We start from the raw sequence: 131273 nt of genomic DNA on the forward strand, positions 1-131273 counted from the left end.
AACACGCTCGAAACTTCGAGATGCGACCCCCGTACTCTGACCAATGGGGATGCGCGGCCGGCGATAGAAAGAAAGGGAAACTACACGGGAGATGCTGCGTGTATGTGCGCGCCTACTTTGGCGCGTACAACAAACAGACGGGAGAGCGAGCCTATAAAAGAAGGACGTTGACCGCTCTCGTCAGTCCGCCTCCTCAGCTGCCCCCACTCACGCATGGGGAAGACCGCCATTGCCTTCGAACAACTGGTGGGAGGGCAGACAGAGCATCTACCCACCCCTCCACGGCCTGACCAGGGACATCAGTTCCGGGTCCTCCTACCAGCACGAGGGGCCAGGCCCAAGCGCCAGACACCTGCGGTCGGCCTCCGTCAGGAGGCAGCGGAAACCATGGAGGACGACCTGGCTGGCTGCACACAGTTGTTCACGGACGGCTCCGTCCTGAAGGGGGCCTGCCCATCTGCAGCGGCTGCCTGCATCTCACCTGCCCTGGGCGAAACAAGACAGGCGAGACTCCCCTTCGTGGCCAGCTCCACCACAGCCGAGTTGGCAGCCCTGCACCTGGCGGCGGACATCCTGGATGCACGGCCTGCTGTGCAGTCTGTGGCCATCTTGTCCGACTCCAGGGTGGCCCTCCAGCTCCTGCAGGAGCCCCGGTGCCGACTCCCCATTGTCTGCAAGCTGGCGGCGCGGCTTAACACCCTCTGCTCCCGCGGCTGCTCCATCTCCCTGGCCTGGGTCCCCAGCCATGTGGGAATTCAGGGCAACGAGGCTGCCGATGCCCTGGCCAAGGCAGCCCACGAGGCCTCCACGCCCTGCTGCACCTCAGTCGTTCCCCTGGACGCTGCCCGATCCATCACGGAGCGGCTACTCCTGCTGGAACACCCCGACACCAGGGTTGCCCAAGGGACACCCCCCCCCGCTCCTGCCGGACAAGGGACTTGCAAGACGGGAGAGGTCCCTCCTTCTCCGGCTCCGTGTGGGCTGCGCCTGGACCGGGGCAAGACTCTTCCGCAAGGGCCTGGCTACTTGTGCAGACTGCCCCCGCTGTAGTGACCCGGAGGAGACAACAGAACACCTCCTGTGCGGTTGTCCTGCCCTGGCCGCACAACAGGCTAGGCTCTCAGCTGGCTACCGGGCACTGGGTCTCCCAGCTGACACGTCACGGGCCCTGCTCTTCCCGTCCGGACCCAACACCAGCAAGGCCCTTCGGTCCCTCCTTGCCTTCCTGGAGGACACGGGCTTGGACAGCTATTGCTAGTCCTTGGCGGCTGATGACAGCGACGGTGCCTCTATAGACGCTCTTCTTTCCCTTCCCTTTACTTCTTTCTTATCCCCTCTACCTATCCTCCTCCCTATCTGCACGCCGGCAGTGGTGGTGGCGATAACTCGCCAGTCACAGGCCCGTGCTAGTTTCCTTTCCTCTTCCTTCATGCACTTACTACTACTACTACTCTCGTCAGTCCGGACCGCCGTTTAAGCTTCATCGAAGCGCGCCCGTTCGACTCCCGGGAAAACACCACTCGGCCAGCATCGGACCAACGAGGTAACGTTCGCCAGTCTGCGGGACGGCATCGTCGTGGAACTCTGGTCGTCGGACTGCCGCAGTGCCCGGTGAACAAATTGTGTTTTGTTTGTTCACCTCTCTCTCTTTAGGTGCAATATTGCCATTGTATTGTATTCTCTCTCGAGTTTAACTTTGCACGAGTTGCATTGTTTTGATAATCACTTTGTATATGTTTGTACTAGTGATTGTGAAATCCTCTGTATCGTCTGTTTGCTGTATAAACTTTGTTTTGTTTGTGAACCTTTGGCTCCGACCCATTCTCTGGCTTGCGACCAGCGAAAGCTGGGCACCGAACGCCCAAAAACCTCTTGTCACTTAGTAGCTGGTCTACGCTGAGCTTGCCACGCTGAGTCGAGGGCATCTCCTTCGAGTCCGAGACCGCTACCCCCATACGCTCTAAGGGTGTCTGGGAGCTTCCCACGTAAAAGTGCGCGAAGTCTGGGTGACACCCATCCGTCGAGCTCCAATTATCTCCGGGTTCCGAGGATCATCCAGATACCTCTCCAGTTCTTCGTATTTAATGTCCTTCTCTATGCCGTGCATCACTCCTCTTCCGTTGCTGTCTAAGGGGGATGCATACGGTGTGAGCTGAATCTCTTCAGAACCTATTTGCATGTGGGTGACTCGAACCAACTTCAACGCTCGATCTTCGTCCGGCGTGCTGTACACAAAGATGTTCTGCCTGTCGTTGATAACGATGGAATCTTGTCCCTTCCCTTCTTCGGGTCCGATGCCAGCCGCTCTCCCGATCGCCTCCAACAACTGCCGCGGTGCGACCGTGCGGAGCACAAGGCCCCCTCTGGGGCGAAAAATAACCTTTAAATCGTCTCCTGGTAGCCTTGGTTGGTTTGACGCCACCGAACGGAGGGCCCTTGTCAATCCAATCCTCTTATATGCCGTTTGCTGGTCGACCTTCTGTTGCGTTCCAGCGTGATCAGGCTCCTCCGGCGTTCGGTAGGTCTCGCGGGCTTGTCCGCGTTTACGGCTGATTTTGGTTATCCAACCGCGCTGCACATCTTCTGCGGACGAAGTTTCCACCCCCTCAGCAACAACGTCCATTTTTCCTTCACTTGCCGGGCCTAGCGTCTCGCTTGACTCGGCTTCGGCGTCCGTCGACATCGCGCCCGCCGCTCTGGCCAGGTTAGGCCTGGCGCGGCGTCCTACGCACGAAAAGTTCAGTAAAGCACGGCGTGGCAGAAAATTCACTCACTGCGGGAGTCTGGCTTCGTGAGTCTGCACAAGTCCCGAGGCGTGTAGAGAGCGAAGTGCCTCAGCGTAGCCTGATCGTTCCGCTCGATCTGGTCGCCGTTTGCGGAGGCCAAATGTAAAGCACGTCTATACGCGCCGCTTGCCAGATCCGGTCTCCGGCTCGTCGGCGCGGTCCCAGGGTAACCACGCCGTGCCGCGCACCTGTGCTGCGCGCCGCAGCCGCGAGGAGGCGCTCGCTGTGGTGACGTAACACAAAGTATAGAGAAAACTGGAGACCAGCTCGGCTCGTCGCCGCAGTCCAGTGATGCCAACCCTAGGGATTTATCCCTAGATCTAGGGGTTTTTTCTTTGCTTCAGGGATCTAGCATCTTTTTTGGGAAATCTAGGGATTTTGAGAGGCCGTAGAATTGCTACTCTAAGCGGCTTAATGGCAGGTGTATCTGATTATTTTGCGCTTGGAACAGAAAAAAACTATGAAAAATGCTAATTACTGCTCCTTTACTTTTAATGTTCTGCCGAGCCGAGAGAGTGCGAAAGCAGTTCTGCAATGCGAAATTATCGACTATAGCACAGGGAGGAAAAACGAAACCATGTGACTTTCAAACTGTTTAACGTGCGTGCCATCTCTGGCGCTTCTAGTGACTGCTCCTCTACAAAAGATGAAGTTGAATTTTAACTTGTAGTGCCTGGATCAACGCGCTACGTTTACGCTCATCGCTTACCTTTACCAAAAAGCGCTACAATTGTTCGCATTCTCCACGTATGCTAGACCACTTCATTTAAACGTGCTGTTCAACCAAAAAACATATTCCAACTTGTAAGGAATCACTTTCTGATTTTGTAATTACCAATCCTACGTCTGTATCATTGCTATGTAACTTTAACAAGATTACATTTTTGGTTATGCCAGTTTCTCGTGATGTCAATCCTTAGTAGCTCCAAAACTATGTGACGGTCTTTGATTGCGACTATGATTAATAAATAACTGTGAGGTGAGATAAGCCATTTCACCGCTTCTGAATGTTCTCTATGAGGCGAGAAGGGGTCTTTCATGAATTTAAGCATTTTCGCCTTTCTGTGTGCCTCTTAAAACAATCCTTAAAACAACCCTTAATGGTGTCTGAATAAAATACTTTCATGTGTTGACGGGGCTTAGCGGAAAATGCCGGCTCTTTCAACTTGGGATCAACTGCATTTATTTTTCAAAGGGCTGCATAGGTTCTTTGCGCGTAATGATAAGCCGGCTGAAGGAGCAGCTCAAAGGCCGGTGCGGTGAAACGGAAGTCGTCTGCTGGAAGTTCATTTTAGATAGAGGGGGAGTCGGCAGAGCGTCGTTGCTCACTGTCTTTCTCTCCAGTGACCACACGTCTCTGTAAAAGCTGGTGCCATATGTGGGCCCTTTATGTAAGGTAAATCTACAAAAAAAAACGAAAAAAAGCTGCAATTGCGGCTACCACGCTTTTATTTATCACTGACAAAATGTATAAACAATGGAGAGAGAGAGATAAAACTTTATTTACAAAGGAATTCGGGGCACGGCCCAGGGTCCCCGCACGACCCCACTGCACTCAAGTGTTTATGTTCCTAAGGTCCATAACACTGGCAGCACGGCCGGTGGCGATGGTCTGCACGGCCGGGTCCTCCGAGTGCAGCAGGGTCTCCCAGTCCTCCCAGGTCTTGAGGTTCTCTAGGTCCCGCGGGGGAGGGTCCGCCGGGCAGAGGGAAAGGATGTGGAGGGAAGAAGCAAAGGGTTCTGGGCATAGGGCGCAAGCAGGAGTGGGGAAGGAGGGATGATAGTGGGTTAGGGTAAGGGGCGAGGGGAGAGTATGTGTTTGTAATCTGCGCCAGAGTGTTGCGTGTCTGTTATCTAGGGAGGGGTGGGGCGGGAGGTAGAGCTGGCGAGAGGCTCTGTATGCCTAGGTCAGCTCACTGAATGAGTGCATGCGATCCTTCGTGAATCCCCGATCCGAGGCCACCTGAGCCCGGTTTAAAGAACCTCGGGCTAAAAGATTGGCGGCCTCGTTTCCGGGATTCCCGGAGTGCGCGGGCACCCATATCAGCTCCACTTGGCGGGGCGGGGGTGCATCGGGCGAGTCCAGTATGCCAAAAGCAGGGACATGAACTCGGCCTCGAGCAAAATTTAGAATCGCAGTTTTAGAGTCAGTTAAAATATACCGGGCTTCCGTGCGGGTTATAGCAAGTGCAATGGCGGCTTCCTCTGCAGCCTCTGGGGACGTATCTGGAGGGAGAGGTAGTGTGAGGAGGGTGGATGAAGAGGAGCCCACCGCAGCTGCTGTCGCTTCATCACCCGTGCAGGCAGCGTCCACCCATACGGCGTCCGGCTGGGGGCCGTACGCTCGATGGAGTGCCTTCGCACGGGCTCTGCGGCGCTGCTCATGGTGGGACGGGTGCATACTCCTCGGGAGCGGCCTGATGAGAAGCTCTCGGTGAAGGGATCGTGGGATGGCGAGAAGGGTTGGGTCGTTGGCCGGTATTTTGATTCCGAGGGAGTCCAGGATATACCGACCTGTGGAAGTTTTTGTGAGCCTGATGTATTGGGCCTGTCGGTGGGCCTCCACCAGTTCCCCGATCGTGTTGTGGAGGCCCAGGCCTAGTAATCTGTCTGTGGGTGTGTTGAGGGGAAGATGAAGTGCTACCTTGAATGCCTTGCGAATCAAAGCATCCAAAGCGTTTATGTCATGTTTGGATAGTTGTAAGTATGGGGTAGTGTACAGTACACGGCTGAGGACAAAGGCATGAATGAGGCGACATAGGTCGCGCTCCTTCATGCCTCTATGATGTCCCGAAACCCTGCGGATGAGGTGCGATATCGCGCCTGCAACCTGCTTGAGTTTCTTGAGGGTAGTGGTGTTTTTGCCATCGTTCTGGATGTGCAAGCCCAATACAAGGAGGGTGCCAACCTCAGGTACCGGGTAACCATTCAATTCAATGGCAATGGGGGAGCGGGGACAGCGGTGGTTCTTAGGCCGGATGAGGAGCAGTTCGGACTTCTCTGGGGAGCAAGACAGTCCGATGGTCCGTGCGTAATTTTGGGTGAGGGTGGCTGCTTCCTGTAAGGTGTTCTCTATGTCGCCGTCACTGCCGTGGGTGGTCCACAGGGTGATATCGTCGGCATAAAGAGTGTGCTTGAGGTGGGGAATAGTTGCCAATTTCCGGGCGAGGGGTATGAGGGTTATGTTAAAGAGAAAGGGGGAAAGGACGGACCCTTGAGGGGTGCCGACACTCTGAAGTGTGTAGGAGGTGGAAGACAGAGGGCCGAAGTGTATCTCAGCCGTGCGGTCAGTCAGGAATGCTTGAATGTAGGCATACGTGCGCACACCCACATTCAATGGGGATAGAGCAGTCAGGATCGCCTGATGTTCAATGCGATCAAAAGCTTTGGAGAGATCCAAAGCTAAGACTGCCTTGGTGTGACCTGGAAGAAGCGGGTCAAAAAGGTCGTGTGTGAGTTGCAGCATGGCATCCTGTGCGGATAGATGAGGGCGGAATCCCACCATGCTATGCGGGTAGAGATTGTTGTCCGCCATGTGACTTGTGAGTCTCGCTAACACAACATGCTCGAGGAGCTTCCCGAGGCATGAGATTAGCGAAATCGGGCGAAGGTTTTGAATGGTGAGTGGTTTGTTGGGTTTTGGTATAAATATTACCTTCGCGTGGCGCCAGGACTGCGGGAGGTTACCCTCCCTCCAGCACTGGTTGAAGTATTTCGTAATGTGGGTGATCGATTGGTCATCCAGATTACGGAGCATGGAGTTTGTGATTTGGTCTGCACCAGGTGCGGAGTTGGCGCGGAGAGTCAGGAGGGCCGCTCTGACTTCCGTCTCCGTGATGTCGGTGTCGAGTGTTGGATTTTCTTGTCCTGTGTAGTGCGGTAGAGGTATGGGGCCGCCTGGGGATGTGTACATGGTTTGAAGTGTGTCTAGAAGGGTGTCGGGATCGTCAATGTGTTCATGTGTGAGGCGTGTCACGTGGTGCTGTGCTGCTGATTTGGTGCGCGTGGGGTCAATGAGGTGTCGGAGGAGTTGCCATGCACGTTTGCTGGACAGGTTTCCGGCGATGCCGTCACATATCTGTCCCCAGTTGGATCGACAGAGCTCCTCAGAGTGCTGTTGGATTTGTGTCTGCAGCGCGGCCAGCCGCTTTTTAAGCGTTCTGTTGTGTTTGTTGCCTTTCCAGCGTTCCAGGATGCTGTGATAAGCCTCCCAGAGGTGGGCTAGGCGTGTGTGAAGGGTCGGTGTTTCGGTTGTAGTTTCAATGTGTCGCGTGTTGTGGTGAACGTCATGCTTGAGTGATTGCACCCATGCATCGATGTCTGCGATGGGAGTGTCTGGGAGGGCGGTGCGTGCAGCGCGAAAGGCATCCCAGTTAATGAGTTCGTGTGTCATATTTGCGTGACGGGGTGGTTTGTATGGGACAGTGATTTGTATAATGTAATGATCACTGCCCAGTGTATGTTGTGTTCTGTTCCAGGTAACGCCGCGGATACAGCGGCTCAGCGTCAGGTCCGGACTGGTGTCCATGCTGACACTGTTGCCGATCCGCGTAGGCGTCTGAAACGTGTTGTGCACAGTGAGTTGGAGGTTCTGCAGGAGCAGCCACAGCCTGCGACCTCGATGTGTCGTGGTTGTGTATCCCCAGTCAGTATGCTGACTGTTGAAGTCCCCACCGATGAGTAGGGGATGTTTCCCTGCTAGATGGTGTAGCTTTCGCAGAAGTGATTCTAGCGGGGTCATCGGCAGGGACGGGGGGTGGTATATGTTTGCTATAAATATAGAAGGAAGTGAATGTGTGTGATGTATAATTTCCGTGATCACGCAGGGCGTCTCAGACGTAATGTGATGAGTTTTGTAGGTGAGGCTGCGGTGGATGAGTGTGGACGCCCTGGGTGTGTTAGTGGTATCCGAGTGTGTAGATGTGTAGCTGGGGAGGGTTGCTCGGTGTGCAGTCTCCTGGAGAAGAAGTATGTGGGGCGTGGGTGTGATCGAGGGAAGGAGAAGTTGCAGAGGTGCGCGCTTTGCCCGGAAGCCGCGGCAGTTCCAAGTTATAATGGGGAGATAATTAGTGTTCCCCCCCGCCATATTGGATGGTGGGGGGATTGAGGAGGGTATTAAGACGGGTGTCAATTGGTATGTGTGGCTCAGAGAAGGTGTTTTGTGCTTGTGGAGGTAGGATGGGGGGAGTGGAGGAGGTTTGAAGTTGGGTGAAGCGATGGGTAAGATTATGCTTCAAGAGCTCCATCATCTTGGTAAGCATAGCATAAACAATGGACGAAACAGTGAACTGGCTGAGACTTTGTTAAAGCTGAAATGGTCGCATTAACAATTAACCAATTACAGGCTAGCGATTTTTCTTCAATCTAGGGAATTTTTGGGGTTTATGCTAGGGAGAAAACGTTCGCCTGAGTTGGCATCACTGCCGCAGTCCCAGGGTAACAACGCCGTGCCGCGCACCTGTGCTGCGCGCCGCAGCCGCGAGGAGGCGCTCGCTGTGGTGACGTCACACAAAGCGGAGAGAAAACTGGAGACCAGCTCAGCTCGTCGCCGCAGTCCCAGGGTAACCACGCCGCTGCTGCTGCTCTCTCTCTCGCCTTCCCTTCCTCTTTCTGAGAGAAGATTACGTGTGGATGTGTATATATTATAAGGTGTTTCGACCAAGGCCTCGTTTGCTTTCGCAACCTACCGGGCTTAACCAAGCTAAGCCTCTGCCAATTTTTTCAGAACCAGGCTTTGGTGCTGCAAGTCGAGCATATATTTATGTATTTCTCCGACCACAGAGCTTCCTTCATGACAATCAAGAACTGTTAATGGAGTGTTTCTTGAGGATGGAATATGTGTGAAAAAATTTGGCAGAGAGCTTGGTTAAGCCCGGTAAGTTGCGAAAGCAATAGCCCTGGCTGCGCCTGGTTTGCCTGGTGGTGTGTCTTGGTAGTGCGCTTAGTAAAGCTTATTTATGAAAGTTTTGCCCATTTGTTTTACATGGCATCATACTCACTACACGAGGGCCCCCACGTGCTGGGAGATTTATGCGTGCCTCGGTCGCCAAAACGAGCGGCTGACGCTAAGGGATGATTGTCTAGAAGCTTCCCTCTTCTTTCACTCCCACTTCCTCCCTTCCTGTACGGTGCAGTTCGGGGATCCACCGAGATGACAGAGAATTTCCTTTCCTCAAAAAGCGTTGCGTTCAAAGGGCAAGGCATCGCGCCGAACGGGTGGTGACGTTCCTCCCTTCCTGTGGTTCGTGTGTCCACCGAGATGACAAATAATTACTGCACCATGCCTTGCCCTTTTAACGCACCGCTTTTTGAGGGAAGAAAATGGCGCAGTAATTCTCTGTCATATCGGTGGACACCCGAACCGACCGCCAGGAGCGGGAGTTAGGCCGCGCTTGGTAGCTGCGGCCTCGCTACGCGACGGCGCAAGTTGGAGCCCCGCTCTTGCAGCTGTGACGTCAGACCGCTAAGCGCGCCGCGCGTGGCAGGAGCAGGAGTTAGGCCGCGCTTGGTAGCTGCGGCCTCGCTACGCGACGGCGCGAGTTGGAGCCCCGCTCTTGTAGCTGTGACGTCAGACCGCTAAGCGCGCCGCGCGTGGCATGAGCAGGAGTTAGGCCGCGCTTTGTAGCTACCGGCCTAGCTACGCGACGGGCTGAAAGTGCAAGCAGTATTGCTTTCGCAATAAAATAAAAAATTGTCTGTAATAGACCCTTTACAAAAGTTAGCGCCATCTAGTGAGAAAAACATGAACAGCGCACGGCGGCCATGTTTGGTTCAGTCCGTCCGCGCCGCCCGGAGCATAGAGCTAATATACCAACTCGCAGGACAGTTCACTGTACCCGGAGAGTACGCGCCAACATGAGCCCTCGTGGAACTCGTGCACGCACAGCGAGCTTCATTGGAATTCCCGCAAGTGATTGCTTCATTTGTTAGCATCACAACAGTCGGTGCTAGCACCAAGCTCCATTCGGAATGCCAGCATGTTGCTGCGTGCCTTTCTGCAGCCAGCGCAGCGTCGTAGACGCGCACGGAAACAAGGTGTGTATACGACCGTTCGTTTGCATTCTTGATCGGCTTTACAAGTGTCACTTGACTGGCAGATAGCTCTGACTGGCAGATAGCTCATAGAACGCGATCGCGATCACCTGAAACAGCGAGGTTGTTTTGCGTGCAATGGAGCCTTGTGAACTTCACGAAAGCTTGTGCTGAGATGGAAAATGACACTTGAGAAGGAGAAATACATGTGTAACGAACGCTAAAGCTCGAATAGATCCGTTGGAGCCTTTTGTACGTTGATTGCATTCGCCATTCTCTATTTGACTTATTACAAGGGCATGATTACCGAAGCTAGTTTTCAAACCATTGTGTGAAATGGCCGTGCATTGTGCAGATGGCAAAAAGGTTGCCTAGGGCGCCCAAGCTGCCTATTTCACGCTACAAAAGCGCCTGCCAAAGCCGCGGCGTCCTGTAAAGCAGGAAAAGATGAGGCATCACATCCAGCCCGTTTCAAAAGATGTTATCGCCTGATGACGCGTGCGAAGTGCGGTACGCGTCCAGAGCGCGCAGCTCAGGTTTGTAGTCTGTGCCTATGAATACTTGCCAGCGCGATCCACAAAATAACGAAGCTTGCGTTTCACTCTAGTGGGTTTTCTCGAATCCCATGATGGTTTCTTAGTTGACAGCCACCCGAAAAGTCAGTTGGTTTTGTAAAGATGACGATTTCTTGTTTATTTCCTCTTTTAGTAGACATTTCAGGCTTTAACCTCATATGCAAGAGCTGAAATGGGCGGCCTCGGGAAAAGGGAACTGTGCTGAAATGATAAGGAATTTTAAAAATCAGCTATCACCGCGCCATGCCTGCTTCGCGCAAGAGTTCGTGTGATCAGATTTTCCAGTATTGCTATAAAGTATAGCATCCACAGCTATAATGTGGTGCTTGTTGACAAAACCTGTTTATTATTTGTGCATGTCTCCTTCCATGGTTTCCCAAGCAACCCGGCTTTGAGAAAGAAGTGGATTATTGCAATACGCAGAGATGTGGGGAAAGACTTCACTATAACGCATCACACCACGCCTCGGCTCTCAAAATATGCCTCTAGCCGTCGCTGGCAGAAACCGTCAGGGACAAAAGAGAGGTCCCTAGACCAGGAAAGGACTTCGCTTGACATTGAAAATCCGTTCCACGCACAGTGCACTTGGCGACAACGTTACAAGCACGGACACAACGGCGGGCACTGACGGCCGGACACGGAGCGGACGGACGAAGCGATCCAAAGATGGCCGCCACCTCGGGGTCAGGCGAGGTCAGCGTGCCTGTCACTGTGGCCAGACCTACTTTTGTAAACCCTCTATTGTACACGCATGTCTTGCTCGAATTCTTTGCCTCAATCTATCGAAAAGCTGGAACAGCTGATGTGCTGCGCTGAAACTTCGCATTAGGAAGTAGCGTAATCGTCGGCAGTTTTTGAAGCGAAAAGCTTCACTACGAAGGGTCGGAAGCGAGCTTCGCGTATGCCGTGAAACCGAATGGCGAGATCTGCGCATCCGCGAAACCGAGTGACGTCACGCGCGGCGCAGGCGGCCGCTGCCGTCGCCGCCGCCTCGTCACTACATAAAAAATTGGCAGTGGTTTAGCTCTGGTTAAACCGGGTAAATTGCGTAAGCAATGGTGTGCCCGTTCTTCTGGCGATTCTTCGGCGCGTTGCCTTCGCCTGGTAGCACTGCGGCGTTCCTGAGCAGTCAGCTGTTGAGATTCATCGGTGACCGATGATGTGGAACCACTCTGCTCGGTAGAACGTTGTCGCCGAGCCGCATCCTTAGCACGACGCTTTGCAAGACGTTCTTCAGGCTCTTCTGGCGTCTCTTGTGCACGTTGTCGCTTTCTCGCTTCTTCTTGTCGTTGTCACTTCTCCTTAGAGGACTGCGTAGCAAAGCATTCACGCCAAGGCAAGCGCACATTTGTAGACGCTTAACAGCGCGGGAACATGGGCGCCGCCATATTTGGTCACGTGACAATTCTGCCACGCTGCCATGGAGTCCACAGAACGCCATCGCCCGTGCTCTAAGCCTAGGTCATCGGTAAATTGGTTTTTGAGGAAAGTCAATGTATCTGTCTCGCATATCTTGGTGGACACATGTACCTCGCCGTAACGGGAATGGAGGAAGATGGGAGTGAACGAAGAAACCGTATTCAATAGACGCGCCTTTGTTAATTCCAAACTATCGAGGTGGCATGGCGGATCAAAACAAGCAATAAAGACAAAAAGAGCTGGCATGGCGGAGTGCTCGTCTCTCACTCCGGAGACCCTGTTCGATTCCCCAACTCGACCAATTTCGTACTCGGTGTTATTTTTTATTTATGTGGTCTGACTAGAAATGAGGCTAATTGCTTCACCGATATCATTCGAATGCCACCGAAGCACTGCACGCCAATGCTGCTAACGCCGGCTTCGAAGCCCAAAAGTGGAGGACCTCCTAGTGGCGCCATCTGTCGTAGTCGGAGCAAACTGGCCGGCGCCGCTGCCACGCGGATGGATGGATGGATGGGATGGGATGGGATTGGATGGATTGGATTGGATGGGATTGTATGGAATTGGATTAGATGGATTGGATTGTATGGGATTGGATTGGATTGGATTGGATTGGATTGGATGGATGGATGGATGGATGGATGGATGGATGGATGGATGGATGGATGGATGGATGGATGGATGGATGGATGGATGGATATGGATGGATGGATGGATAGATGGATGGATGGATGGATGGATGGATGGATGGATGGTTGGATAGATGGATGGATGGATGGATGGATGGGTGGATGGATGGATGGATGGATGGATGGATGGATGGATGGATGGATGGATGGACGGACGGACGGACGGACGGACGGACGGACGGACGGACGGACGGACGGGAGCGCCCCCTTTGAAACGGGGTGGTGGCAATTGGCAACATGCTCAGCTTTTCTTTATTATTTTTTGTTTACTGTGTTGGCAATTCTCATTAAGATTCACCATTATCTTCACCTACGGTTTCCTACAATTCTAACCTCATGCCACATCTCTGCTTTTCAGCCACCAATCCTCCAATCGCTTTTTGCTAACATCCACTGCAGATTTATTTACATGACCATTGTTATCTTTAAACCCTAGGGCCTCAGAAAGAGTGACTGTGCCTGCATCGACATCCGGATGGATACCATCACATTTGATTATGAGGTGTTCAATTGTTTCCACAGATCTACCACACACTGCACATGTGTCATCTTCTTCGTTAAATTTCTTTTTGTAGCTGCGCGTTCTAAGACACCCTGACCTAGCTTCAAAAAGTAGGGCACTGCCTCTTGAGTTGTCAGAGAAAAATTCTTTCCTGATCTGCCTTTTCCAGTATCGATATAGTTCTACACTATGTTTCTTTTCCATTGAATTCATCCAATTTTTATCTTCCGCGTTTTTAACCTGTCGTTTAATGCTCTTTCTTTCTCCGTCCTCATGACCGGCATACTTACTGGTTAGTTTTCTAGTTCTTTTCCGCCACTGTGAGTCAACGCTCTTTCTGTATAAATATTTAAATACCTTAGCTGCCCACCTGTTATCGTCCAATTTCCTCAGGCGTTCTTCATATAGTATTTTACTCTTAGCTTCCCGTGCTTCGAACGATGCCCAGCCCATTACCCCTTGTACTGCCTCGTTTGTGGTTTTGCGTGGGCACCTAGTGCTAATCTTCCGACAGCTCTCTGATTTACGTCTAATCTCGACTGAACTTCTGCCCTTAAGCACAGAACCGCATGGCCGAAAAGAAGTCCCGGCACCATTATTCCTTTCCAAATACCTCTTAGCACTTCATATTTGTTGTAACCCCATAATGCCCTATGTTTCATTATCCCGGCGTCTCTTCGTCCTTTTGCCCTAAGAGCCTGTTCATGCTTTTCCGTGTATATCTGCCCTTCGTTTAGCCATAACCCGAGGTATTTGTATTCGGCCACATTGGGTATTTCGTGGCCTTGTATTGTAAGCACCTGATCAGTTGTATCGTTAAAAATCATCACACCTGATTTAGTTGCGCTAAAACTGAATCCTAGAGCGTCTCCTTCGTCTCCACAGCAATTAACCAAAGTTTGTAAATCTTCCTGGCTATCTGCTAACAGTACAGTATCGTCCGCATACATTAAACCCGGGAGTCGCTGCTCAACTACATCTCCGCCTAATATGTACGACAGATTATAACCTAGATTACTTTCTTCTAGCCTTCTTTCCATATTTATCACGTAAAGCATGAACAGCAGTGGTGATAGAGGACAACCTTGCCTTAATCCTTGTGCACCCCCACAGTTGTGGTACTTTTTTTCCCTTCTCACGTAATTTCAACTTCATTATCTCGGTAGATTTCCTGTAGAAAATCAATTACCTCATGACCGATACCAAAATCTTTCAATATGCTCCACAGGAGTTCCCTGTTCACGTTATCGTATGCACCGCTTATGTCCAGAAAGGCTAAAAGCAGAGGTCTGTTTTCCGCCTTAGCTATTTCTATGCATTGGGTAAGTACGAACAGGCTATCATCTAAGCGCCTACCCCTTCTGAACCCATTCTGAACTTCTCCGAGTATTCGATTACCTTCTACCCATGAACAGCTGCATTTTTAATTTCACCGCCTGCGTTGCCAGCCTGTACATAACAGATGATATCGTAATCGGACGGAACGATTTTATGTTCATGTTATCTCCTTTCCCTTTATAAGTCAAATTCATTTTACTCTGTCTCCAGCTGTGCGGAATTTGCTGATTTGTTATGACTGTCTCCAATGCTTTTATCAGCGCTTCCTTGCTTCTTGGGCCAAGTTCATTAATTAGCTTAATTGGAATTTCGTCTATCCCTGCGGATGTGGTTTTAGGAATATTCGCTTCCGCCTTTTCCCAGTTAAGACTAGTCAGTTCTAAGCTGTTCTCTTTTGTGCTGTCCTGTGTTGCCGCCTCACTTGGGGAGATTACCCCATTGTCGTTGCTAAAAGACGCAGCTATAAATGACGTAATGTAGTTCACAGCATCGTCTCCCTCTAAACATTTTCCCTCAGCATCTATAATCTGTTCCTGCGTTCTTTGATTTGTTTTTCCCAACCAGCTTATATGGTTCCAGAATTTTCTTGGCCCCCCTTTATTTGCCTCGCGAACCTCAGCCAGCCATTTATCAGAGGACTGCTTCATTTTAGCCTGGACTAGGACCTGAACTTGCTGTTTCTTTTGTCGATAAGATTCTCATTTTTCGCCTATTTTCTCTTCAGATAACTGCGCCCTCTTTGCTTCACTGTGTTCCCTTCAAGCCACCCTTCGTTGTTCGATGGCCTCCTTAATTTCCATATTCCAGCAGCTTCGTGGCTTCCTCTTTCCTCTCCAGCAGTTTACTCCTTTCACTTGTTTCGCCGCCGCGGTGGCTCAGTGGCTATGGTGCTCGGCTGCTGGCCCGAAAGACGCGGGTTCGATCCCGGCCGCGGCGGTTGAATTTCTTTGGAGGAGAAATTCGAGGCCCGTGTACTGTGCGATGTCAGTGCACGTTAAAGAACCCCAGGTGGTCGAAATTTCCGGAGCCCTCCACTACGGCGTCTCTCATAGCCTCAGTCGCTTTGGGACGTTAAACCTCATAAACCAACCAACCAACCTTTCACTTGTTTCATTTTTGTAGCGATGATCAGTTCGAACTAATTATAATCCCACTTTTCCATGGGGCGTTCCTCGATTACTTCTCCTATATCGGCTGATATAAGCGCGCCAACGCGGCGCGCCAACGGCGCTGCCATCTGGCGGAGCGCGGCTGGAGTAATTAACGCCGTTCAAGGTCAACCGTGGCCACCGCCGGGGCCAACGTTACTAGATAAAGACAGTTGATGATGATGATGAAAACGTTTATTTAAAGCCACAATGCCTTAGCTGAAGGGAAGGCTGATCGGGTCCCTAGTCCGGGACGCCGTTGGTAGAAGCCGCTGCCCGTGCTCATAAAGACAGTTGGAAAACTTGCTCCGGGTATGCGGCCCCTTTCTGTCGCCGATTTCATCTCAAAGAGATGCAAGCGCCATCTCTCAGGTAGTGGGAATATCGCGTTTGTTTTCTCATGGCCTAATCTCAGAGGCCACAATTTCTTTTCACCGCCACGGCGCCCATTGGCTGCGCTTGGTCACAGATTGCTGCGCGAATGATTAACGTTAGCTCGCGCCTCGCATCGTCTGCGCCGGGGGCGGCTGCTTCTAGCCGCGCTCATCTACGAATTGCGAAGTCCGCGTGCACTCTACGTCTGTGGTACGTGAGGGCAGGATACTCGAGGTTGAGTTTTTAGCTGTAAATATCGAAAAAAAACTGGAAGCCCTCCTTTCCGCGGTTTAGAGAAACATGACGTACCGCTTGCCTCCTCGTAGTTTATCTTGATAATATTCCTCGGGTGGGTAATATGCGGTTTTGCAGAGTAATTACCAAGTCTGCTGTCGGCCATGTCCAGACTATTCTAGGCACTATATCCAGCCAGACCGCTCCTCAAGCTGGGAGTAGCAGACGACGCGCTCATCCTAAAGCGACCGCAGCGCCACCGCCTAGACGGCGATCGCGTGGGGCATGGCGAATATCGAGAATCGGGCCCAGGTATCGAAACCATAGAGTTTCCTAGGAAAGCTGGCGGCGCTGCACAGTCACCATGGCCGCTAAAAGCATCATGGGGCGGTGAGCTACTTGTTGCGGAACAGTCGTAGTTTTTCGGGAACACAGAGTGGCACTACTAAGAAGTTTCATTCCGAAAACGTTGTTCGTGTGTGCGCAGACGACTTTCGCGCGAACGCAGTGTGCAAAAGTCACAGTAGTGAAAACGCTTAGACACACGACGCCAATAAAAGGTTTCACTTTTCCGAAATGCCATTAAAAAACTTCTTAAAGTATCTAAGCAACAACATTTTTTTTGAAAACATATTTACTTTTAAAAATGCGCTTGTTAATTACGAAATATTAGTTTTTATAGTGTTCATTACTTGGCCAATAGGAGAGCGAGTCGTCTCTTATTTTGGGCAAACTTTGCACTTAAATGCTTTTCTGCTCGTTTGTAGCAATCACTAGACAAGATATTGAATGTTAGGACGTTTGTAGTTATTGAACACCTTTATTTTTTATTATTTTTTTGGCCAAAAGTTGCAGTTCCGCAACAAGTAGCTCACCGCCCCATGATGCTTTGAGCGCCCATGGTGGCTGAAGTCATAGAGTTTCTTACGAAACTCTATGGCTGAAGTGGTCTCGAGCATGGTCTCGAGGGGTCGCCATGCAAACTCCCATAGAGGGGTCGCCAGCTTTCCCTCTAGGTAATAGTAAGAAACTCTATGATCGAAACTAAAATCATGTATAGGCTTAGCTGCCGCTGCTGCTAAATCTTGCCTGCCTGGGTCTCAAAAACACAACACCGGGTCCGGGGTGGTAGTTGCACATCCAGGGCAGAAAGGTGAACGTAAAGTGGGCGCGAACACGGAATTTCGCCGCAGAAATACGGAACGCATGAAAGGTGCGTCCGTACGCTCCGAGCGCTCCGCGTTGACGGCGCTGGCGCGGCGAACCAATGATGGCATTCCGCTGCTGACGTAAAGAGCGCTAAGTGACACAATGCGCACGGATTCGGGCGAAAGCTCGCCACCGCTGGTCGCCGCGAAGCGCGGAAGCGGGACTTCTTAAAATTGTGTAATTTATCGGCTCGCTTTTGATGTCTTGTACGCGGCATGAACGCTCGGTGGCCTGTACTCTACATAATGCAAGTATTTTATAGCCAACCTCCAACATCCTTTCCAGGGACACTTTAACTCTGTGTTTGGGGCAAACTTTGCATTTACATGCTTATATTGTAGTTCGTGTTTTTTTTATGACCTGCAATTACAGTTGGCATTAAATGAATAATTTGCATTATCTTTTGTTTTGTTCTCTGCACCCTCTGTAAGAGGGTAGGCTGAAAAGCTGTGTTACATATTTGTCTTCCTCAGTAATAGAGATCAACTTTTAGGTAGGAGTTATTTTTCGAACAGCCTAACCCATCAGCACACAATTTTGTTGACAGAATAGGAAATACACGGATAGCCAACGTTAAAAACCGCGTTGTTTTTTTTAACAAAACCCTCTATGGTCGATTTTTTTTTCGAAAAGCGTGACTTTTCAATGCCGATTAATTCGGTTTCGAATTTAAAATTTTCAGAATTACTGCAGTTTTTTAATGACTAAAATCCAATCTTTTTTGCACAGGTTTACATGCAAGGTTTATTAATGAATACCGATTGGCTTGAATAAAATAAATATGAAAAAAGATATGTAGAATTGTGTTTCACAAACTGAGGAATCGCAGGAGAGTAAGCGGTGCGTATGTCCAGGGCGCAAGCCAAGTGTGCATGCGTGCGCACGCAAGAACATTCGGTGGTTGTGCGCCCCTCATAAAAATGAAACGAGTGAGAAACTTCCAATAATCCTTTATGCTATCGCCAACGAGGGGCGATTCGTTTTCTTTGGCCTCGAAAAAGAAAACGCAGGAGCAGTGGCAACGTCGGTGTACGGCGGCATCATTTGTATATACTAGCGCCCGCCCCATAAGCAGATGTAATTGCGCCCTTGTGAGCAATAAACGGGCGAGCAACTCGCAGTTACCCTTTGAAAGATTAGAAAGCAAACAGACACCAGTTTTTGCGAGCAGAAGAAGCGGAAGCAGCCCGCGCGACCATAGCGAAACCAGCCGCAGCGCTCGAGTGGCTGACGACACGCGGGCCTTAACAGAACGTGGGAATTAAAATCCAAATATCGTGAGAAAAAAAAGAGAGCGATTTCTTCTATCCGCATGGAGCAGCAGCACCTGCCCGGCAACAGATATTTAAAATATTAGCGCGTTTTTCAAACCAACAGATGGAAGAGTAAATGTTCAACCTCGACCACCTGGAGCTGTAAAATTATGTCATGCAATTTCGTCTTCGACCCTTGGATGTTAAAATGGCTATTATGAGTGAAAAGAAACGCAGTGCGATGTTGATGAAAAAGACTTCCAGTCAAAAGCACTCTCACGCCCGCCGAAAGTACGAGTGGCGCCGTTACACACGCTAGCGCAGCTGATCCCGTGTGATTCAATATGGCGGCGCCCGCGATGTTGTCTCCACCCTGTACGGCGGCGCTGGCATCGAGGCACCCTAAACAGCTGTGAAAGCTGGGGCTCAACTCGTGCGCTCGCTTGCGGACGCGCAGCCTCCACCGGCGGCCTAACTCCCGCTCCTTCCGCTAGGGGCGCTGACGTCACAACAGCTGTGAAAGCTGGGGCTCAACTCGTGCGCTCGCTTGCGGACGCGCAGCCTCCACGGGCGGCCTAACTCCCGCTCCTTCCGCTAGGGGCGCTGACGTCACAACAGCTGTGAAAGCTGGGGCTCAACTCGTGCGCTCGCTTGCGGATGCGCAGCCTCCACCGGCGGTATGCTTCGCATCCTAGGCTTAACCATAAGCTAAGTCAGGCCATTTTTTTAGAGGGGAATAACTTTTATATCGCGTGTTGCGTAAATCAGAGAAAATCGAAAAAAAATTCTCTCGGCCTAACCGCACGTTTGTTCGGGCTCAAATTTCGCACACAGGTTGCATTTGATGGTCAGTTCTGTTTGACACTAATTTAGGCGGGGTACTTGCCTGATTCGGTCAGAATTGTTTGGAAATCCCAATTGTCTGCGGCAACGGGGAACCAAAACCGAAAGACTTCGCAGCAGTGGTACCCGTGGCGCCATCTCGCACCCACCGGAGAAACCTGGCTGTGCTAAGTTGGTAAGCAAATTATCTTTGCTTGGTGCTCTCTGCTGCGAAGCAGCGCAAGACATCACCGAAAATGCGGTCGTACAGCGATCAAGAGAAGGCCATGCCCGCGACTTGGCTATGCGAGTCCAACTCCTCCCCGGTAGCAACGTTACTAGATTACCTGCCCGGTAGAGGGCTCGTTTTTCTGGTAAGTGCGAGATGGCGCCACGGGAACCAGTGCTGCGAAGCCACTGATCTCCACTAGGGGAGCTGGATGCCGCATCGGGCGCCCAAAAGTGAAGCCACCGGAAGTAAGCGGTCTTGTCCCGGAAGTCAGCCTTTGGCAGTGCATGAAATCAGACCTCAGCACGGTTTTTTAGTTCCAGTTTTGTTTTCCCACTTAGCATTTCGTCTTTTCGTCGTTCTCGTCTTTTTACATGACAATGCCTACCTGTTGCGCCGTCAACTGAGCGAGGAGACCAGCGAAGTCTTCGGGAAAGACGTTTCAAAAATAAGGGCCCATTGCATTGCAATGGGACGACACTAGCAGACGACAGGACGTCGCTACACGCAGCAAGTATGGAACCTCGTCTGCTCAGCTCTGTGTCGTCCCGTCGCCAACACTGCTCTTTACTGTGATGCACGTTCCCGCGCTCAAGCCCAAGTTATGCCATCAGTGGGGGATAAATTTAAGAAAGAATAGATGGAAACCTTCACCAGGCAGCTGACCTTGCAGCGACCATTTCACCGAATTATGTTTAGACAGAACCGGAGCGGGGGCTATAGGTTACTATCTGGTGAGGTGTCAATGGTGTTCAGTTGGTTCGCATTAGCGCCTCCAAAAGGTATGGTAGTGTTTTTTCGACGGAGCGTATCATGTACTGTTTCATATTGGAGCAAGTTAAGCCTGAATGGGCTTGTATTCGTGGCTGTTGATGCAGTTAACTTCTAACAGCGCTTCTCTTGCGCACTGCAGAATTCGTCTTCCTTGTCAGTCGTTCCTCTCGCGCTGTGCCTTTTCTTTGCTGCACGAAAATTCGGTTTTAAGATGGCCTAGCCTCATCGTCATTCCACTACTTTTCCTTCACGATCGGAAGACAAGAACCAGGCAAGAACATCGTGTTTAATGCACGTACCCCTTTGCCGAGGCAGGGTGAGACGTGCATGCCTGTTTTCTTCTGTTTCTCAGAAATTACAGGGTTCTGCACACAATGATCACATTTCTCGCGTTCGGCTTGCTTGTTCCTTTCATATAACAGCAGAAATTACACGAGAACAACGCAAAAAACTGCGAACGCAAGGGCGAAAGACGCGACTTATTGCATTGAAATACACAGCAGACACCCGACTTCCGGGACAAGCAGTCCAACTTCCGGTAGCTTCACTCGCGCTCGTCTCTGGCGAGAATGCGGTATCCAGCCACCTAGTGGAGATCAGTGTGCGGCGAAGCCTTTCGGTTTTGGTTCCCCGGCATCGCAGACGATGGAGATATAAAACAAAACTGACCGCCAAATGTTACCTCTTTGCGAAATTTTAACCCGAACAAACGCGCAGTTAGGCGGAGAGAATTTTTTTTTCGATTTTCTCCGATTTACGCAACAGTCGGTATCGTGAGTGCTCTCGTAGCGAGCGGCTCACGTATCGACATCAGCATCACGTTTTCATGGCGACGTGCATGTGAATTATTTGTTCTCCTCTTGCGCGTTAATTTCTTCAGTTGTGCTTCAGTTGTGATTTTCATGCGGTGATGTTTCTCGGTATGTGCTGCTAACCTGTGCGTATCAGCTACATCGAACTACTGGCCCTGAAGTCGCACCTACAATGAGCCGGGACAAGAAAGTAAAGCGCTCGAAGACTGCCAACGATGTCTCCAACTCGGCCGTGGCGCCGGTAAGCCTGGCTTTCTTGTCTTTCGTGGCTTGCGAGCTGAGATGTACCATTGTTGAAATTACAGCTAATGCTCTCGGAGGCCAATACTTGTGTTGAGATTGCTTTGATGTCATTACGGTCATCTGTAAGGAACAGAAAGACAGACTTAGCGAAGTGCAGCAGTTCTCGTGATTACGTTTGGCGGTTTCAAACCATTCGCCCAACTCTCCTCTCCGCCTTATTTTCCTTCTTTTTCAGAAACTTGCTGAAAGGGCAGGCGCGGGACAGGTGAGCTGCATGGATAAAAGTATCAGTTGTAGGGTTTTACACCACCGTCTGACAGTGTTATGCTCACTTTCGTGTTAAGCCGTAAGTGCGTGCAGTAGTGGTTTTATATCGGATGACAGTTAAATAGTTACTGATACCACGGACGAGGAGCATGTATAATATACAACACATATCGTCATAGATGAGTGTGATCTTTTTATTTTTTTAAGTGTCCTGGCCGCCTTATTACCGAGAGGAAGCAGGGCGTATTTTGCTTGTCTCCACTGGCGGACTTTGCCGGGATTCTTTCTTTTTAAGAGTGATGTTTATTGCCGCATGGCATAAAAGGGGTATGTGATAATGATAGGTACATATTCTCGTTTTAACTGAGAGCTCTTTGCAAAAGGAACTGCCTGACGCACGAGCTATATTTTGCAGTTTGCCATTGGATATACTCTTCTGAGCGCTAGCTTGATTGTTTTACCAAGTCCGTGGTTGTCGCTAACAGTACTTACCTCCTTCCTAAATAATAATAGTAACAATAATAATAATCTTTATTCGACCATCATGCTGTGTATGATGACAGGGGACCGGAGTCGCTGCCCATTGACAGCTTGCCAAAGTCCCGGACCCCCGACATTCAAGTTGTAATTAAGTTGTACAGAAATCAGTATGGAACTTGCAGTGTGGCTTTGAAGAGCTTGAAAAAAAAAAAAAAAGGTAGCAGGCAGCGGTCCGTTTCGCAAAGTGTTTGTGCAGAATACATCAGGAGTTTTAATGGAGGCCGCATGGAAGCTGGCATTGTTTTCAGTAGTACGGTGCCTTTGAATTATTTATAGCTGCCATGGGTAGGATCTAAGCCAGGTGCCTGGCTACTGCAGTGGACAGCTCGTGTTACGTCAAGTTTTGCATTGAACAGATTAACATAATTCTATGAATTGTTTTAAAGTTATTACCGTGCACACAAAATTTTCTTTTTTTACTATCACTACTCTGAACGTCCCCCTCCCCCCCCCCCCCCCTTTTCTTCATTTTGTATTTTTTTGTAATGCCCAGTGGACCATTTCTGGACATTAAAACAAGTGAAATAAAATTCTTGTAGAATATTTCAGTTTATTTTTTTTTTGGCTGTGGTTTGCGAAATGTGCTTTTTTTTTTCTTCACACTGCCCGCATTTTTTTGTGTTTTCATAGTTCGAAATTATTTGAAAATATTTGCTTTACGGCCGAAACTTTGATACTCGCACACCCCCAAGGTTCTTGGCCCGGAAGACCAAGGCTGAGCCACTGGTCAGAGGCCCCTGTTTCTTTCTGCATTCTTCCTTTCTCGGTCTTAGAGGCTTAGCGGCCAGAGTTGTGTGAAGTGCTGCACCGTAACAATAATAATAACAATAATGCAGAGCAGCGAAAACACCGTGCAGAGCAGCGAAAAAGGGCATGCTTTGCAGTGCATAAACACGGAAGTTGGTTCACTCGTTGTATAGTACACAGCATGAGCTACGGACCATGCCAACTGCTGGCTGGTAGCGCTTATTACATATTCTTACATGCCATGTCTCCATATATCTGAATCTTGTCGCAGAAACCTTTTGAGCTAAGCGGTGATAAGCAAGGTGCTTGTTAGTTTATTATACAGCATGAAAACCTGTAAATCATGCTGCTATTTAGAGACATGCGAGCTTGTTTAAAGGAAGATTTGCCGCGCTGTGCTCATGCTCTTAAGTTGCTCCTGGAATGCTGATGTTACTGCTCCAAAATTATTATATTTCTGCTCCATAGCTGCTCTATAATTAGGGTTGTTCGTTTTCGGGTAAAACCCGATTTTACCCGATTTTTGCACCCCGAACGTGGTCCTAAAATTTCAGGTAAAACCTAAAGTGACCAGACGTCCCGATTTAGGCGGGACATGTCCCTCTTTTGCGTTCGTAGTCCCGCTGTCCCGCCAGCACGCGTGTGGGACGGCGTTTTGTCCCACCTTCGCTGCACTGGCTACACCCGCTCTGCGTAGCTCCACCGAACCAGCCTAAATAATGGAAGAAACAAGCCATAGCCAGGCGGCTCGCAGAAAAGCACCCGCGACCATGAGTCGCGCCTTTTCGCCCTTTCCAAAATGGGCTCCCTGGGCGCTGCCATATTGTTCACTGAACTGCAGTGGGCACCTAGCGCTAGCACGGTGGAAGCGGAGGCAACTCGTTTTCGGCAGTCCAGAGAGGGGGCGTTTCGACAACATCCTCGCCCGATGGAAAGGTCTATACAAAGAAACTTTTAGTGTGTTGATGAGCTAGCGAGCCTAAGTCAAAGTCTGGTCCAAAGCTCGTTTTCCCATGCGTTCGCCCATGCTGTTCGCGCCGCGTGCTTACTTTTGTTGGTTTTAATGTTTTAATGCATGTCTAAACTACTAGTCGTGTCATTCAGAGGGACCACCCCCCCCCCCCCCTCAGTGTCCCGCTTTGGGGTCTGAGGAATATGGTCACTTTAGTAAAACCTGATTTTTCCCGATTTCTGAAACAATTGTGCCCATGGAATTGCTCTGCCTCCAGTCTCAGACAAAGAAGAAAACCAGTTGACATTGTAGAAACTGGGAGCCGTACTCGATCCGTTCCAGAGCGGCTGCTGAGTCAGGCGTTTGATGACTACCGACCTCTCTTTATTTCCGCGATGGACGATGTAGCTCGCTTCGCGGGGAGTTTAACCACATACTTTCTTAAAAGCAGCCCGAAATATAGCCCTAATTGTTACCCACCGGTTAGAGCAAATGGAACAAATGATTAGTTTGCAAATTTAACCCGATAAAACCCGAATTTCGGAGATTTTCCACAAAAAACCCGATTTCTCCCCTATTATCGAGCCGAAAAATAACGCCCGATTTTTACCCCCCGAATTTGGAAAAATATAAAACCCGAAAACGAATAACCCTATCTATAATGTGTATTTTCCTGCTCCAAGGGATGCTACTGACCAAACCCTGCAACTGACTAAAGTAGCGCACATCCACAATGGTGCTTGCTGGAGCAGGGTTGGACAACTCGTCTGCTTCTTCTCCTGTGCAGAATCTTCTCTTTGACTACTTCCAAATGGAGGAAGAAGAGGCGAAGCTGCGGGACTCTCAGGATGATGAAGTTGTCTTCAGGAAGACCTGCGCTGAGATCCAGAGAAACATGAAGAAGATCCTCGACATGAAGCTGCAACGGAGACCATTGGTATGACCTGTTCCAAGCCTGTCAAGGTTGCCGTCCTGGCTGTATAGCACTAGAAAACGCAGCCTCAGCACTTGTGGGCCAGTCATTTAACATGATTGCCATTGCTTACTGCTTTTTGCATCTGCTGGGCTACATATTTCAATGTCTGCTTTGTTTTATGGTCTGGTCCTGTGAACTCTTGACTGAGAAGCACTCTTCCCGATTAATGAGCATACATCTCGACTTGGTATTGGCCATTTTCATACATATTTGGTGCACTGAGCCATGATCCTACAGGAGCTGCCAGTGACAAGCTTGAAGTGCTAAAAGCTAAAATGTTGTTATTTAGTGCATTATTGTATATTTTTTTTATGATATGTAGTTATGTTACGCACCCTCCAGAGTTACGTTCTACCTAAAAATTCATTGTAGTGTTTGGAAACCTTGTTTATATTGGCTGCGAGGTTCTTGATGTGGATGCTAAAAGTATGTTCAGCTGTTGACCAAGCAGAACTCTCGTTTAAAGTAGTATGTGGCCGGTACACTGCGACATTTTTGTCTCTTTGCTCGGTGTGACAGCAGTTGATGTTCACCCTGTCATACAAACATTACTAACAGGAAGCTCCAAGGATTGACAGCTTTGGCAAGTCTTTTGTTCCTGACGTATGAAACTTGTTTTTGCTTCACTGCTTCCCCTGGCTAATGATGTTTTTGTGTGACCCTGGCAGGCTGACATAGAGGAACTTCGTGTGGAGACTTCCCTGCTGTTCCTGACACTAAAGAAGGTCAACCGCTTGGACAAGCATCGACTCAAAGTGGCCAAAGATGCTGTCAATGAGGTTGTGTAGCATTTTCAGTTCAGTTCAGTTTTATTCCTTAAAGGCCCCCTTTTCAGGGGCTGTTACATGAGGGGTGGGAATACACTTGGAAATGTGAAAAAACAGCAATGATTATTTAACATTGAAGATGATCTGTTACACGCGCTTGAAAAACAGATGGCGAAGCGATGATCGTGCTGTAGGGGATGGCACCTGTCTCAAAAAGGGTTGCTTTAACAGCGTTCTTCTTTATCGTGGGTCCAACAAGGTCCTAAGTGTGACACATACGTCACTAAAAAAGATGGCCAATGCATGTGCTTCGCTGTTCACGTTTTTTTTTGTGTCTATTTTTTGCGCTATGCACTTCACTTTTAATCATAGAGAACCAACCAGCTCCATAGGTTCCTCTGAGAGATTTTTTCCTATACCAACAGGTGGCATGTCTGTTTGGGAATGTTGTACACTTCATTGCTTTTCCAGTAACATACTGACAGTAAATTTGTTTAGTCATTAAAGGGAAGCTGAAACGGTTTTTTGAGAATTCGAGATTATGCAAGAATTCCAATCTTTCAAGCTTCTAGATAAACCATGCAAAGTATTTTTGCACTAGCATTTAAAATGGTGACATAAGCGTCGATTAAATCCGCGACGATGTTTAGGCTTCTCCTCACTACGTCGGAGAAGTGCGAAGAAACTCGGCAGTGACGTCATTGTTGCCGAAATTTCAAAGTCCGCTGCTTACGCCTGCATGTTGCTGTGCGTCGTCAGATGGCGCCAAACAATGCATTGTGAGCTTTACCTTCGATTGCGTCGGTTTTCTTCCATGGAATAACCGCTTCTTCACTGGAAACGTAGTGCCGTCATACGTGACGTCATTATCGGGGCCTCTGCCAGTCGCTGTGCACTTCAGAGAAGCTGAACGCCAACGTCGACTTTATTCGGCGATTACGCCACCATTTCAAATGCTAGAGCAAAACGATTTCGCAGGATTTACCAGTGCATTTCGAACATTCGGCAACCTTAAACTCATCGAATTCTAAAACCGCTTCAGTTGCCCTTTAAGAGGTTGCCAAGTTTAAGAACAGCATCTGGCAAAACCATACATTGCTGAACTAGACTGTCGTGGTGCTTATTGAGAGTGCAGTTATCTATCCAGCTTGTCCATATGCTGATGTGATGTTCTTGGCAGTTACAGGAAAATACCCAAACGTCTTATAGCAGTAGCTCTTACTGTTAGGAAATATTTTCCGTGTGTACCCTTGGAAAGCATGTCTGACTATGCCCTTAGCATTTCTTTTGCTCTATCACTGTTTCATTTCCACTTCAATGCCTCTTTTCTAACTTTTTCTACTTGTGTTGCACGGTTGAGGTCCTTTTAGACGATCTCTCTGGCCATAAGAAAAGTTGCTTTTGCCTTGCTTTACTCATTTGTGCTCCTAAAAGGGTGACTGTTTGTCAGGCTTGTACAAGGCATTGAATTTTATTCTATTTGTATCCAAAACTTTGCTCCGCATGGAGCATTATTCAATTGCTTTGGCAGCTAGATATAACCCAATGAGCCCCTTTACTGAGAGCAGCTGTCGTAATGCAAAGGTTGCATAAATCCAGGTTTAATATTGAAGAGCCAGAAATGCATTACAAGATATGAATGGCAGCCGGGAGCTTAGCACCTGGCCTTCAGTATTAAGCTTTTCAAGAAGGGTGTCACCACATCGCGCACCTTAGCGTGCCTTCCCTGACACCTTAGAGTGTGTGGGGGTAGCGGTCTCGGACTCAAAGGAGATGCCCTCGACTCAGCGTGGCAAGCTCAGCGGAGACCGGCTACCAAGTGACAAGAGGTTTTTGGTCATTTGGTGCCCAGCTTTCGCCGGTCGCAAGCCAGAGAATGGGTCGGAGCCAAAGGTTCACAAGCAAAACAAAGTTTCTACAGCAAAGAGACGGTACAGAGGTTTTCACAATCACTTGTATAAGCTCATACAGAGTGATTAACAAAACAATGCAACTCGTGCAAGCTACACTCGAGAGAGATTTCAGTGCAAAAAAATTATTGCACCTAAAGTGCACTAACACAAGAGAGAGGCAAACAAACAAAATACAATTTGTTAACCGGCACTGCGACAGTCCGACGACCAGAGGTTAATGACAATGCCATCCCGCAGACTGGTGCGCGCTGTCTCGTTGGACAAAACACAATTTGTTAACCGGGCACTGTGACAGTCCGACGACCAGAGGTTAATGAAGGATTCCATCCCGCAGACTGGTGCGCGCTGTCTCGTTGGACAAAACACAATTTGTTAACCGGGCACTGTGACAGTCCGACGACCAGAGGTTAATGACGATGCCATCCCGCAGACTGGTGCGCGCTGTCTCGTTGGACAAAACACAATTTGTTAACCTGGCACTGCGACAGTCCGACGACCAGAGGTTAATGACAATGTTATCCCGCAGACTGGCGCGCGCTGCCTCGTTGGACAAAACACAATTTGTTAACCGGGCACTGTGACAGGACGACGACCAGAGGTTAATGACGATTCCATCCCGCAGACTGGTGCGCGCTGTCTCGTTGGACAAAACACAATTTGTTAACCGGGCACTGTGACAGTCCGACGACCAGAGGTTAATGACGATGCCATCCCACAGACTGGCGCGCGCTGCCTCGTTGGACCGTGGCTGGGGCGAGTAGTGCTGTCTCGGGAGTCGAGCGGGCGTGCTTCTCGGAAGCTTAAACGGCGGCTTGGGCTGACTGACAGCGGGCAACACCCTTCTTATATAGGCTTGTTCCACGTCTGTTTGTTCTACGCGCCAAGGCAGGCGTGCACGTACGCACAGTACAGGCTGTTCAGTCTCCTTCTCCTTCTCGCACCTGGCGCGTGTCCCCATTGGTCAGATGCCAAGACTGGCTTCGAGTTGCTTGCAGATTTTTCCTGTCTGGCGCCGCCGCTGCTGCGCCAGGGAAGAGAAGGAGAACATCTGTTAGCGCACTCAAGGCTACACCCTCTCTACCGGCATTGACATTGTAGAGGTTTTAACGTCATGGCTCTGCAATCCCCTTAACGTTGCGCCGGCGAGCGGTGGTGGAGGGGGCAGCCACACACACAAGGCTAGTCACTCTCCGGGGTTTTCTTCTCTCCTCTTTCTAACGACGCGTGCTGGCGAGACTGCTTGTGCGCAGCGCTGTTTTTTTTTTTTTTTTTTCAAAAATGCGCTGGATTTTTTCCCAAAGGGCTGTGCATTGCATTTTTTTTTCTGCAGTGAATTAGGTGTGTGTACACTTTCGTTGTTGTTTTGGGGCAGCTAAGCATGAGCTTTCATTTCATAGCATCATTGCAGTTTATTTTTTATTTATTTGTACATACTGCAGCTGATGGTGAAGCTGTTGCAGGGGTTGGGCTAAAAAAAAAAACTATGGGGACACTTCAGTCTTTTTAAAAGTGCACTGTGATAGCATTAGATTTAGCATCTGTCGCAGCTTCTGTTGCACCCTCTGTGTCTGTTTGAGTCAGCTTCCTTGCAATTGTTGGTCCGTCAATTGCGATATTCAGAGACTGCTAGCTGTAGTAGCAGGCATCTGCTATGCTGTGACAATGCAGACATTTGCATCCTAGTGTATTAGGGGTTGCTCACAACCTGGTGGGCAGGTTGTTATGTCACAAGGTCATGTGACCTCTCTCTACCAATCAGCAAATTTCGTGACACGCAGCCATTTTTATGGAATGTGGACTTTAATGCTGTTGTATTAAAACGGACTGCACACTTATATGGCAGGGTACAATGCAAAAGTATAATAGGGTAACATGTGTAGCAGATATGGTATAATAGCGATGATTTATTTTTATTTATTGTATATACTTGTGTAAGGGTCACACTCCCAACTTGGCTGCCAGTATTTAGAAAAAAAAAAAAGGTCAGCCAAGAATTGCTTCATGTATGCTTAATTTTGGCCACATTGTACGTCACATTGGGAGCTGACGGTGCATAACTGTCTGTGACACTCGATACGACCACGCATGCCGGACTCCACCCGTAACCATCAACATGTGGCACTGCAGCGCTGCTGACTCGCCTTGTGTGCTCGGCGTTTGCACCAGAAAAGACAAAACAAGCAAATGTGAATGACAAGACAATTGCGACCTTGACAGGCGGAATTGACGCGAGAGTGGGAACGTAATGAAAATTATATTTGTAAATTATCGGCTTGCTTTTGAGGACTCGTACGTGCCGTGAATGTTCAGTAGGCGTTACTCTATGTAACGCGCACATTTTACAGCCTCTTTCAAAACTGTTTCACGGCCCTTTCAAGGCTGAAGAACAACAAAAGGTTTGTGAGCTCGCAGCGTATGCAAGCTTTCCGAGCAGAGAAAGAAAGCTAGGGTCAAAAGCACGTGCCAGAATTAAATTATACAGGCGAGATTTTTGTGTGTTGAAGTAATCATTGAGGGCGTGCAACGTTTCACCAGATGAACCAGGAGGACGATAAAGAATACTGACCTGATTGGGGTGCTTACTGAGGTAAAGTTTGTAGCACATGGATGAAAGTTCTGATGTAGCTGGTGAGGCTGTAAACTTGAGCTTATAGCGAAAGAAACACAACACCTTCCCCTTTCCCACATCATCTTTCTGCTCATAACACCATGTAGCCAAGAAGAGCAAATTATTAATCATGGATGCCGACACATAGTCATGTTTCCATGATGCTCACAGTATGTAGGGAACCTGATCCGGTAAGGGACAGGAAATAAGAAAATGTGTTAGGTATATTTTTTCATGTTAATGTTCAAGACGGACAGGCTGTGAAGCAGAGGGTGTATAAGAATGCAGCTACGGTCCTTCTCAAGGGTATTAGAAATAGTTTTCCGGCTGTAAAGAATGTTGCCAGTGAAAATGTGTTCAAAGCTTAGCCTCACTACAGAACCGTTGTCATGAAATGACTTTGGCGTTTTCTGAAGTTTTTTGCCGAGAGAGTGGAATTTAAGAGTTAAATCTTCATATACATAGAAGCCAGAGGATCTGAATTCAGCATTTTTAATGTAAGAATTTCCCGGAGTGATACGCGATTTCATGATGACAGGACATGGATGGTCATTGCTTGGCTTTGCCAGTCCTGTGACACTTCAGTTGGGCAGTTGTTCGTCAATTTTCCGGAAACGAGATTTGAAGCCTCGTTCAATAAACCCTTGACGCCTTCACTTTTTTCTTCTTGGAGGCCATGCAGGATTGTTTTTTTATGCCGAGACCAGTTTTCTAGGTCAACCTGCCGCGGTGGCTCAGTGGCCCTGGCTTTGGGCGACTGATCCCAAGGGTAGTTGTTTGATCCCGGCTGCAGTGGCTATATATCGATTTGGGCAAAATAGAAGAATGCACGTGTGCTGTGTTGTGTCAGTACACAGTAAAGAACTCCAAGTGGCCGAAATTATTCCGGAGCCTTCCATTAAATACGGTATCCCTCAAATTGAAAATTGGACTTTGAGGTAAGAAATGGCGCAGTATCTGTCTCGCATACCTCGGCGGACACCTCAACCGCGCCGTAAGGGAAGGGAGGAAGGTGGGAGTGAGAGAAGAAAGAGAGAAAGAGGTGCCATAGTGGAGGTCTCCGGAATAATTTCGACCACCTGGGGATCTTTACCGTGCACCGACATCCCACAGTACAGGGCTGCCTTTTGCGTTTCGCTTCCATCGAAACGCTGCCGCCGCGGTCGGATACGAACCCGTGTACTCCGGCTCGATAAACGAGTGCCTTAACCTCTGAGCCACCGTGGCAGGGTTTCCTCAGGGCCTATGTGTCAGTTCGGCGCATTAAGCCTCGTTATTATCAATTTAAAGTTTTTTAGATTGTCGTTGTTTTTAATTGGATCTGCTGTGGCATCATTTAGAGAACCAATCTTTTCGAAATTTTTGATGTGTGTCAATAATTCTTTGAGTGCATCTCCGCGCTGAGTGGCTGGCGCCTGTTTTGAATCGCAGAGAAAGCAGAAAGTGGACAACTTTCACCTCCAGCTGCAGAACCTCACCTATGAGATGATGCACCTGCAGAAGGAGGTCACCAAGTGCATGGAGTTTAGGTGAGCTGCCGCCAAGCTTGACTGTTCTCGTGGAGTTCTCAAAATTTCTTTGTGTATGTGACCGAGCATGTAGGCTCTTGCTTGCTCCAACTTGCTTTGCTCCAATTCTTGGCATGGTTATCCATTTACAGGGGGGGACACTGGTCTTTGAGACCAAAAAATAAAATGACCAAAAATTTGATGTTCAAAAGGCATTTGTGGAATCTGCAGCTATTATTTTTCAACTGTGGCAATTTTTTTCCTTCGTGAAATCTGCATTTCGACCGTAATATTAAATTCAGATCATCGTACGGGCTGAATTTATGCAGGAGCGGACATCTTGAATAAACAGCGCGAACGAAGACGAGCACAAAAGACAAGGAAACGGACGACACTGCGCTGTGTCGTCCGTTTCCTTGTCTTTTGTGCTCGTCTTCGTTCGCGCTGTTTATTCAAGATGCTTAACCAACTAGCCCGCCAAAACGTGTTAAAGGAGGAGACAATTTAATGGCATGAAAATTTTGGACAACTGGCTGCCTTAGTATGTCAATTTCTCGACATCTAGCTCAAACAGAGATGTCATATTGTTTGCTAAGGGAAGCCAAAGTCGCAGTGTGTGCAATAATCAAAGCAGGTTTGTTCAATCGCGCTTCAGAAATTTATAATTTCGCAAAGTTTATCAACGCATTACATTCACACCTTGAACATTGATAGTCCAAGTGCAGTAAAATTACTAATGAGGGTAAAATGAAAAAATCATTTTGATTATTGCACTCTTTACTCACCATACTATGCAGCCATGGATTGAAAATTACTTTTTATTGAGCAGTTTTTTTGCACCAAACTACTAATGAATGACTAATTAAAGTTAATTATCTTGGGAACCGACTAATTTATGAGAAAGGTAATTTCATTGTTGAAATGAGTATAAAGAACTGTGCAAGATGGTACAGTTTCATTAGGATTGGACTAAAAATAATGAAAACAGGTCTAAGACCAGTGTCCCCCCTTAATAGGTGGTGGTTTTGTAAGTGATTAGCAGTGTATGCTAGCAAAAATGTGAACAACGACATCATCTTTCGGTCGCACGTAGCACTTACGTGACTGAAGACGCACAGCTCGCCTACATTGGCAACTTTCTCCTTTTTTGGTGTGTGAACCCTTTGGTCATAATATGACAAATCTAGTGTGTGGCTGCCGCTAACAGTAGCAGCCGCTGCGACAAAACCACCACTGGTCCCACTGACAAATGTTAAACATCAAGGACATATGTGTCCCTTACACCTCAAGAAGCTTATGGATAGTTTTGTTTGTTTATGCTTTCCATATAATTGCTTTCTTTCAGTGAAAGGGCCTTGAACTTTGGCTTATCTTCAGTGAGCTGGTGGCACAGTACATGCGCTGCTATATTAATCTGCCCGACACTGCTTTGTCTCTCTTTCGTTACTTCCTGTCTCGCTTGTTGACATCACCGTGAAAGGCAGCTAGCTGGATTTAGTCTTACGACATCGCTGGTAACCTGCGTGCACCTCTGCCTTGAAGGTCCAGGGACGAGGAGATTGACCTGGTGCCCGTGGAGGAATTCCGCCGAGAGGCTCCCGCAGATGTGCTCAAGCGGGTGAGTGTGTGCATTGCCTTTCTCTTGTCCGTCATGCTTTCACTCGGCTTCCTCTCTTTTGCATGCCGGCGCGGAAAGGAAGCTCGCAGAACCGCAAGTGTGTGCGTTGAAAAGAGGCCGGTGCAAAATGAGCGCTGGTTTATTTGAGACACTATTCGACCGTTGCTGAGGTTTTCATGAAAGAGCTTTCTTTTTGTACCGCGATTAAGTAACGTTTTAAGGTTGATTGGATTTTTATCTGCTGGCAGTATAAAAATAGTTTGGCTATGCATGTCGCGCACAATTACGGCGCACCACAACGGGCGTGTGAATTCGCTGCCGTTCTTCAGAATGTGTCCTGAAAAAGCAGTGATCATGTAAGAACCCCATGTGACCAAAATGAACCGAGAGCCATTACAACATGCCTCATAGGATGGGTGGAGCTTACGGCACATGAAAGCCAATATAGAGTGGAACCTCTATTATGCGACTCCTGTTCATGCAACGACCCGCATTTTACGACCCATTGGCATGAGCCCAGCAAGCCTTTCATAGAGGTAATTCATTAAAAATCGCTATTATACGGTGCACCATTATATGCACCCCGCTTCATACGACTGCCGGCGAGAAGTGTCCATTGAAAGAGGCTGGTGGCGTGGTTTATTGCCCACCATGGCAGGTTGCAGTTTAATGATTCCCAGGGATCTGCCGCCGCGGTGGCTCAGTGGCTATGGTACTCGGCTGCTGGCCCAAAAGACACGGGTTCGATCCCGGCCGCAGCGGCTGGAATTTCTTTGCAGGAGAAATTCTAGAGGCCCGTGTACTGTGCGATGTCAGCGCACGTTAAGGAACCCCAGGTGGTCGAAATTTCCGGAGCCCTTCACTACGGCGTCTCTCATAGCCTCAGTCGCTTTGGGACGTTAAACCCCAGAAACCAACCGATTCCCAGGGATCTGTGAATGTAAAGTAGAGATTGACAAACTCTGCATATGTGGAAATTAACCCACTGCGCTATCACGTCATGCCCTTAAGGCGAAGGTTAAGTGTCTCCTCCAGTCTTTGTGCTGTTGGTAACCGGTAACAAGATTAGAACTTTTGTGATCAGCGGTGGCAAGTTCGAAAACACTTTCAGCTGCGGCTTCAACATGGAGCACATTAGGCCTAGCTACACTGAGCGAGCGGAGTAGCGTGATTACGTTTGGCTGGCCGCACACCGCTGCACAAATTGCGCCACAGGCGTCGGTGCACTGCAGTCCTGTATTAACGTCGTGACTACGTTTCTTTTTTCATAATGATGAGAACGCCTAGTGCAATCAGTGTGCAAATCGCCGAGTGATAGCAGTTCTTCCGGAATCTGAACAGAACAACACATCGCGGGCTTGTGCGTTCTGTGCATCGCAAAATGTCTTCTAAAGTTCGAAGCAGCCTTATTTCTGGTGCGCCGTCCAAAGCAGTGGCTAAGCACATGGGACCCCTACTAAACGCGTAATGATGGGAGTGCATGCGAGCTACGTTGGCGCGGAAATGCCAAATGATGCGTAGTCTCAGTAGGAATTTTCGAAGAAGGAAAATGTGGAGGCGTCTATAGCGTGTGGATGAAAAGAAATACAGTTCGTTTTGACAGCCAGAGCAGTGGGTGCATTAATCATGCGAATGCATTCATTGTGCAAGGTTTCCGGTTACGCGACGCTCAGATTATAGCGAGACGGTTTTGTGCGCTTCCCTGAAAGTCATATAATTAGTCTTCTACTGTACCAATGAATTTTTTTCGTTGTTTTTTTTTCTGCCTGCGCCTTGCGTCCTTGAGGACACAGACTGTTCTAAGATGGGTGTGGTGGGAAATGCTTTTGAAGATTTATCGTCATTGATTTGCACACCGATTTTCCCGTTCTGTGACTTCCACAATTACATAGGATGTGACTGATGCCGATCCGCATCAGTTGACCCTGGCCAGGCTTCAATGGGAACTGGTCCAAAGGAAGCAGTAAGTCTGTCACTGTCTACTTTCATAGCTTGGGTGCTGCTTTGCAAGTTGTGGTGACTCCACAACCATTTCTTTTTCTTGGAAAGCTCTTATAGTCCTCCTATGCTGACTTTGTGCATTATATGCCTTAGCGAGCCATTAGAGTACAAGACTTACCCTTCTGTCAACACATCTTTCTTGCGCTATGGAGTGATGCAATATTAGTGGCTTGTGCATTCTGTGCTCTTGCTGCTTTTGTTATTTAAGTGTGTGAAGAAGTGCACGATGTGCTGAAGCTTGTCAATTTTGTTGCCCGAGTCCTTTTTTTTTTCATGTTGGTTGCAAAGAACTTTGATGTCGGCACCTTTATCGTGAGTAGAAACTGTGATGATGAGGACACCTGAAAACAGGTGCAACAACTGCTTAGCTGCTTAGCTAATGCAAAAAATTCTAAATTTTAAATTTCAGGGTTTAATGTCCCAAAGTAGAGAAAAGTATACAACAGCTGCATCTTACCGGTACTCACCTATGGGGCAGAAACGTGGAGGCTAACAAAGAGGGTTCAGCTTAAGTTAAGGACAACGCAGCGAGCTATGGAAAGAAAAATGATAGGTGTAGCGTTAAGAGATCGGAAGAGGGCGGAGTGGGTGAGGGAACAAACGCGGGTTAGTGACATCCTGGTCAATATTAGGAGGAAGAAGTGGGCCTGGGCAGGGCATGTAATGCGAAGGCAAGATGACCGCTGGTCCTTAAGGGTAACGGAGTGGATTCCAAGAGAAGGCAAGCGTAGCGGGGGCGGCAGAAAGTTAGGTGGGCGGATGAGATTAAGAAGTTTGCGGGAATACGGTGGCCGCAACTGGCGAAGGACAGGGTTAATTAGAGAGACATGGGAGAGGCCTTTGCCCTGCAGTGGGCGTAGTCAGTCTGATGATGATGATGAGACTGTAGTGGAGGGCTCCCGAATAATTTAGACCACTTAGGGTTCTTTAATGTGTGCTGACATCGCACAGCACACGGGCGCCTTTTGTGTTTCACCTCCATTAAAACGTGGTGGCCGCGGTTGGGTTCGAACACAGGTGCTGTGGCGCGGTAGCCAAGCAGCCTAAGCTTCAAGCCACCACAGTGGAAGCAAGATAGCCATTGGTCCTTAAGGGTAACGGAATGGATTCGAAGTGAGGGCAAGCATATTAGTTGGTGTCGGAGAGTCAGATGGGTGGATGAAATTGAGAAGTTTGTGGGGATACGGTGGCTGCAGCTGGCACAGGACAGGGTTAGTAATTGGAGGGGGGGGGGGGGGGGGGAGAAAGGGGAGAGGGGGGGAGGGGAGGCATTTGTCCTGCAGTTGATGTAGTTAGCCTGCTCCTGCTCTTGCTGATGGTGGAGTGGAGCAAGGACACAGCCCTAAATTTTGTTAAGTCATTCTTTCCAGTCTCATAAATGCTTGGTCAAACTCTCCTCTTGAAGCGACAAGCGGACGTGAAGCACAAGGACAAAAGGCTGGTCTGGTGCCACTGTCGTAATACGTTTGCAAGCAGACAAAGCTTTTATTGACAACTAAACTTGGTCTGTGCGGAAATGGGCTTACTACTATGTCTGTACTAATATTAGTCTTTCATCCTTTGATACGTTCAGTATGGCAGTGATTTTTGGAGTGCTAATTCCTGTGTGTCATGGCCCACCCTGTTTCTGTCTGCAAAGAAACTGCGTTTTCTTGATGACAATAGAAATGTGCGCAGGTGTTCTTGTGTCACTGTAGCTCTCGCTCAGGAACTGTCATTCCCGAAATTTTGTGTATCTGTGTTTTTTTTCATTTGAGATTGGTTGCCACTGTACTTAAGGAGTGAAAATCGCCTCAATGAAACCAGTTGCAAGTTCAGCGCCGTGTCTGTGAACTTTGCTCGTCCTTTTGTCCCTTGCGCTGCGAAAAATAATGTCACACCAACTTTCCCCAGCTTCTACAGTAATTGCTAAATGATCAGAAGCTGGCGCATATCATCGAGCACAAGCATGCTCCCTGCCAGCTGCAAGTTCTTCTCGCTGCTTGGCTGTAGGAGTGCACGCAGAGATTGCGTGTAGTGGCCTTTGGGTAAACCGTCCCGATCCAATGTGTGTTGTCCCAGCTCATTTCCCCAGGAACTGCTGCAATAAGTTTGCTGCATTCGCCTGAAGTTGTGTGTTGCTGCTGACTCTGTTCGGCGGCTGATGGCGTTGCCTGTCCTCCTCCAACCAGGCTGTCGCAGAAGCTGCGGGGCCTGGAGTCGATGCGTGCTGCGTACGAGCGGGAGATTGGGAAGAAGCGCGAGTGCCTCTCGGGCATCCAGCCCACGCTGCAGGCGGTGCTGGAGGCTGCCCAGCCCCTGCAGGCCGACCTGGGGCTGCCCCTGCAGGCCCACCAGGCGGAGCACGCCAGTGCCCAGTACCTGGCACGGCCCCTGTACGTGCTGTACGTGCAGGCCGCCGCCTACCAGCACGCCTACGGTGAGGCCTCGAGATTTCAACCGTTCAGTTCCGTTTGAAGAAACCAAAAGCTGAAAAATTTGTCACTTTTTCTTATTGTGTATATTTTTTGTGCCGTATAATGCAGAATATAGGTCGAGGCGGAATATAGGTCGACCCCCTTACGTTGAAGCAAAAAAGTCAACATAAAAATTATGAGGCACAAAACTCCGTTTTATTCACTGGTGCCACCAGACTCGTAGCCTCCTCATTCGTCCAAGCTGTCTGAGCTCTCATCCGAAGACGACTGCTTTGCGCTGGCTGTGTCCCACAGCATGTCGTCCTCGGTACCGTCCAACGAGTTGCTAATGCAACATTTCTTGAATGCCCGCATACCTTGTCTTCAAGCTCAGGGTGCACCGTGCGGCGCCCGCGAAAGGACGCCTTCCGCGCGTTTCAGGCAGACAGCTCGATTTTCTGCGCTCGCCAGTACCGTACGCTCTTCTCCGAGACGCCAAAGTGTCGCTGGGCGGACATGTTCCCATACTCTTCGGCGAATTCGATAACTTTTTTTTTTTGAACGCCGCGGTGAACTGGCGTCGAGCACCGGTACTCATTTTGCGGGCTGTCGCGAAATTAATATGTTACAACACCAAGAACGATTACCGCCGTCAACGTTTGGTCACGTCGGTCGACAAAGAGGAAGGAAAGAATCGTCAACATGGAAGCGATAACGATGCGGATTCCAAAATGTCCGCGGCTCGCACATGTTGCCAGACGACTATTCAGTTTGTGCCAAAGGCCGGTATATAAGTCGAGGGGTGACCTTTTGGTAATATTTTTCGGAAAAAACCTCAACCTATATTCCGCACTATATGGTACCTCACAGGCCACGAAGCATTGGATGAGGAGCATATCGAAACAGGAATATGCAGAAGGAAAAAAACAGTACGACTAACGCGGTACAAGGCAAATACACGCAAGGAACACGAAACTGATGCAAAACAGAGTTAAAATAACATCAAACACAAAAATAGAAAGAAAAAAGAAAAACACGAACATGTGAAAAAAAAGGCAACCAGGGGCAACGGAAGCAGTATTAAATGGGAAAACAACGTTAAGAGCAAATGAAAGAGTCGTACGTTTCGAACATTACTAGGGCAATAAATGTATACATAGATGTTTTTTAAACTCTCTAGGAACAGTGAAAGAGATTGTGTTGTCAGGAAGATCATTGCAGAGTTTAATTGCTCTAGGTGATGCTGAAGAATTAAATGACAGGGTCTTTTCGTATATCCAGTTGAAGCTGAGTTGATTATGTAAGCGTTGTGAAGAGCGGAAAGGTGATTCCAGAGGTAACAACAAAGGACGGGTGTGAACATATTTGTGGAATAAACACAGAAGTGAAATGGAGCAACCAATTTCAAGCATCTGTCTATCATTAAGGTTTTTAATTTTTAAGCTGGGAGACACTGAGCAGAACATTTATTTCAGATGTTCCTACCGTTGCATTGCGTGAACGTGCATCTCTTGTTTCAGGTGTCACTTTGAAGCTGGATAGTAGGGTTGTGATTGTCAATTACAGTATAATCATGTTACAACAGACCCCGACGATGTTCAAGATTTTGGTATGTTGTAAGTAGAAATGCTGCTACACAGGCCTTTATTGTAACCGTAGGTGAGTCTGTTACAACCAGAGTGACCTTCAAGCCTGTATACCTGTATACAAGACATCTTATTCAGTTTCAACACCTCTTAACACATTCACTGCGTCGTAACCCACCGGTGGGTCACGCAACGCAGTCCAGCCGTGCTGGCGCAAACAACGAGGTGTTTCTTGCAGTGCGGCGATGATATGCTTGCACAAATACGTGAAAATGCGTTCCCACTATCATATCACAGATGGCGGTAGAGATATAAAGCGCGCCTGTATTTATTGACTGGCTCTTGCAATTCGTCTGATGATAAAGCTGACGGCTATCAGGAAACGGCGCATAAAATGTTCCAGCTACCCGCTCCAGCCTTTTGTTCGGGCACTTTCCACATGCGCAACATACTTTTGAAAAGTGCTCACAATGTGTGCAAGAGCTCAGCTGAAGAATTAGTCTGTCCTATTCGCAATAACGTGGCTCACTCTCAGTGCCAAGCCTCGTGTCCTCATCCTTGTGCTTGCCATTTTTTACGAGCATTCAAAAATCGTGATGGACTGTCAAAAATTCGACGGAGGTACAGAAAACCAGAAAAGACCCTGCGTTGGAAGCGGATCCGCCGGGACACACGGCAGCCCAAATAAGAGTAGAACTCCTGAACATAGACTACGCTTTAGACATCGTGAGCTGGTGGCACGTAAGACGTTTAGTTGCAAACGCTGTGATTTGAACTGTTCTTTTTCTCGGAAAATTATTCTGGAAGTACTTCAATAACATGTCGAGTTTGAGGTCTTGTTCTTGAGTCTTGGTGCTTAGTGAACGCTGAAACACAGGGTTACGTGGCGTTGCCCCACAAAGGGGAGCTGGTCGGTGGTAGTAAACGTAGCAGGCAACGGCTTCAAAACGCAAACTCTTTATTGTGGAAACTTGTGCATGCCCCGGAAAAGAAAGAAGATTCGAGGGCGCGAGAGCAGCAAAACGACCGAAACTCTTGGCCGCACTCTAGTTACATAAAGCAGAAATTTTGTAGATAGAAAGAGCACCGTTTTTCAAGGACATCCTTGAGAACGTGCTTCAGTCTCGTTCACTGGGGATGAAGCGAGCAGAGTCGCGGTAACAAATGAGTCGATAAATTCTACAGATGCCTTGTGCTACAAGGATCCATTATCCATTTTGTTTTTATGATCCATTTGGTCTTCTACGTCAGCTCATTATTGTTTGATGACGTAGCCGTGCCGTTCAAACGTCCGTGGGAAGCGACCTGACTATTGGCTCATTGGAGACAAGGCCTCACTATTGGATGCACCTTGCAACCAATATTGGCTATATTGGCGAAGGCTATCGAATTGGCGAAGGCTATCGAATTGGCGAAGGCTATCGTCAACGCGATTATCCGCTGCCTTTCATTTCTGTGATTGGTCGACTGCTGCTTCCTTCTGATGATTCTATCATGCTTACGTCACGTGAAGCAGAGAATGTACAACGGATTCTTATAAAATACGGCCTCAGGTAAAGCAACTTCCTGGAAATGCACGGGCCAAGTGAACCACGCGATGAATTTCTGCGCTGGCATACATATTTCAAGTAGCCCGCACATGCTATGGACCACCGAAAATACCAGTAGAGCCATCTTTCAGCAGGTGGAAAAAATAGGTTCAGAAGTGTGCCCCACCTGTGTGTCATGCCGCACCCGAAGGAAGCATCAGGTGACCCACCGGTGGGCCACGACGCACAGAGATCAAAACTATGATAAGGGGCTACGCGGCACGTGTTAAAAGATGGTGGCTCTATCGCTAGTAGGTTTCGACATTATATTTGAGCATTTGTTTTCAGGTTATTCCGGGGCCAAGCCACGGATTGAAAATGAACGTAGAAATTCGGGGAAGAGAAGGGACCTGTGTCCAGAGCCGAGACATTTGCGCTATATTTGCAGGGCCAGAGGCAGTTTTGGCCTGCCCGCGCATTATAGTGGGCCCCTGGTGTGCTTAAGTCTCTAGGTAGCGTCACTGATTAAAGGGGGGAAGATGGTCTTAGAAAAAATTTTTATTAATGAAGTTACAACTACGAAATGTCCAGGGAACACACATTTTTGCGTGCTGATTCAAAATATGTAATTTAATTTTATGTACAACAATTCCTTGTGCACTTATGCAATATGTTAGGTAACTTTTTGCCGAGAGTTACAAAGAAATTCTACTGCAGGGAACTTGTTAGATTGCATGCCATTGGTTTCTCTTGACATCAACCTATGCAACAATGGTAAAATTATCATCCTGCCTGTTATAGAAGGTTAATTATAGAATTTTGAAATCGTCAGTTTCTTCCCGTTTGTGAAGTGGCAAATTCAAAACCCTGTAACTCAACTTCTACGATAGGCAGGATAATAATTTTGCCCTTATTGCATAGTTTGATGCCAAGACAAGCCAATGACGTGCGTCCTAGCAAGTTTCCTGCAGCAAAATTTATTGAAAGCTCTCGGCAAGAAGTTGCTTAACATATTACATAAGTGCAAAGGACTTATTGCACATAAAATTAAATTACATATTTGGAATCAGCATGAAAAAGTACATGTTTCTTGAAGATTCCATTATTGTGACTTCATTAGCAAAATTTATTTTTCTAAGACCAGCTTCCCCTGTTAAAAGCTGCGGGTGAGCTCAATGTCGCAGGATCAAATCCTTGCTGCGGCGACCACATTTCATCGGTATGGCTGCGGTGGACGCTTTGGGCCACTGCATCGGATTCCTCAGCGATGCAGTCGGTTTCCGCCACCGACATTTTGAACTGTGCGCTGTAGCTGTCTTCACGACTCGCTAATGCTGGCAGTGGTTTTCCTGTAAGGGTGATAAGTGGCCCCAGCAAAAACTTCCATAGTTTGGGAGAGCGTGCGTCACGTGCATCGCACTGAAATCTGAAACTACAGCCACAGCAACCACAGGACTGTTGGTAGTGCATGGCAGTTCCGTCGGTTAGTTTCACCACTCACCGGCTTAATCAGTCGCGATTTCAGAACAAGCGAGTTTAGAAGGTGCACCGTTTTACGGTCTGCGATTTCTGGCGGCCCCTGACAGTTGCTCTTGTAATTACACCATCGCTTATGTTAGTGTTTCTTTGCGACATCCCAGCCTTCACACGTGCCGCAATACCAGCGTCCTGCGGGACGTAAAGCACTCAGTGAAAAGTTGATGACTGCACAGGAGTTTGGTAAATGAAAGGTGATCTGACGTGGGTTCACAAAGATCTTCATGCCAAGGAGCACGCTGCAGACACATATACGCCTTTCATTGGCAAGCTAAGGCTTAGCGTGCTGACACCCAACTTAAGTCAGTACGCGTGTATTGACTTATGTTTAATGTCGGCTGTATTTCTCTCTTTTTTTTTGAGCAAGGCCCCTGAGTTGGGCAACGGTTGACTTTTAGTTGCAGTTCATTCATGCACAGAAGTTCACGGCAATAAGAAGATGGCTGCCGCCATTGTAAGTGCTGCCGTTGACGATGCACACCGAAGAGTACACTAAGTTCAGCATTCGCTGCTGAAAAGTCCACTGTCACAAAGCGCGAACTAGCTTATTAGCCACCTGATTGATCTGTACTGCCCAAATGTACGTTGTGCCCGAATCCTCAGTAAATGGAGTTCAGTCAATGCCAAAGATTGGATGGTCAACCAAACATGGCAGATTGGTATGTTATATCTGAGTATCCGTTGAAACCGGAGCCTTTGTAATGAGATTATACTTTATTGCAAAAATGAAGCCGCAGAAGAGAGAGTTTTGCAGAAGTCCTTTACAAGGTTGAATGCTTGCTTGGAGTTAAGTCCACTTTGTCATTCTGACTCTATCAGTATTGCTTTTGGCATGCTACTGGCTCTATGACTATAGTGTGTAAATAAGGCAATATCAGGCTAAAGGGGCGGGGTACCGCCTTTGGTTTCATTAAAGGGCTTTTCTCCCTTCCCAGTTTCACAGGCTCGTTGGGGCTTGTCCTTGAGCCAGAAGCTTTGCATCCAGATTTTCTTGACGGGTCTCAGAGGAAATAGGTTTGGTTTTGTACGAATGCTAACGACACTGTTTGCCTTGCAATTGTGTTGTTACGTTTTCTGTTACTTTGAGGTGCACGTGCCGCAGTTACTCATCAGTCGTCAAGAGACTGATGAGTAATGTGAAAACAGACATGATTGCGCTCAAGTTTTCTGCGCAAATTGTGCTTTCTATATTTCCTTGGAGTGTGAAAATCGGGTGCACACTGGTATTGGGATGTGTTGCAGTCGAGGGCGCATTAGAATAAGGTAACTGTGGTCGTTGCAGTTTCAGTTCTGTTTAATCAATGGGGCAAAAATTTGGTTCTGATTAACGAGATCCCACCTTAATACAAAAACCGTGTAACTCTGAAGCTGGGACTCTGAGGCTGATGCTCTATTTATGCAGTGACTTCTGTTTAATCAATTTCCGTCTATCGAGATTCTGCTGCATTTGTATTGGGAACAGTGGCTGTGCTTTTCATGCTTATCCCTGCCCTTCTCTCTCTCTCTTTTTTTTTTCCAGCTGTGCCTTGTAAGTACTACTGCTAAAGAATGCTGTTCTAATATAATATGGCTCATATAATGCCATGTTACTGCAAAGTTCAAGTACTGCTTAATGGTTGAAGTCAACTTTTTAATGAACGTTTTGCTCACATTGGACAAATCTAAGCACGGGTAGCATCCCTGAAATCAGGTGGGGTCATTGGCCACCATCGTTCAACAACAGCTGTGGTGCATTTCGAACAAAGACTAGTGCTGAAGAAGACGTGCCTATTATACGTCCTTGAGTGGTGAAAATGAAGAAAAACCTTAGTTTGCTCACTGCAAGAGCGTGTATGTTAAGCTTGTGAGACAAGAGCAGTTGTTAAGCTTGTGTTGACATCGTACGTAAGGATTTTGTTACTTTTACGTCATGCACTTTTGTCCACCGTTTCACTCGTGTAACGCAGTTGTTGGATGCAGCTGGTGCCTTCGTTGTGCAGTGCCTCCATTGCCTGCTTTGACTGACTGTCATTGTTGCACAGGTGACTGCTTTGAGGTTGGCATGGAGGGCAGTGTGGAGGAGTCCAAGGCCCTGCTGGAAACAACACAGGAGAACCAAGGTGTGTGTGTGAGATTGTTTGCAACTCTCTCTCTTTCTTTTTTTTTTAGTGTGTTAGCAGTGTAGTCCTCTTTCATCAGCAAACGAGCTGCGTTGTGCGCAAGTTTTTGAGTGGGCGAAACCTCCACCCATTGAGTAGCCTAACGAAACAGAGACACAGTTCAGAGACTCAAATCAGATAGCACAATTCAGGTAGCATATCTGCCATTAATTTACCTCCATTGTCACAGTTTTGTTTTCCATGGGACAAGAGCACAAAGGAAGCATGTGGTGTGTGCGGCCGGTGCTGTGACCATTGTTGACTGCAGTGTATACAGTGAATCAAGTGACTGAACTAGGAATGTGAGTGCTAGTGCTAGGGGGTGTGCGAATATTCAATAATTTTGAATACTCGGTCGCATAGTAAAGTGTTTGATGTTCGATTTGATCCGAATACTTGGTATTCGGAAGTATTCGTCTCGTGCGAGTAACGTTTCTGGAACACTTGCTTTGTGTGGTTCCGGTTCAGCGTACCTCCTCCGGGATGGCACCACAGTGCGTGCACAGCCGCAATGCTGAATGTGTTTGCACCTGCCAGGCATATGCGCCACGTGCCCGCGTGTATGCAGTACCTGACACGGGGTGGCTCGTGTAACACCCCTCAAGCTTCGTGACATAACTGTCAGCCTTCCAAGAATGCCACCCCAAGCTCGCCTCTCGGTCTTTCTTTTTTCCTCACGCTGTGCGGGACCGTCCCCGTGCCTTACATTGGGTGCCATCTTTGGTGCAGAAACGACACTTGCAGGAGAGAGAGAGAGAGAGAGAGGAGCAAATAGAGGAGAGGGGGGGAGATGTTGGTACTTTGCAGAGTTTGAGGGGTTTTAGGTGCGCACTGCGTACACCTGACAGGTGTTTATGGAGTCACTGCTAAAATACAACGCCTGCGCAACGTCGCGGTCGCAATTAAGAACTGCAGTTGGTGGCACCACATGTAGGCCTCACACCCCACAATAAGGTAATCAGCGCATGTAGGTCGAGTGCTCCAGTTGCCGATGGCAGTTTTTGCAGAAAGTTGGCATAACCTCAGTGAGTTGACAAAGCTTCCGTCCACTCTCCTGTTTTTTTGTTTTTTTATTAATGGCCTCGTGTGTTAGAAAAACGTGATTTTGAAAATGCTGTAAGGACAGTTGGGGGGGGTTTGATGCTCCAACGGGCAGCGCCGACAAAGCTGACGAAGCTTGGGTTGGCGCTCATGGATGCTGGTCTACTGAGCAGCACTGTTGCAACAAAGATTGTGGCCATCCACTTAAATTGTTTGAGTTTCCTGTTGACAGTGCTTTTTAGCATATTTACTCGCATAATAGGCGCACCCCCAGTTTCGTCATGAAAAATCAGATTTTTTTATTTCCGCACATAATAGGCGCACTCCGAACTAGGAACTGTGATCAATACTGTATTTACACGATTGCAAACGGACACCTCCCCCCTCCCCCAATTTTTATTTTAACAAAGTTTTTGCTGTACTGACTACTGGTCCTCACTAGTGCTGCTGCGGACCCACAGCACGTACAACGACATCGCGTGGAACAGCTGCACACAGTTTTCAGGGATGCTCACTTTAAGAGTCTGTTTGGAAAGCTTCATCCCCAGCTGGAAACCTTCCTGACTTAGGCCCACGAAAACCTCGCCGCTAGGAGTCACATACGAAAATTTAGGCACGCCGCAGTCGCAACTGCCGCACTTCTCAGCCACGTCGAATTTCCGGCCTGCCGTATTCAAGAGCAAACTCCCGGCTGTGTAGCTATTAAGGTGCTTGCCCGTCGTGCTAAAATAGCAATACTCAGCAGCAGCACACGAAAGCCACAACTACGATGAACTAACACACTACCACAGATCCCGTGCCTTTGACAGCCACAAAAAAAAACTGGAGCTGGTGATGCTGATGGCGATAGGGACAGCGAAAGCTCATGGGGAAGGAAAAAGCTGATGATGATGAGCTTGATATCGGGCACTATCCGTGGGCGGCACCTGGAAGCTCCTGTGCGCGTGTGTGGCCTCCGCGATCAAGTGCCTGTTGCTCGCAGCCGGAGCCGATGGCGGAGGCCACGGCGCATGCATTTCGAAGGCTATTCCTGCGGGGGTCGTGGAAAGTTTGAGTGCGGCCTTTACACGGACCTTTTTTCTTTTTAACATTCCCTTCGGGCAAACAGGGTGTGGACTGTACACAGGTGCGTTTATGCGGTACGCTCAGTTTTGCGAGTCGAAAAATTTCCGAAAATTTTACCCCGCATTATAGGCACACCCTGAACTTTAAGCAAGACTTTCTGGAAAAAAAGTGCGCCTACTATGCGAGTAAATATGGTATGTCATTCAGCCTTCTTTTTTGCATGCCTTATGTATTCAAGATGGTCACTTCAAAGTTATTCGAAAAAAATTGCTAGTCACTTTGAATTCGCTTCGAACCGAAAACCCACTATTATGCGCACGCCTAGTCAGTGCCTCTGAGCTCTTAAGGGGGGACACTGGTCTTTGAGACCGAAAGATGACCAAAAAATCGATTTTGAAAAAATGACATTTGTGCAATCTAGAGCTAACTCTATTTTCCAACTGTATCGATTTTTTCCTTCAAGAAATCAACATTTTGACCATAATATTAAATTCAGATCATAGTATGGGCTGAATTTATGCAGGAGCAGACAATTTAATGGAATGAAAATTTCAGACATCTGGCTGTCTTAGCATGTTGATATCTGAACATCTAGGACAGAGGGAGATGTCATACTTTTTGCTAGGGGAAGCTGAAGGCACAGTGTGTGCAGTAATCGAGGCAGATTTGTTCAATCGCAGTTCAAAAATTTATGATTTCGCAAAGTTTATAGATGCATTACATTCACACCTAGAACATTGATATTCCAAGTGCTGTAAAATTACTAATGAGGGTAAAATGAAAAAAGGGTTTTGATTATTGCACTCTTTACTCACCATACTACGTAGCCATGGATTAAATATGCTTTTTTATTGAGCAGTTTTTTTTGCACCGAGGTACTAATGAATGACAAATTAAAATTAATTATCTTGGGAACGGACTTATTTATGAGAAAGGTAATTTTCATTATTGAAATCAGTGTAAGAAACTGGGCAAGGTGGTGCAGTTTCATTAGGATGGGACTAAAAATAAGAAAGATAGGTCTAAGACCAGTCTCCCCCCTTTGCGTGCTGCAGAGGGCACACTTCATAACTGAAGCGTACCACAGTTCGGGAGTCTTTTCCTCTTTGCTTTATGCTAAAGGCCGCTCGTGTGCACTTGGTGTGGGAATTTACTGAACCCATTCCCTTTTTCTCGGCTGCAGAGGAGGACAGTGGGGAATCGGACCAAGAGGAATCGAACACAGGGGTGAGTCATCAACCATTCTAGCATGGCTAATGTCAGTGGGACGCTGCACTGTTTGTGGCATATTTCTCGAAATGTGTTTATATTGTGGAATTTTATTCTGTGGCTCGGAAGCCTGAAAGGAAAAGTTGCAGCTAAACTTGGATATCATCTTCTGCAGTGAAACCTTTTCTTTGTTTTTTGTGAGGGAGCACTGTTTCTTTTGAGGGGGGACGAGGACATTAAAACTAACCTTCTTGTTTATGGCTAGAAGCTCATGAAATTTTGTACGCAGATGCGTTTTTCTCTTCAGATTTCAAATATATGATCATAATTGAGCTGGTGGTCTTAAGTCTTGCAAAGTCTATATTGTAATTAGGTAATTTTTGCGCAGCTTTAATGAACTTTCTCATTGCATTTTGTTGCTTTTAATTACATGAGTTGATAGCCAGAGAGTTCGCATACCCGGTGACATTCTTCGTTTTTCTCTAAAGGCATGTGATCCTGATATACTATGTCAAGAGTAAAAGGCCACAGTATTTGACTTGTTAAGCTAATTGTGAATTGCTATTTATATGTGGCCTAAACGAAAAAAAAAGTAAGAATGTCATCAGGTATGGAAATTCTCTGGCTTTGAGTTCATGTAACTGAAAGCAACAAAACATGATTAAAGCTGTGCAAGAAATTACCTAATTACACTCTAAAATTTAAGATAACTTTTGATCTAAGACCACCAGCTCAATTATGGTTACATTTTTGGAATCAGAAGAGAAAAATACATCTGTGTGCAAAATTTCATGAGATTCTATCCATAAATAAAAAGGTTAGTTCTAAGACCCTCGTCCCCCCTTAACTTTATTTTTGATGTGTGAAACTTGTATAATTTTGACCTGTTATAGCTGGGTAACTGGTTCAGTCGAAGAAAATATATTTGTGTTGCTGCAGGCTACATTACTGACTAGTGTAACGGGGCTAAGGCCTCGTCAGACTTTTGGGCCTTTCGCCAATCACGAGGATCCACCTGTATTGCTTCCTACAAATGCTAAAAACCGTTTTTATTTCAGCTGCAACACTGTGACTGTTTTCTAGCTCAGGGTTGCCTACAATGCCTTGTCCTTAGCAGTACATAGATGATCTCTTGAATTGTCTTGTAAAGTATGATCCCCAGTGGCAGCAGGTGCCCTCTCGTTTTTTTTTTGTCAGCAGCTGCAAATGTTTTTCTGGGCCTGGTGCTCGGCTTCTACTTTTGCACCATTAAAGGGGGACGTGGGGATCAGATCGCAAAAACCACGAAAAAGTCAATTTTTGAAAAGCACACTTTTTTGCCATCTCCAACACTGTTTCTATGTTGTACTGAAATATTTCACCCAAAAATAAACTCTAAGCGCTCCAAATAAATATATTTGTCGGCATCTGGACATAGACAGTGTGTGCTAGCTTAGAACTTTCAGGCTTGTTTTCTTGAAAGTTTGTTCTGAGCTTAATACCTTGCTCATGGAAAGCGTAGCACAGCAATGGTTGCATGGATTTTTTTCCCCGTTTGTTTTGTTGTGATCACTGAAATGTGGTCTGTGTTACAGTCTCAGATTTACCACTTAGACTCGCATATTTTTATTACACGGTAATTAGAGCATGATAATTCTAAACATAGAAGAAGGTGCATATTGTGTCCTTTAAAAAAATGAGCCGGAAAATTTAAAAAACAGTTAAGAGTGTCTTGATCTACACCACACTTCTTAGTAAATATTTCAAGCCTTTACAGACCTGCAGCCTGTTTTTTTGTCATGCTAGGCTTTCCACAAGCAGGCAGCATGGGGACAACATATAAACAATGATAAAAGGGAACCCACTGAAGCTGTCATTGTAAAACTTTATATCTGATTGTGTGATGCTGTTTTAAGCCAGTCTGCCAAATTTCATCACTCTGAGTTGAAAAATAGAAAAGTTGCCTGTGATCCCCTCATCCCCCCTTAATGAGTTGTCATCATCATCATCAGTTTTTTTTTGCTTGTAGCTTTTGCACTGACTGTCTCTTGCAGAGTTCAGTTTTGTTACTCTTGTGCTAGTTTTTTTTTTTCAGAGCTGCTTTTCTCTGCGATGGGTGAAGCATCTTTCTCCGTTTTCTTCTTTTTTGGAATCGAAGGGCGTTGAGCTCGTCTCAGAGCCTCTTGTTTTCCTGTCTCTGTGCTCAGAAGCGGCACAGGCGGCTGACACGCAGTGGAGCCGGCTCGTCCAGCGTTGCCAAGTGCCTCCAGAAGCACCCGCTCACCGTGGTGCTCACCCTGCAGCACAAAGGTGGGTGGGCACCGCTGCAGCTGCGCGCACTGGCACGGCTGCGGTTCACGCCAGCCGAGGTCGTCGTCGGTTGTGCAGTGCAGTCTGTTTGGTGCTCAGGGTTGTCCCTGTTGCTTGAAACGCTTTCAGGACAGAAGAGAGGCGCCCAAACAAGCAGCAAGTATTTCGCTTCGTGCTCTTTGTGCGGCGATGAAGAACGTTGTCGGGAACACCCCTTTGCTGCCACAGGGTTGGGATTAGCTCGATGGTGAGGGTGAGGCAAGGCCGCAGGTGGCACAGGGGATATGGGAAAGGCCTTTATCCTGCAGTAAATATCAGTTAGGCTGATGATAGCTGCCGCAGTGGCTCAGTGGTTATGGCGCTTGGCTGCTGACCCGAAAGACGCGGGTTCGATCCCGGCCGCAGCGGCCGGGTTTCGATGGAGGCGAAATTCTAGAGGCCCGTGTACTGTGCGATGTCGATGCACGTTAAAGAACCCCAGGTGGTCGAAATTTCCGGAGCCCTTAACTACGGCGTCCCTCATAGCCTTAGTCGCTTTGGGACGTTAAACCCCATAAACCAAACCTAAAGCAGTTAGGCTGATGATGATGATGGCGACAACTATATTCTTTCTCTCAGCGCCATATAACGTAGCAGTGGTTTTCCTCAGCCTGGCTTGTTTTTGTTTTCAATGCTCATTTAAGTGACTGAAAAATAAGTTTGCCTTTCCGGGACGAGCACATGAACAGAGTATTATGCACCTTGTCAAGCTACCTCTGTGCATGCTTCTTGTTCTGTAATTTGGCCTGTGTTGTTGCGTGTTTCAGGGTACAGACTGCAGATGACATTTACGTACGTCATTCCCTTGCACATCGTCACGGTCACAGCTAACGTCTCCGAGCCACATGGAGTCTCAAGCGGTGTTTCTGCAAGGTAGGCATTCGGGTTACCTGTAGCATGACAAGTCTCCTTTTCAATTGGTTCATAACACTGCTCTTGGTGCTCATGGGGGTGTTCTTAAGCGTTTGAAAGCTGTTCCTTTACGGCACTGCATTAATTTGTTGTAATACCTGAATCGGTGATTGTTATAACATTGCTGCGGTCGCGTTTTCTCGTGCACAGTTTGACAGTTGAGTTTACTTGTTTTGGGGTTTGTTCTACTCTTAAAACATATTCATTGCTCGAAATTTGTTTGTTAATGTGCATACTTAACTGTAAGCCAATTCAGCACGCCATGTGAGGGTTACTATGTAATTAAATGTGCATTGAAGAGGAATTTGAACTCTCATTTTTACCGCTGTAACTCGATCTACACGTTCCAAGCGTTCTTGGAAACTTCGAATATTTCCCTTTGTGGCCGATTTCCCTAATTTAAATCCGATTAAATGTTCCGGCTCCTGTCTTTTTTTATTTTAATTTTCCACATACGGTGGGAGGAGTGTACCAACCTTTCAGCCAGTCCCCTGGCGGCTTGCTGCTCTGCCATTGGCGGAGTGATACGTAGTGATTTGCGAAAGCAAAGAGTCCACATGTATTTTTAGTTCCATGGGCGTAATTTGCAACTATGTTGTCTCTGACTGGGTCTATTTATTCACAGAAACCTAAAAAAAGAAAATAAAAACGAAAGCAAAGCCGCCACGTGGCTGCCTGAAAGGCACTCCACGCGTTGGTTGACTCCTCCCACCGTCTGCAGGGAATTAAAAAAAAAAGGCGGGAGCCGGACGTTAATCCGATTTAAATTAGGAAAATCGGCCGCACTGGCCAATCATTCGAGGTTCCCTTGGCAAAACGACAAGTTCAGATCTCTCTTCAGTGCACTTTTAAGTTTTTCCAGTTCCTGCTCCCCCCCCCCCCCCCCTTCTTCTTCCTTTGATGCCAGAACATATTTTGCCCATGAAGCACTGCCTATCTCTCTTGTTGCACTGCACTTGTGTCTGAGCCCATGAGTCTGTGTAGCTGGCCCTACTTGTGGCCCAGGTCACAGGGGCTTCTAGGACTGCTGATATAATTGTCTCCTCACCGTCACGGTAGCTCAGTGATTATGGCGTTCAGCTGCTGACCCCAAAGACGCGGGTTGAATTCCGGCCTCGATGGTCGCATTTTGATGGAGGCGAAATGCTAGAGGCCCATGTGCTGTACGATTTCAGTGCGCACTTTTACTTTTTATTTCTTTATTTGCCCCGCTGCGGTGGCTCAGTGGTTACGGCGCTCGGCTGCTGACCCGAAAGACGCAGGTTCGATCCCGGCCGCGGCGGCTGAATTTCGATAAAGGCAAAATTCCAGAGACCCGTGTACTGTGTGATGTCAGTGCACGTTAAAGAACCCCAGGTGGTCGAAATTTCCGGAGCCCTTCACTACGGCGTCTCTCATAGCCTCAGTTGCTTTGGGACGTTAAACCCCAATAAACCAAACCAACCAACCAATTTCTTTATTTACCGTATTTACCCAATTCCAATGTGCACCCAATTTATGGCACCAAGAAAAAAAAAATTTCAAGCTCTAATTCTTGCGCGCACCCGATTTCGGTGACGAAAAAAAAAAAAAAACTACAAGCCCCGCTTCTAACGTGCATGTGATTTCTGTGAGTGAAAATAATTTGCAACCGTTATTATATTTTCAGGCGAGAACAGGCTGTTTATTAGCCCGAACTTCATTCACTGTCACTTTCGGACCGCTCGTTCTCGCTCTCCGACTACAACATCTCGTTTTCAGTGCCGTCCATGGCATTAGAAATTCCGCATTTCTTGAAAGCACCTCGGTGGGGACGGGCATGTGATCCACATAAAGCTGCCGCATGAAGTCAGCCAGCTCATCTTCAAAGTCGGAAAACCTCCCCGCTTGCAGACCGTGGCAGCCTTTGCTTGATATTTTGCACTCAAAGATTGACTTTTTCAGTCTTTGCTAGTCGCGAACACAAGTCTCTGGCACATGAAAATGATGGGCAGCATGCCTATTGCCGCTCTGTTCTGCGTGCAGAATACTAACTTTGTGCTTAAAGTTATTCTCGTGGCGGACACGACGTCTCTTCGTGGCCGCTGCATCCATTCCCAAAAACGATATTGCACGGAGAGCCCGCCGGAGAACACCACCGTCACGCTACAGACGACGCTATAGCTTGCTATTCACGTTGTAAACGCAGCAAAAGTGAGGCGAGGCGGTTCGTCCTGTGAATTCTTTTGTGCCACGCTCGCTGACAGAAATGACAAGCACCACACCGGTTGAAAATGGCTCCTGCGACGCAGAAAACGACGAGCAAACGTGTCCCATTGTTGCCAGCAATTAGTGAGCTCCCACATCGTATAATGGTGATTACGATGGGCAGCTATGGGGCAGTTTTGGTTTGTACTCGAATCCAATGCGCATGAGATTTTGAGACTTATTTTCCCCGAAAAAAGGTGCGCGTTGGAATTGGGTAAATACGGTATTTTATCCTCATGGTGAAATTATCTATTATGTATTATGTATGTAGGATGGGGTATAGCTGATAATGATGGAAGCGTGCACAGCATCTAGTGGCAGGTCGGCCACACTAGTCAGATTCCTAGCGGTAGGAGACCACATTGCACTTTCCGCACAAGGGCTTTGTAGAGCACGGCTCTGCGATGTTGTCCATGCGAATGAAATCAACGGAGGTAACATCTGCTGTCTCGACGGTTACCTGCAACCTAGGAGCTAGAATGCATTGCACCCAAGCTTCAACTTTACTTCTTCAACTGAAGTGCCACTGGCCCGCATCCTGGCAGCACACCGCTTGCAAGGCATCGCTAGGCCTAACCTGCTTTGCATGGAAGCCGCTGCGGACGCTGGTTTGGAGCTATCCGCTGCCGTCGTTAAGATGTCTAATCTTGTTGCCAGTGTACTGTGAATAGAATAATCGCTTATTAATATTGAAGCACATTTGGTATGTATCCACAGCACCTTTGGCATCGAAGAAAGCCATGGTAGGGCCACTGCAGGGCTGTGGTTAGGTTGGCTTCATTGCATGACAGTGATGTGGCATAAAAAATGACTATAAGAGACTGAAGGCCTGCCTCAAGCACACTCCACGTTCACCCTGTCATGCGCTGTCAGCTGACGCTAAAGGCCGCACCTCTCGTGTCTGCGCATGGAAAGTGATCGAACTGTGTCGTTACGAAAAGCGCCACTAGCCGGCGCACGGCGCGTGGCGCACAGTTCGATACGTCAAACGGCTGACGAAATTGCGGTTCAATATACAACGTAGCTTTCTTACACTTTTACGCAAGATTTTCAGGGGGATAACCTGTGGGTTTGATATGTAGCCAATAATTTGAAGTATTCAGGTTCGATATTTATTTATTTATTTATTCATACTGTTAACCCTCTGCATGAGGGTCATTACAGGGAGGGAAACATATACAGACACAAGTGCAATTCTCTTCGCTAAAATATCTGTGATATATCTGTGCTCGACTCTGTAGTTAAAAAACAATATTTTTTTCTGCGCCATGTGGTGTTTTTTATTCTACACCTGATATTTTGTTTTTAGCCGTTCAACATCCAGCTACAATAGAATCTCAGTGATAAGAATGCAATTCATACGAGTTTCTGGATGATACGACTTCGCGAAATTCCCTAGCAGAGTGCGTTTCGTACAACATGCAAAAACTCAGATGTTCCAAACACGCTCCCGGGCCACAGCTGACAATATGAACACGTGAGCCGCGACAGCATACGTGATCACTAAGCTCTGCTTGTACATCGCCGACTCGGTGATCGCCAGTCATGCTGTACGCTTAGGGAGCTGTGAGTGGCAACGTACAGCCTGCACGTCACCGACATCACGATCTCCAGTCGTGCTGTATGCATCGCAAGTAGTGAGCTGTGCCAGACTAGCCTTAAATAAATCCCGTCAGCCATAAGCAGATCTGTGTGAATGCATCTCCCATGCTTTTGCATGCGGATTTTGCTAGTTTGGATGATACAAAATTTTGGGTGGCAGAAATTTTTTCACGACCCCTTGAGATTCGTATCAAGATTCTGCTTTGGATGACATACAGGGGTAATTCAACGGTGTTCATACCTTGTTGTGCTACATCTTCACGCAAGGTACCACATTTCTTGCAAAACTAATGCAGACATTGCTGGTCTTACCAGTCTTAGGATCTGAAACCAAGATGCAATCTGACAGCACTTGTTCACGTGGGTGTGTATGAAAATAGCGCATAGTAGTTATCGTTGTTGAATTGATGGGCACGTGTAAATCTTTTCTCCTTGTTCCGTGCAGCCCAGTTATGTGTCCATCCACCATTCTCGACAACATGTTTGGGGATGACAATGGGCTCTGTTCGCCCAACCCTGCCAACCACTTCCAGCTCAAGAAAAATGGGTGAGAAAGTATGATTTATGCTGAGTTGCGTTTTCACTGTCTGAATAGAGCTGCATCACATGGCATGCCTTATGAAGCGTATTGTCTAACATATGCGTAGATACAGTATACAACAGCTGTATCTTGCCGGTATTCACCTCTGGGGCAGAAACGTGGAGGCTAACAAAGAGGGTTCAGCCTAAGTTAAGGACAACGCAGCGAGCTATGGAAAGAAAAATGATAGATGTAAAGTTAAGAGATCGGAAGCGGGTGGAGTGGATGAGGGAACAAACACGAGTTAATGACATCCTAGTCGAAATCAAGAGGAAGAAGTGGGCTTGGGCAGGGCATGTAATGCGAAGGCAAGATAACCACTGGTCTTTAAGGGTAACGGAGTGGATTCCAATAGAAGGCAAGCGTAGCAGGGGGCGGCAGAGTGTTAGGTGGGCGGATGAGATGAAGTTTGCGGGGATACGGGGCCGCAGCTGGCAAAGGACAGGGTTAGTTGGAGAGGCATGGGAGAGGCATTTGCCCTGCAGTGGGCGTGGTCAGGCTGGTGATGATGATGATGAGTAGCACCTGAGGTCCCTTCCTTTAGTCCACGTCTTTCATGGATTGGAGACTCAACAGAGCTGCTGTGCAGCTTCAAACTTGTATAAAGTAGTAATCACAATGTATGATCATAATGAACCCACAGTGTGTGATCACAATGTATGGGTATATATAAACCTGGCCTCAAAAGCAAGAAAGAAATGATTTTATTGTTGCTTTTGCATGCAAACTGGAATAGCAGCCTCATTCTGTGTGTGTAATTTAATGAGTGCACCATTAAGGGGGCAAGCTGGTCTTAGAAAAAAAAAAAAAAATTTAATGAAGTCTCAATAATGGAGTCTTCAAGAAACGTATTTTTGCGTCCTGATTTCAAATATGTAATTTAATTATAAGTAAAGCAAGGCCTTGTGCACTTATATAATATGTTATGTAACTTTTTGCCAAGAACTTTCATTAAATTTTGCTGCAGGAAACTAGCTAGGACGCATGCCATTAGACTGTCTTGACATCAAACTATGCAATAAGGGCAAAATTATTATCCTGTCTATCATAGAAGTTGAGTTGGAGGGTTTTGAATTGGCGGCTTCACAAACGGGAAGAAACTGATTGTTTCACAATCCTATAACTCACCTTCTATAACAGGCAGGATGATAATTTTACCCTTATTGCATAGCTTGATGTCAAGAGAAACCAATGGCATGCATTCTAACCAGTTGCCTGCAGTAGAATTTCTTTCACTCTCTCGGCAAAAGTTATCAAACATATTGCGTAAGTGCACAACGACTTGTTGTACATAAAATTAGATTAAATATTTGGAATCAGCATGCAAAAATGCGTGTTCTCTGAACATTTAATTGTTGTGACTTCATTAATAAAAATTTATTCCTAAGACCCTCTTCCCCCCTTAAATCTCAAGCAGTGGGCCCTGAGTGTAGAGTGATTAACTACCTTCGCTGGAGTCATATTTTACGAAGTTATGGCAGTGGCTGTGCTGCTTGGCGTTGCATTGCTGCTTGGTAGTATGTTACCTCTGTTGGGCTGTGCAGCATTTGCAACGTTCATCTTCCGACCCCTGCCCAGGCTGGAGGACTTCTCCCAGGTGGTGTCCGAGGTGGGCAAGGCGTACCGGTGGGCACAGCGCCTCGCAGGCCTGGAGTTCCTGCAGGGCTGCGGTTCCGCTGCCGTGGTGGCCAGTCACGAGGTGGGCCGGGCGTTTGTCGAGGAGCTCGTGCAGACCGTCACCACCCGCTTCGCGGCACGTGTGGGCCTCTACGAGCAGCTGCTCTCACTGGGTGAGGGCACAGCCATGCTGGGCCTTTTCTCCTTCATCCCTTCTTTCATGGCACGGTTGAGGTGCTCACTGAGATATTCATTCTTTTTTTCTTGGTGCGGTTGAGGTGTTCGCTGAGATATTCATCCCTTCTTCCATGGCACGGTTGAGGTGTCCATTGAGATATTCATCCCTTCTTTCATAGCACAGTTGAGGTGTTCGCTGAGATATTCATCCCTTATTTCATGTCACAGTTGAGGTGTTCGCTGAGATGTTCATCCCTTCTTTCGTGGCGTAGTTGAGGTGTTCGTTAAGATATTCACCCCTTTCATGGCGCGGTTGAGGTGTTTGCTGAGATATTCACCCCTTTCATGGCGCGGTTGAGGTGTTTGCTGAGATATTCACCCCTTTCATGGCGCGGTTGAGGTGTTTGCTGAGATATTCACCCCTTCTTTCGTGGCACAGTTGAGGTGTTCGCTTGGATAGGATACAGGCGCTGTGCCTTTTTTTTTTTCACTGGCCAAATCACTTTCAAGGCGAAGTGGGTGAAGGTAGTGTAAGGGTGGAGAAGTGCGTAAATTTAGGTGGACAAGGGATTCGAAAAAGCACTCTAAGGAACCCAAAGGTAGTGTGGAACGGGGTGAGAACTGCGGGCTGCCAGTAGGACTCGGCGAGCTCCACGGCTGCATTACTGCTTCTTTGATAATGATCAGTGGAGGATGGTCGCACTCACGCGAATCCAACCGTTCTGCCGTGTTAACGTGTGTGTAATAATTGGAGCTACTACTTCGAGGGCTTCTTTCTTCAAGTGGGTGGTTCACTTGCAAAAGCCCTTTATCTTGCCTCTCTGCTCTTGCTATGCCCCTCTTATCGCAAACCTTTTTGTAGCGTGAGCCATATTGTCCACAGTTTCACCGTTTCGCATACTCCCTCCGTCGACCATACTGCGCATGCGCGAGGAGCGAGTGATGTCACTGTGCACAGCTGGTGCGTCTCGCCGCGCGTGCTTGTCATCGCCTCGCTGCACGCGCTCGCCACTGCCGCTGGCGCAGAGCCACGTGATGTCACTGCTCACGCTACGAATATCCTGGCATAGCAGAGCTAAGCCACTGCCAACTTTTTTGTGCTGCAAGATTGCGCATGACACTTCCTTGGTGCTGATCTTGGTGCAGAAAAGGGCGTGGTGCCAGTTCCTGCACAGCTGTCCGACCAGTTCCCCAGCAAGGTGACCTCGGTGCTGAAGCAGTGGACGCAGGTGACGCACGCCGATGTGGAGGTGAGCAGCTGCCATGCCTGGTGGTTTGTCTCTCTCTACCCGCTCATCGGTGGGCTGCCACCTAGGGTGGAAAGTCTGCGAGGTGTGCTTCTTGACGAAGTGAAGTGAGCAGTGTACCCACACTCTGACAGACAAGGGCTATCATCCCTTAAGGGGTTCAGGCTGGAGCTGACTGTTGCGTGCACTGTGGAAAAATGGTAGCTAGGGCAGCCACACTATGGTGACTAGTGTGATTCAGTTAAAAGCCGTGACTGCTGGTTCACGGCTGTAGAGACAGCTTTCTTTATGCACCGTATTTGTTACATGAAGTTTGAGTGTGACAGCATTATATATCGCATCGCGCAATTTTGCGTCCTGCTTTAGTCACAAAATCTACTGATTGGTCGAAAGGGCCATGATGTCACACGGTCATGACGCCATCACAACCTGCCCACTGTGACTGGGGGAAGTTAACTCCGTTAAAGTCAATTCAGTTGCCACATGTCCACCGTGGCACCTTGCATCATGCGATTTCATGCCTTGCCTTAGTCACAAAAGTCGCTGATTGGTCTAAAGGGTGATGACATCAGAAGGTCACATGACTAGGGCATGAAAAAAACTGAAACAAGAGGGAAGCGCACACTGGGAAACGGCGACGCAAGCAGGTTGGAACAGGTTATCGGCGGACTCACTCAGCGTATGATTGTGTGTGCAAATAAAGATGCTATGGCAGTGATAACGTTGTGTATGGTGTGAAAGAACTGACACTGATGCATAAACATGTAGCAGCAATGTTGCTTCTAATATGCAACTGCATAAATTTTTTCTCCAGTTCATCGGTTACTGAATGCATCTCGCATTATGTATATTCAGAACAAAGGTATGAATACAATGCGGTTATGAGTGTGCGAACGGTCAAAGTCTTGAATATGAATTAAATTTGTTTTATGTTGAGTTCATATTTGTAGGGGTGTGCGAATATTCGATAATTTCGAATATTCGATCGAATAGCACAGTATTCGATATTCGCTTCGAAACGATTTCTCGGTATTCGAAATTTCGAAGTATTCGCCTCGCGCGAATAGTGTTTCTGGGGCGCTTGCCCGCTTGCTTTATGTGGTTTCAGTTCCGAGTATTGCCGCATAGATGGCTTTTTTTTATCACGCTTTCAACGCTCGGGGGTCAGTCAATACACGAATCACAACCAGGTCGGGGTGCGAACCCAGCTACAAACGAAATAAAGGTGAGGGCGACGCGCTCTTGCGGAAGATCCTGCGTTCTGGCCGTCTCCGAGCCTCCGCACTAAAGGCTGCCATAAGCCGCGTCGCTGCCACCGTGTCGTGTCGAGGCAGACGCAAAGAAGGAAGAGCACAGCCATCAGTCGTCTAAGCTTCAAAACAAGAAACCTCAGTTTACTGTTGTTGTTGTTGCGACTGAGCGAAGGATGAAAAGGAAAGTGCACGGGCCTGCCGACTGGCTCTAGCCGAGCCACCACCGCTGCCACGTGCAGATAGAGGAGAGTTCAAAGATCAGAGGAAAGAAAGAAAAACGTAAAAAGATGCGCGTCACACAACGCAACAACCGCGTCCACCGCGGACGCTGGCTGGAAAATCAGATAAGCACCGAAGCCGCGCCCGCTCCACCGCCTCTCGATTTTTTTTCCCGTTAGAGTTGCGGAAAAGATTACCAGATAGGACAGATGCGAAGATAAACACGCAGCCCTACCGCGCTATCGCTTCACCCAGTCAGGTGACGAATCATGCGTACGGAACATGAGCGACCGTTCTCGGCAGCTTTCAAGCAAGCCATCATATTACCGGCGGAGGCGCGAAAAATTCAGCGGCAGCGCGGGGACTCGATGTCGCCGAAGTGTATACTTACGTCAATGGGAAGGGCGCCTTTAGCGTGTGATAATGCTAAGCTTATTGTGCACCTGTGGAGGATTACTGCCGTTAACGCTCGGCATCTACGACTGGCGTCTTTTCTTGCTATTCTGACTGCTTGCGCGTTGGTGGGAATGGAAGGCCGCCGTAATCAGGGCATTGAGCCATCTTCGGTGGTGTGCCGAACTCCGTCGCCGCAACTCGGGCACTCCTAAACGTTGGAGGCTGAGAGCATTCTTGATGGAAGCGCGATGCTGAGTGCTGCTCAGAGGTACTACCGGGGACAATTTTGCCAGGACGCGCGAGCGGTGTGAATGACGTTTCGCTTGCGGCGCGAGTTTTGTACAGCCGTTTCCATTCTTGCTTGAGGGAATGCAAGTCTGGGAATGTAAAAGTTGTTCTTCCAGTATAAATTGCCAGTAAAAATTGTTCTTCACTCTAGGTGTTAAAATTTTGAAGTGTGGTTTTAAATAAAGCCTCAGAGCAGTGTGTAATGGAATCGTGTGTTGGGAAAATAAATGGTTTTGGAAATGCCTACTGTCACTCAGCCTCCTTTTAGTGCCAGAAGTACTATTCGAACTATTCGCTTCGAAATTATTCGAAGAAAATCGCTATTCGCTTCGAATTCGCTTCGAATCAAAAAACCACTATTCGCACACCCCTACATTTGTATTCGAGAAATTGATATTCAAGAATTTCCGAATACTCAAAAGTTCCTGAATAATCACCAGCGATTGTATATGTACTGCGTTGACTGTCATGAATTTGGCCATGGCAAAAGCACAATATCTGGACAAATTATCTAAGAGTCGAGTTTAAAGTGTGAGGAAAACAAAACAAGTGCGCGCTCTTTGCTTTCTGCTTCGGCATTTATCGCGTCGAAGGAGTTTATGGGCTGATCAGTCCTGCACTGTGGAACATGAACATTTGGGTGGTGATCTCTGCAAGACGAGTGCATTGGAGGAATAAATGTATTGCGTTAGCTTATTGTTAGTGTAATATTTTGTGAAAGTGCACAGGTGAGAAATGCAACATTGCATGGAAAGTGTTCTTTTCAGTTTTGAAACATTGGCATGACGTTGAGTAACTAGACACTGTAAATCTTGCAGACCGAGTTTGCACTGATTCAAGCAAGGCACTGAGAGAGTCACATCAACAGGGCCACAAAAAGTCAAACGATTGAATTCTACTAAGAATAAAAACTGAATAAAGTTGCCTGCAGTGTCCCTTTATTGTTATTGCTTAGGCTAAAAAGGCATCCCTTGGAAGTTTAGATTTTGTGTAGAACATAAGGTGCCTTTCATTTATGAAAACCACACTTTATGAAAATTGGTTGCCGCCATTTGTCTGGAGGGCTTCCTTTGAGGCGCATCTGCCACTTCGTTCTTGAATTGTATCCAACGATAGTTGTTGGTTAGTGCTGGCATGCTTGCGCAGTCTCAAGCACTGCGCTCTTGCTGATTGTGTGCCTCATTGTCCATTCAGAACCACCCGTCTCACAAGGAAATGGAGGACCTGGGCGTGATACGAGGTGACGAGCTTGTGTACCAGGCTGTGTTTCGGCGAGGATCCGGTACGTTGCTGGGGACGTTTTGCACTGAGGTTGACTTGGCTCAGAACAAAATCAGACATACTCAGACAAGCAAGCTAGCATGATGTCACAAATGTCATTTTCTTGTCCGGTGCGTGGTTTCAGTGGTGCAGGTGGTGATAAACCGATTAGACATCCGCGTTGCCTTTTGCATTCTCCATGGGCAATAAAATGGCAGGTACTGTGACATTGGTGAATACCGTATTTACTCGCGTAATAGGCGCACATCTAGTTAGGGCGCGAAAAATCAGATTTTTTTTATTTCCGCGCATAATAGGCGCGCCCCGAACTTGGCACTGTGATCAATACTGTATTTACACGATTGCAAGCCGACGCCTCACCACCCCCCGCTTCCCAATCTTTTTTTTAACAAAGTTTTTGCTGAACTGACTACTAGTCCCTACTAGTGCTGCTGCCGTCGCAGCTGCTGCGGACCCACAGCACGTACAACGACATCACGTAGAACAGCCGCACACAGTTTTCAGGGAGGCTCACTTTAAACGTCTGTTTGGAAAGCTTCATCTCCAGCCGGAAACGTTCCCGACTTAGGCCCACGAAAACCTCGGCGCTTGGAGTCGCGTACGAAAATTTAGGGACGCCGCAGTCGCAACTGCCGCACTTCTCGGCCAAGTCGTATTTTCCGACCTGCCGCACGCTTGCCGTGTTCGAGAGCAAACTCCCAGCCGTGTAGCTGTTAAGGTGCTTGCCCGTCCAGCTAAAACAGCAACGCTTCGCGGCAAAGCCATAAACCACGATAACTATCGCGCTACCGCAAGTCCCGACACTTGACAGCAACAACAACAACGAAAAAAAAACTGGAGCTGGTGATGCTGATGGCGATATAGATAGCAAAAGCTCGCGGCGAAGGAAAACGATGATGATGATGATGAGCTTAGCCTTGGGCGCTCTCCGTGGGCGGGGTCTGGAAGCTCCTGTGCACGTGTGTGGCCTCCGCAATCAAGCGCCCGTTGCGCGCAGCCGGAGCCGATCGCGGAGGCCTCGGCGCGTGCATTCCGAAGGCTATTCCCGCGTGTCGTGGAAAGTTTCGGTGCGGCCCTTACACGGATCTTTTTTTTTTTTTTTTTAACATTTTCTCCGCGAAAACGGGGTGCGGCCCGTACTTGAGTGCGTTTGCGCGGTGTGTTCAATTTTGCGAGTCGAAAAATTTCCGGAAATTTTACCCCGCGTAATAGGCGCACCCTGAACTTTGAGCCGGATTTTTTGTGAGCCGGATTTTCTGGAAAAAAAGTGCGCCTATTATGCGAGTAAATACGGTACTCTCTGTGAGGTCCTGCACTGCCTCTGTGCACTGTATTTCGAAGTCTCATGGAAGAACTAAATGATTACGTCTTTGCAGCTGTAAAGGGAAGAAAAACTATGTTACTCATTGGGAAACTCTTTTTTTTTTCCTTTGTGGTGGTTGTTGTCATTCCCGCTGAGCCCAGTGATCGCAATTCTGACCTGACTGTGTTCCTGGCTCCCTCAAGCTCACTGTCTACTGTGTGCAAGCACCACTGGGCTAACCTTGTGAAATCACAGAGGGAGCAGTAACAGTTGCCAAAAACAAAGTATTTGTTTTTAGCAACTGTTATCATCATGTTTATGTTATCATAGAAGGTACCAAGTGCAGGCTGTTAAACATTATCACAGTGGGATTCCTGAAGGACCCCGAAATTTTGCTGTAGCATCTGGAGCGATAAAAACATCAGTCATTCACTGCATAGCTCGTGCCATTGAAAACATTTACAGCCAGCCTTGCACATGCTACAGCTGCCTGAAATCGTTGATGCAAGTTTCATATATGAGTGGGAAATTAGTCTGGGGATCATGGATTACTGCCCGCATTGTAATCGTGTAACTTTTAGCACCGTCTGACGATTTTCCTGCATTGTGGGTGCTGAAAATGAAACAAGCAAACATTTGGACTAGTTTGCTGCTCATTCACTTGCAAAGGCATGTCTTTATGTCGTCATTCCATTGAACAAAACAGTACTGTGTGGCTTGATGAGGTCACCAAAACTTTTCCCACCTTCAAGCAGCAGTTACCTTGAGTTGTACGTTGGGCTGCCATTGCCACTGTGATCCCGAGCAGCAGTGGCATGACAGGCTTACCTTTCAGCATTCTTCCTTAGCCCTGCTCTCCTCTCCATTTTTGTGCGCAGCTATGCTCAAGGCCTTGGTGCTCTTGCACGACAACTACCCACGCGACGCACCGCTGTTACTGCTGACGCTTCACCTTCGCGAGGAGTGCTCCAGCCGAGATGACGACGCTGTAAAAGTGAGTGGCGTTACACATTGCGGGTGAAACCTCTCAATACCCAGCAGCAGTTCGAATGTGGTCGCTTCGAACGTGATGGCAGCCCCGCTACCAGCTTTGCTCTGCTCACAGAATTGCGCAAAAATCCAGTTGATGTCTGTTAAAAGAACATGTGAGCCTTGTGTGTACTGTTTAACTGGCCTGTTTTGTGTAAAGTGTCGGTTCACTGGGTGTCCACTCTAGCATATATGCGGGGGTGGCTCTTTTTGCATTTGTGTAAGGCTCAAGAGGGTTCAGCTTAAGTTAAGGAGAATGCAGCGAGCTATGGAAAGAAAAATGATAGGTGTAACATTAAGAGATCGGAAGCGGGCGGAGTGGGTGAGGGAACAAACACAGGTTAATGACATCCTAGTCGAAATAAAGAGGAAGAAATGGGCTTGGGCAGGGCATGTAATGCGAAGGCAAGGTAACCGCTGGTCCTTGAGGGTAACGGAGTGGATTCCAATAGAAGGCAAGCGTAGCAGGGTACGGCAGAAAGTTAGGTGGGCGGATGAGATTAAGAAGTTTGCGGGGATACAGTGGCCGCAGCTGGCAAAGGACAGTGTTAATTGGAGAGACATGGGAGAGGCCTTTGCCCTGCAGTGGGGTAGTCAGGCTGATGATGGTGATGATGAAGGCCCAAAAGATGTATTCCTGCACATGCAGTCAGCACAGCAAACGAGTTTTTGAAACAGGAGGGAGCAAAGTATCAGCTGTGGTTTTGTTCAATGAACTCGGTAGTTCCTGCTCTATTTTTTTTTTCCGCACTCTTTTCACTTGTTTGCAACTTGGGCTAGCTACCCTTGCGATGGACTTGCTGCGTGGTCTATTGATTCATGTCAGGGCTTTTTTTCCACAGCTAGAGTCATCTTTACCAGGACTGTAGCAGTAAATGCAAGCTAGTAAAGGTGTTGCCAGTCACTTACAAGTTCCCATTGTGTTGTCACCTTCCTGTTCTTGTCCTGTCCTTAACTGCCATTAATTTCATTTTGTTTTCAACATGTTCCAACTAGCCAAGAACACACTTTACTTCTGGGTACCAGCACAGGGCTTCTTTCAATGTTTGCAGCGTGAAAAGTGCTGTCTTTGTAAATTGCATAGAAGTTTGGCAAATCAAAACCCGCTGTGGTGGCTCAGTAGTTACGGTGCTCAGCTACTGAGCGGGAGGACCCGGGTTTAATCCTGGCCACTGCGGCCATGTTTGATGCAGGTGAAACACAAACCCCGGCCCGACCCGAGGTGGTCTAAACTAATCCTGAACACTTCACTGCAGCACACATCATAGCCCATATATCGCTATGCGACGTTAACCCTTTGCGGTCCTTAACTTTTACCCGCTTCACAGCCGTTCCGGTCCGAAACTATTTTGCTCATTCTCGGTGCTGTGGAAGAAAACAAAGAAAAAACTGTGCAAGAACATTTCCAGAAATATTTATTTTTGAGGCTTCTGTTCCTGCCCAAAACCCTCGACGGTGCTATCGCAGGGTGCGATGTCGCTCGAAGCATTTGCCTGGGTGCAGTCAGGGATTTTGACGGCGCATTTCGCAGAAAAACACTGTTTCCTTCCTGCCCCCTTTGGCTTTGCGGTCAACCGTACAATCTTTGCTGCTTCAGCCTGTGAGCTTGTAGATGAAGTGAGGCCTGCCATCTAGCCTTTCCTCACCGTTAAAACGAGCAGGTTGGCCCCGTTTTTTTAGCACGGGCCCTCGCGTCACCGACCAGCTGTTGAGTGAAGTTTCGCCAGGACTGGAGGTGTCGCTGCCTTTTTAGGCCCTGTCTGAGTTGCCGTAGTCTCATCAAAATGAAGCTGTTTACAGTGGACAAGGTAGCCTCGCCAGACTGTTGCATGTGGTCTCGTGTCACCCACCGGCACCAGCGCAGTTGTCGTTGCCGCCACTTGATTCCGTGATTTGCCTTCTTCGTCATCTGATGAGTGGATTCGAGGTCTCCGTCATCTTATGCTGGCACATAGTTTTCTTCTTCACTGAAATTATCATCACTTTCACTGAAAGCTTGGCAATTTTTGCCGTAGAAGGCACTCTGCGAGAACGTGGCCATGCTGCTTTGCCAGCGGCGTGTAAACAGAACCACAGAACGCTCGTACGCTTGCTTCTGCCGAAGCTTCAAAGCACTTAGGTATGTGCTGCCCTCTAGTGTAACAATTTACAAACGTATGAAAGAAAACTAGTTTAGTATTTGTCTGAGAGATGGCATGTCCTGTGTAGCAAGCCAATACGCGTGCAATTCAACCATGGAAAAGCTTGTTGGGCCGTGCCCTACAGCAGACCGCCACGACCGAGTTGTATTGTCGGGCAGGGCGTGACTAAGGACCACAAAGGGTTAATAGCACAATTTTCAGTTTACAACTTTTTTTTTTTTTTAGATTAATTGATTAGTGCTTTGTTAGATGCAACTACAAGGCCCTGCTGTGCCCTGAGTGGAAGCCCGTTTTACAGGAGCTGGAGCGCGAACTGAACGTGCACTGCGTGGAGCAGGTGCAGGCGCAGGCGGGCAATCAGCTGCTGAGCTGCCAGCTTCAGCACCTGCTGGTCTGCATGGACGTGCTGCTGGAGTCCATGTGCGACCAGCTGGACGCACCGCGAGAGTTCTCCAGGGACAAGGTGCTTGCCCGCGTCGCAAGGTCAGTGACGTTCCGTGTCAGTGGCGACAGCACCAACGCTCTGAAGTCGAACTACCCGCAGTTGCAGTTCTAGAATGCACGGGGGGCTCCGTATGGAGCTGGGGATGATCTGAAATCACTTTACAGTACTCTCTTTTTGGGCCGTGAATCACATGGAGAAAGAGAGAATCGGACTGGGTTGGTATAGTCAGATTGCCAGCACTGGCTCAGATTTCGGGAGAATACATCTTTGATTCAGGCCGCTAGGCGCACATGAAATTATATTTCTTCATCGTGGAGCATTTGCTTAGACGGTTGCAAGTTAAAAAATTGTTTCAATCGAATTGCTCAGTTCAGTTTTTCGAATTGATGAATTCAGTGTTTTGAATTGATAGAACTCCAAATTGAATTTTGAATTGAATTTAAATTGTTTGGGGTGCAGAAAATGGAATAGTGCAGAAGTAGCAAGGGATTGTCTCTCTTTTCGATGTCCTTTTTGGCAACCTAGGCAGCCACAGCTGTTTGCAGTAGCTGTAGCCCACTGCCTCCCATTTGTGTTGAGGTGCTTATAATAGCTCGCAACTCGGCTACCATGCAGTTGATTATGCAGAGATAATCGGGAGCCGTATGTATGAGGGATGAATTTGGAAGGTTCTGAAAGGAGATCAAATTCTGGATTGTTCAGATTTCGGTGTATTCAGATACTCCTCCAGCATCACCCGTTCTAACAAGGATCACCCCATCATGAGTAGCGGTCTTCAGTATTACGTGACTTTAATCTCACAGCACTGCCGTGTTTGTTGCCTGTGCCACTCGAGGGAAGGTCTGAAGAGCATGGGAAGTTTTACCAAATGCACTTGCTTGTAGGTGTTTGTTTTCGGTTGAGCGCATTATCAGATGTAAGTCAACAAATTTATATTCTGGTAAGGAGCGCTTTAATAATACTAGTACTGAAGGAAAAGGATAAGGCAGATTTCAGAGATTTTGTGGCTTTTGGCACAGCTGACTAGACACAGTAATGAGGACACAGCAAAGCGCCGCTCGAGAGATTTGCCGCCGATATTTGACCTTACACAGCATGCATGCACACTTCCAGATTGGCTTGCATTCGTAGGTCACTGATGACGAACGGGAGAAGGTTAAGCCTGGAAAAATGCCTCTTTTTCTGAATGTTCGCATTTTTTTTTTTTCTTCCAATACAGGGGTCCAGGCAGGAGCCGGCCGTATAAGTTTCTCGCCAAGCCAGGCATCTTTACGCAGAGGACATAAACACATATGTGACACTGCACTTTGTAAAAATGTGTGGCCAATAAAACAGAGGTATTGGCAAATCCATTTGTGTGCCCTTGTTCATTATTTGATGTTTACTTTGGCTTTTGTCTCTAGCTACTCTCTATAGTGTGCTTATCTTATCCCGTCACTCACCTAAATATTTGCCATTAATAGTGAGAGAAACGTTTGCATGCCAGAACTGTGCACCTTTGGATCTGTGGATGCCCATTCAGCTCCTTCGAGCTGTCTCTTTACATTCGCATGCAGCATTCAATGCCAAAAGTCGATCATATGTAACCCTCCACCTCCCAAATTAATTTTTTAAAGAGTGGTGAAAAAATGCAGATTTTTTTGCGTTTGATTCTACAAAGAACAGAAACAGCAAAAAGAAGTTAACTGTGTTCACACATAAAACACTGAAATAAATGATTGAATAGTTGAGCTTCCCTACAAACATCTATGGTAGCGCGAAACACGGCACATCTCTTTTGAGTTGGATTAATATGGTACTCTCAAAGCAGATGCTGCACACAGCTCCGCTCCATAGTCTTTGGACCGCGTCCTGGTTTCTTTTCAGTTGCTTTTTGTTTCTTCGCCCTCTGACAAGTTGAAGCGATGACGTCAGTGCTTGAAGTCTGAAGAGTCTTGGGGGGGGCTCTGGGACCCTCACCAGTATTTGGTAAGGAATCCGAGGCTCCCCGTGGCAGAATGTAGGAACTGTATGAATTCGAAGCTGACAACCATTTTTATTCTTGTCAGTGGTGGTCGGGACATTTCTTTGTTATCATTTCGAAAATTTCACTGATTTTTAGTAAGATTCATGAGCATGTTTTGTAAAACCTTAGAAAAAGGAAAATCAAAAGTCGGCAACACTACGCAAAGGTTGGAAGAAAAAGGCAAACCTGTGCCCTCGCACCACTGGTCACCTCAGAGCTAGCACACTGGCAGAGCATGAGGATCGTTTGTTTCAGATCTGTCACAAACTGAGAAGTGACCTTGAAAACTGATTTCTCACCTTCGTATAAAACGATGTGCAAAACAGGCCGCCAGCCATTTTTTGTCCCTCTTTATTCTCTCCACCTGAATCACTAGAGGCCCTCCTTTGATAGAATCAGACTTTAAGCACTGAATGACGTGTGTATGTACCACGGAAAGTGGTGTACGAAAAGACCTGGCACCAAGTTGTTGGACGCACTTTTTCTTATGTCGGCCTTCGAGGTTGTATGCCTCAGCCATCTGAACCTCCACTGCGTTCATCCTGAACCAAGTGTATCTCCTTCCAACCTCTGAATCGAAAACAATAGCAAAGGTGGGGAATTGTCAACGTTGACCCCCATCCATCCACTGCTAGTACACTGAAATGCTGTCTTCAGGATCCATAGTCTCCAAAGTGAAGTACAACAGCTCAGTGGCATCACCCGTACTTTCAGAAGAGAGTTCGATTTCAGCTTCTGAATCTAGGGAAACATCGACGCACCTTCGTTTTCGACCCGTTTTTATAAGCAAACTCGTCCACGTGGGAATTGTCCCCACCGTAGGCCGCCATACGTAGTGGCCTGTTATTAGCATTAAAGTTATTTTTGGCAGGCATTGCTGGACCATCAGGTTTTTTTTTTTTGTTGGAGGGAGGGGGGGAGCGGTGCAAACTGTGGATGATAACGGGTCACAGGTAGTCTTCGGTAGCGAAAGGGTGTAAAAAGAAGCAAACGGAGCCGCTATATGGTCGAGTCTCGACAATTAGAATTCAACAGGGGCCAAACATTTGTGCGAATCAACGATAATTCGGAGGGGCCCAAGCAACGGGCGCTTGCGCCGCTCTCACCATCTCTAGCGACTCTTTAACTCCGCCGTCCGGAACTTTGCCCGCGGTCGGATCTCCGGCCCAGCTGCCCGGCTGCTTGCCACCTTCCCCCCACCCGACCACCCCATTCAGTTAATATGGGTGCCTGCTCACACGGGTCACCCAGGTAACCAAGCAATTAGCCAATCAGGGCCTGCCACCGCCTTGGGGCGATGCTCGCGAGTGTATGATCTCGTATCACGAAATCTCCCTCCATTATCGATGATTTGCAAGCCGTATACCCCCTGCTCACAAATCTTACCAGACTACAATAGGTGACGTGGCGCCATCTTCAGTCCCGCACATTCCCATCCCCTGCTTTTTTGACTTTGGTCCATCCAGGACTGTTCTGGCCAAAGTGTACCCTATGTGGGGCACCTAAAGCAGATTTCAATTGCATCATGTTTGAATGCTCGGAGTTTCACCCTCCAGCCGCTTGGCAACCCTCAGACCTCTGGCAATGGGAGGCTGCAGTGTCCGGCTCTGACCCGGCCATTCAAGAGCGGCTGGTGCACTGGGCTTTGGTAGCCGCTGGGAAGCACCAGCTTCCGGCTACAACACATAGCCTGGAGCCGACCTGTCATTAGGATGTATCCATTTATTTTTCACCACCACCAAAGGCCGAGCATGCCACATTCCTCTGCTCAATCCACACCCTCCTCCTACCGCGGTAACCACCCAACACCTGTTTGCAACCCAAACAATTAACGGGCACTTGCCCCGCACACCGCCTCTGTACAGTCTTTGTCAAAAGTAACCAGGCTGCATGGTTTGCTTCTAGCTCGTACAGTGGAGCCCTTACAGCTTCCCTTAAGCTGAGATGGTCGTTAAAGGTAAGAAATGGGGGTCTTCTTACCTTCCAACACTTTTTGATCTTTAGGAAAGCCACAAGGGCTCCACTATACAATCTAGAAGCAAACCATGCAGCCTGGTTACTTTTGACAAAGACTGTACCTCTCCTCGGACGTCTCATTTGACAGCAGTAGCCGCATACATCATACAACTGGGAAGTGTGTCGCTCGCGGGCAGCGAGCGGGTCGTTTCACCAATGAAAGCTCAGGGCGGCACGAGAAGGTACTGTAAGAGGAGATGTCCTCTGTCACCTTTGTTGTTCATGTTGTACCTACAAGGGTTAAGGCCAAATTAGAGACGAGCAGACTATAGGCTTCAAGCTATCTTTTTTCAAGCAAGACGATCCATCCATCCGTCCGTCCGATCAAGGGGGTCGCCTGTATTTTGGTTAACGAACATGCTGTTCTCACGCGAGAGCGTTACAGGCCCGTTACACAGAAAATCCAGTGTTGGCTTTCTGAGCGAAAAATCGCGAGCATGACGCCGACAGGTGGTAGGCAGATAGCCTTTCGTTAAGAAAACCACGCAGATAAATATGCAACCTAACAATGCTTTTGAGTATTTGTATAAATTTAGATACAAAAAATTGGAGGGGACACTTAAGCTCCGCCTTCAGGGTATGACGCAGTGGCATAAGGGGTTAAGTCCCATATATGCAGAAGGCCCTTCTCTACTTTACATTGATAGATTCCTGGGAGTCCTCATACCCCTCCTGGTGCAGCGGTTAAGACCACTGCGCTGCAATGGCATATGCTCCCAGGGGTGGGCCTCATGTGGCCCAGGTTGCTCTTCCCGATCGAAAAATCATTAACTGCCACCTGCCACGGTGGGCAGGTTGTGGTGACGCTGCAAGATCACGTGGTCTAGGTGGCCTACCTGCCTCCTAGGTTGCTCTCTGGGGACCACCTGCCATATCTATGCTCCTGGTTTTTCACTCGCAACACCGACACCGGATTTTCTGGTGAACGGGGCCTTTAACACTGTCGCGTTAATACTTGAAGAGAATATAAAAAAATGGCTGAGGCTTAGCTAAGGTTAAGTCTAGTCAGATGCGAAGCATATTGATGGCTAGGCTTGGTAATACATGGCTTTCCTTGGTTGAATACTTGGTCATTTTAATATAACCACTAGAAGCCTTCGTCGTGGGGGAAGACAACGGCATGGCTACAGCGGAACGCCAACCCCGAGACGCGCGTTGGGTGAGCGCCTGGATTGCCACGGAAGCCGCGTCCGCCTGCCCGGTGGAGCGAGCGTTTCACCTACACCGAGTGTGAACGCGCGTTCGAAATGCGCTGGAATGCCGCTCGAGGACATTCCGGCGTCTGTGCGATGGCATCGTTCTCCCTCTCCCACCGCGTGACGGCGATCTGTCGTGACGTCATCGTGTCACGTGGTTGGTCGCGTACAGCTCCGAGCGACGGCGCGAGGTGGGGGACCTGTTTCTCATCTGTCATGACGTCATCGTGTGACGTCATCGTGTCACGTGGTTGGTCGCGTACAGCTCCGAGCGACGGCGCGAGGTGGGGGACCTGTTTCTCATCTGTCATGACGTCATCGTGTCACGTGGTGTGACGTCATCGTGTCACGTGGTTGGACGCGTACAGCCACGGTGACGGCGTGGGGCATAGCTCTAGCAATATGCTTCGCATAAAATGCAAAAAATTGATGCCACCTGAAGTAGTTCTCTGCTTTCTTACAGTTTTTGCAGTATTGTTTATTTATCTGTAAACTGTATCTCGAAGAACTTTATATCGCATAATGGATTGCTCTGTGTAGAACATAGCTAAAAATTTTAGCAATTGTAGTTCCTTTCAGTTTGCTCAGACAAAAACCACAAACAGAATCGGTAGAGACACTTAAAGGGATACTGAGGCGGTTTTCGATTCAGCTAACCTTCTAGGGTTTTGAAGTAGTGTCATTGCTGATCACGTCTGTGAAATTATTTTTTCGATTTTGGCTAAAATAGTGGCGCAATCACCAATTAAAAACGCGATGTTTAAATTTCCCGCGCCCCGCGCGCGCGCAGGAGAGGGGAACAGCGGAGAAGGAAACCTCGTCCATGTCGGCCAGCATGACGTCATGTTGAGGAGGCGGGGATGCTTCGGCGCACCCGAGCGCTCTTTCAGCGCGCGTTGTTTCTCATGCTGCATGCGTTGTTCCTCGTACTGCGTGCGTTGGGACGTACAAAGCGTGTCAGCCGACCCTGAGAATCAGATTCAACAAGTACTACTCTGCGTTCGTGTCCACGAACAACTACGGCCGCGACTGTGTCGTCTTCCACTGTTTTCCGCAAGATCACAAGCTCGCAGCGCAACCGCTCGCTGCTGTGACGAAGAATTCAAGCCGACTAAAGCAAGCTTACTCTGCTCGAAACACTTTCGTAAGAGCGGCTACAGGCAGAGCTTGTCCTAGTGTGATCTCTGGAGATTTCTGTCGAAAAGGCGCGGCTGAACCATCACACAGTTCCATCGATTTCCTCGCGCATAAGAGGCGTGTCACATTTCCGAGGAAGCGCCTATTTTAAAAGTAGAAACATGCTCACCTAGCCCCTGAAGAAACCTTATAGATGCTTAAGCATGTGTCGCTCTCCTCAGCTTAGGTGCGGCCAGACCACCTGAGACGTGCTCAGCAAGGCTCGGTTAGTGATTTTATACTCGGTTCGATGTGTCCAAGCAAGCAAGCAAGCAAGCAGAGCAAAGCACAATAAAGCAAAGCAAGCAAGCATCGAAGCTCTTCATATGCGGCATCTCGTTTAATCCTAGCTAAGCAATTAAAATGAAAGCGTTCGACGTTGATTTCGGATGCAAATTTATGAGAGAAATGAATGCCAACCGAGTTTTTGCAAAAAAACACCGCAACCTTACTCGGTTTCTTCATAAAGTTGTGGCAGCAGGCGAGTTGCAGCTAGCTTGGCTTTTAAACACACATATAGTTGGCAACTACTTCACTGAACCTAAACTGCAAATCTAGGAAGGGCGAACGTTTCCGAGGCTTCGATTAATATTTTCTGGCATCTGCTGAACGCGCCAGGAGTGAAGCGTATTTGTGCGCGTATTTGGCTTGGTTTCCAGCGCACCATGATTGCGTCACTATCTTGTGGTCACATGCCTCGCAGTCCTTGGCCACTGCGCTTCGCTAATTTTGACACCAACTTTGTGGTCCTTCATCGTTTCCTTGAAATACTTTCTTGCCCCAACCTGCAACGCCGGGTACTGAGAACAGGATTTTTTGTACACAGTGCTTTGGGCCTTTTCTTTAGGATGACGCTCTTCCGGGCTAGCCAGGAGGCATCCGGTGGTGGTAATTGACTTGAGTATTGTTCGCACCCCTTCCTTTCCGAGAATACGAGCCGAGGTTGTGCTGGCACCTTTTACGCATGGTCTGCATCGCGTCTTTGACGCTGGCGTATGCTTGTGCTAGGCATAGAATTTTTCGCTTGTCTTTTTTGGTTTCAGGCGATACGTGGAATGAGCAAACTGTAGTATCCTTTTCTTCGGTGGTCAGTAAAAAAAAAATAGTCGCCGTATTCGCTTTTACAACGACACGGAAAGCTGCGATCTGCCCTCAACGCAGCGCCGGATCCGCATCGGCCGCTTCTCCAGTCCTCAAAGTGACGTCACGACCTCTCTTGACCAATCACGGGCGGCGGCGCGCCGCGCGGCGTGCTCCGCGGCACAGGCCGCATATTTCGGCTAAAAAAGGCAATTCGCGCTTGTTTTTGCCTTATTTGGATGCGATATTCTAGTATACAGCATGAAAAACTATAGGATGCCGCTGCCAGCTCGATTTTCAGAAAAAGTGCTTCAGTCTCCCTTTAAAGACTGCCTACGTGTGGCAATGCGAAAGCATCAGTTTTTGCGCGACTAAGTTTCTTTCATTAAATTTCTTTCTGCGAAATGGTTTGTCTGCATGGTTAGTTGTGCACGAAGACCGGCACACGTTCGTAGAGCTGTCCACAGTGACTATCAAAGCAAAGCGCGCTACAGGAAGAGCAGATGGCGTCGCGTCTGGAAGGAGCCATGGCAACGACCCTTCAAGTATACACTGTGCTAGAATACTTCAAGGCCAAGCGCACTGCATAGATAGGCCTCGGCGAGAGAGTGCCTTGCGCGCGGGCGATCCCTTCTTGGCTATGACTCGACTGGATGACGTCACTACGCACGCGTCACTTTTCCTCCTCACCTGCCGTCCTCCCCGAATAGGAGCTGGAGTGGGATCGCCCGTGCGCAGGGCCGGTGCCGTGACGTCACCCAACACCCATGCGCCATCTATCGACGCAATGCGTGCGCTTCGCTCAGAGACGGTTTGATGACGTCATCTTTTTGAGACCATCTCTTGGCCTCGTCAACAACGGCGGTCGCCGACGGGATTTTGTCTAATGGGGCCACAGTCGGATACAACTCAAGAAAGAAGCGGCTCTTTCCCGTCAAAGGGCCCTCTTCCAACCAATGGCGCGGAAACACCGTGGCGCTGGGGGAGTTACCTTCCCCGCGGAAGGGCTACTTTGTCCGCGTTGGCCCGCCGCGTTGGCCGCGGGTATAACCTTTAGTAGGCTGCGAGGTCGTTCGAAATCGGGCTTGAACCGCGAGGGGCACAGCGGAGTTTACGGAGCTTCTCCCAAGCGTATGCACCCATAAAGAAAGCCGGGCGCCAGGCTGGGGAACGCTTGTACCCACCCATGTTTACCGATGTGTGTCCGGTGGTGGGTTTCGAACCAACCACCTCCTGCAGTCGCAACGGGCCATGCATGCTCTACCACAAGTGGAGGGCTCCGGCATAATTACGACCAACTGGGGGAACGTGCACTGATATAGTAGGGCACAGGGGCGCGCCTTTGCGTTTCCCCTCCATCGAAACGCTGCCGCCGCGGTCGGGTCCGAATCTGGGAACCCCGGCTCAGTAGTCGAGGGCCCTAGCCACTGAGCCACCGCGGCAGGTGCATATCTCGCTATCATATCCATGTTTCGGTTTAAAATCTAGCTGTTTTCCGAGCAAAGAAATCAGTTGCTAGTGCACACTTCGTCTTTCTAGTGGTTTCTTCTGTGTACTTTCGTCTCGTGGTAACTGGTCCAGCGCGGTTCCCTGCCTCTTTACCTCTATGTTGCTTAGGATACCGAATCTCAAAGTTGTGTCATAGGCTCTTTCTAAGTCGGAGGCGACTGCTATGCATTTTCGTTATGAGAAAAGCCTCCAGCAGTTTTCAAGGTACACAAGTTGGTTGTTGTCAGCACCTTCGTCTAAACTCACACTGGTGAATGTTACAACACTCTCGAGTGATGTTGCAAATATATTCCTATGGAAGAAAATTATGAAATTCCCTACCTCGGCGCAGAATGCTGCGTTCACTGTGTAAAAAAAAAATATTTTGAGAGGAATAGGTCTATATAGCAAGTGGCGGTTTTTCAGGTTTTAAAAGCGGGAGAAAAGTGGCTCACGCCCATACCTGAGGCATCTGTAACGTATCGCATATTTAATGAAAAACTTTAAGAGTCTGGCGAGAGGCGAGAAATTGGATAGCGGACTTACCCGGACAGAGGTCTGCCTGTTTACTGGCAGAAATTACAATATTTACAGAGGGTGAGCGGGCAATTGATGTTTTAGAACAGCGGAGGCATTTGTCCTACATTGGGCATAGTTAGGCTGCTGCTGCTGATGCTGTACTGATTCTCTCTACTGCGTTTTTTTTTTGCTTTCCGGGAGTATACTGTACGTATTTCAGAAATAAAACTGTAGTTTCAGGAACTACAGACGGCATAACAATGTCCAGGTATACTTGTTCGCTTCTTGTTCTAGAGTGTTCTGTGAGTACCGTGTGTTAATACCAAAGGAATTGTGCAATGTGTGTGGTCGACAAATAACCTTCGAACCTCTTACCTGATTTGCTTCGACGGTATTAATCTATTTATCGTCACGGATCATCACTGAATCGTCTGCAAAACGGCGGGTTCATGACATCTGAAAGTCTTAACCTTTATTTAGTTACCTTAGTTTAAACAAAAAAAAAAAAGGACGGCATCCTTTGAATCATCCAGCGCTCAACCGCGGTGTGTTCCACGGCGAGATGGTTCGCACCCTCACCCTCGCGGTCTGTCCACGAGCAGGCGTTGGTGAGAGACCGTGCGCCGAGAACTTCTGAGAACAGTCCGCATTGCGCTGAGTGGAGAGAACAGTAGTTGTTTGCCATATACCTTTGTGTTGTACAAGGGAGACGACGAAGTCGCCACCGCTGCACCTACCGTCTTGCAGTTCATGCTTGCACGACCCCAGCTCGCAATGGACGACGTTCACGGAGCCCTACTGCAAAGGCCTCGGTAGTGTCGACAGCGCCGGCCCCTCTTGCGAACGTGCCATAGGGGAGATAGCAGTCCCTCAGCCTTTGCCCGCTTGCATAGGAAGCCCCGTTGGAGACGTCGAGGAGGGCACTACAGTGCAGCACCTTCACGATCGCGCTCTTTCGGTGGTGGTGGTGATCTCTTTTATTACTCCCAAAAACAGGGGACCAGTCCAAGGACCGGCTGCACTGGCTTAGAGGAGGTCGGCGGGCTGATGGAGTTCCGCGCCCTAAGTGCATGATGCGCCGCTCGCAAACTGGACGCATTGTGCGCCATTGGCGGGCGGACCGACCCACTTCTTTCCCCCTCTCTCTCTTCCCGGGAGTGGGGACGGAGAGCCCGACCTCTCGGAACACAACGACCGACCTGGGTCGCAATATCGCCGGCAGCCGGTGGGCACCCGCCACCTCCGAGTGGAGGAGGTGGAGGAACCGGCGGGTGGTTGCCGTTGAAGAATTCCCACCGGAGGAACTCCCAACCGAAAGATGTTCACTGTGGAAGGAGGGTATGGCGAGAGCGTAGGAGCCGCTGAGGCTTGAACACGAGTTATGGGATGAATTTTTTTGTGGAATGGCCTCATGAGAAAAACGGGACAACTTTGTCTCTTTTTCTTGCGAATACTGTGTGTCCGAGATCCCACCCAGCTCTTTTGGTCACGTCCAATTGATATTACATATTTATTCGAAGATGAAACCGAGCCTTCGTATGAGCCGTAATGGCACGTCCTGATAGATCGTAGAAGCGGCATGCTGTGGTTGCAGCGCGGCGGCCAGTGAGGAATCGGCTACGCTCTTTTCGGTTTGCTGGTTTGACAACTCTTATTATTAACGTACAGTTTTAATTCATGTCTTCTTAAAATTCCTGTTTTACTTGCATTAGCTGTGAAAGGAGGGAGGCATTGTCCTGCCTGCGGGTGTGGGAGCATTGCCTTCGAGTCTTACTCTACCGGGATCTGCTGTAGCAAACACCCTTCACCAATAGCTTTCTGTACCTCGATGCATGCTCTCAGCTGGACACGTAATACGGACTCCACCGTTCCTGCGGCACAAGTCCTTCAAGGAACCAGCAAACGCTGAGCCTTTGATCTGCAGAACCAAAGGTGTCACTAGCAATACTGGAACACGCCTCTGATCTCGGCTGAAGCAAATGGCAAAGGACTCGTTGCAAACAGAAGAGAAAGTGAAAAACTGGATAGGATACTTAGGCTCCGCCTGAAGGGTACATATATTTAGAATTGGTTATTCTCTAACTTACATTAACAGATCCAATTGGGTGTCCTCGTACCACTGCTAGCGCAGTTGTGCAGCGGTTAAGCGATGCGCCACTGCACTGCGACGGCAGGTGCTGACCCCGGTGGGGCTTGTGGGATGCAGGTTGCTACTCCCCAGCAACCTGTCGCGACTGATCATTAATTTAAATGCTGCCTGCCACAATGGGCGGTTGGCTCACAGTCCGGTGGACAGGTTGCGATGATGTCACAAGGTAACCTGACCTACGTGGCCCACCAGCCACCTATAGGTTGCTTCTGTCGGGATTCATTGATGGGTTTTTCGCTCGCGTCCAACGATGCCGGCTTTTCTACGACATTCAGAGCCGTTAAGCTATAGGCAATTACTCCAACGTTTGAGATTAACACGGAAAGTTTACGCCGAACAGGACAAAAATCGAACCATGGAGCAAGGGGTCATCCTAACGAAATTGCAATCAGATACTTGAATCAACTCAGTCAAAATTCAGCAATATGTTTCCAAATTCGTACAATCCGCACTGCGCCACTGCTTTGAAGTGGCTAACTTATTCCTCGTGGTATTGGCATGCCAAACAATCCAGATATTGAGAGAATCAATAGCCCAACAACTGCGGACTGGGAGGCAGCGCTGTCCAGCTCACAACCGGGAGACTAGCTTTTGCTGGTGAACCGGGCAAGAACCGGGGGCTTCATCTCAAATATTTTTCGTTACGTTTTTTTAATAAACGTTGTTCTCCATCTCTGTAACTATCATCACAATTCACTGCATCCACGACGACACGCGAACGAAGTCAGCGTAACCGAGCTTGCTGTACAAAGTGACTTCGCAGAACGTGATCACTGTGAAGTGCAGGGGCAGATGAAAGCTTGAAATTACAGGCATAGGAAACAACCAAGGAGCCAGGTTCGTGCAGTTGACACTGAAACGCCGTATGAACTCTTTTCTTTTTCTGTTTGCTGTGTTGCTATAGCGGCGCAGTATAGTCGGTTATTTACAGTAACAGCGGGTCGCTGAAATCCAAGAACAAGCGACCAGGCCGCTCATATGATGCTGCACTTCTTGTCTTGATAAATGACGAGGTTGTCGTTGCAGGCGAAGTACTTCCCGAACTTATCAAAGTGGGCGAGCGCAATTTCCACCCTGCCAGGCGACAAAAGAAACACCCACGGGATTAGTACTGGGGAAAGAGAGGTGAACTTTGTTTTTGTGAGTTGTTTTTGCAAATTTCCTCCGCTTCTGCACATTTTCAGGGATGCTCGAGTAAATACGCGCTGATCGTTGTTGCATTCAAGATATTTTCCCTTCCTCCCTCTGTCGCTGAACGACAGTGGCGTTTGCACACCCCACATCTGTAGCACCTTCAAAGGCATTTTATCTCAGAACCTAATGGGCACTGGAACTCCTTCGAACGTCCTGCGGACGTCCTGAACGTCCGCAGTACGTTCATGGGACTTTTAATGCCCATTGGGAAGTAAGTCTGCGGAAGTGGTTCCGGTTAACATGGAGACAATTACCCGGGAACTGTACTCCTGCATTAAGGCAGACCGTGGACCACTCAACACAATCGTGTGACCGTACAGGCCACGTTCTATAGACAGCGCTTACTCCACAGCTGACTTGCATCACCTCACTAGCAGCCCAGTCGGAGACCACAACAGAATGTTCTCTGTCGTCACAACAGATATTCTAGTAGTATTTCACTTGTCGTGACGACAGAAATTCTCCAGACGAGACCGCCTCCTGTCGTATTGCACAATCTTCTGTCAACACGACACAACTGCAGCTCCATAGCGGCGCCAGAAGCACACGAAATGCTGTCGTCACGATATCATGACAGAAGTGTTCTGTCGTATCTTGGACACGATTCTGTCATTTTTGATTGGGTGGTTAACATATGAGTGCCCCTTGCACATAATAAGACGAAAGTATCTTTTTACATCAGCGAAAGTTCCCAGTATATACAACTGTGAGAAATGATGTGAGTGCGAAGACGCCACAACAAAGAGAAGCACGCGAACTTCACAAACTCTGACTTCCGGTTTGTCTGCACACGGTTAGTGAAAGGCAACATTTATGAAAGCCTTTGTCTTCGCTTTTGGTCGTGTTATGGGTATTATAAATGTTGAGCTATCAGTAAGACGTCCTATGCCTTCGCCTGCTACGTGTTGTATGGAGAAGATGCAATGTATACCGGATGACATGCACCATCCCTTTCAATCGTTACCAGCGCACTGGTCCTACTGCTAGACCAGGAAGCCCAGGTGTATAGTGGCACCGTTAGCGCGTCCAAGTTCTGAAGTGACGAGGAAGGAAGATCTTGGCTTCCACAGATTTGAAGCTCTGGACTGCCATAGGTGTCATAGGACCGCAAGCGGGCAGAGTGGGTGAGGGAACAAACGCGGGTTAATGACATCCTAGTCGAAATCAAAGGGCAGAAATGGGCTTGGGCAGGGCATGTAATGCGAAGGCAAGATAACCGCTGGTCCTTAAGGGTGACGGAGTGGATTCCAAGAGAAGGCAAGCGTAGGAGGGGGCGGCAGAAAGTTAGGTGGGCGGATGAGATTAAGAAGTTTGCGGGGATACGGTGGCCATAGCTGGCAAAGGACGGGGTTAATTAGAGAGACATGAGAAAGACCTTTGACCTGCAGTGAGCGTAGTCAGGCTGCTGCTGCAGATGATGATGACGATGATGACTGTGCTATTCGAGTGGCACTCCGAGCCAAACCAGGCTATACTTGAAAAAGATAGAGATGCTCTATTACACAAACGCTGATGTAGCTGCGCGGTTCTTGGTCGATCGCACCTCAATAGAAAGGTTTCACCCAAAAACTTGTGTGACTTTGAACAAGGCGCAGGTGCAGAGGGGGTCATGCTTCCTACCTGTATTGTGGGTCCGGAAGTGACGTCACGAGGTTCATGATTTCTCGGAGTCGGCTGGGCACACTCTCGCACCACGTCTGGAGAAGGAAATATTTTCCCGGTTGTTACCGCCCCCCGCTTTCCGTAAGTACAGCAGTTTGCAACGCAGTGCAATGTGCAGTGCGCGTTTTGAATTCAGATGAACGAAGCCGCGGTGCTCTTCAAAAGTGTTGTGGGAACATGGAAGGAAGAATGCGAGGTACAAACCATTGCGAACGAAATAAAAAACAGTTGGTTCTGCGTAAGGTCCAAGTTTTTCAAGCCGCTATGTTCAAATTCTTCCTCGAACTTTCTCATGAAGAGACGAAATCCCTGCAAAGAGACGCGGAGAAGTCGGAATTCAGCTCCCGTACTGAGACAGAGTGAAATCATATAGAGAGCGCTTCACGTAATTTGGGCCAAGGGTTTATATAAGGCGGTAGATCACAGTCTTGTGAAACCAACGAGCTATTGTTTGCAGTCATGAGGCGCTCCTCACAGTGTTTTTTATTCCGCTCAGTTAGTCTACTAAGATGAATTATGCAAATTTTAAAACAATTTAAGGCTAAGGGGGCTCAAAAACAACCGATGGATTTTTCTCGAGCAACGTGCCTCTTACTTGGTCCTCTTTTCCAGCATTTTAGGAAACCACACGAAATATGAACAACAACAAAAAAAAAATGACGGCGCTGATGCTCTATTTATGCAGCGCTCTCAAACGCGTTTTGAACGAACGAAGAATACGCGTTGACCGTGCCCAAGTGAGTGCTGCGCACGGTTCGCAGGATCGACTCCCAGCGTAGCGACTGCATTTAGATATAGGCGAAAACGCACATGTGCTTAGGTACAGGCTGAAGAACCTCAAGCGGGACATGGCGGCGTGTCATTGCCACGGTGCAGCTTTGGCAAGTAAATATCGATTATTTGTGTCGGTTTCACTGCACACAGCATGCAAGTCAGTAGCCGAAAGTTTCCTTAATTTCTAGGCTCATAAAGTTTCCTTAAATCCCGCTCATAATAAGCTCGGCACAAAAGCAGAACCGCCAGAAGAGAGGCATAAAAACGTTATTCTGTGAACTGGCGCTGTGTAACGCTTGGGAAAACGTAATAGTGACGAAACTTGGCGAGAAATTGTGGATGACATTGCATTAGGCTGGATATGGCAGGGAAATATAAAAGAATGTGTGTCCGAGTCAAAATTATCAGCAGGCCCCTAATATTCACAATAGTCGCGCACTACATATGGAACATGACAAGCGAACAGAAAGAGACAAGAAAACGACATGCACGCCTTCAACTTCAGGGATGCTTCAGGAACCGCACTTTAGAAGTTTTCCCGTAAAGCAGATGATTTAAAACACAGTGAAAGAAGCTCCCGACCATTTCCTTTAGTGTGAAGAAAAACTACACAGTGAATGCACAGCGCCCGCCACCCTATGAGAGGACCTTTTTACTGGGCTAGTTGGTCCATTCTGACATCAGTAAAGCAGCGCGAATGAGTGTGCTCGAGGGCGAAGCGAAGGAGGGAAAGGAAAGAGCGCTGAACACATCGTCTACGTGGCCAAAGGAAGGCCGGACTGCGCCGAACAGAACGTTGAGTTAATAGGGTACCAATCCCTTCTTGAGGCAGGAAGTGATATGCCTGCCTCGGCAGGTTGACCACGTGATGTCGTTGACGAGGGAATCCAGCGCTAACTTCATACGAGCCAAGTTAACCTCGGTTATGTGTCTGCACTGGGCTCATACTAACAAGTATTTCCCGCATTTACATGAAAGCCTTATACTGCCCCCCCCCCCCCCCCCCCCCCCCCGGAGATCCTCCCGACGTTTGTTTAATTGCAGTAGTGTTCAGCGCATTCATGGTACCACTAACGCTTTCGATAATTCATTTCTGCCAACTGTTATATCAGAGTGGAATGTACACTTCCTGACGGTATTGTCAATGAAATGAACCCAGTAAAATTTAAACACTTAATGATTGCTTATTTTTTTCCTGAATTCCTGTAGAAAGCCTTTTTATTCGCTTATTTATTGCCTTGTTAATAACTTTGTGACCCGTACCATTTGTAATCCACCCCCCCCCCCCTTATGTAATACCATTGGGGCCTTTAAGGGAAAAAATGATGATGATGAAGTGCTCACTCACTGGATGACGTTCTCATCGGCGGGAAAGTGAAGGTCGGAGCTTAAGGTTACGACATTCTAAACCGGCAGTGATGATGGCACTCTTTGCCATGAAGGAATTAGAAGGTCATCGAGAAAAGATAGGGTGGACACCTGGATCGCTGAGTTACTAAAGCTATGAAACCTGTCTCGAGGCCCGTGCACCCTGCAGGCACAGTTAGGCAGCGCCGTTAGTCGAGCTCCGCAACGCTAGCAGTTCACCACAAACTACATTCCATGATCTGTATTCCATGCCAAGAGTGCTGTCACAGTGAACGCCCTCATCAATTAAGCAGACATGTCCTCTTGCACTCGAAAACCGGAAACAGAAGCGTTCCGAGGCTCACCTTGTAGGCCAGGCCGACGGCAGCCATGCTCGTAACCACCTCCTTGCGGAATGTGTTGATCTCAGTCTGCAGCGGAAACAAGAAGTACTTTCGATTTAAAATTTGTTGAAGCTACGCCCTAAACCTTTTATTTTTCATAGATGTTCCGAAGAGACTGACTGAGCAAACCAGAGAAGTGTAACACAGCGAGTTCAAGTAAATTGTTCATCTTTAACAGAAAAAGATCTCTGCGGACAAGAACCTGATCGTGATCATCTCCAGTTCTTTGCCGATGTGGTGTTATACAGGACTATCGCAAATTACTTTCCTGGTTGTATGGACCACATACTGGCATGATGCTGGCATGCATTGCCGAAAGCAAACGGCATGATACAAGCGACTTGCAGTAGTTTAAATTTTTTGGATACAGGACAAACTGGCTGGTGGTGGAATGTTTTCACGACCTATTGACTCACTGTTGAAATGTTCTTTGTCCTGAAGTGTGCAGGGCTTCTGCGTGTTTCTAGGTGGTCGCACATGCGAATACGTTGCATTTTTGGACATCGGCTCCTCTCTTAGGTGCCCTCAACATCTCTCTCTTCATATGACTCAAGTTGTGGGCTTACCTTATTCACGGGTTTGAAGAGGCTGTTGTAACACACCTCCACCGTGTCACTGTAGTTGCGTATGGTGGACGAGTCCCACCAGCACATGTAGGTGCCGTTCTGGTCGAAGCAACGACCTACGCTTGTAGAAGAGGAGGTACAAAAAAGAGGGAGAAAAGATACGTGCAACGCTTTTCAATGCTGTCTTTGGAAAACTATGCGGTAGTGCTGGTGAATGTAGGTCTGTGCGTATTGAACGGCATTTGAAGGGGAAAGGAATGAGCCGAAATGAGGAAGAAGAGTTCACATAACTAATATGTGAATTTCACACTGAGGTAATGTTGAAATGCAGACGCTAAGAAGTCCACAGGAATGAATGATGTAACTACTGCGCAGTCATTATGTATTCAATATTAGTTTCATGTTGATAATCTGCAGCGAATAATATGATGCTCATGGAGATATTTTTTCGGGATGTTTTTGTTGACGCTGATATCACGGGAAATTCGATGAATCGGCGCGTGCATCCCAAATTTCCTCCCAAACAGCCAAAGATCTCATCACCCCTCACTCCCGTGCCCCGACATGAACCACAACCCACTAAAAGAAAAGCCCTGTCAGGGCCATAAGCCATGTCGCCTTTCTTTTTTTAATGTTTATCATTTGCACTGGGTCACAGATGTTTCCTAAAGGTGACGAAATAAGCAAAGCTGGCAGTATTCTCGGCCTTTTCTTGGATTTGAAACATCGTTTAGTGTAAATTAAACTCGGCGCCGGCCGGTAATTGTACCGTTTCTACTTCAAAATGCGATTAAACATGCCGGAAACTATTACATGACTCTCATCATACCAATAAAAATTAGCTGTCACCGTCACGAGGTCCACTGCTTGCACCCAATAGAAACGGAACGGCACAAGTGCATACCATACATTTTAATAACTGCTAGAGAATTCTCCATGTGCTTCACTCAGTGCTTGCTAGTCCCGGTATATTTTGATCCTTAGCACAGTCTTTTGACTTCTTTTGCATCTCCGCTTACTTTCCGGTTCACCCGTTGTCTGTCCTGCGCGCCCTCTTCTGCACCAATTTCTTCTTTCTCTCTCCTATGCCTTTATATTACATGGCGGTAAGCCTCTGTATTGCTCTTAGTGGCACCAGGACGTGACATTATTTCGAGAACTCAGAATGATCTCAGCCAATCGGAGAGCACATCCGCGATGGCTTTAAGGTGATGTCAGACCGCATTCAAGAAACATAAGTTAGCGCAGCCTCGCTTGTGTGAGCACAAAAATGAAGAAAACTCCGCTGCCTGTGTTCGGAGTGACAGTGCACGTTAAAGGTTCGCAGGTTGCGGTCGCCCAGCGGGGAAGCGAGCAGCAGTAACAAAGAGTGCGACAAGTTTACGTTTCTCTGAGTCTGCCACCTATTATTACGTGGTAGATATCTGCGTGGGTTTTTCTTCCTGATCGATTTTTTTCTTGTGTCTGGTTGTTGGTAAGTCTTTTTCGCAGGCTAGAAAGGTCAGAAAGCCGTCACTTGCCTTCAAAGATCAGGGAGCTCATCATCTTGGAGGCAATGAGGAATCCAAGAGAGCCGAAGTTGAGTGCCCTGCGTGAAAAATAAGCAAAAAAAAAAAAGCCAAGCGGAAAACAAAATTAAGTTCGTGAGTGAGAACTCAGAAGAGCTGCGAAAAGGTTTTTCGGGCAGGATTTCCATTTTAAGAAGCTGGTAACCATACATGGAGGAGTTATTAGTGACTGACTGGAGCCAGTACGCTAAGCAATCATAACGGCCGAACATGCGAGAGCCTGAACAGCCAACAAACAGGCAGCTAATCCCGTGCGCAAATAGGTTCGAGAATTCTGCATCTGGTTATCTGACACCAGCTGCAGCCTCCAAGAGCTTCCAGGGGCCGTATTCTATAAGGATCTGTTTTTCATTTCATTCTGATTGGCGTCAGCGTGACGACAGGCTCAGGCGAAAGAAGAGAGTAGCCAGTCACAGAAATCGCAAGGCAGCGGGTCCCCACGTCGACGACAGCCTTCGCCACTAGCCGCACGCATTGGTTAACCATCGGTTGCGAGATGCAGCCAACGGCGAGGTCCGGTCGTCAGAGAGTCGATGTTCTAGTTGCTTCCACGGACGCTTGAAAGCTACGTTACCGAAAAACAGTGGCCAATGCTAAAGGACCAAGATAGAAAGTGGACAAATGGATCCTTATACTGTACGGCGTAAGGTTTCAGTTAGAGTTGAGCTAAACACATCATTATTTCATATGGTGATCTACGACAAGGAACAGTCATGGTACACCTATTCTACCGAATTAGCGCCGAGAGGTGTGCTTATATTTCGCTTCGCGCGAGAGATTAAGCTTGAGAAGTCATTGTTGAGGGTAAATAGACCTGCTACGAATCGCTAAAGCGTGGTTTGCCTCAAAGAATCTGCAGACGATATCTAAAACATTCCTTTTCCGGAAAAAAATTTCTAGTGCCCGATTTGCCAGGTAGTTTCTTCTAACGCAAGAGCGCTAAGAGTCCCATTCAGCGGCAACCCCGTCGTGGTCAGCGTGCCGAGAAATGCAGGTGGCCCACCTATAGATCACGTGACCTTGTGACGTCATCGCAACATGCCCGCCAAGGTGTGAACAAAGTGCACACTGTGGCAGGTGGAATTGAAGTAACTCAGTTTAATTAAATCCAACTGCCACCGGCCAACCATGGCACTACACCTCATGCGATATGGCATGGATTGAGAGAAAATTGCCCGTGGCAGGTGTCACCGTGGCAGGTGCCAGTTAAATTAATGCTCGGAAAGAGCAACCTGAGTCGCACAAGCCCCACTAGCGGCTCTGTTTGAGGCTCTGTTTGAAGCAGCTACTCGCCGGGGCAGTGGCGCAACGCAGAGCCACTGCACCACTGCACCAGGTATAGTATGAGTACTCCCCGCGATTTATGAATCGAAATTAGAGATGCACCAATTCCACATGCAAGGGAATGTAAGCAGAACCTGCAGGCGAAAGAGTACTTTGTGTGGGAGGGATCTCTAAAGGCATCGCATTATGCTCTCAAGAGAGAGAGAGAAAAACTTTATTGAGGCAAGTGTGTTTAGACCCCCCTTCGGTCCCTGGACCACCGCATGGCCCCACTCTACGTCGAAACGTTCATTTGGCGTTTGTTCATGATGTCGGCACCCCGAATCGCCGCAGCAAGCTGCGATGTCGGGTCCAGAGACGAGAGTATGACCTCCCAGTCTTAAGCGCTAACTGCTGGTGAAAGAAAACTGTGTCCGTGTCTGCTAAGTGATACACAGAGAAGACCACAGGCCATTGAAGGGACCCGGTAATGCTATCTCGTCATACCCATATACCCATAAGACGAAGCTTAAGTGTCTCCTCATGGCAGAGTTTGTTTTTCGTTTGGTTTTCCGGCTTATTTTTTTGCTTCCTGGCTTCTTGGTTCTTCGTTCCCTGGATAGTTTACTATTCTAGATCACTATCTGGTTGAAGCTGTTTTACTCCGTGCTGATTACAAAATTGATTGCCGTGAAAAATTAGGTTCGTATCATTCAGGCGGCAAGCAACAGCTTCTAATGTGCACTCGCTAAATATGCGTTAAAATGTCCCATTATTAGATTTTGTCAAGGAAAAGCGTGCCACAGGGTCCCTCCTCATACAGAAACGCGTGCCAACCAGGGCTCCGCTTATGGTTCAGCATATATCCAATGCTTCTGAATGTCTGCCCACAGCTGGCCACTTTGATTAAAGTTTCGGCGGCCCCTGCGCAGCTCTACAGAAGTCTGTCGATGATAACAATCGACACAAGAAGACTTAAATTTCTTTCCGTTTCGAAGTTAGTAGTTCTCCATGATGATTCCAGCTTCCCTGATGCAATCCTTATGTTCTACGAAGGACGTGCACGTGATGGTTCCAGCTTTTTCGGCGTTACGTATACATGCATATGGTGGACAACCACCGATTAGCATGGGCTAGAGAAGTGTTTTTATGCTGCTGCGGAGAAGTGTTTTTTTTTTCAGTTCTAGTTTTTACTTATTCTTCGATCGCACAGTTTTAGCTCCGTTAAAGAGAAAAGTTGCTTTCATGTGTGAGTTTTTACAGAATGCCGTAACATTGCCTACTAGGCCTACTGAAACTGGTTAGCAGCTCTAAGCTGTTTAGACTAGTACGTGAGTAGGGATAATTTTTGGCAGTGTACAGACGATGCACAGGAGACTTACGGACTTAGGCCATCCGTGTATAGGGGTGGTTCAAGCATTCCTCCAGGAACAACTTCATAGTGAGAAATAGAAAGAAGAACGAGTAATGTATGGAACTGCACAGAGTCGTTTAAACATCGCCCAGCAACTTACCTTGTTAAACATTACGGTCTCTTTTTTTTTGGTGGCTAATAGTCACGTGCACTGAGTTACTGATGGCGTATGTGCAGTTATCATATCATCATCATCATAAGGCTGACGACACCCATTGCAGGGCAAAGGCCTCTCCCACGTCCCTCCAATTAACCCTGTCCTTTGCCAGCTCCGGCTACCGAATCATCGCAAACTTCTTAATCTAATCCGATCATCTAACGTTCTGCCACCCCCTGATACGCTTGCTTTTTCTTCGAATCCACTCCGTCACCCTTATAAGAACCAGTAGATACCCTGCCATCGCATTACATTCCCTGCCCAAGCTCATTTCTTCCCCTTGATTTCGATTAGGATGTCATTGACTCGAGTGTGTTCTCTCACCCACTCTGCCCACTTCCGGTCTCTTAACGTTACGCCTATCATTTTTTTTTTCCATAGCTCGCTGCGTTGCCTTTAACTTAAGCGGTACCCTTTTCGTCAGCCTCCACGTTTTTTCCCCGTAGGTGAGTACCAGTAAGATACACCTGTTGTATGCTTTTCTCTTGAGGGATATTGGTTATCTGCCGTTCATGATTTGAGAGAACCTGCCATATGCGCTCCATCTCATTCTTATTCTTCTAGTTATTTCGAAACAAAACAGCTACGTCAAGTTATTTTTATCTAAAACACAGTTTGGATATGAATTCCGGCTACCCACAGGGAACAACGGAAAAAAAGGTGCTAGCATGCCTTTTGCATCGTATCGACAACGTTGCGATGAAGCTAGTGATGCGATCACATCAACCTTCCTGTAAATAAGCTTCCTTGGGAAAATTTTCCGTTTAGAACGACCACTTAGAACGAGTGACGGTCGTGACGGAGACCTCTCAGTCGCTGGCAGCTAGGCATGAGGATAGTAGGGCCAATCTCTACATCATTATATCATCAAGAGACTCTAATCACTGAATAAGCCGATACAGGGCAGCTTAGGTCAGAGATTGAGGCACTACACAGTAAGCAAACTTTTACCATTGCCACTCACAAAGATTAAAGCATGGGTATGATGCGTAAGGTTGTCAAGGACGGACATTTCGTATGCAGACATGCAGCGATAACCATTCCACTGGAACCAACGCATATAGTCTTCTTTATATATGCAAGGTTTTCTTATGATTTCTTACGTCTACCTCGACAAGTCACTTACAAAAACAGTCGTGTGAACCGTTTCTGTATTTGCAAATATTTTGGTTATTATGGCAAACAGAGCTGTATTATAGGTGAAGTGAAATAACGTTTACCTTGAGTGTTATGAAATCATACTTGAGGTTAAGACTGAAATTGCATTTTTCTCCTTGAAGCCCAAAGCATTAAGCGCGACACCTAACGGCGCTTACAGATCTCGCGCGTAAGACAACAGATTTCGTAGACGCACGCAGGAAGTTACGCTAGGTAGATGCTTCAGGGCCTAGGACGGTGGCGCGACGTATCCCAGCAATGGATGAAAACGGTTCACTTACTCACTGTGTTGTATATCGCGTCGTAATTAACTTGTAGTGAGGAATAGGGGACATCGCTGCAATAAAAGAGTAAGGTAAATTACTGCGCTTATTCCCAATTTGCGTGACTCTTTACTATACAGCGAACGTATTTCTCCAAGCTTTGCTCGCAGAAAATATCATAGATGTTTTTAGTTCTGAGGTAGTCGTAACGAAGTAAAGAGAAGGTAGACACAATTTTCGTTCTGTGCGGTCATCCCAGCTTACATACTATTAGTTGTTTTATGTGATAGCCCCAAAGCTGTGTCATTGATTACTTAATCAGCACATTACCAAAGTTTTTGTGTGCAGGGTAGAATTAACATTTATTGCGCGAATATGTGAAACATTGTGCCCGAGAAAACAAAAACTATACATTGTGCAGATGAGTCCTGGTTGATTGGTGAAGAAGGATACGCAATGTAAGTTTTTAAGCTCGCAGGCACCATACGGCACCACTTCTTCGCATTGTAGCATAAGCATGCAGGCATTCATTTAGAAGACGTTGTTTGATGCCTGCACCATAGGTTCTTTTTTTCCTGTGAAAGATTAATTTATCTTATGTAGCACAACTTATAGTTGTCGCCATAATGCATTCAGAACACTTTCTAAAACAAATAAAAAGTATCAGAAGGTCTACTTCGGGCGCTGTGGTTATGAAACAGACATTCGTAGAAATATGTTATACTCTATGTTATACTAAGCGTTTTGTCGAGTTTCGCAGCCCCTAAAGGGCCAGTCTGCTGAGTTTTATCTAACGATCTTTTTTTTTTCAACGATCGAAAGATTTTTGCCCTAATAAACAAAAACCAGGATGTAGCACTGAGAAACACAGAAAAAAGTTTAAAACCTTTTTTTCCCTATTGGTAGTATAGCTTTCTCATTGCAGTCGGCGTCTGCGAACTCTGATCACGACAACTAGAAATATAGTCAGCGTAGTGGCCTTACGAACACAATGTGTGCCGCCTCGCATAGAAGACCTACGGAGGCAATAATGGTGGTACGACAAATAATATCAATAACAATGCTGGTGACATCTATCACAGATGGCAGCAATCACTTTTGCCGACACGATCGCAGCTGCTTGCGGCGCCACTGCAAGCGTAGCGTCGGCGTCTGTTGGGTATTTTCTTTCGAAGACGTTTTAAAAACTGTGAAGAAACCTTATACAATAAATTCCCTGTATTTTATTAAAACAGAGAAGAGTGCCCAGCCTTAGGTTGATGGGAATTCTGTCTGGCGCTGGGGAAGTGAAGTGAAATAACTAGAAAAATAAGAATGGAGTGGAGTGCATTTTGCAGGTTCTCTCAGATCATGAGCGGCAGTTTACCGATATACCTCAAGAGAAATACAGCTTTATCTTACCGGTACTCGCCTATCGGGAAAAAACGTGGAGACTAGCGAAAAGGGTTCAGCTTAATTTAGGGACAACACAGCGAGCTATGAAAAGAAAAAAAAATGAGTGTAACGGGAAGAGACCGGAATCGGGCAGAGTGGGTGAGGGAACGAACGAAGGTTAATGACATCCTAGTCGAAATCAAGAGGAAGAAATGGACCTGGAAAGAAATGGAAAGAAATGTAGTGCGAAAAGAAGATAACCGCTGTTCCTAAGGGTAAAGGATATGGGAGAGGCCTTTGCCCTACAGTGGGCGTAGTCAAGTTGTTGTTGATGATGATGACTCTTGGGCGTAGTCATGTAACGCAGTATGTTCACTACAGACGTCTACAATCTTAGCCGCAATGACAGACCACAGCGTAGCGCTACCATTTACACATACCTGACTTCGTTTACGAACTTAAGAACTCCTGTCTAAACCATGAGTACTACCCTCGTTACTGCCTCCATGCGGCAAGGTCTATCAGCATATGCCGGCATGTTTATATGCTCATCTCGGACAGTAGATTGCCCATTTGAAGATCACTAGCGCATAACCGGGGCCTAAAGTAGAGACTAATCCCCTTTATTACCCCTGTGGCCTTAAATCAGCGAAAAAGGAAACGAACTCCGCCGCTAACCTTTCATGGAAACTGTTCGGTACTTTCTACTGGTCATAAATGGACGTTCAGGTCTGTAATAGTCTGTCATATAGTGGTTCGTAACGTGCGCTGGTCAAAACAAACGGTCCCCGCGCCTTGATATTCAAGAGTGTCGTGTTCTTTTTTCGTGGACCACCGGATTCGCGGTTGTCCTCGACCGAGCACTCACTTGATGAACTCGGGCCGATTCCACGTGAGCTTCTGCCATTCGCGCTCTGCCTCAGAAACCATGAGCTTGACGACAAGGATGACGTACGTGTCCTGGTACTCGGTCTGCAGTGAAAAGCACGCATCCGAACCGCTACAGGACATCCACTCGATGCTGTGTTTCTTCCTTTCTCAGGCGAACATGGACGGTACGGTAATTCTTTTCGGCCGACTCTATTCCACTGTCATCTTGTACTTCTCTGGCTGGTTGATGCCGGCAATAATAATGGAACGCCCAAGAACAAAAAAAAAACAAGAAAGAGAATGGATTCCTTATACTGTCCCCGTACTGCTGTTACGAGCAAAGTGCACTGTTTTAGTACCGCTGCCTTAAATGCCCGTCTAGTGAGTCTTCCACATCGCCACAGCGCTGGTGGGGTTTCGGGGGAAGGCGCCATGGGTTTGAAGAGTCCGAGCTTCTCACGGGAACCGGACGAGTGGTGTGTAGCGTAGATTCTCTTCTCGATTCATTCTTTTCATTCTTCTGCTGCTGCACAATCGCCTATGACGACAGGGCTGTTATTGCTAGCCCTGATATCAAAGAAAAAGAATTGAAAATACAATTACGAAACGCGGCTCTTGCACGCAATGGCTTGTGTCTGCAGTTTATGGTAACGTCCCAAAGCGTCTAAGGCTATGAGGAACGCCGTAGTGAAAGCGATCCGGGTAATTTCACCTGGGGTTCTGTAACGTGTACTGACATCGCATCGTGTACGAGCCTCTAGTCTATCGACCCTATCGAAATTCGACAACCGCGCGAGGGATCGAACCCGCGCCATGCGGGTCAGCAGCCGTGCACCATATTCAGTGAGCCACCGCGGCGGCTGGTGATTGTGTCGCCATGGGTTTCTTGGGATGCACATGGCCCACGAAACCTTGTCTAACTAAAGCATGGCCAGGCGGTCTCCGGTTCAGCTTAAATTCTGCTGAAGTTTAAGCACCCAAAAAGTAAAAAGCGAGGGCAGAGGTTAAGATTACCTTTTGTCTAATTTACCGGGACCCAGATTTCTGAAGAAGCCTAACTAAGAAGAATTGTCGGCTAGTTTTTGTGATATCAAGTTCAAGAATCGTCAACGAAGAACCGGACGAGAAGGCCGATACACGCAAAAGGCAAATAGAAGTCTCAGCCAGCAGCCACGGTCATTCTGCTATGCCTAGCTTAAAAAGCTGCTTCTCGATCTGAGTGGACATGAACATGCACCCAAACAGTAGGAAAGCGCGAGTGCATTGTTGTCTCTTTCGTTTCTCTAAGTACGCATCTTTTGATTTGTTCGAAGAACTTAATTAAATCCATGTTCAAGTTTCAATTTTACTGGTAGATAATATCGGTACATACATATAAATACAGTACAAATAGAGGTCCCATAGTGAAACACTATACTGGGACCTCTCGAATTAATTAAGTGAACTGAATTTAAAAAATGGCAGCAGCAATAACATAGCGTTTGTACGCTCAATTAGAGGAGATGAAATGGCACGCGAACACGCTCTGTCCACAAGAAAGTATTAGCACTTATACTTACAAACGGCAGCTCAATCGACATCACCTAGAATAAATGTGCAGTGATGTCGGTTAAAGTACGTCCACGTGAGCGGTATATCAGCACTGCCAAAGATTAACGCGTTTATTTGCTGCGAAGAAAGGGAGAACTATTCGTTGAATGATCAGTCCACTCTGATTGTAGCGTATAAGGTTCTGAAAAAGGCTCCACTTCTCGGCCAAGGGCAGAATCAGGAGGACGGAAGGCAAGCGACCACCCTTCTCCTCTTCCTTTTTCGAGCGAGAAGTTCTAGCGAGGAATTGATGGAGAAGCAAACTGACCCAACATTTTTACGGCGGGAAAAAAGTCCCCAAAAAATGCACTGAACAAACAGGTCTGCCCTACTTCCCCTCAACCGCGCACCCGTCCCCCGCTTGCTTTAAAAGGTTCCCACGGGAGTCCCGTTTTTACCAGGGAAAGTGGCATATACAACTTCGTATTTACAAAATACGGAAGCAGTCATCTTAAAGAACTCACGTCTTCCACCAGCTCCTCGTTCTGTTCGCCGACAACGAACTTCATGCGCTGCACCTGCAAGGAAAGTGCGGCAGGAACCGATAGATTCGTAGTATATCCTCCCGCAAAAGGCACGCTGGCCTGGAGACATCGCGTAACGGAGGGGCTGTGCTGGGCCGCATCTACTAACGTAAAGGCAGTGGCGTGTCTTATGGGATGTGCCACGATCACTCTGATCTATGGCACGCGGCGCAAGCAAGGCGCTGACCCCGACTTGCATTAAAGAAATGGCAAAATTATGCGTGAAAACGGAATTTTTTCGGCACGCCAGCAGTTCATGCTGCTCAAGGACCGTTGAAGAAAGGTACAATTTATTTTTTGCAAAGATGGGCACGTGAAACGGTATAACATGACAATCGTACGTTTTTTGTGAGGAGGAAAATTTTGCCTTGCCAACATCACTGGGCGTTGGAGGGCTATAAAGACAATAGAAGTGTTGAGGACAAGAATGGAAGACTATATAAATTGTAGTACTCGTGCAAGCACAACATAGTGGCGTCAATAGACGGTGGAAGTTGGCAGTATTCCCAGACAGACATCTGCTCCGTACGAATTATGCCTCAAAGTCATCAGCTGTACTTTTCTATGCCAGCCAAAGGCTACGTTAGTGTACGCACGCTTGCGCACATCTCATCTCGAAAAATGCGTTCTCCCGCACGAAGCCGAAAGGTTTGGTCTGGTTTGGTTTATGGGGTTTAACGTCCCAAAGAAACTCAGCCGAAAGACTAAGAGAATGCTGCGATGCCAGGGAACGCAGCTGCAGTGGACACGTAAAGTCCTGCACGTTCGGGGATGTTCGAGTTAAAAGAAAAAAAAAAGTTGCCACTCACTCCCTCATCTATGCCACCGCCGGAGGTATTAACACAAACACCAAAGGTATCGCTCTGGACCTTCGCACTTTGCAGGCTTAAGTACATCCCAGTGTAGTCTTGTCGCACTCTTGAGAACAAGGCTTTGACCTGCCCACGCGTCGACACATACCTCTTAGGAGCAACGGTTCGCTTTTTCATTGCTGCTGCTACCTACGGGAACAACGTATTTAAGTCATGAGAGCTTTTCTTGTGTTTTCTCACATGTTTACATCCCGTGCAGTTGAATTTATAGGTGTAAAGAGAACAAGTACAAGAGCGAATAAAGTATAATATGTAATAAATAAAAGGCAGAAGTAAAAAGAAAATAGCATCATTCATATTTGTAGCGCATGCTGTGCTGAAGCTTACGCTTTGTGGCTATGTTTGTTATGTCAGGAGCAGATATGTGCGCTGACATCATTTAAGCATCACACACGCACAGACACACTGCGGGGGGCACCTTGGATATGGCGTGCTGCCTGGTCGAGAGAGTCATCCACTCGTTGTAGTCCAGGTTGTGGGCCATCGTGGCCTTCAGTTCCTCGCACATGCGCTCCACTTGTTTCTGAGAAAAGAAGAAAAGAGCGAACAGGAGAACATCGTTGAGGAGGGATTGTAACATTACAAGCATTTCTGGCTACCGTAAAAATTTCTGGCGACCTGCAGACTGGGTGTTTTCTCGCCGAAGCAACGTCCCGTTTGGCCTGATGCATGGCCAATCCCTAATCAGTGCAAGTGGGACCTAGTAACACCAACTTTTTTTACTTGGAACGCAGAGGGGTAGCATGTAGCTATTGCTTCCGATTATTAGAGGGTTGGCGAAAAGTTTAATTTTGGTCCCTTAGTTGACCCCATTCCCAACCCCTCGGAGGAGCAGTGGGAGGCTATTCTGCTCAGCGATGATCCGGACCGTCAGCACTGGCTGGTGGGGAGGGCCAGCGCAGCAGCAGCAGCCAGTGGACTACCGGACTAGGCGGCCCACCCACATGTTCTAAGAATATTGAACAAATAAAGATGTTTTAATCAATCAATGGTCCCGCCGTGTCAGATTTTCCCGCGTGTTTAGGTACACTAAGGAGTTTCGGCTATGATACAGGTGACGTCACCATTTATGCCAAAGTAAAAGTAACATATAAGCGACTGCTGCTAAAAAAAGCTGTGTGTTCTGGGAAGAAAGAGCGGCGCTCACCGCTGTTTCGCTTTTCACACGCGCGTTCGGGATTGGTTTGCGTGCGTGTGTGTGGGGACGGACGGACGGACGGACGGACGGAAGGAAGGAAGGAAGGAAGGAAGGAAGGAAGGAAGGAAGGAAGGAAGGAAGGAAGGAAGGAAGGAAGGAAGGAAGGAAGGAAGGAAGGAAGGAAGGAAGGAAGGAAGGAAGGAAGGAAGGAAGGAAGGAAGGAAGGAAGGAAGGAAGGAAGGAAGGAAGGAAGGAAGGAAGGAAGGAAGGAAGGAAGGAAGGAAGGAAGGAAGGAAGGAAGGAAGGAAGGAAGGAAGGAAGGAAGGAAGGAAGGAAGGAAGGAAGGAAGGAAGGAAGGAAGGAAGGAAGGAAGGAAGGAAGGAAGGAAGGAAGGAGCGTCCCCTTTGAAACGGGGTGGTGTCAGTTGCCACCATGCTCGGATTTCTTTTCTTTGTTTAACTGTGCTGTAAGTTCTTATTAAAAGTCACCATTTTCATTAAATACGTTTTCCCGCACTTCTGACCTTATGTCACCTCTCTGCTCTTCAACCACCAATCCCCCAATCGCTTTTTGCTAACTTCCACTGTAGATTTATTTACATGACCATTGTTATCTTTAAACCCTAGGGCCTCAGGAAGAGTGACTGTGCCTGCATCGACATCCGGATGGACACCGTCACATTTGAGCGTGTCGTGTTCAATTGTTTCCACAGATCTACCAAACACTGCACGTGTGTCATCATCTTCGTTTATTTTTTTTGTAGCTGCGCGTTCTAAGACACCCTCATCTAGATTCAAAGCGTAGGGCACTGCCTCTTGAGTTATCATAGAAAATTTCTTTCCTGATCTGCCTTTTCCAGTATCGATATAGTTCTACACTGTTTCTTTTCCATTCAATTTATCCAATTTTTAACTTCCGCGTTTTTAGCCTGTCGTTTAATGCTCTTTCTTTCTACGTCCTCATGACCTGCATACTTACTGGTTAGTTTTCTAGTTCTTTTCCGCCCCTGTGAGTCAACGCTCTCTCTGTATAAGTATTTAAATTATTCGCGCAACCATGTGCGCCACCTGTGGGCTCCCAGGGGTACCAACCTGGGCGCTGCGCAGCGACGTGGACTCGTTTCTCAGCAGCCACCCGACAGCGTGGGGCAGCGTGGCGAGCAGGTCGTGCAGGCAGTGCTCGGCCCGAGGCGCGTTCGAGGCGAGCCCGATGCGGCGCAGGAACTCCTGCCGGATGTCCAGGAACAGCTGACTCGTGTACGGACCCAGCTCTAGGATGACGCGCCACGTCATGTAGTTGATCAGGTGCCGCCTGCGTCGCGGGCATTATGAAGAAGCCTTCAAGAACAACGGCGACAGCCACGGATTCTGAACGTTAGACTCACATTAGGAGCACTATACACCATCGATATTTCGTCTCACTGGCTGCCGATATGACCACTGCGCGAGGATAGGCCAATGACAAATTGACAATTGCAGCGCTTGCAATTTACAGTTAACCTGACAGTCAGTGGACACTAGACAACCCGACACGAGATCTTGAGTCCTAGGCAGTAGCTCTCCCCCCCCCCCCTCCCTCCCCTTTATTTTATTTTGTACCTAATGTCACACTAGTATAATAAAGTGTTCTTTAAATCCGGCACACGATTGCATTCATACTATTATCTACTTGCATTTGTATCTACAGCCTTTGTCAAAAGTTTGGAGCCTAGGGGGTTTGCTTCTGAGTCACACTGTGTGGTTCGTAATGCATCTCCAGCGCTCCAAATTTCCTGAAGGTAAGATGATTTCTGGTCATGCCTTCTCCAATGGGTAGGGCTGCCACGAATGCTTCAGGAGTCCCACTACAAGGCTTAGAAGCAAACCCCCTGGGCTCTAAACTTTTGACAAAGACTGTACTTCGCCTGTGGTAGCGATAACGGTCCTGTGCTTTAGAGCTAACCTCTCGGTGCCTACATTCCGTTTTGTGCAGCCTATTTGAACCTCGATAGTCATGTGTTGAAGTTAGCATCAGCCTTGGAGCATAATGAGCAGATATTCGCTGTTCTCACCGGATGACGGGCTGGTGGAACAGGTGCGACAAGTACTGCAGGTACTCTTTGCTCCAAAGCACCACCTCCGGGGCGGCCCGGTGCCCGCCGGTCACACGTTCTGTCACCTTGGCGATGATCTCAGTGAATGGAGTCTGCGAATTAAAATGTCGCAAGGGCTTTGGTGGATTGGGCATACCCGCAAATTAAGCACTGTTGGACACATCTTGTTTTCAAGTGCCAGCCACTCAGCGTCTCATATCCAACAGTTCTGAACAAAAGCACTTCGGAACGGGAAAGAGTTTATGGATGCAATTTTGTCGTATATTGTAAGATCTCATTATATCAATCAATATAACCGCAGATCTCCCGTCGACAGGCTTGCATTTGATTTGCTATTAACGTTTTTGCAGTCGTCAAACGTGTTCCCTATTGATTTTCTATGGCAGTCTCAACTGCTCAGCGCGAGTGATAGAAACACTACACAAGAATGATTTTCCTACATATCAGAAGATTAGACCATTATCTTCAATATCCCCATTATCAGTACATTAGTTTTTCAATATGCGGAATTTTTGTCCAAGTATGTTGGACAATATATTAGTGGCGACAAAATGAACGTGCGTATGGAGTGCCGCCTGTACTACATGTCGCAATAAAACTGCACGCGTGAGTAAAAATTCTTTGCCGTTCCTTTCTTCCTCGTTCTCATTCTGTCATCTCTATCTTCCTACGGGCAAAAACAAAAATTGTTACATTAAGAACAAGCTGAACTGAATGTTGCCTTTATTATACTCATCACTAAAGGGTTAACACGTGCAATTTACGAATATACATCTCTTATGGTTTCCAGTAAACTAGCGCAGATAACCGGTTTGTAGTATTGTTTATGTAGGCCACCTCAACCAAATTAGTCAGGCTCTTGTAGTCTCCTACAAACACTTCTGTGAAAGGAAAAATAAAGCGGGGAAGTTACAAGCTTCAACAGGAGGTGTTTTGTTTTTTTCCCGTTCGGACCAATTTTCCCACAGTATTAGATACCTTTAGCATATCACGTGCGACTACCGCCACCTCTTACCACATACCGAGCCCGTCCACTGCGTACGCACTGATTGGTCCCTACGCGACAGGCGGGCACGCTGCTGACGAGAGCGTTGCGCCATCTAGCGCCCTCAAGGCGATCTCCGCATGGGCAGTGGTGGGGCGCGGTACGCGGTTAGCGGTATCGGTAGCCGTACGCGCTATGCTTAGGCATGCAGGAATAAAGAAAAAACTCAGGAGGGAGCGCCCGACGATAGCCTGGAAGCCTCGTGATAAAAATTAAAAAGGAGAAAGTCGGTCCCCCCGTGATCACGCCACGTGATAGCGTGCAGTGATATCTTGCCTAGCTGGGCGCGTGCATGCGCAGACCAGCGCGGCAAACTCATTGTAAATCAACCTCCTTGGTGTAGACTCCCGCGCCACGGGCCCCGCGTAGTCGCAGACATGCGCACTAAAACATACCGACAGCAAAACATTAGGGACTGAGTGGGAAAGCGGAAAACGGGGAGGGAGCGGCTTCACGAGCACTTGGCTTGCAAAGGCTGATCGCTTGGCGTCGCGCTCCCTCAGCTTTTTTTCCTCCATGGCTGTAAGTATCGATTGAAATGAAAACTTCTGCCTTACTTTGACACGACACACATTTCCTTACGTTGCATCGCGAATCAGAGCTGTGTAGACCGTGTAGACTAATGTGGGCTGGAGTGCAGGAGCATTAGGACATATACTTGCCATGACTGTCTCGTTCAAGGCCGCGTGTTCAGTGACGACTCCGCTCCACAGAAAGGACTTCTCGCTGTAGACCGCCTCGACAGTCTGCAAGCAACCAGCCGAGTCGTTTGTGCACCGGTCCCCGGTAAACCAAGTTTGCGTTTGGCCGGCTTTTCGCTGATAATTTTGTACTTTCCTTTAATGCCTGATAATTTTGTACTTTCACGACAGAGAATGGTAGAGCAGCAGACACGTTAGAGTGGAGCGTTTGTAACAGAGGACTCCCTCAAGCTGGCATGTGTAGCTGTCCTGCAGTAAATACTTTGTAAAACTGCAACTGGGCCTCGATGCCTCGCTGCAAACGCTACCACATTCGCAGATTCCATTCTTGTGCAACAGGACGTTAGTGCCCCAGAAACCCTCTGGAGTCCTGAAACCAGGACGCTAGTGCCCCAAGATACCCTGCGCAAGAACTGAAGATTGGGCTAGTTGGTGTAGATTCATAATGATGGTTCAACAGCGCAAACAGCGCAAGAGATGTAAGTTCAGCGCTGGTATGTGTCTTGCCTCCTTCTTGGTCTGCGTGTTTTTGCGCTGTTGAACCATCATTATGAATACCCCGTGCAGTCACTGAAATGACGTCGACGTACCATGGCCAGGTTCTCCTCGAACTCTACGATCTCCCTGGCAACGGTGGAGAGGCGCACGTCGGTGCGGAAGAAGCGCGCCACGAGCACGATGAAGTCGTGGTAGTGGTCCAGCACCGACGCCTTGGCCGAGTACTCGAAGCGCAGCAGGCCCTCGGGCAGACCGAACCGGGGGCTGTCGATCTGCGATGCCCCGCAGTAACCCTCGCTGTATTTCAGTGCACGTTTTCTTTCATGACAACTTTGAAGCGTATAGATACTGCTTGCCTAATGCCTTTCAAAAATGCTCCAGAATTTGCTCGGGCTCTCGAGCAGATTAGTGACTGTTGGCACTTGGTTCATTAATTTACGGGGAACTCCTAATTCGTCTACTTCTCATTCGCTAATGAAAAGCTGTAATGCATTCACGTGTCATGACCAGAGGTGTCGCTAGGGGGCGTGCGGACCGCATCGGGTGCAGCTGTGAGATGCGGTGCAAATGCAGCGTGCAGAAGAGCGGTGTTTGCGGTGACCATGCCAGCGCCGCTGACGAGAGCCTTCGTGTTTGAAAATGTACGTGGCGGCGGTAATGCGCTGGGTTCTCATCCTCCCGCCATTTGCAATCAGAACGTTCCTAAATACATCCGTACGAGCTATTGCTACGCTTTGGATGCAGGCGTTTTTAGATGCTCACGCAAGTTTCCATTTCATTGCCAATTCATTTTCTTATAAAGTTTTCTGTGTTAATCTAGACAGAATTAGGTTCGCTAACAAAAATTTTGTCGTGTTTGTTTCTCATTTAGTGCTCTTTTTTTTAGATCACAGTCGCTTGCTTTTGGTGTTCCACTGTCTTGCTTTTGTGATCCACTGTCACCACTGCAACGGCGGCCAACGCCGAAAAGGGTAGTGCGGGCATGCAAAATGGCGTACCAATATCACGGCACTTAGTCAACGTCTCGATGGGGTGAAAGCGGCTGTGAGTAACAGCTCCGTATTTCTCTTGTGCCATTCGGCTAGATGAACCCCTTGTCTCGACAGCGTTTACATATGCTTCTCTGCTCGGAACGAGTTGAGTCAACCTATTCCTGCCGGCAATCGGGTCGACTCCGCCAGACCTGACGGAGCACGACAAGCTAGCGTTTACATATACCCGAAAGGCAAATTTCAGGCCGACTTGTCCACTCGAACCAACCGGCGAAATAACATCCCCCCCAACGCCGGATAGTGTTGGGCAACATGGCGGCGTTCTGTGAAGCAGGGGCCGCTTGCCTCACCATCACCAATTCGCCATCGACGCTTCACTGTGTGTCTCGCTCTCGCTGCAAATTGTCCTTTCATGCGATGCGAGCTGTATGCATGTCTTACATGCATGCAAATAGTAAAATTACACTCAGAATGATTCTAGAAATTGAATGATATCACTTTAATTGCTGTTTCGTCCATTAGTTTTGTAAATAAATAGGGTATGTATTTCTACCAATGACTTCATAAAGACTTAAAATTCCGTACGCATCCTTATCTCTGGCTACAATCCGTGGCTATTGCGATAAGCCCTGAAAGATTACAAGGGCAAAGCCGCGTGAAATGACGTTAAATGTTAGCGATGCAGTCGCCCTCTAGTACAACGTCTCGACCCACCGGGAGGTCACCATCGCCCTTTGTCTTTTTGTGTCTTCCTTAGACGAAATACATGTGTACATCGAGTGTACATTTGTACACTATCGGCATGGAAAGAAACGCGAACACCTCGGCGCTTACTCGCTCCACTGTTCTAATTTCTTTTCATCGCGCTTTTACCTGGTGGTAAGAAAAAGACGTTAGAGTCGCCCTAGAATGCATCATGGACTACTCTAGCGTCTTTTTTCTACCACTGAAATAAACGCGCGATGAAAAGAAATGCGAACAGCGGAGCGCTGAGGCTCCGTTTTGTTCGCGTTTCTTTCCATCGCCCCTGTAGGTTCCAACGAGCAACACTAGTATAGTGTGCATTGCAGAGGGCATACGGCGCTTACGTTGAGCACGAAGTGTGACCGGTTCCTCAGGCTCCTCTGCACGCGCAGCGAGACGAACACGTCGAGGCGCAGGCGCAGCAGGAGCCTCAGCAGGATGCGCGGGGCGTTGTACTCCTCGCCGTACACGTCCAGCAGGGGCCAGTAGCGCACCGACAGGTTGCTCAGCACGTCGCGCAGGGGCTCCAGACCCACGGAGTTGCGGAGAGCTGCGCATTAGATGAACGTATAGGGCGTATGTAGGACTACGTCTGCTCCGAATTCCGGCTCGGACCTTCATGGGCAGCCTATTTGCCGGGAGGAGGCAGCGCTGTCTTAACCACGAACGACGAAACGGACTTACTTAGGCAAACAAAAAATTTGAGGGGACACTTAACCTCCGTCTAAATAGCGCGAAATCGTATTGGGTTAATTCCCTCATATGTACAAGGCCATTCTCTGCTTTACGTTCATAGATCCCTACTAGTCCTCATACTCCTGGAGCAGTGGTGCAGCGGTTAAGCGATGCGCCACTGCCCTGCGATGGCAGGTGTGGCCCAGGTTGCTCTTCCCGAGCGGCCAATCCTTAATTTAGCTGCCACCTGCCACGGTGGGCAGTTTGCTCACTATCCGAAGGGCAGGTTTTGAAGGCGCCGCAAGGTCACGTATCCTACGAGGCCCACGTGCCTCCTATGCCGTTCTCTGGGCGCCGCCTGTCAGAGTCATGATTTTGAACTCATAACGCCGACATTGTCGACATCGGATTTTCTGGAGAACGGGGCCTTTAACACTGTAGCATTAAAAATGCAGCTGTGAAAAACTGCGAGTATACCTGTGAGATATCAAGGATGATTTTTTTTCTAGAGTAGGGGAGGGGGAAGGGGGTGGAAATAGAAGAAGCTGTAACTGTGTCACTTTCGGAGGACACCTCTACCGCGCCGTCATCGTACCAGTTGGTAGAAGGTTGCAAGACCTTGGCATCAGTGAGAAGAGCGCTTTTTTCGGCACAGCATCGTCTGTGGTGAAGTACATCAGAATACTACTAAGGCGTGGTAACTAGCAAGCTGGTTAATTAATACTGAATAGTTAACTTTTTGACTATTACTATTAGGTCCCTTAATTACTGATAGTCGTGTAGCCCATCGTAAGTAACATCCATATTAGTTTTTAGAATTTCGAAAACGCTCTTACGTTCGGCGCTGTGGCCCTACAATTTTTGCCTACATCACGCCGAAATACATGCGCTTTAGCGAAGCTTACAAGCAAAGCAACCTCTCGAGTGCACGTAACTCGTCGAAAAAGCCAAAATTTGTTTAGCCACAGCGCCTAGGGCAAGCGCGTTTTCGAAATTCTAGAAATTGATATGGATATTAATTACGGTTGCCTACACACCTCAAAATATTTAAGAGCCTAACAGCAATTGTTAGAAACTTAACTATTCAGTATTAGCCAACCATCCTGATACTTTGTTCATTTTAGCTGTACTTAACCGCTGACAATGCTGTGCTGTGAACCCTTAAAAAGCGCCCTTCTAACTAAAAAAAGCCTAATTTTTTAAATTGTGTAAAGCCTTAGGTGAAACACCCTGCGTATAGGTTACGCTGTGAATTCTCCTTGCAGGAGAAGTTCTTCTTTTTTTTTTGGAGGGTGGAATAGTGCGTCAGACATTCGTATGCATGGATCGCCAATAGGAATTCACCTACGAATAGTGAAAATTTCTAATTAAATGTTTTCTCACATCAATTCCAGGTTTTTACAGTCGAACGGAGACTATGAGGTACGAGATAACTTGAGGTCAAGTGACAGGCATGCGAAGAACAGCGATATAATTAAGAAACGTAAAAGTCTGGGCAAGCCGATGACACATACTTTGCGAAGACTGGCGCAACAGAATTTGACAAAGACGAGAAGAGGACACGCACACAAGCGCCTTGTGCGTGCCCTCTTTTCTTCCGGTTTGGAGGGCATTGAAATGATGAAATACACGATTATAACAGAATGAATAAAACGACGAAGCAGAGATTTTAACGCAAACATTGCATGCTTCACTTGACCTCACGTGACTTTAACTTGACTTCACTTGACCTCACGTCTCCGGCCACCGCTGGACTGTCGAAGCCTGGACCAAAACAACCCGAGGAAGGGTGATTGCTTAGGCAAGTGGGTAATTCACATGAGGTTTCGTATCGCGAAAAGCAGGGAGAAGAAAAATCAATGTTATATCTCCTACCAGTCGTTGCCGACTACTAAGTGGAAACTGATGTTTACTAATGCATTGCGCATCTTTCCAACCAGCTTTTAGTGTCTTACTCCTTGCCCACATAAGTGCCCACAGGGACAGCGGCTGTTTGACTCACTCCAGTTAGTGCACGACTCGTAGAACTGAACCACCGTCTCCTGCACGGGTGCCAGCCTGGAGCCTTCGTTGCGCTCCTTCAACAGGTTGTTCACGGTGCCTGAAGAAAAAGCAAAGGCGGGAACATTAAGGCACGTAATTTATTTGACGCTGCGGCGACCACTGTTTTATGATGTTGCATGTCATATTCCTCGCGCACGTGGACATCTGCTGCTTACCGGTCATCTTTGTGGCCTGTGTTATTCCACCGAAATCGGACTAGCGGAAGTCACTAGTTTTCATTTTTCATTTTTCTTTTTTATTTTTTTACAAATAGTGCTGGGAAGGCAACCCGCGGAGCAGTGTTCCACGAAAGCTTCCACTTCACGCCGGCCAGACGAGCGGAAGGTTCTTCTTTCTCGTCCTTTAAAACTCTACCGGCCATATAGCAACGCTGAGGTACGGTGCTATTGCACTCGTGACCATACTAACATGACACCCTAACCCCTGCTCTCCAACAGGAGGTTGAACGAGCGGTCTCCGCATTGCAGCCTTCCATCGTTTTCCTCCGCTGGGTCCCTGGGCATTCAGGGATTGACGGCAATGAGCTGGCCCATCAGCTCGCCCGCGACACACTTTTCCGGGCACCGTTGATCCCCTGGCCCAAGCCCTCGGAGGACGGTGGGAGACTCACCCTTCGCCGCACCATAAAAGAGGTCTACCTCCAGCTCCGCCTCGACGAACGCCTTTACCCCCCCCCCCCCCCCCTTACATCACTCACGGGGCCAGAGGCTCGCCTTCTTCGGCACATCCAAATGAATGCAGTCATCCCCCGTCTCGCCTCTTTCTCTGTCGCTATCGATCGGACCCTTCCTGCCTAACTGCCCCTGTATCTATGCGGACCTGGCCCATTGCCTCTTCTATTGCCCGGCTGCTCAGCAGTCGGGTTCCTACCCCCCATCTTCTTTATCCATCACCACCTGGCTCGACTGGCTTGGCGCTGAAGGGGAGGAAGAACAGCGACTTCTGGTCGCCCAGGCGGTCGACATGCTCGGCCTGTAAATTATGGCCGAATAATGGTCTTCTACTACTACTACTACTACTACTACTACTACTACTACTACTACTACTACTACTACTACTACTACTACTACTACTACTACTACTACTAACATGAAGGCACATAGTAAAAAAGTAAAACAAAATTAGCAGCTTATGGCGTGGCCATCAACTTACGTTCTGTTGAACGCACATCGGTGGTCTAAGGCTGATTAGAAAGGTGTTCCAAGGTTGAATGAAATTGTCAGCGATGTGGTCTATACTTCATGCCAACCATTGTGAAGGATTTAGTGTACTGCTACAGGTGAAACCGCTTCCGGCCACGCGCAAGCATCCAATGGCCAGTGGTTTGGCCGAACGGTTCAATTGCACCCTGAAACGCATGATACGTTTGATGTGTCAAGAGCCACAATACATGCTGCGGCCGTCACTTCGGACAATTGTAACTGTTTGTTGTACGAAAGACACGTGTTGGGAGCAATGAGCTTTCTGAAATATCTGCGGGCCAACAGAAACCAAATCCACATACCACTACTCAATGAAGCTGGGACAGCGCCTGGAGAACACCTAGGCTCTTACCAGAGAGGAGCAAAAGAGGGGCAAGCAGCTACAAAAGTCATACTGGGACAGTCAGGAATGGAGAGCTGGCTGTACTGGAAAAGGTTCTCGGTGTTTTCTTGGCCGACTGAAATAAACTGATTCTGTCATGTATAAGACCATTTCACATATTGGAGAGAAGAAAATTGGGGATGGCACTTAAGACTACTTAGGTGTTGTGAAGGCTAAAGGAATGATTTTTTATCCACCCACAATTCACTGTAATCCACCTTTAATGCACCATAATTCTCTAATCAAAATTAATCCATTGTAATCCACTATTAATGCCTCGTAATCCGTCATAATCTGCCCAAAATTAATCATAATCCACCGTAATTCATCTTAATCCACCCTAGTGCAACTTATTAATCATGTCAACCATTCTTAATCCAACATAACCTGAACAAATCCTGCGTAAACTCTTCTTAATCTACCGCAATCCGCCAGAAGCACCGGCAGTCTACAAAATCTACCAAAATCCAACGTTATCCAATCTGCTGCAGCTTAATGCCATGCAATTCACTCCTAAACAATCACAATCCACAGTAACCCAACTTAATCTGCCCTACTGAGACTTAATTCAACCTAGTCTGTTCTTAATCTACCACAATCCATCGTAATGAAACTTAATACGATATACTGGAACTTTTTCTAATGTAAACCACTTAATCCATCACAATTCAACTTAATCCACCCACTTCAGCTTAATTCAATGTGATCCACTCTTAATCCATCACAATACACTTTAATCCAGCTTAATTCTACAGAATCTGCTCTTAATAAACCACCATTCCCCAGAACTCACCGCTATCTAACTGAATCCTACGTAATCCACTCTTAATCTACCGCAGTCCGCCAGGATGATCCGTCCTTAATTCACCACAAACAACCGTAATTCAACTGAATCCTACGTAATCCACTCGGACCGTCTGGCATGGAGAACGCCCTCTTTTTTTGTACAATCTCCTACCCATACAGACGCCGGCGGCTTTTCTCGCAATGGGGCTAGTCTTCAAACAACGCCAGGCCACAGGGTGACGGTTTCTCAGATCAGAATGTTGAAGAAATACAAGGAACAAGTTATTGGCGTGCCATGGTTACCGGTAGCCTCCATGGTCACTGAGTACAATAATGCGATGTGCTATGTGCGTGTGCGTCCGCCGACGCAAAATCTCGCGTATTAGCTCTGCGCGGCTTTGTCGACCCGCAGTGACGCAAAGGTTTGGTCTGCCGCCTCGCAAGCCGTCGACTGCCCCCACCACCGGCTCGGCAGTCACATCGCGCACCCCTGGGGACCAGTACATCAGTCTGCGATGCTCCGAGACCTAGGCGACGCACCGCACTGGACTTAGACTCGGACTTGACAGAACGTTAGAGTAGGCAGAAAAAACGCCGCGTCCTTGTCTTGAGACGCTCAGCCTCGTGAGCTTGTAAACAACCATGTACTGTTATTTTGTGTTTAGCTTTGCCGTGTCTCGCTTCAACCGCAATACCACATTCCTCTCCCTGTTCGTGGGTTTTTGTTTTGTAACGCGTGTCTGCTGTTTCCCATTGTCTTTGATCTTGTGTTTTCGGTTGCAAAGTGTTTTTGCGAATGTTCACGATGATCTCTGCTTTTGACTAGCGCAACGAACAACAGCAATGTCCATCAAAGCCTGAGTCGCTCTGGGACGTTAAACCACATATACCAACCGAAGCATCCAACATCCGTAGTTAGACAGGGATTCTAATCTTCCTTGTTATTTCTAGAGCAAGTTGAAGAAGAGGGCTCCATTCGTACAGCTTTAATCCACTCCCACAGCCGCCAGTCTGAGTCGGACAGCAGGTCGTGTTCGTAAAAGAGCGCCTTTTTGACACGCTGGCTCATGATTGAATGTTTCGTTTGAAAAAGGCACCACTTAGACGTGAAGAACCATGTTGTGGTGTCATTTGCTTCTTAACGCCTGTGTTGCACGGTAGTTTTTATGCAGCCCATGCAACCTTATAGGCTAAACCAGCGTTGAAAAGTTTGTTACTTTCATCTAACATCATCATCTTCGCTAGAGAGAAAAAGAACGACAACGAAATTGCGAGGATAGGGACCTTAATGTTTTGCTAAGTAAAGAGTCAGCATGCCTTGATCGCATCCTAGACCGTGTGTTGTTCTCTACTGGTTGTGTCTCAAAACAACACTGCTGTAAACAAACTTTCAAGTGCCTGCATTCTCGGAAGTGCAGCCAGAATTTTGCTGTTTACGTGAAAGTTATGCGCAGAAAGACAGTGTTATGAATATCCGTAAAGTAGTACTTTAGTCTACTCTAGTTCGTCCGATGCTACCGGAAACATGATTTTGGAGCGAAAACTGACAATCATAGAGGGAAACAGACGGATGAGGCGGTGATATGTTTAGTGCAGACAAAAATACCTCATCTCTCTGTCCATGCCATCGTGTCGTGCCTGCCTTACATTTCAAGGAATTTCGATAACTTTTTTGTAATCAGGACAGTATGTCACCTTCCAGCATACGTCTGAAAAAGCAAACGGTCCACGTCACGGTGGATAGGGAGGCGAATTATAAAAGTAGTCTATAGACAGTCTAGAGACTTCCTATTGACTCTATTGACTTCCTACAGATATTGCGTTTCGTCTATTCATAGTCCATGGACTGTGATAGGCAAAAGTCTACTAAAAGTGTATGGCCATAAATCTATAGATTGCGTATAGACTGTCTATGGCATTTGTATTGCCTATAGACTGTTCTCTAGGATTTGTCTATAGAGAGTCAATAGACTTTATAACAGAAGTCTATAGACTCTCTATAGACTGTCTAAAACTTTTGTACGAAAATTAAGAGCGCTCACCCTCTAGCTCGGCGATGGCGTTCCTCCTGAGCAGCGTCCACACGTTGCTGGTGTTTTCGGTGAGGCCCGCGGCGACAGTGCGAGGCCATCGGTGGCACGCGTACTCGTAGAAGTGGCCGCATGGCTCGGCCGAACGGTTCAGCGTCGATTCGAGCAGGCGCGCTGCCGGCGAGACAGGCAATGGCATGGTGTGCCGGCAGGAAAGGGAGACGGGAAATGTCAGTACATGTCAGGGAGACAGGAGTGAGATACTAGGGTATGCTGGGTACAGAGGAAGGGCTGGAAAGTCTGAGCATGCCAGCGAGAAAGGGACACAGGGTAATGGCAGGGCATGACGTGAAGGCCGAGAATTTCTGAGCATGTCGGCGGGGCAGAGAGACAGGAAATGTCAGTGCATGCCAGCGAAGCAGGCGTACAGGAAATGTCAGGGTACGCCACGGAAGCAGATAATGCCAGCCTATATAGCGAAAAAGTAAGTAGGTGAATGTATGCTAGGGAGAAAGGGAGGCAGGCAGTACGTGCCAAGGCAGGAAGCATGGGCACTCATTTATACAACCTATAGCCAGCAATTCTGGACGAAAGCATTTTTAGCGGGAAACCTTTGATGAACTCAATTTTTTTTCACATCAGGAAAGAGTTCACTATAGCAATCAATGTATCCGCAGATCACACGACGGCAGTATTGAACTTTTTTTTCTATTAACATTTTTGCTATCGTCTGAAACGTTCCCCATTGGTCTTCTATGGGAGTCATGGCGTTCGATGCAATCGTTGGAAACACTTTAAAAGAAAGATTTTGCTACATATCTGAAGAAGGGATCATTTCCTTCAATATTTCCGTAAAAGTATCTTACAATTTTCCAATTTTCAAAACTTTTGTCCGAAATTGTTGGACATGTTATTGCTACCGGCAGCGACGTACAGCTAGCGGAAACTGTCCCCTAGCAACGTCGCGCCTGACTAGTGTCGCGCCTAACTGCAACTGCATTCCGTTAACTCTCGAGGCATGTTCTAGTGAAGTCGAGGCTATACTACCGACGATGCAGAATGATCAGACAGAGAAGACGAACTGGCGTCGCTATGCTTGGTATTGCTTGCAGACATGGTCTCCTACTCCACCGAGCTTCCTTTCTCGGTGTTAATAAACAAGAGGCACAATGAAGGGCGCCTAGCCGTTACGCGAGGACAGAAGCTTGCAAGCTGCGCCTGTTGCTTTGCAGGCATATTAGCAGCATGGTGAATGAGTGATGCGCGTTTTATTGCTCCTGCAAAAAGCTACGCGAATCAGGTATACAGGGTGTTTCGCCTAAGATTGTCAGCAATTTTTAAACACAGCCTTTGAGTTAGAAGAGCACTTTTTTGGGCATAGTATTATCTGCGGTGTAGTGCATCAGCTAAGATGCACTATAGCACCAGGTGAGACGCGTTACAGCATCAGCTAAGACGGGCTAACTAGCAGGCTGGTTAACTAACATTGATAGTAAACGTTATAATTAATATTGTTAAGCTGATTATCTATTGACAGGCGTGTGGCCTGCAGTAAATAATATCCATATCTATTTTTGGAATTCCGAAAGTGCGAATACCCTCGCTGCATTGGCTCAACAAACTTTGGCAATTTCTCGCGCCATTCGAAAATCGCGAGCCTGTGGAGAGCGAACAGCGACGTCCAACGAATCGCGTCGCTCCGTATCGCACACACCATGAGTCTCGCCACCAGAGCGGTGCGCGTCGCTTCTGAAGAGAGAGTTTGTACAGGAAGAAGTTGCAGGTGTTCGGAAGCAGTACTACGATGCTCCGGGAATCGATAATCTCGACATGCTATGAATGCGTGTGTGATATACAATTCATATCAGGCTAAAAACTATTAATTACTCTCTCCATCGTGCTTTTAGGGTCAATAAAAATGCTGCATATCAAATCCGCCATTGCCCATTTTTTTTTTAAATGCAATACCATCTTCCGAGTGAAATCCCAGCACTTTAAGCAAGTGTTTACAATTAGTCTACACTCTCCTCCTCTGAAAGAGTGCATAGTAGAACCATTAGAAGGGGCCCTGCCCGCTCCTCCACCTCTGTCTCCCTCAAAGTAGAGCAAAAGGGAAGCACTGCACGAACACTATAGCGGGTGCCATAGGCGTGGGTGAGAGCGTCGTCTCAAAAGTCCAATCAAAAGTTCTGGGCAAAAGGAAGACTGAGGAGGTCGCGCTGGCGCTGTGTTGCTTAATTATCAAACGAACAGTGTTTTTCTAGCTGATTGCACTACGTGGTGAACTTCTGATATTGTGGGCACCCGGCGACCCACCGGCAACTGCGCCACCTTGCGTTCAAGGCTGCGCGTTCTTGTCTAACATCACGTGACATTTTTAGGTAACATGCATTCATGCAGTGCTAGTGAAAACCAACTGAATTTGGGCTCGGCCCTAATCATTCATTGTCGCCCAGTACGCAAAATATGCAGATGTCCATGCAGTTCAAGCCATGCTTGTACCGAACTATGGCCGATAGCGGTAAAATGGAGCAGGTGACGCAGGTGTTAGGGCGTCTCACTGACAGTTGTCCCCATTGGAAACAAAGCAACGTTGAATTGAATAATATTTCTTTTTTTATTACTATAACTACGAGAAATATCAATGCAGTCAGTGGGTTTGGAACGAAGTGCCGGGCCTGCAAAGCCGCGTACCGTGCTCGACGCAGACCTCCTTGGTGCAGACGTCGAACTCCATGCCGAAGACGTGGCGTCGGCCGGGCAGGTTGTAGGTCTGCGCGAAGTAGGCCAGGTACGTGGCGCTGATCATCAGCAGGAAGAGACCGAAGCACAGGCCCGTCAGGAGGAGCTGCTCCAGCGGGCTACGGTCATCCCACAGCGAGTCGCTGAAGTCCATGCTGCGCGCAATAGCCTTAATAAATCGTCTGCCTTAGGCCCAGGCTACGGTGAGAGGAGCTTCCAAAGCGAGGCCAGCGGAGGGCTCTTGCTTGCAGAGTGCGTACTCGATGGGCTAATGACAGATTGGAGGAATATGGCAATGCAGAATAACGAGTTTGACACCAACCGAGCATCACGTGCCAAACCACGGCAAGACACTTTGCTTCGCAGAAGACAGGCATTGGGGATGTATCGCACCCAACAGCACGGGTTCGTTGCAAGTCTGTCATAGCGCAAAGTCGAATACCATGACCGCTAGTGTCAGTGTACGCACCCGCAAAAACAAACAACGGATGTAGATCCCAAGTTGAATACCACACTGAATTTCAACTGCCTGCTGGGAGTCATTTCTGAACATAAACTCCATGGCCATCTTTTAATTTTCTATGCCTGTTGAAGCGTATGAATAAAGCCCTCAGTTGAGACTCGTCTATGTTTTTTTTTTTCGAACCAGATAGGAGTAAAAGACTGCTGAAAGTCTGCGTATCACTTTTCCTGCCTTTGCTTAGACGCCTAACACAAGGGACGTCAAGGTTTCGAACACTGCTCGACCTCCGGCGTAGCACGTATGGCGACGACGCGGCGCCTGCCTTGCCTTGGGTACAGCGCGGAGAAAGTGGTGTGGAAGTCTCCGCCGGACTTTCTGCGGGGCTTCGTCCGGGGCTTCATGATGGTCGACATTGACTCCAGGCGGCGCCCGTAGCCGGCCAGGGACGACGTCAGCTTGTGGCCCCACGACCGGCTCTCTGCGCAGGGAGCGAACGGGGGAAAATGTCATAGTGCCTGCTGGCAGAATTGAGCCTCTTGAAGTGAAATGTAGCTAGATGTGGCCTATACGGTCGAGTAGTTATCCCATTAAAGACTGATCAGGTCTCGTTATTTCGATGAGCTTATCTCCTGTAGTCATTACAGGATTAGTAAGTAGATCAAGTCTCATATGATCGATAAAGCAACCTTTATGAAGAACGATACAGGCGCGTTGAGTTCAAGAGCCCTGTTGTAGATTACAAAGCAAAGCAGTGTTCCCGCAGTGAGTCCGTTGATCGCCCAACACTATAGGTTTCTGGGAGCTATAGACCTGTTATGTTCGGTGTGAAAGATGGTGGCGCAACCATGCTTTATGCACTAAGGTGGAGAACCGCGAACCAGTCCTTGTAGAGGCACACTGTTGAAAGAATGACAGTTCTGGGCCATTTTTAATGGCCGCCCAACTTCCACGATGGGGAAAATAAGTGTGTTTAGCTAAGACAAACCACACAGACCTTCGACGAAGAAAGTGTAACAGGTTCGGCCTGATGAAAGTGTACGAAAGAAAGTAGGAAAAAAACGAAAAAGGAAGGAAGGGAGAAAGGAAGGAAGGAAAGATGGATGGAAGGAAGGAAGGAAGGAAGGAAGGAAGAAAGGAAGGAAGGAAGGAAGGAAGGAAAGAAGGAAGGAAGGAAGGAAGGTAGGAAGGAAGGAAGGGAAAAGGAAGGGTTAAGAAAGGAAGTGTTCATGTAAAATGTGCACAACAGAGGACGCAACGGCGCGCAGATGGGCAGTGATTCAAGGGCAATGCCTTTGCCGTTAGAGGGCTGTGACTTACAGATTACTCGCGGAGCACACGAAGTCATGCTATCGGCGCGAACATTTAACGGAGCTGTAGACAGAGCGAATAAGAGCAAACGCAGCAGCTACTCCTCAGGCTGTGAATATTAATGCGCAAGTAATGCGTCATGCACTTACGGGGCTGGCGGGGCATCTTGAGCGCTGTGCCAGACATGGGCGAGTAGAACACGTCCGCCGTCTTTCACGATCCTTCTTCTTCGGCTTCTCGTGTCACGGGATCTCAGCAGCGCGCGTGCAATGCCAACTTTGTTTTCCTTTAGTTATTCTAGCGTTATTCATCCATGGCCATCTCATATCCTCTCATGTAGCGGGACGATGTCCGCAGGACGGTGCACAAAGACAGGATCGCAAGGAATCATTTTGCACCATGGCAGTTCGCCCATGCACACAATAGCTTCTGTGCTCTTATGCTACACATGCGTTGAACATAATAATCTCCCGAGATATTGCCGTTCTGACCTACTCTCGAGCAATTATGTCCTCTTCCTTACAGGGAAAAAAGATCAAGAGCATCAAGGGCTTCTAAAGAACTGGAAAAGTTCTTCGTGCCTGCGGGAGCGGCCCTCGCAACGATCGCATAAAATCAATGGGGAGAAGAGCGTTTTCTGAAATTTTTTACAATATTGACAAAGTGCGCCGGATAATGCGAGACAAAAAAGTCGGATGGTATGGCGGTTGTCTCTAGAAAACTCAGTGATGAAAAATATTTTGTGTACGGTGGTTAATTTTTGTTCCCCGTAGATTGTGTGGTGCCCCTGTATGTCGCATCGGTACGAGGTGGTCGCCTGATTGCAACTACGAAAGTAATACAGGTAAGGCGGTGATAGAGAAGATTGGCGAATGTGTTCCTGTATAGTCACGTGATTCGGGTTAACAAGCCCTTGTTGGCTGTGATGTGGGCTCAGTCGTGAGCCTCTGGGTGTGAGGAAGGGCATATGATGGTCGTCTGTTCTTGGCCCTAAAGTACACGAATAATGAGAGTTTTCTTTAGAGACAGCTGTACAGGCACTTGCTGCGTGATAAACCGCATCGGTTTTGTTATCATCATCATCTATCCTACCACATCCACTGCAGGAAAAGGGCCTCTCCCATATACCTCCAATAAACCCTATCCTGCGTCTAGTGCGGCCACTCTGCACAAGACAAGTTTCTAATCTCCTTGCGTCCATCTGACTCTCTACCAGCCCCTACTGCATTTGCCTTCCCTTGGAATTCTATGCGTTGCCCTTAATGACCATAGGTCCCCTGTACTGCTCGATTACACGCCCGCGCAGGTCATGGCCATTTTTCTTGGCCTTAGCTATACGCCCCGCGCATCGCTTATAGAGGCGCCACTGAAAGCTTCCTAGCGGCGGCGCCCGGTGAAAACAGAGTTGGGTCGCTCTCCCGCCGCGTCCGCGCACATGCTGACGATGATGATGATCATCATCGCGGCGTTTACACTTTTTCAAAAAGAGGTCGAAGGGCGCCGCCATATTGGGCTGTGCTCGTAGTACAGGAAAAAGTGGTGGATTAAGCCTCATATGCTCCCCACAGTCCAAAAAACTGGTTGTTCCAATGATTGTGAAACGATTTATACGGCATCGCATCATATCGTACAGCCACACTCTCAAGTTCATCAGCTGGCCAACTGCGGTGTTATCAAGCCCCTTCCAAGCGGACTTCAAGGAGTTCTTTCAATCACTGATATCTTCCTTGTCACTTATAAGCCGTTCCTAAACGAGGATATTTCATCATTCGATGTTCTGGCGCTTCCTTTATTCCCTCAAAAGCACGGATGCTAAATTCAGTATAGTTTGCGTTGATATGCATGCCTTATACGTGCTTCTACACCGGCGCTTTAGCTCTCGCAGTGTTTCCGCCATGCAGCGACCGATTCTCCCCTGGCTGGCCGCGTGCGCAAGCTTCCAGGAAAAAGAAGAGCAGGAGGAAGCAGCTGCGCCATGTTTACTGTGGAGAAGAAGAAGAAGCGCTGCAATCCCCCCGCGTGCTTATGTGCCATTTTCATGTGGAGAAGAAGAAGAAGAAGAATCTCAGTGAGCCCCTGTCGTTGCGTTGTCCATTCTGTCAGCCTATACTCTACCACTACTCCTTTTCCTCCTCTATAAACGCTCCTCTTTCCAGCAGTTCACCACCGCCTGTGTCTCGGCCCCTTCCCCATAGTGGGTATGTGCCATTTTATTTGAGGTCAACGAACCAACCAACCATCTCTGTGAGCACTCTCTCTGCATTTCATTGTTCTGCTTACCACTGATTGTTACACCGCGATAATTGGCCCCTGTGACAATATGCAATCACTTGCTCGTACGCAGCTCGGCGTCACGAAACTGAACTGCTTATTTAAAACCTGAGTACTGCATTCGTTTGCAGTCGCGGCTGCAGTTCAGTGCTCCTTCAGTTCTGTACCACTGAGACTTTGAAAGAGGAATGACACTACACGATTGTTCAGGACACATAACGTTTCGTGTTTTATGGTCATGTCTTGACTGCACCCTCTCTGAGTTGGCAGTGTTTAGACTCAGCAGTGAGAATGTATGATGCGAGTTAATGCGTAGTCGACGCCGGAAGAAACAAAATTGCTTTCTCAAGATAGCAAAAATAGTGACCTACGCAAATATCCTGCGCTGCTCCCGTAATCGTAGTATTCTGGGGTCACTGCGTAGGATAGTATTGCGAGTAAAGTTAGAATACTTCATAATGCCGGTGGCTCAGTGGTTATGGCGCTAGGCTGCTAACCAGAAAGACGCGGGATCGAACCCAGCCGCGGCGGTCGAATTTCGATGGAGGTGAAATTCTAGAGGCCCGTGTATTGCGCTATGCCACTGTCAGTGGTCCCAGGTGGTCGAAATTTCCGGAGCCCTCCACTACGGCGTCCCTCATAGCCTGAGTCGCTTTGGGACGTTAAACCCCCATAAACCTAAACAAATTTCATAATTCAGCGCGTTATATTTGCTATTTAGGATACATTTTAACGCGATAGCGTTAGGGAGCTCGTATCGCAGAAACTCCTGCGTCGTCGTTGGCGTCGTTGACCGCGAGCGAAGAATCCTCTAAAAATACCAAGAGAAGCAACCTAGCAGGTAGATGGGCCATCTAGGTCACCTTATATTGTCGCGTTATCACAACCTGCACAGCAGACTGTGATCAAACTGCCCACTGCGGCAGGTGGCAGTTAAATTAATGACTGGTCGAGAGAGGTTGCACAGGTCCGACAGGTGGCAGCACCTGCCGTCGCAGGGCAGTGGGTCGTCGCTCAACCGCTGCATAACTGCTCCAGGAGGGTTGTGACCACTCCCAAGGATCTATGAATATTAAGTAGAGAATGCTAAATTCTGCATATGTGGGCAATGGCACATTAGCTATCACGCCACACCATCAAGGCGTAGCTTAAGTGTCCCCCCCCCCCCCCCCCCCCAATTTTCTTTACCATATATATCGAAAGATGCATATTACTTCGAGAAAACTGGGCTGAAACAGTTTTCCTTTTGCACTTTGTGAAACAGCGTCCAAAAAGAATTCCTCTACGCTTCACGAAACACCTGGTGGCGCGATGTCGTCACCTAAGCCGTAAGTATGGTTTTTTATTGCCTACCGGTCCTGCTTGAACTCGCTATTCTCGGTCTTGCAAATCCTTGCCGCCGAAGTGCAGCTACATAATTGGGGTGAGCAAACTGAGAGGCAAATTTGCAAGGCTGGTCGCGTGTTATAGCCGTTCTTGATTGGCTGGTACCTCTGCTATCGTGTACCATGGGTATCCTTACGTACAGCCGGCCAAATCTTTAGCTGGCGTGCGTTATGGCCGCTTTTTCTGCGCTCCTGCTCTTTACGACGAAGCAAACTTTCGGAAATCTCCTTATTAAGCACGGGCTTAGTGAGCCTGTGCTTAGAGTTGATATTTTCGCAAGTTTGCTCCGTCACAAGGGCCAGGAGCAGGGAAAACGCGGCCATCGCGCACGCCAGCTAAAGATTTGGCCGGCTGTACGGAACTACGAGTCAAATGTTTTAAAGGATGCCAGCAAGATGGAATAGATTTGTAATAATGAAGTAGTTAACTACTTAATGGCATCCACCCAAGCGTAGCCACACGGCTACAAAGAAAAGCTATACAGCTTCCACAGAAACTTCGTAGATGAAGAAAAATTAGTCCTAGTCTGGGATTCGAACCCGGGACCACCGCTTCACGGAGCAGTTTCTCCACCCAATGAGCTAGCCGGACCGCTTTCCTATGGAAGGGGAGAGCAAATTGATCAATAAATCGAAGTGTGAACATTGTTGGTCAAATGTTTCAGGGGATTCTCCCAAGGTGGAGTAGATTTGTAATAACGGTGTAATTACTCATTTTCATATCTACCCAAGGGCGACTGCTCCGGTGAAGCGGGGGTCCCGGGTTCGAAACCCCTAACCAGGACGGATTTTCCTTTAACTGCGAAGTTTCTGTGGAACCTACACAACTTTCCTTTGCAGTCGTACGGCTACGCTTGGGTGGACGCTAATGAGTAATCGCTCCCTTATTACGAAATACGGGTGTGATACGGTAACCTAAAGCCCCACTTCAATGACAAGTAATTGTTCTATGCCATGGTGCTATCTATTTCTCATCAGCATGAAACATGACTATTTCGTTCGCCTTTTCTTGACTACCTCTCATGAGATGGTCGCCACAAAATGACCTTTAAGAAAATAAGTGGAATTCAATAAACTAAACAGTTTAACTCTAAGCCCGCGTAATCTGGGGCTCGCACTGATGTCCATTACTCGAAGAAAAAAAAAGAATTAGGCTGTTGTTTATGCATCTTCATGGGGTCCTGAATCGCAAGCACGAAAGCAGAGCGTGACCCCGTGTGCAACGCACGACTTGAAATAGCTACAGTTAGAGTAGACTTCGGACTTCCAAACAACCCATATCCGACATGTAAAGTGTCTGCTTCTATTATGTACCCCAGCCCCGGTTCCTTTCAAGCCTGAACTCCACAGACGTGCAGCCAAACCCAGGGACCTAAGTGGGCCACGGGGCCAGACACTGCGCAGCTGCAGCTCTCAGAGGGAGAAAATTCTCTTCCAGTTACAGCTGCAACAAGCAACACGTTACCGCGATCCTTTCGGTGTTGCACATGAAACCGTCGATGTAACCTTTCGTCACCGAAGCCCACATATTATCATCAGCCTGACTACTCCCACTGCAGGGCAAATGCCTCTGCCATGTCTCTCCAATTAACCCTGTTTTTTGCCAGTTGCGGCCACTGTATCCTCGCAAACTTCTTAATCTCATCCGCCCACCTAACTTTCTGGCGCCCCCTATTACGTTTGCCTTCTCTTGGAATCCACACCGTTACCCTTAAGGACCAGCGGTTGTCTTGCCTTTGCATTACATGCCCTGCCCAAGCCCATTTCTTCCTCTTGATTTCGACAATAGGATGCCATTAACCCGTGTTTCTTCCCTCACCCACTCCGCCCGCTTTCGATCCTTTAACGTTACACCTATCAATATTCTTTCCATAGCTCGCTGCGTTGTCCTTAACTTAAGCTGAACCCTCTTTGTTAGCCTCCACGTTTCTGCCCCATAGGTGAGTACCGGCAAGTTACAGCTGTTGTAGACTTTTCTCTTGATATACGGAACACACACATACATTGATATCCACATATTGATTTCCACATATTGATATACGGAACATTGGATGAATGTCCCTTGCAGTGTATAGGTACTTAAAAAAGTCGCAGTCTCTCTAGATTTTGTTTATAGCGTTTTTGGCCTATTTAAAGTTTATTATTTTGTTACTCCATACGTGGTGCAGCCTGATCGTAGCTATATTTTGTCTTATCTTTCTTTGTTTGTAACACAGCTTTGCTGTATTTGCATTAGTTATTCTTAGTGCCCCTGCTTTGATCCTTATTATTTGCCGGAGTTTTTTTTATCGGCTTTCCGACTGAATGCTCCTATTACTTTTCTGTCGTTATCTTCCTGCCCCGCCCACCTACAACAATCCTAAACAGGACAAGCAGAATGTGCAAGCAAAAAACTACAGAGAATGTTTACTACATTCGAATTGGAGCCAAAGCACGGATTTGTGCTACGTAGAAGACGACGGTGAGCAGGCAGTGCAGCGGGGCGGAGCACATGGAAGCTGATGAAGACTACGCTCTCCAATGCACAGCGTGAGAGTGTGGTGCAGTTTAGCACGAGGCGTGTTGGCTGCGGCGATAGCCTAAAGCAGACTGCAGACGACGGTGATGCAGACTGTAGACTGCGCGGTCTGTCCGAGATTACTTCAAAGAAAACATATTTAAGCTACGTAAAGCCTAGGAGGTATGTTTTGGAGATGAAGTGGTCGAGTTGATGGGAGAGTTGTGTTCCCTGAAACAGTTTTAAGCATGAAATGCTTTTAGCCTCCGTTGTCGGCAGTGTGGTGACGTCACGCCGAGACCGAGATCCACTCATCCGGGCATTGAAATCCACTCATCCGGGCATTGAAATCCACTCATCCGGGCACTGAATTCCAGTCATCCGGGCACTGAATTCCAGTCATCCGGGCACTGAATTCCAGTCATCCGGGCTCTGAAACGAGAACATCCGGGCACCGTACGAGACTTAACGAGAATTAACGAGACTCTGTAAGCCCTCCTACGCGACCGGCATGCAAGCGCCGGTTGGTCTCCAAACGAGACAAAAAATAACTGCTGCCAGTGCCTTCTCAATGTTTATCAAGATATCAGTGGAGCTGTGGGTTTGGTAATGCACGGAATTATAATTTCCGATTTCTAATAACGCGTGCAAAAAGCACATAAATGCCACGTTACACTTCGTTGACATACGTGATCTCTTAGGGGCTTCGCGCATCGAAGCAAAGCCGCGCAGGCGCACAGGGGCCCGGGGGAGAAGCGCTGCGTTCAAAGGGCAAGGCATCGCGCCGAACGGGTGGTGGCGTTCCTCCCTTCCTTTACGGTGCGGTTCGGGTGTCCACCGAGATGGCAGAGAATTACTGCGCCATTTCCTTTCCTCAAAAAACCTTGCGTTCAAATGGCAAGGCATCGCGCTGAACGGGTGGTGGCGTTCCTCCCTTCCTGTACGGTGCTGTTCGGGTGTCTACCGAGATGACATTAGGCCCGTAAACATTTCATGCTTACTGTACTCTCGTTTACGGGAGAGGCAGAGATTTTTTTATTTACTCACGTGAGTGACACACATGTCCGCTCTTGATGTTTGAGCGTGCAGCGCAGAACATATGTTTGTGACCTGTTGTAATCTGTCAAAACAGGCATTAAAGACAAAAAGCGGCGATAGCCTAGTGGTCTCGCTGAGCATCCCTTAGAGAAGATCTGTTCGCGCAACCGCGGGTTCGACTCCCTGTCGTGAATATTGATTTAATTTCTTTTTCATGGTTTGACCTCCAACTGAGCTGAAGGTCTAATTTACTCGGTCGGCGATTGAAGCCCGATGTTCCGTAGTGAGGCTTTCGCTTCAATAAATAATATAAAATGCACAGTACAGCACCCCATTTCTGGGTTGTGCGCCTTTCCGTCGCGAGCATTGCACATTCAAGCGTGTCATTATTTCCGTCAGGTTAGAGTGCTGCTTTCGGTTGAATAGCGATTGTTTCCTTTTCTTTACTTGACAGGCCCTCGCCAAAGAAGAAGGAAGAGTAAGTCAACCAATGGCTTCCCATTGAGACACTTTTCACGCTTCATATTACTTACCCAGAATTTTCGAAAAAAATTGGCAGTGGTTTAGCTGTGGTTAAACCTGGAGGATTGCGAAAGCAACTAGGAGAGAGAGGCCATGGAGAGCGTGCGGCAGCCGCGGCGGCCCCGGCATGCTAGCTATACGCCGATACTGCGCATGTGCAACTGGCGAGCGCGGCGGCGACACCTCTGAGTCACCCGCGCAGCGATGGTGGCGGGGCGCCAGCAGTGCGCCGTGTGACGTCACTTCTCCTCGCGCATGCGGAGTATGGCCTTGCCTCGGCTCCGCGAAATGGCTCGGCGACTAGCGCAGTGTTGATTTCGCAACAAAAAGCAAACACACCGCTACGTAGTCATGCGGTCCACTTGAATACGATTAGGAGGGTGCATTTCGCATGCGTTCTCAGGCAAATAAATAAAAAAAAACAATTAAAGTCGCATACATGCGCTTTCAGCCAGTTGATAATCTTTCGTTCATAAAAAAAATGGCATGTATTCACTGTTTCGCTAGGCACGTAATATAAAAAAAATGTAGAGAAAACAGTAAATACATTTCTCGTCCTATGAGTTATACAGTTATACAGTCGTTATACAGTCGTGAGGCCAATATTTAGAGTTGCCAGGTGGTTTATCCAGAATAAGCAGCGGGGTTGCCTTTCGTGCGCAAACTACTGAGCAGCATCGCTGCCCGTGCCCTGTTTTCAGCCTCCGCAACCAAAGCTGGAACATTAATAAGGAAGAGAAGAAAGTAACAGAAAGCACAGTATGTGTTTTATCTCCATTAACGAGTTGGCCGTCTTACGTAGCCTTTTATTCCAATCGCTTATAATCGCCTACTCACACTTCCTGTTGACTTGTTACTGGATTTAATTGAAAGTATACCTGGTATTTCAGCGAACATTTTCAAAAATTTTTGGAAGTAGGCTTTTTGGGGTTAAAATATGGGTTCTGCGACATAGTATTACCAGTGCTGGCGGACACCAGAAAACCGGTGAATCGTCTTAGGTAGTAAGTTAGTTACCTAATTTTTAATAAGTAACTTTCTAACTAGTACAATTAGGCGCCTAGTTGTAATTAGAGATTTGTAGCCGGTCTCTAGGAATAGCCATATCAGTTTTTAGAATTTCGAAAACGCAATTACACTCGCCGCAGTGGCTCGACAAAGTTTGGCTGCATCGTGCGAAATACATGCGCTTTTGAAAGTATGTAGGAAAGAGCAACCCCTGCAGTGCGTGTAAGTAGTCGAAAAAGCCAAATTTTGTCGAACCACAGCGCCAAGGGTAATCGCGTTTTTGAAATTCTAAAAACTGATATGGCTATTAATAACGACCTGCTACAGATCTCTAATTGCAACCAGGCGCCTAACTCTAATAGTTAAAAACTTGTTAGAAATTTCTTAACCAGCTTACTAGCTAAGATTACTCCCCGGTTTCCAGGTGCCAGCCAGGCCTGGCATACCACGCCTCAAAAGCCATAATTTTACCCTAAAAAGCCTATTTATGAATTTTTTTTTTAAAGCGTTTGCTGAAACACCTGGTATATTGCTCTTCATGGAAAATTTTTTTCGGAAAAACTTCATGGCTATTTTCATTTCTTTTTCAGTAAAGCGAAGCTTATCGAAAAGGCCGAGAAGGTGTAAGTACTCGTATTTCATGAATATACAAACGCGCGCTATAACGGGGCATACATAGGCACAGCCTTCGTCAAAAGTACGCAGGCCAGTGGATTTCCCATTGAACGTGTAGTGAAACACGTACGGTGCCCCAGGCGTTCTGCATTCTAGAATCATGCGCATAGCCCTCCTCCTTAACCTTTATTTATTTATTTGAATTTCCTGCAGCGTCGTGAGAGCATAATTGCAGGGGGGATACATACTACATACATGCCAAACAAACAACATGGGCTACCCAGTCAGTGATACATAGCAATGAAGAAAAAAATAGAAAGAAAGTAGTGGCATCAACTGTGTGTACACATGTCAGGTTTACTAGGGGCACCAGTGCAAAACAGAGAAAAGGCGATAAAGTATGAGTGAGCATTCACGCACGCCTCAGGCTCGACAACAGTGCACGAAAAGCATTCTTAGATCAACATTCAACAACAGCATGAGGCAGCCTATTCCATTTATTGATGGTATGCGGAAAGAAAGAGTGCTTGAAAGCATCAGTACGACATTGCATCTCGCGTATTTTCCATTCATGATCGCACCGTTTCGATGTAAAATAGGGTGGCAGCAAAGATGTTCTGGGGTTTATGGCAGTTTTATTAAAATAAATGCGGCAGAGAAATTATAGTTTAATCTGTAGTCGGCGCTCCTTAAGGGAGTTCCACTCCAAATCCTGCTTAATGCTGCTATTACGATTAATGCTGCTATTACAAACATCCGACCCTCCGACCTATCTAGCTTCACGGGTGTAGTACGTATCCCACTAAGTCCCTTAATCACCCATTTTATGGCCTGGTAGGCTCACATGAAGGGCGCAAATTTCGCGTCGTTGGCTGCCCTAAAGGTATTAACCATTTACTATTGTTAGTTCTTCTTCGTAATCCGCTTTTTTTTTTTGACGAAATATTTCTTGAGTGTTTCGAACCGAATTCAGCAGGCATTTTTTTTTATGCCTACGCGTATTTTCCTGCTGATTTCTGGCAAAAATTTCGGCACTGGTTCCAATGTGATTGCCGGTTTTGTTCACGGCGTCAATTTCGTCGCACTTTCGTGACGAAGTTCGAATAAACTTGCCTAAAGCTACAGCTGCAAAGCCAGAAGCGCGGCTGGATGTGCTTTGCGTGCTTTCAGAAACATATAACAAACAGAAAACTATGATGGGCACACGCAGTAATTCTCTATAGTTACCGACAATTAATGACAATTCAAGTGGAGCCGCTCCAGCGTTGACACACCAGTTTTGCAAGCGTACGCTACAAACCGCCAAACTCTCTTTCAAGCTGCAGTGACGACAGTTGTCTCCACAAGGCAAATAAAAACGCCTAGGTTATTGTACTATCCGTGCTTCAGAGCGCTGAACTAGCGTTCTTCTGCAGATACGGAACAAGAATGATTTATTTGTTTATTTCAAAAACCCTCATGACGCATTCGGGAGAAGAGTGGATAAAGAAGTGAAGCAAATAAAAGATAAAAAGTGGGAGTATAGCCAGGAATTGTAACAGTGCTCCCTATGCCGAAGATTACAAATTATAGCGGGTGCGCTTCCGCCTGGCGAAACTGGGAGAAAAAAAAAAGGAAATAAAAACTGACCAAACAAACAACAAGAAGACATCAAAAGAGAGCGCTCATGTGGCACTAAAAACCATGAGGAGCACAAGTCATGAATGGGCAAGAAAATTAGGCCCTTAACATTTTGTTAAAATGCTCGTAACCGTCGGTGAGTCTGCTGTCAAATGATTCCACTTGGATTGTGCAGTTGAAATTAAGCAATTTTGGCTAGCAGTAGCGCGACCATGTGGAACGCCCCAAACGGCAACTTCTTTTGAGGTGCGCCCTGTAGACAACCTTCTGGCTGTCCTGCGACGTGCGTTTGACTTTCACTCGTGCATTACGATGGTCTATGCCCTGCTCCACTGCATGCCAAATGGAAAGTCTCCTTCATATCCGCTGCGCAAACGTAGTCTCCTCTGTCCCTATACACATTGTAGCCACACTGGAGTGAGTGACAGTGAGAAAGTGAGTGAGCGTGGAACGATGGGCGAATTAATATATTGCCAGTGTTGGCGGACACCAGAAAACCGGTGAATTCTCTTAAGTATTAAGTTTGCTAATTAATATTTATTTATTAACTTTTCTAACTATTAGAGTTAGGCGCCTAGTTGCAGTTAGAGATTTGTAGCCGGTCGTCAATAATAGCCATATTAGATTTTAGAATTTCAATAACGCGATTATCCTTGGCGCTGTGGCTCGTCAAAATCTGGTTACATTGTGCCAAAATACAGGCACTTTCTAGAAGCATGCACTCAAAGTAACCTCTCCAGTGCATCTAACTAGTCAAAAAAGACAAATTTTGTCGAGCTACGGCGCCAAGGTTAATCGCGTTTTCGAAATTATAACAACTGATATGGCTATTACTAACGACCGGCTGCAAATATATAATATTTACTAATATTTACTGATATTACTAATATTTATACTAATACTAATATTTATTTATTAACTTTCTAACTACTAGAGTTAGGCGCCTGGTTGTAGTTAGAGATTTGTAGCCGGTCGTCAATAATAGCCATATTAGATTTTAGAATTTCAATAACGCGATTATCCTTGGCGCTGTGGGTCGATAAAATCTGGTTACACTGTGCCAAAATACAGGCACTTTCTAGAAGCATGCACTCAAAGTAACCTCTTCAGCGCATCTAACTAGTCAAAAAAGACAAATTTTGTCGAGCTACGGCGCCAAGGTTAATCGCGTTTTCGAAATTATAAAAACTGATATGGCTATTACTAACGACCGGCTGCTAATCTATAATCGCAACTAGGCGCCTAACTCTAAAAGGTAAACAGTTATTTATTGAGAATATCCGGCTTAGCTTAGTACTTAAGACGATTGGCCAGTTTCCTGGTGTCCGCCAGCACAGGTAATACTATGCCGCAAAAGCCGTATTTTTGCCCCAAAAAGCCTCTTTTTGAAAAATTTTTGTAGCTGTAGCTGTATAGCGAGAAGCTGTATAACAGTAGACAACACTCCCCGTGGCAGACGACTAAAACTCCAAGAACAAACTACGGATTAAAAATGATTGTCTTCCAGCTGCCTAAACACCTAAACAGGTTACATCATAAAAATATTGACATAATTAGTATACCGATCCGTGACCTTTGTAAACATTTCCTGTATTTCAAAAATCAGTCTGGTTTTATAATATTTTCATTTTTCCTTTTGATTCAATGTTTGTATCATAAGTTTGTTGTAGTATTTTTGTTATTGTGGTACTGTTGCACAATAAGCATTCTTTGTTCCCCTGATGCCTTTGTATATGTAGGGGCCGAGGGCTCGTCAAGCCTTGCTGGCTTTTTTCCGCGGCCCTTTTCATCGTTGTGATGAATAAATCTCTATTATTATTATTATTATTATTATTATTATTATTATTATTATTATTATTATTATTATTATTATTATTATTATTATTATTATTATTATTATTATTATTATTATTATTCGTAACAAGCGCATTGTTTGCCTGCTCCGTCTTCAAATAAAAATTCAGGGGAGCACTTTGTTGACCTAAAGTGCGGTGAGGCGAAAGCCTTTAGCGCGGTGCTGCTGCTTGTGTCACTGATGTGTGGTTAATATGCTAATTAAGTACACAATTGTTTGTGAATCTTGAATGCTGGAGACACTGGAGGGCGTTTGGGAGGCATCCGTCTGCTTTGACGCCTTTCTGCAAACACTCTCCAGCGTCCTAGACCAGGAGAACTCATACGCGCTGGCAGAAAGTAGCGTAGCCATTGGCACGCTCGGCTGTGGAACGGAAGCATCGTGCACAAATATTTCTTTTTCTGGTCTGACTAGAAAAAGCATGACACCTCTGCTGACAACCTTCTGCTGACAACCTTCTGTCGACAATGATGAGGCATTAAAGGCTTTCGCCTTAAAAGCATGTTTCTTTTCTCGTTCGGCTTTGTGCATGGTTGTCTACTTTTGTTGTGGTTTGAAGTAGCGTTGAGGAAATTTGCACTAGAGCTCTCGTAACCTGCGGCATTGTGTCGCGATGTATTGCACTGCAGCGCAAAGAAGGAGCCGGACACGTTCTTCAACACGTGCGTCACGATCATCGCCGTGCTGATCGTCATCACGCTCATCTGCATGGCCATCATCTTGCTCAAGTGCTTCTCGAGCAGAGACAGTAAGCGAGCCGGGGTCCCAACGGCCTCGTTCGGGGCGCATGCGCGCTTCGCTACTTTCTCACAGCGAGCCTAAAGAGATGAGAAAAAAAAGAAGTGAACAAATTCATGTATCCGGGGAATCGCCGGTCTTTGCTCAGTAGCAGTGATCATGCATGAGATTTGCCCTCTACAGAGTACTGAAATCGTTGCGAGAGAGAATGGAATAGACCCGTTTCTAAGTATGACTAGAAATGGATGTCTAAAACAGTGTTCAGCTGATGCTTTGTGAGGCTGTCCTTGCTTCTTTTTCAACCTTGGCATGAGTGAAACAACGCTGGATCAAAAAAAGGGAGGCAGAAATACAGAACACACGGGGAAATATCCGAGTGATTTTTCTGTGCTATAGCTTGAGAGGAAAACGTTATATACAAATAGTGCCCGTAGTACAAACGTTGGAAACAAGTAGTCTAATTTCTGCAAATAACCAGCACCCTGTGGTTTCCGCATTATGGCCTCCGTTGTCATTTCTCCATTAGCCTTTATACTATACTAACACTACTATACTACAATCAAGTAGACAGAAAAGTTTTCATAATTTTCGCATTCACACGAGCCAAAGGAACGACAGTGCCAGATGTATTAGCATAGCAACTTTTTTTTTTTAACGCCAGTCAACAACTTAGCCCGAATAGGATAGATCGCTTTTGAGAGCGGAACAATATGCCGCATGGCAGAGGGAAACTTCTATGGAGCGACCCAATGCTTGATCTTAGTGCACAGAAGCTTTGTCAGTGAAAATCTATTATCGGACGAATACTGGCAATCAGTGTGGTAAGTGTAACATATCTACTGCCAAGTCGCAGAGAGCGCCGAATAGATGTGCTTAAAACTTCAAAACGGCCCACTATACTCCCCGCGACGGTTCAGTGTTGATCCTGTCAGCGAAGACGATGTTCGCGAGATCGATCACCCGCTACAGCGGTCGCAATTTAACCCTTGCAGTAAGTAACTTATTATTTTCATTTGGGAGCAAAAAATTAAATTCTAACACTTGTAAGAAGAAAAAGCATTACTATCACACTTCCAGGGAATTATTTCTGAAATTGCGTTCGTGACCTCGCAGTGACTCAGAGCTTTAGGGCCTCAATGACACTTATGATGATTAATTTATACGGACATGAAGTCTGTAAAGAAATAAATTAGCACATTTTAGGTCCTCTCATGCTTGCAAATCAAGCAGGTAGAAACGCAGGCTCACCACAGCTCTCTTAAAAGCGAAGTGATGTAGCGTTAGCGGATTGGGCAAAGACAGAGTGACGAAGCAGCATGTTTATTCGGCATACTAGGTCGTGCCGAAGAGAGCGATCCATCTGCGCTAGGGGTTTTCATAAAAATAAGTGAGCGCAATGGTAGTGACGTCATTCCGCGGTGCAGTCAATCGATGACACTACACAGAGGCGTATGTCCTGAAAACAATGTTCCGCATTCATTTCGCATGCCTGGCTTCAGATCGCACCGCGTGACTTGGCGCGCAATGTTGAAACTATAAACTGCATCTTTTATTTGGGGCTCGAAGAGTAACCGCGAAACTCAGTTACGTGTCCATGTGTAGACATTACAGAAAGAACTGCCGAGGTGCCCTGCAAAAACGCGATCAAGGCGGAATGCTGGGCTAGTTGGTGTGTCATCGTTAATTAAGACTAGCGCATAAAACTAGGACAAAGACTTGGAAGGAGACAGGATGAGCGCTAGGGCTCGTCTTGTCTCCTTCTATGTGTTTGTCCTAGTTTTATGCACTAGTCTTTGAATTAGCAAAAACGCGAATTAAAGCACAAATTTCTTTACATAAACTCGTGCTGTCGAATTTATCCATAGTCCCTCACTATATCATGTTCCCCACCGCCGATTTGTAGCTGTAGCACGTCAAATGTGCACCTTTTCTTGATATACCGGACGGATTGATCTCCTGTTAAAGGCACACCAAGTCGTAAGAATCGTTCAGTAGTTAGGAAACAAAATATCGCGGCGTTCAAGGCAAGAGCTTGCTGTCGAACTGTGAACAGAGAACGGCAGAAGTGGATATATGCTTCCATTCCCTTTGTTCCACTTCCTCACATACATTTCTCTACCACAGTCTGCCCTCGCCCAGAGGCCCCGTACAACCCGTACACCAACACGGCGCTCTCCTGCAACTCCCAAGAGTGCCGTAATTACGGTGAGACATTCAGCTGCGACACCCGTATTGCAATCGTCGTAGCTTTCGCGCAAGCGTCCTGGCAGTTGTTGACGGTGTGCACTGGCTTTGGACAAGGTCACCTAGACTAGGGAGTAGTCCCCCACACTGCCTCCCTTAATCATTTTATTGGTCCTCTCAAAAAATTTAAAAAACAGCATAAAAGAAAGAGAGAGAGGGAGCCCGGACCTGGAACGCTTTGCCGGGCTTAAAGCCAAGTCAAGATGAATGAAAAGGAGCTAAACATTGAAATTAAAAAAAAAACAACACATTAAAGAAAAAGCTAGAAGCAAAACCAAAAGCAACAAAAACAACAGAAAACCAAGTCACAGTCAGACAATCAAAAAAACAGTTTGCAGAAGGTGGTATGGAATGGGGAGGATCCAATCGATTCCAGGCACGTCGCGCGCAAGACCAGATGACGTCATGTCGGCGCACACCAAGTGTTAACGAAAAAGATAAGTTAAAAAAGAAGGTGGGAACTGTATGAAGTCGACCGCCTGTCTTCGACACCACGCGGTGGTGACCACGACGGGTGAATAAACAATTTCAAAAAATCACTAATAACTGCTGGACACGGCTCATCTGAGAAAAGGCGTTGCTGCTGCCATGCTCCGCAGTGGACATCTTCCGTTCCAGCCTGGTGCCGTCGATGGAGCCGTGCGAGGACTTCTACGAGTTCGCCTGCGGCGGCTGGGTCAGGGGCGCTGTGGTGCCGCCGGACGAGGTCACTACTAGCGTCCATTCGCGCCTGCTGCGTCGAGTCGAAGACGAAATAGGAGGTGAAAATGATGGGGAGACCCTAACCGAAAGGGCTGCATTCGGATCGCTTAGATGGTTAAATCGCCGTGCTTTTGATCTCAAATGATGTGTGCTAGTTGTTCTGAGGGCTGACCTCCCAAATTAGTAAAAATCGGATTAATGTTTCGACCTAAATTCAAAACCAGAAGGAATTAAAAGTGCCGCAGGGCTCACTGCCTCGGGGCTAAGTGCGTTGTCTCAAGCATAAGTCACTCAAAGAGCAACAATTGCTCCCTCATCAACAAACTGCAAAAGGACATCAGACACCTTAGTCTCTCCACACTCCTAAAACTAAGGATGCATTTTGTACCGTGTTACGCACTTCTGG

At 47.6% G+C, this 131273-nt stretch overlaps 3 protein-coding genes across 4 annotated transcripts; 2 read left to right on the plus strand and 1 right to left on the minus strand.

The window, feature by feature from the left end:
• Positions 1–213: 213 nt before the first annotated feature.
• LOC149362856 (uncharacterized) lies at positions 214–1050 on the plus strand. Its single transcript, XM_089568395.1, has one exon. It carries the CDS (start codon positions 214–216, stop codon positions 1048–1050), a length of 837 nt encoding a protein of 278 aa, XP_089424521.1.
• Positions 1051–21180: 20130 nt separating this feature from the next.
• On the plus strand, positions 21181–68233 carry thoc5 (THO complex subunit 5). 2 transcript variants are annotated; one of them, XM_089573277.1, is made up of 19 exons: positions 21181–21438; positions 21676–21705; positions 24734–24883; positions 25591–25701; positions 31642–31739; positions 33261–33336; positions 35229–35299; positions 37509–37756; positions 44406–44483; positions 47812–47855; positions 50024–50126; positions 50933–51038; positions 55351–55452; positions 57064–57275; positions 58426–58529; positions 61877–61964; positions 64145–64260; positions 66735–66919; positions 68101–68233. In XM_089573277.1, the coding sequence occupies exons 1-19, from the start codon at positions 21370–21372 to the stop codon at positions 68165–68167; spliced, it is 2058 nt and encodes a 685-aa protein (XP_089429403.1). In that variant the 5' UTR covers positions 21181–21369; the 3' UTR covers positions 68168–68233. The 2 variants fall into 2 exon arrangements, with proteins under 2 accessions (XP_089429403.1, XP_089429404.1); XM_089573278.1 differs by lacking the exon at positions 21676–21705.
• Positions 68234–79455: 11222 nt separating this feature from the next.
• On the minus strand, positions 79456–112755 carry LOC149362858 (endothelin-converting enzyme-like 1). The gene is made up of 16 exons (XM_089569831.1): positions 112554–112755; positions 105398–105496; positions 103065–103270; positions 101077–101256; positions 100448–100531; positions 98699–98832; positions 97740–97959; positions 95929–96033; positions 94579–94632; positions 92523–92626; positions 85978–86045; positions 84458–84573; positions 83853–83918; positions 81571–81675; positions 81325–81401; positions 79456–79584 (listed from the first exon to the last, which is right to left on the minus strand). Exons 1-16 carry the CDS (start codon positions 112753–112755, stop codon positions 79485–79487), a joined length of 1920 nt encoding a protein of 639 aa, XP_089425957.1. The 3' UTR covers positions 79456–79484.
• Between the last annotated feature and the right edge of the window lie 18518 nt (positions 112756–131273).

The sequence above is a fragment of the Amblyomma mixtum genome, chromosome 2, assembly GCF_055824585.1.
Source record: "Amblyomma mixtum isolate Tamu chromosome 2, ASM5582458v1, whole genome shotgun sequence".
Classification (NCBI taxonomy): domain Eukaryota; kingdom Metazoa; phylum Arthropoda; class Arachnida; order Ixodida; family Ixodidae; genus Amblyomma; species Amblyomma mixtum.

Excerpts from the sequence above, each read along its gene's own strand:
- LOC149362856 (XM_089568395.1), top strand. The coding sequence starts at position 214 with ATGGGGAAGACCGCCATTGCCTTCGAACAACTGGTGGGAGGGCAGACA.
- LOC149362858 (XM_089569831.1), bottom strand. The coding sequence starts at position 112,755 with ATGGACTTCAGCGACTCGCTGTGGGATGACCGTAGCCCGCTGGAGCAG. Across the intron at positions 96,034-97,739 it reads CGTCGCTGCGCAGCGCCCAG|AAACAAGTGGAGCGCATGTG; the intron begins GTTGGTACCCCT and ends TTCTTTTCTCAG. Across the intron at positions 92,627-94,578 it reads ACGAGGAGCTGGTGGAAGAC|ACCGAGTACCAGGACACGTA; the intron begins GTGAGTTCTTTA and ends TTTTCACTGCAG.
- thoc5 (XM_089573277.1), top strand. The coding sequence starts at position 21,370 with ATGAGCCGGGACAAGAAAGTAAAGCGCTCGAAGACTGCCAACGATGTC. Across the intron at positions 37,757-44,405 it reads CGCCTACCAGCACGCCTACG|GTGACTGCTTTGAGGTTGGC; the intron begins GTGAGGCCTCGA and ends ATTGTTGCACAG. Across the intron at positions 55,453-57,063 it reads TTCCAGCTCAAGAAAAATGG|GCTGGAGGACTTCTCCCAGG; the intron begins GTGAGAAAGTAT and ends ACCCCTGCCCAG.